The following is a 144179-nucleotide window of genomic DNA, read 5'->3' as shown; positions in this document are numbered from 1 at the left end:
AGCTTGAGCAAGCTTAGATCTCCTTGAGCTGCTTTTCTTTTGCAGCTCTTTCCTGCCAGAGTTCACATAAATCACAGAGACAGCAAAGGTCAAATTTGTACCTTTTCTTCTACAAAAATGGTTTGCTTTTCACATTTTTTACTCACAACTGCACGAGGCCAACCTAATCCTGCTTTTCATCTTGGTTCTCCAAATGCATACAAAAATAAAAATAATCTACTACGGCATTTTAGCACAGAGTATTTTTCTGCATGACACTCGATACCGCTTGCATTTGTACACTTTCCTTTCTGTTCCCCACACTGTACACCTGACCCTTGACCAGATGGTTTCCCCAACATTATGAAACCTTTTTATGATGTACCTAGTCCTTTCAAATCAATCTTTACTCACATCCCAAGGTCCACTAATGTTGTAATTTTAAGTGTTATTTCTTCTCTGCTATTTATTATTATCCACTTTAGGAAGCCAGTCCGTGAACTTAGATAACTTTGTTACTCCCCAAGATGATTAATGAGGTGATCTTAAATATCAATAGCTCAACACCAGCATTTTGAAAAACTGTTTATATTACACAGCAACAAAGCAATTTGTAACTTCCACAGAAAACAACTCCAAAATGGAGAGGTTTCCTCCAGTTAGATCTTTGTTTATCTTAACCATGACAAAAGCAGACCCCTTTACTCAAAGTTGCATGCTGTAGGTTTCCGACATGGAGTGGTTTATGTCCACTGGTTTCAGAAGATAAACACAGAATATTTTCCTATGAAGATGCAGCTCTGTGGTATTAATTTCTGTATTTCTGTGTTAAGCTTGTAAATGAAGCAATTTTCCTGGAAGAGATCAAGACACTGGAGTGTTCCTTTTCTAAGCATAGCAAGATACTGTACAAGTCAAAGCTGGTATATTAATGGGTTGTATATGAAGCCAAAGACAAGCTGATTACATTGAAGTCTGCTTTTGACAGCTACCATCCTAACACTGACAACACACTGTACACCACAGTAAGGTTTCCTTCTCCAGCAATTTACATTTCTACTAAACACAGAGGCAAACTTCTTTGTTTAAAGAGGGAATTAAGCCGGCGCTTCACTTGTCCAAAACCTTAAAAGAATAAAGTTGGCAGATCTAAAAATCTAGGGTAAGAGGGTTTTCTAACATCACCTGTTTGTTTGTTTTGCAGTTGTTCTGCAAGGCTATGGTCAGAAACAGAAAATGAAATATCACAAAGAATGGCTATTCTCAGAACTCCCAGCTATGCTGAAAGTAGCAAGTACCAAAACCACAGCAAGAGCCTCTCTTGTGAGGTGTCTCAGCTTAAACACCTTCAGCAGTTCAGATAAGGTTTACCAAACCCTCTGGATATGATTTCCCAAGCCTCCACGGCTGTCCATTGTCAAATACGTGCATTACACTAGCTTGTTCAGCAGACGTTTCCCATCCTTTCTGCTGGGAGCTGACGGTGACACAGACATGCAACTTTCAAAAAGCCAACTCTCAGCTTCCAAGGAGTAACCATGCCTCCCAAATCTGGCACTCCAGCCAGCCTCACCTTGCTTCTTGCCCAAGTTGGGGAGGGCAGTAGCAGGAGGCCTGAACAGCCACAGATCTGGGCAAAAGAAAGCAAGCAAGAGCACCAGGGAGCGTGCCGAACAGACGGACAGTAACGCGCAGGAGTCCTGCGAGCCCAGCTGCTGCTGAGCTGCTGGCAAAGCTGCCCTCATACTCCCACATGCTTGCAGTACTGCCAACCACCCAGGAGCAGGGCCACCCCAGACCTTCTTCTATCGTATCACAAAACAGAAACTTGATCGTAGAGACTATTTAGGATGCACCAGGATACAAATCTTGCAAACTGATGAGCTCTTCAGCAGTCATTGCTTCCCTTTCATGAACAGCTATGGTATTTGCACGCCTTATTTTACCCTCTCCAGTGTGGATACTGCAGGAAAATCCCAGCAATCAAAGAAAGGAAATACAATATATACACACTGGTCTTTAGTGTCCAGACCATGTTTTGGAAAAAAATTCCTTCCTAGAACATGCACATCTATTCCACTAATAGCAATAGCAATTTCCAAATTTGAAATGTCTATTTATGAAAGATTGTACAAGTTCACCAGAGGGGGAACAGATGAGAGGTGGAGTGAATGGGATTTTCGTGATGTTCATTGTCCTAATTACAGTGAATAATATTTTGGCAGTGTGACTAGAGTCCTGATTGTTCCAGGAACTTCTAACAATCAACAGACTATTACCTCACTTAGTCACACGAGAGACCTGATCTTCCAGTCCAACAAAGCACGTAGGGTCAGCTTAACTTTAAACACATGAACAGTCTAATTGACTTGTTTGGCATGACTGAGGTGCTGAGGAATGAACCAGAGACTCAAGTGCAGGTTCTCCTGCTAAAGGCTTTCCCGGTCTTTTACATACTGAAAACACTCCAGCCTCCATTTCTTTTCCCCCTAAACCTCTGTGATATACTCCCTGCTGTGGGTCTAGATGAACTATGGGACTGTGGGAATGATTAGTGTCATGGTTCATCTGAAAAAGAGGGAGGCAGCTCCCATTGGCAGCAGCTTGTAAGAGAATGTTATGGAAATCAGCCCCCACACTTTGGTTCCAGGGGACTGCCTGAGATTTGTTAATACATTTCACCACCTAGGATTTCTATTTATATCTTGGCTGTTTAGCACTTAGTCATCTTTTCAGGTCTATCATTTGGATGGAGGGATGTGACTCTGCAGCCAGGGGTATGTCTCATCACAAGCATCACCTCCAGATGGGAACAATGCAGCTCACTCAACACAAGTCCCTGGCTGAAAGTCACCAGGAAACCCCAGCCATTGCAGACAGGGCCATCTTTGAACGTTCCCCCTGAGCACTGCAGTCTGCCACAACAATCTCGTTGAACAGAGCTGGTGGGATACTCTGCCACCCACTGGACTGGCATGTTTTAATTTGAAAATTCACAGTTTACTGATGGGTTACTTGCACAAGAGTCCAGTGGAGCTTAAAGGCACAAGTGGGTACCCCAGTTACTGAGGAATGGTTGGAGAAGGTTGAGAGGTTTGGCTTTGTTTGCAGTAATTATAAAGCTGGTAGCTAGATGAAAGCAGATTCATGAAGTTCACCCCCCACTTTTGCTTGCACTGAGAACCTGTAGCCAAACACAAGCCTTACAAAAGGGTAGAAAAATAAAAAAATCCAGGTCTCCACTAAAAAAAAAAAAAAAACACAAAAACAAACAAGCTTCCTTTCCCCCTCTTGTGAACTCCTTAGATTCATGGGTCTTTTAGGGCAGAGAAAGCTAACAAGGAATAAACTGAGAATTGGAAATAAAATAATCCTATTTAATTTTATAGTTGTTGACACAACTTGTTACATGTGTTTCCTACCAGAATAAATGAAATCACAGTCATCTGATTTCCAAATTACCATATCTATTGTTTCAGAAATACAGGGTGTAAATAATTGCAGTGCAATCGCCTATGTCTGGACCTCTCTCAACCGGAACCGTTATCAGGATTAGCATAAATTACGGTGCCATCTAATAATGAAATCACTGAACACTGATTGTGCCAGCTATTTAAACCTGTAATTATTGCTCATTAGAAACGTGTTTCACGTTATTTGCCCCTTACAGACCCAAAGTTGTTGTCAAAAGGCTCCTGCAAAGAATTCTACAGAGAACAGCGTGGAGAAATTTCAAACGAAACGATGGGCATGAATTTCATCTGCAAAGACTGTCTGTGTGAAAGAAACATGCTGCGAGCACCATTCATCCACCCTGAAAGACATTTCTATCTGTTACCAGAAAGAGAAGTTGCAATGGGTGAGAACAGGAAACCTCCAATGTAATTCAAATAGGTATGAACAATATGTGGTTTTCTACCTAAGTGGACAGTGATTAGCTCACAGTGTTCATTATCATAGGACATAATTAGGCATCATGCAGTTGACAGACTCTAAATGGAAGAAGCTCCTGACCTAGCCAGAGGGAAGACTTTTGGCAGATCTTATCATGGCTGGGTAAGGCTCAGGTGGTATAGGCAGCTACCTTGGACACCATGCCAAAGACATAAAGGACAGATGCCAGAAGCAAAGTGAAAATCACTATAACCTTTGCATGCTCCTCTGTAAAGGGTTTGCAGAAGACAGTTGATTAAGATTTGACAGCTTCCCTGCAGATCAAGTTCTCTACAAGATGAACTGGCTAAGAAGGGGCTCAGATAAGTGCTCTTCAGTCCTAATAGATTTTTTTAATCAGTTTTCCTTAACAGAGGGAAACTGATTCATTTTTTACCATCTTCCTCCTACTGCACATACAAAAACTTCTGCTACAGAGGGAAAAATGATAGTTTCTACCACTTCCAGAAGCAAAAAGTTACAAAAGCAAGAGGGGAAAGACAATTATATATCATTTGGAAAGGCTCACCTTAGTTTGAAGATCTCAGCTGACAGCATGCCTATCTATCTTCCCCGATGACTCCTTCCAACACTTGATTCAAGTCACAGTTTAGAGTTTCATTCCTGTGGTGAGTGGGTTCAGTGGACACACAAACAACCCAGCTGCCAAGGTAGACATCCCCCATATAGACTGTAGATCCTCACTGCAACTGGAGGTATGCCTCTTAAGGCTAGAGCACTCTTGAAAGCTTAGCTTATATTCAGCCAGAACACAGAAGGCTCAGAGCCTGTCCTTTCTCTGGCTAGAAGGCACTTATGTTACTTACTCCAGGCCCTGGGGCAGGGAGACTCTCCAGCCTCCCGATAATTGAGTCATCCTGCCCAGCTTCCAGCCATTTGCACTGCTATAATGCCCTGATGCAAGGTCAACAAACCTAATCATTGAATGGGACACTTAATTAATTGGTTCTGTATCCTTTAATTTCTGACTATCAACTGGCAGGCATTATAAGCCTTACCAGCGGTTGTCATTTGATAGGAGTTGGCTCTAAAGCAATTGCTGACACAAGGTTCAGATGCAGAATGCAGGAGAAACTATGTCCCTAGGTGATGTGAGTGCAGCTCTTCTTTTTTGTATCCCAACAACTAGCAGCTTCTAAAATAAAAACAAAAAAACTTTTTCCTGAATGGGTGGGACACAACATGTTCAGAAAGCGAGCCACAACTGTCCTGTTGGCAGATGTTTGCAAATAAAATTAAATAATCCAGGCAAAGCCAATCTAAGCCGTTTTGTCCCAATATGATGCTACCTGCAGGCATCTACTCTCTGACAAAGCTTTGCACACCTGAACATTGCCTTGCTTGTGTCTGTAGTCTATGGTGTTACTACTACAAACATTTGAAATTCAATGTCTGATGGAAATAATGAGCTGACTTGGACTAAAGTATTAGGAAGTTCTGATGTACCACCATTAGCTCTAGTTGTCTGCATCAGTATTCACTATGGTGAATATCTTTACAGAACTGTTAGGTAATAAACTACCCACCCCAAAAAGCCATACTTGGCTGTTCCACTCTGTATCTTTGAATGATGTCGAGCCCAAGTGTATTTCCTTTTTTATTACCAAATAATTTTCTTCAATAATTGCTGGGCACTAAGCCAGATTCTGTTATTTGGTCTTTCTCTGCAACTGTTTGGCTTTGCCAGATCTTGCAGGTTTATTATTTATGTTTCTGGAGAGAAAAAACTCCACGAGATTGTTTATTAAAAAGAAAAAGTAAATCAGCACTTTGATCATTTGTCAGTGTCTGTAACCTTCAACCTAGACTACTCTGCTGTGTGGACAACCCTGGTTTCTATTGCATAGTTTGATGGATACGCCAAATGAAGAAAACAATTTCCATCTTACATGGAATCGTTAAACTTCATTAAAACTGTTGAAACCTTTAAATGACTCACAGTTTATGAAATAAATTGGTTTTCTTTAACACCTAATGAGATAAACTGCAATTCTATTCAAGTCATTGTTCTGCCTTTTCTCTGTGACAGTAGAAACCAGGAATTTTCTTTCCATTTGACTGCAATATTATATTTGGTGGTTTTATTCTGTTTTGTACAAATAGAAGTGGTGACGTGTTGTGACAAGAAGACAGACCTCATATTACCATATATTTATACTCTGCAGAAGAAATGATGGTACATGAATAGGTTTATTAAAGAAGGTTGCTGTCTTTTATGCACATGAGAGGATAAGGCATCAACCAGCTTCACATTTATCTACCCACTATTTATTTGTTTACCCAATTTACCATACAGAGAACTAATCAGAGAGGAGAGATTGGGGAAAGAGGAGAGTTAAAAATAGCAGCAGTTTGCAAATACATCATTGGAGAGCTGAGAGATTTGTACATCTTGGACAAGAAACCATGGCTCTGCCATTTTAATATGAATTAATTGCCTTGCTTATATTTAATTGCAAGGTTTTGTTAAACCTTTGATTAAGAATCATCTTGGTATACCTCTGACCAAGGGAGAAAAAGAGCACTGCTATTGCTGTTGGTATAAGGGCAAACCAACAGTCATTCAAAACAACTGCATTAATGATACAAAACACAGGACTTGTACTGTTTTGTGTGTGTTTTATATCTGCTTTCATCTCCTTAGCATCTCATAAAGGTTAATAGCTAAAGAAAATTCAAGAGAAAAATTAAGTAAAAATTCCCCTGTTCCCTAGTCACACGGTTACAGATAGAAAAAAAGCTACTAGCAAACACTGCTTTATTATACATATGAAGGGAAAACCAGTAAGTCTTAAACCAGCCTGAGACACCAGACCTTAAATACATCACTTCTCAATGGTCTGAAATAGCAGAAAAAGCCTCAGTAGAGGTAGCATAGGGAGCTAAATGGATCTGTGTAGTTAGTAGTATAAACTGAACACAGTTTAGCACAGGTAAGATAAAAATGCTATTATCACACCTAATATGTGTGAGTATATAATGGGTTTGTTTAGAGATGTATAAATATTTCTCTATTACAATATGTGTGTGTTCACATGCAGGTATATTTAAATATGATATAATGTACTGGTATAAAAAAATTGGGAGCTGAAATCTTAGAGCAGTTATGTCTCCATAAAAGCCTGCCTAAAAACTCCAGGCCAGCAAGCCCTCAGCAATAGATGGCCTAGTTCCAAGCTGTTAGCAAAGCAATATGGTTCTAGCCTAAAAAAAAATACAAAAAAATTACACCATGAAAATTGTTTTTATAAATAAAGGAGATGATAGCTCTGATGCTTAGCAGTCATTTCTCTCCACACAAGAGGGTAAGATCTTTTTGGTATTTCTACATGTAAATTCTGAGTCTTAACCTCTCTGGGAGAGATAAATGTGATATCAGATTCTAGAGCATTACATATTCTCTCTGTCTCTGTCCCTTTCTCTCTGTATATATTAATTTTATAGATCTTTTTATTGTCTCAACTATACTGGTTGCGTGAGAAGCAGAACAATAGGCCAAGCACTTCCATTTCACACATGCCACCTCTATAATTCAACAAAGAATAGTAAAAAAGATCTATAAACTTGTTATAAATCAGTGCCCTAAACTAAATTAACCATTGAAATAGATTATCATAAAAATAATGTCATAAAAATATTCTTCACCTTTGCAGTCCGTGTGCGTGCACGTGTGCGTGTGTGTGCGTGTGTGTGCGTGCGCATGCTTGTGTGCGCCCACACACGGGATGCTATGTGTGTGCCAAGGCCAGTGGCAGGGCTAACAGTGTGGCAGGCTGGGCTTCTGCAGCCCTGGGGGAGATGGCAGGCAGGCAGGGCTGTGAGGATGAGCTTTAATATCTCTGTGTCCAGGAAAGTAACTCATAAACAGATCCACTAAAATCTAATTACTCCATATAACTCACCTTTAGTAGTAGTGACTCATCTCCGCTTTCCTATTAGCAGTGAAGCACTAGTCTTTTTGGTTATATTTCTGAGGCACTGTTGGAAAAAAGATAAAACCCAATCAAGCTGCAGGCTAAAGGACAGGGCAATTTAAGCAATACACAGCCTTGGCCAAGGTTGGGTCGTACTCTGAAGTCCCTACACACCAACTCCCCCAGCATTTGATCCTTATACATTAAGCTCCATGAGAAAGGCATGTGTAAATACAAGGAGAGCATACAGAGATGACTGCATGAAGATCAGCACTGGACTGATGGGGCGGTGGTTCAAGAGCTGATAGGTTTTCTTCCATCCAGCTGATACTCACTTTAGAAGAAGACACAAGAACAGCAGAGCCCAAGGTGACGCTTTCCTTGCCCACCTCCAGCAGCATCTTCTCCCTGACCTCACATGTTGCCATCACTTAATTCATAGCCATCACATGGGAACACACCTGTATTACTCAGCTGTTGCCTAACTTTACCCATCGAAATGAAGCCTTTGTAAATGTGGAAGTGCCACACTTCCAGCCATAGCAACAGCCACCTCCGAGCACCAGCGGCACCAAGGTAAGAGTAACTCAGGTCCAACACCGGCCTCCGTCTGCAGCCTGCCATTGCCATTAGACCTTATATCTCACTTTCTGTATTTTGACAAGGACATTCTCTCAACAAAAGTGAACTGTGAAATCTTCCAGAAAGGCAATTCAGCTGCTGAAATGGTAGAGCTGGGCAGCAGCCACCTGGCACAAATAGGATCTCATCAGCGCTGGGAAGCATCGCCTTTGGTAAAAAATGGAAACAGAGTGCAGCAAGCAACCATGCCCAGGCAATAAAATGGGTTAAAACCCTAGAAAACTGCTTTCATTCCTGCTAGTGGAATAGAGAGGGGAATGTGAAGAGCGACAACCACCTCATGAATAAGAAAGCCTGGAGAAAACATGTAAGGGCTGAACTGAAGGAGAGGGAGTTGTCATACATAAGAACAGAAAACGGCCATTTAGGAGGCATGGGTGATTGTCTCTCCCCAGTTTAAAGGGCTGGTCACTACTCCAGGAAGAGCCTGTCACTTATTTCCTAACTAGGGATTTTAGAGCTGGCTGGGAAACACGGATCACACTGAGGACCCTGAATTATTTATCTCTGCTCACTGGGTTCACGTGTACATGAGCAGCCTGTTTTTTCCGCAACCAAATGCTGGTGTGCTGCATGTACAAGTCTTTATTTTGTTCTGATGTAGGACATAGTGTCGCTGTAAGAGTCACCACTGCCAACTGAAGTTCTCTTTGTTTGAAATTAGCTATATCTTTATCTCAAAATAGCAAAGCGTTATCTATCATTATTGGGGCTAGGAGTGAGAGAGTAGGTGCCGAACTAGGATGGAGGTAAATCAAAGCAGTTCTAGTGTTGTAACATGAATTTGCTAATGTAATTGGCACTGAAGTTAATCCAACCTGTGCAGCAGTTCCCTTTTCCATACATTGTGGGAAACAATGGGGATCAAAGCATCATTGCCCACGAAGAGGAAGGATGGTGCATTTCACTTTTAAATGTCTCAGTCCAGTAGATAAGATAAACTCATCCTTGAAGATAGGACAGTCATTGCATCATTCCAAACAATCATTGTTAGAAATGTACTGAACTGCTAGGCTAGTTAATAACACTACCACATTTTATTTATATGGCCCCCATCTGCTGAAGCCTTCTAGGCAGCTTACAATGGGTTTGATTTTCAGCCAGACCTTAGCGTAGCTTCTGTTTATATGGATGCAAATAACAGTGGTTGGATGGCTGTGTGCATAAACAGGTCTAACTACTAATCTTTGTGGCCACAATGCATGGTTTTATTCCTTCATGCAACAACAAAATCTCTGTCTGAAAAATTCCTCTGACAAAGTACACAAAGTGTGAAAAAGAACTAAGTTTTTCTGAGTTTTTAATGGTTTCAAACAATTCAGCATTGGGCTTGGCAGCGGAGGGGGACCATGAAAGGGGCATCACCACTGTGCCCACCACTTAGCGAGGACCCCTGACTCCACGCTACCCAGGATGGGGCACAGCCCTGCCAGGGTGAAAGAACTGAACGTTCTTTTCCTTATCCCGTCACATCCTCTCTCACTCACCACAATGCCCCCCTCCTTTGGTCAGCTCTAACCCCCTTTCTCACCTGACTCTGCAGACATCTCCCCACCAATCTCCTTTCTCTCTTCCTTGCCTTCTTTCTGAGCTTTGTTTCAGCTATTTGCATGTTCCTCACAACCTGTTTTCTGACGCAGGGCACTGACTTCTCCCATGGCCCCTTCCTACACCACCCACCACTGCTGCCGCCACGCTGCACCAATGTCCACGGCCGAGCAGCATCTCCATGCCCTTGCTTGATGCCGCCTTCCACCCACTTGCCCTTCACCAACGCGTTTCAGCAGCGGATGACTGGCCTCTCTCTTAGGTGTCTGCACAGGACAGATTTCATGTTTTTGTCTTTCATGCCGAAGAAAGACGGAATTACGAATACCCTGTTGAGCGCAGTGCTTATTGTTTGGAGTACTTCTATCAACTTGATGGCAGCGAGCGCGCTGCCTGGCAGTGCTCGCAGAGCTGGGCCTTCGGATAATGGGTATATTTATAGTATATGCATTGCTTATGTACCAATAGCTGCCAAAGTAGTAAACAAACAAATGCTCTCCATAAAACAATGAGAAAGTAGGATCATAATCTTTGATCGATGAATGAGGATGACAGGTTTAAAAAGGCTTCCTCGCTCTTTTATGCAGATTGCTTTTCTGACTGCCTGAATCTCAGCCAGCGTGAGGAGGCTGAGAGTCTGGAAAGGGAGCGGGAAGAGTAGTGCCCGGCCTGCAACCCGCCCACCCTCGGAGAGCGATGTGAACCTCGGTCTCTGCCTAGTGCCAACCCCACGGGGCAGGAGGTGCGAGAGGAGGGTCTCCCCGGGTGCCAAGAGAGGGACGGCTCAGAGCCACGGCCCAAGCCACGCGCCGGCCAAGCTTCACCCGCAGGAGCAGGATCATTGCTCAGGACGTGGCGTAAAGTCTGCTAGGCCCTTTGAGAGAGGTCTGCTGCCCAGCAGGGACTTCCCAGGTTGGTGGAGACCTCAGCGGGTGTGAGAATAGTCTTCCAACAGAAGCTGTTTTGAAGAGCGTGTTTCATTGAGGTTCCCAACCTGAACCTACCCCCTGAGGACAAGTCTAGGCGTGGTTCATCCAACGAGTCCCCCAGTGGGACGCATTGGAGAGACACGTTAAAACTAAGATCCATATATTGGTCTGTAATTTGGATCGAAGTCTTAAACCAGTATCAAATCTACCTGCAAACTCTAAATGTGCATTTGCGTTTCCCTCCATACAGCCGCATCAAAACAAAGATATGCTCAGTGCAACCTCTGGGGTTTTTTTTAAAATCAAACTAACCAATCTGTGAGTCTGATCTTGGCTCCATACACCTTCCTGGAAGTCCAGTGATTCAAAATCAGTAGTCTTGATCAAGACATTAAATAACTGATTAAGTTCCATTTAGATCTTTGTTTAAGTGCTACTTTCTCAGTAAATTGAAATATATGTGGTTTAAGAAGCAGCTTAACTAAAAATGTAGGACAGTTGTAACACGCTAATCCAAGACAGTTCATGATGTTTTTGAACTACTAGATCTGAATGGCCTATTTTCAGATTGCTGTGCAGTAATAGCTGCAAGTTTAATCAGTGGGTGTTCACATCTTTGAAACCCAGGCCATGAGAGACATTCTCATTGAAATTATATTAATAATATATTCATAATATATTAAAATATATTATTAGTGTGGATTCACTAGAATAACATTATTATGTAGGGTCTGTACTGCCTGAATAAGAACCGTTATTTGTTGATTGAAATACAGAATAAAATTAATGTTGATGACTCAACCAATAACTTCATATTTAAACAGCAAGTTTCAAGCAAAGGATCCTCAGGCATTACAGAGACAGGAAGCATAAACATGCCATTACAGTTTTAGGTAGGCAGAATGCAATTACCCAAATTGGATTCTGGCCAGAACAACAGGCACTACCCCCTCCTATTCTTGTTTTTAAAAAGTTCCCTGACAAAAGCGACAGCAGCTGTTACAAGAGAGGAATCCATCAGTTGCTCACACCAGCCACCTACTTGATTTAAACAGCCTTGGTTCCTACCACAGACAGATGGCCAAAAGGAAGGCACTGGCCAGTCACCTACATGTGGAAAGCTGCATGCCAATTTTCTCCTTCCTCTTGGATTTTCTGCTGGAAAAATTCAAATTTCCTCCTCAAACAAATGCTTTACTTTTTCCTGGAAGTGGGCTCAAAGCTGCTTTGAGTGGGGTGAACCTGCTGGGAGGATTCACTCTGTCACCCAAGACATACTGAAACTTGCAGGGGAAAAACCGTGTGTCTCCTCAGACATCCCTTACCCCCTGCCACCCTCCTGTTACATAGCATTTTTAAGAAGCATGCTGCTACATCTCCACTATTTCCCTTTGCACTCAAAGTCACCAGGATCTTTCCTGAGGAAGGGATTTTGCAGATACAGATGGTAACTAGCTCTGCACCCACTGAGGTTAGCACGAAGAGCGGAGCTCACGGGAATGCTCCCTGTGCTGAGAGGAGACTGCAGAGCAGTGTTCTCCTCCAGCATCAGCATCTTCCACCACTTTAGTATCCCAAAATAAATGTCCTCAAAAGACAAGTGTTCTCCCTACAGTTTCTCCTTAAATTACTAGGCATTACGTAGTCTCTCTGGGGCTCAAGTATCGTCTCAATCACAGAACAACCTCTAATGGCCATTTAGGATTCACAAAAGCCCTATTTCAGTGGAGCACTCAAGCCTGGCTCCAGACCACCAAAAACTGCAGGTCAGGAGAGTACTTATATCCTGAAAAATTGGGTAGAATTTAGGCACATGTGTAAATCCTCCCTGAACAGAGAGGAGATTATTCACGCTTAAAATGCATATTTACGTGCTTTACTGGTTTGGGGCCCAAGACTCACAGAAGAATTGCACTGGACCAGTACTGAACCCTGCCAAAAAAAACATTATCTCTGTCCCTTTCCCCCTTAAATGCCTCCAGAGCAGTTAGCAGACCAAGGCTATTCTAGAACTAAAAAGGGAAATTTATTCAACAAGCACTATAGCAGGTGGCAGCTGCTAAACAATCTGCCACCAATCAGCAGTTTATGAAAGAGAGTAAAGAATCCAATAATAACTCACAGTCGGGGAGGGAGACACCGAGCCTGTAGTTACTGAGGGAGGCTCGTAATTACACAGAGTCAACTCTTTGGCAAAATTATTTCTCCTAAAATCTGCTTAACTGGTAAAGTTGGCACTCCACAGCTCCTGCAGGCAGGACATCCACAGCTGAGCCCGCTGCGATGTAAGCTGTACGTTAGAGCTGGGAGGCTTCTTGGGAGGCCCAAGTCGGTGAAAATGAGGCTGGTGGGAAACCCAAATAATTTTATTTGCATTCTTTTACCCATTTGCCTGTGTTTGTTTGCCCATTTCCTTCTCCTGGAGAAAGTCTATCCTTATGCAAAAGCCCTGAATTTTTAGGGCATTCAGCCCTTTCTGAGACTAAAGTAAGTAGATGAGTCATGGCACAATTTTCTCTGAAATCATCATGGTGCCAAACTGGTGAGGTGAGGCTCAAGGTACGGGGAAGATGGTGAAGGTGGTGTGCCAGGGCACCTGAGTCTATCTGCAGGTTTCTATACCAATTCATCTCGAGCGAACTGAGTTTGCCATGGTTACTCGAAGCTCAAAATCCTGCAGGTATGAAATTAGTCAAAATAGATCTGAGTTCAACTTCTGAGAATGATTAAGAAAACTCCATCCAGTCTCACGTTAAATCTGTTTTTTCCAGTTAGACTACAGCACCATCTACAGGCCTTTCCTGATTTAAAACTTGAATCAGACAGGTTATTCCACTATCTGTATATAAATATTTTGTGGCTTCAGCAGCATGTCTAGTGCACTGACAGACTGCACAGTCCAGCTTAGTGTAAACAGGGCAAAATGCCTTTAGACTGGGCTGAGAAAATAGTTTGGTAAAATATGACAGACAAGTTTGCTTCTTCAGAAGAAACAGCAAATTTGTGAGTGCCCTTGGATTTTAGTAACTTGATTCTAAAACAGTGTTAGGGGATCCATCGGTTCAGTTTTATTTTAAATATTCAACTAAAATTGCATTTCTGTTACTCAGTTCTTTTTAGCACAGTGGAACTACAACTGCAAGAAAGAAAAGTAAAAATGTAGAAATTAGATTTCAGCTAAAAATTGAACAATAGATTTTTACTGCTGTAATATAGCCTTAAAATACTACTGTTCTTGTTGGACCACATATGCAGAAGCAGTAAGAACAGTTGATCCACCAGGTTTCATTATACTCACCCTTAGCTGGTTGACACAGATCTGAGAACTCTCTGCAACACAAAACCCAGGTCATCTCCGTATGGAGACTATTATTTAGGGGTTGGCCTAGATGACCTTTAAAGGTCCCTTCCAACTCAAACTATTCTATGATTCTATGATTTGCTAAATTACTTGCCAGACCAAAAGAAACTTAATTGCTCCTATGCATTTAGAAGATCCTGGGACAAGCACTGGTTCAGTGTGAAGTGGGCTGTGGTAAAGCAACCCACAGCATAGCAATTATATGTATTAAAATAACATCCCTCCACGCAAAATTTACGTGCTATAATAAAGCAATTCTACCTTCATCTGAAGCATCAAACCACAAACATAACTAGGTTGGCCATTCCTGACACCAAACCCAGCCTCTCAAAATACAGAATCAAGCTCCAAACAAATAAAAGTCAGATGGACTTCAAAAAATCCAGAGACGGGAAAAAAATACGTATTTGGGAAAACTACCTGCCTCCTGATGTTTTGGCTCTTAGGGTGTGAAATGTTATTTCAAGCTTTTCTCTACAGCTGAGAGACAGATGGGCCCCTTTTTTTTTTTTTTTTTTTTTTAAAACGAGAGGATGAGAGGACCTGGAGCTTTAAGACAGAGTATCAAGTATCACAAGACTTGTGATAATATCACAAGAGCTGGTAGCACTGTGTGAATCAGCACACAAGGTCTACTGGAAATTTTCTTTATTTGAATCTCTGTCGTGAAAATAATTTAGCGCTATACAATATTTATGTAATGCAGGGACTGCATACATAAATGCCTTTCAAATAAGACATTCTGCCCCTCGTTCCAAAATGGAGAAAGGGTAAGTGGACAGGGGGATATGTATGTGTCACAGTTACCACCTATCTGAGGATTTTGTCTTAAATGCTGTTGTCTTAAACGCTACACACCCTGTGGAATTAAAAGCCATAAAGTTACTGTTTTACTGATGTGTAACAGTATAGAGTGCACACCGACCGCTTCGGATTAATTGCACATATAAAAACACATTTCTTTTTAAAAAGTCTACGTGCAGAGAAGAATCATTAATTTCACTTGAAGTGATTCCCAAACAGGATATGGAGCCTCTAACAGCCCTTTGGGTTGTGCCAATTGTTTTGTGCAGGTGTTTAATCCAAGTGCTCAACCGCACGTAGGGAACAGTCATTCTGCAAGCACGGGGTGGAGTGGGAGCTGCATCGTGGTGTCACATAGCTGCAAGGGGTTGATTCCTCAAAATCAGCAGAAACCTTGGGAAGCTGCTAATTCTTGTAAACAAGAGCCTGGGTTTTATGGAGCAAAACGGAGCAGAAAACACTGAAGCACACGAGAACCAAATCCCTTCTGCGAAAGCCTCTTTTATTATACTAGTGAAGCACTAAAACCTGCCATAAACAAGCTGATTGCTCATTTCAGCCTCTCTCTGTGTCTGCAGCCAGGAAAAGCAGCAGCAGACGCAGACTGAGCTGAGCTGCTGGGATGGCAAACATCTCCTGAAGGTCAATCCTCCTTGTATTTTTAGGTTTCGTTAGAACTTCCTCATTGACGTGGACTTGAAAACAATATATACACATTTAGGATAAAAGCCGAGCTGCAATTATGTGTGTACAATACATCTCACCCTTTGCTCCGCTTTGTAATGCAGCAGTTCGATACGGGGCTGCAGAAAGATTGAATGGCTCTGAGGTGAAGGAAGGGGAGAGGTCCCAAGGCGTCACAAAGGGCTTTTGAACCTACCACATCTGATCACGAGGAGTTTGACAAAGAGAGGCTCCCTTAAAAGCCAATATGGCACCTGTGAAACAGATTGCGTGCCCACCTCTGACTTCCAGGGAAGTGGCTGTGCTGCAGGAACCAGGGTGAGTCAGTGGCAGTGTCTGGGGAGGAGGAAGAGGAGGAGGAGGAGGCGGCGGCAGGAAGGCTGCACCCCACAGCTTTGCACAATCAAAATATGTTTCCAAAGGGACAGTGGCTGCAGAACTCTGTGTGGGGCTCTCTGCGGAGGCTGAGTCACGGTCTCAGACCTCTCCTGACTTTTTGTCCCCATCCTTTTATACAAGGCCACCTGCCATGGCTTTTCCTGCTCTAGGTGACTCAAGCAAGTCCCCAAGGTGGCTCCCGTGGGACAGATCTGAAATTAACTCCAGGCTGTGCCAGTGTAGTAGCTTCTAGAGAAATGGAAACAGGACCTCGAGCAAAAAAAAAAAAAAAAAAAGGTGGGAAAACTGTTTAAATGGGTGTAAAGGCTGTAGATGATGCTGTTGATCCAAACCCAGGAGGTCAGCCCCAAAAAGTGGGATGTGGTCTCAGGAGAATCTGCACTCCAGCCTGCCTTGATCCAGAGTTAGCAGTAGCTTTCACTCGACCCTACTCAAAAATCTGTGTTGCATTAAATATTGACAAGCCAAATACGCAAACTTACTAAAGCAGCTGAAGCACAGAAACTAACACGCAGCGGCTATGTGACGCACAATGTCCGGCGTGCCTGGGATGCACAACCACAGAGAAACCCAATTAGCGCTTCCCAGCCTACCTTCGAAACGTCGCGCCGGCCGGCACCAGCTCGGCGCCCGCCGCCCAGGGTGGCAGCGGCCCTCCCTGCCCTGCACTAATACCACTGAGTCTTTTCCGCAACGCATGAACTGGAAAACAATTTCTTCCGCTGAATGGAACGGTTGGCACCACGGGCAGGGGCCATGGCTGGAAGGAGGTGCACAAGCTCAGCCTGGGTTTCACCAATGAAATGTAGCTGGCATAAAGCAAGTGCATTCACTAATGAATTATTCCAAGATAATTAACAGTCTGAGGGAGACGCTTGCAACAGCTTAATGCTTACTGTCAAGGGAAGCTAGTACCAAGCTCAGCACTGCCTCGCCAACTCACAAAAGGAAACAAGGCAAAAATAGAGGGGAGGGAAACATCAAGGAAGAAAACACAGCATCTGTGAGCTGTTAATTACGAAGGTGCGCATGTTGGAGTAACAAGGATGTTAATAGAGTTTTATTAGGAGACAAGAGAGCTGTTTTTGATAGCTTTGTAAAAGAGCCAGAGCCCTGTGGGCCCAACATGTGGCTGGTGCAAAGGGCATTTTGCTGAAGCCCACGCGGCTCTAACATCGGCACTCAGCACTTTCTACATTGCACAGCTGGTAAAACTGCCCGCGCCGTGCGCAGGGAGCTGCAGGGGTCCGTGGCTTTTCACATGCTCAGTGGTCGCACGCCTGGTCTTTGACATATATTTGCATGTTTCAAGCCATAAAGAGTGATTGTTTTCCAGTCTGAGTACTGGCTGCAAGTGTGAAACTCAGCCCGCTGAGGCGCTGGGGAGTCATAGCCTCATGCACAGAAGAGCGGCAGCTAGCATACACCACCTCTGCAGGGAAGACACCCACGTGAGATTAGTAGCTTATCCACGTATAACAGGAATAAATAAACAGTGAATAATGTGATATCAATCTTACTCTGCTTTTTTTCTTTTTTTTTTTTTACCATGCTCAAGGCAACATAATTCAAATGCTTCTGTGCAGTCATTATGCACAGAGCCAAGTTGAGCTCCCACTTATTAAGGAACATTTAGCACCCTTACTCTGAAGCTCTCAGATCAATGGAGTCCACATTCTTAATCTCACTTTGCTCTTGCTAACAATGTGGTTACTGTAATGCTGGTCCTGATCCTCAAAGGAAAGAGGATATTAGAGCAGAAACCTCTGGTAATGAAATCTCGTGTAATGAAAGAGTGTTTATAGTGAAATGTTCGCATGTTGCCATCAAATCAGAGCCTCGAAATGCGATTTCCGAAAGCCTCTGTAATTATACAAGCACCACAAAGTGGGGTTGGGTGGCGGGCAGGTTATTTAACATTTATTGCTACCACATAACACACTGTAACTCTGCAAGCAAAAAGGGTGTGAGGGATAGCGGTATTTCACAAAATACACACAGCACAATTAAGAGTCACAGGCTCAGAACACTTGTAAGTGCTTTCAGTATACGTTATTCCATATTAAAAATGAACTGCATGCAGCTCAAGAGGAAGTCTTATACTTGTAGGTACCAATAAATTGTAAGGGAGAAATCTTTCCAGTGGACGGTAAGAGAGTCAAACAGCCAGATGAATGAAGAAAGAGCATGTGAAAAAAAATGAAGCATGGTAAGGAGAAAGCCCATGTGCTATAGAAGTGCTGCCCTTGTGGAACAAGGCGGTTTAGCCTACCTCATACCTGGTGATAGGTGAATCAAAGCAATCTTGTCACCAGTGCCATCAAAAGTCTGGAGTCCTCACAGTGCTGTAAATGTGAACAGAGGCTCTGCACCTGCAAATCCCCCATCATGCATAGGATGATCCCACAGCAGAGAAAGTCATCTATGTTAGGAAGGGCTGCAGGATTAAGCCCTCAAGATAGGAGTTCAAGCAAAAGAGGGCAGAGCTACTTGCATGCACAGGTGCTTCCACTTGTGGTGAGAAATGCAGTTAAGATATTTGCTTTTGGCTTCTCCTCTGAGTTAAAGCTAAGTGTGACTAAAACCAGCTTCACCTCTTACAGATCTAATGCCCATCGTGACACCCAGAAGCTCACTCTGCTACAAAAATAGTAAAACTTTGTACTTGAAACATCCTTTCAGGATGTTCTCAGCAACATCAGTAGCTTTCAGATAGATGCACCCGTGTTACCATCAACCAGTTGATCATCCACCTTTAACAGTATCCCACATTAGTTACTCTCTCCTGAACAAGAAGATCCATAAAAATACTCCTGTGTTTGGCTCTTGGTCAGCAACTCATTTTCAGAGGTGGTGCAGGGAGTAGCAAGTCAGCTACTAAGCAAACTAGAAAGCCAGACATCTCCTCCGCATTAACCAGCATGCCAGAAACATGCCCCTCAGCTTGGCCAGCTTCTGCCAAGATCATCTTCCATCAAGATCACTCTTTCAGGATTGTGCAGGTGCAGCCTGTGAATCCAGTATATTCAACATTAGAGCCCAGAATCTACATTAAAAATTTGAGCTCATTTGATCTAAGCACTGTACAGATACAGCAGAGACAGGTCCTAACATGGGATAGTCAATGTCTGAACAAAGAACGCAGATAAAGGCTGGGAGGGAAAGAGGCAGCGCAACTCCCCCGTGATCACAAAATAAAGGAGGAACCAGGAACAGAAGTGCTGTAGCCTACCCTGCCTGCTGTGCTGTTCAAGGACCTTTTATTTTCTGTTCATTACTTGTTAATTATTTCTGAATGCTGGAGAAAGCAAAAAGCTAAAGACAAACAAGCCCCCATAGAGTTAGAAAACATCCCTGCTGTACGGCAGACTCAAATTGGTTGCGTTTGCAGCCAAAAGCGTTCCCAGGAGAGGGAGCAGAGCTTGCTGCTACAAGAAAAGGGTCAGTTGGTTTCTGAAGCAACCAGTTGGTTGGTTTCTGAAGCCCGTGGACATACAAACAGAGGAGGTAAAGCTTGAGACAGAAACTTGAAGAAAATTGCACCGTGGAAGCTGCGCGCGCATGAGCAGGCTGCGTCTTTCAGCGGATGGGAATGTGCACTAACAGGCTGCCGTGCCCAAGCATGAGACGACTGAGACTGCCCCTGGTCCTGCACGCTCTGTTGCAGCTTCACAGCTTTTTAAAATCAGGACAGCTGGGTTACTCTAACCGTGTGTCCCTGTAAACTAACCAGCAGACTTAAAACCATCTCAGGTGCCACTGAAATCCCACTTTTCTGTACTGAGGAGCAAGCGTCTGGTGGACTGGGTGTATACTGTGGCGGACAAAATTCAAAACGGTTTGAAGACTGTGTGAAGTGTGGGCACATACATATATATTATCAAAGCTACTCTGGCTCAACATAGATGCTGTAGATGCTTATCTAATTTTCACAATAAACTCACCTCAGACACCAAACTCCAGAAAGTATCTTCCATTTTGAGGTTTTATATCACATCAAGTCACAGGTCAATAAAAATTAAAAAAAAGGACAGCTGTATAGGATTTTATAGCAATGACACAAATATTGCAATTTCCAAAAAAGAATACTTTTTTTTTTCTTTTCTGTAGACTGAACTTGAGGCGTGTCCTGGTTTCAACTGGGATAGAGTGAATTTTCTTTCTAGTAGCTGGTATAGTGTTATGAGTTCAGTATGAGAAGAATGTTGATAACACACTGACGTTTTCAGTTGTTGCTAAGTAGTGTTTATACTGAGTCAAGGATTTTTCAGCTTCTGATGCCCAGCCAGCAAGAAAGCTGGAGGGGCACAAGGAGTTGGGAGGGGACACAGCCAGGGCAGCTGACCTGAACTGGCCAAAGGGATATTCCATACCATGTGATGTCATGTCTAGTATATAAACTGGGAGGAGTTGGCCTGGGGGGATCGCTGCTTGGGAACTAACTGGGCATCAGTCAGCAAGTGGTAAGCAATTGCATTGTGCATCACTCACTTGTTTTGTATATTTCAATCCTTCTATTATTATTGTCATTTTATTATTGTTATTACTATCATTATTAGTTTCTTCCTTTCTGTTCTATTAAACTGTTCTTATCTCAACCCACGAGTTTTACCTTTTTCCTTCTAATTCTCTCCCCCATCCCACTGTGGGGGGGGCGGTGAGTGAGCGGCTGTGTGGTGCTTAGTTGCTGGCTGGGGTTAAACCATGACAAGGTACAATCACTTGTCTAGAAAGAAATACCCTTCAGTTAAAGCCTTCATGAAGATTTTAAAACCCTGATAAAGGCCAAGGTTTAATGTTTCTGTATTTGTAGTACCTGTGCCTATGCACAGATATTCTCCCTGACTTTGCCCAGAATTTATCTTTCCTTTTTTTTCCCCTCAACAAAATTCTCAGGCAAATTTCCAACACATATCCACAGCTATTTAAATATAAAGTTGTTTTTAAAAAGTATTTGTAGGAACTAATTACCAGTTACAAGAGAACTGAGCAACAGTTTTCTTTGACAGAGTTAACAGTAACATTGGGTCAAGCAGCAGAACCCAACTTTATAGCCGTTTGCAGCATTTATTACAACAGTGCATAAGTAAGTAATCTAAAATTGCCTGCTTTTACTTCTTGACTGAGCTCTGCCCTTTACGCAGTGAATTTCATTATGAGTGATGGGGACAGATAGCCACTCCTTATCCGTGTGACCCATGACCTGTTCAGCACAGCAGCAGAGCAAGCGTGCGGGCAGACCCGAACACCACCAAGGGCAGGTCCCCAGGCAGGGAGCACTCCGACGGGGCAGGGGCAGGGGCAGGCAGCTGCTGGCTCCCCGACCACCGTCTCTGCTCCTGGGGACGGGTAGTTGGCAACTTCTTCACTCAGAAGCTGCATTAGTCTCACCGTGCTTGACAACCACCAATTGACCTACCCCTCCAAAAGAGTGTCTAATCCTTTTTTGAGCCCATTTAAACTCTTGGTCTCCACCCAGTCAAAAAAAAAAAAACAACCACAATTCAATTAGGAACTGTACAAAACAAGAAGTTTCTTGTATTTCCTGTCTGAAAAGTTCACAGGGTACTCAAACGAAGCTACAGCACTGCTGAGCACGTTCATCTCCCATCGGCTTCAAAAAGCTCCGTGAGCTCTTTGCAACTATTAAAAAGTAAGCCCAATATAAACACATAACCTGAATTACACAAACATTTCCTTTCTCATTCATGTTTCTCAACTCTACAGAAATGTTGACTTTCATAATGATATTTTAGACATATTGGGAAAGTGTGCAAGGCATTACATAGTCATAAATATAACTATGAAATTATACTGGTTTTCTGATCTTCTAAAGAATTAGCAGGGATATGAATGTCCCAGCTTGCAAAATCAATTCACATATTCAGCTTAAATGTTTATCAGTCAAAACGTCTTAATTTTCAGTTCAAACCATTATCATGAGTGCTGCAACAGATCTAACTCAAGTAACAAAAAAAAAGAGAGAATGCTAAAAAGGAAATCAGAAAATGAAGCCTCTGTGATGAGAAGGTCAAAATACTGTTTAAATTTGAAACAGGCAGTAGCATTTATGCCAATACAGAGTCTGTATTACTCATTGCTTTTCCCGAGCTGGGTAGCTATGCCAAGCATTATATTCTGCCAGGTTTCAGCTATGCTTATGTTGGACGTTGCTCCACAGATACAAGATATAGAGCCGGAACAGAGGGAGTCATATACATTGTGCTCCTATACCATTCATTTGGTCGCAGAGCCATAATAGTTGCTATGTCACCACTAATCCTCTCTTTTCTGGTCAGCTTTTTTATGTTATGGCTGAGACTGTACTTATTTCTTTTTAGTGACTTGGTAAGGTAGATAATACTTCACACAGGTCTGTTGTTCACACAGATGCAGGCAGAGTGCATCTTTGAAAAAGCTACCATGGTTTCACAGAGCGCAGATGACTGACGTGCAATTCATGGCCATTGTAAGGTGCAGGCAATCAAAGCCGTGATGGAGAGCTTCCACTGGTAAAACATGGCCCAAATAAAATTCAGAAAGGTTTAACATACTCACCACAGATGACGAGGGTCCTGAATAATTGCTCCAGGGAGTCTGTGTAGTATACAACCATTTCAGTGTGCTAAATCAGAGCAGTGATTTGGTTTGAATTAATGTCTCCCTACCACCACTCCTGCATTGATCATGCTGCCAGACCCAAGATAAAATGTCTATCAACAGCCTCAAGAAGCCAGGGAGAAATCAGTAGCTGCTGGCCACCAGTGGGATAGGAGGTTTCCCGCTCCACAGCAATGACCTGGTAGGAACGAGAATGTGAAGAGTGGCAAGTAGGTTGTCTGCGGGCAACACACAATTAACCTGTCTACCTCTAAACATGCACAGTCCAGAACTGCAATTAATTTACAGGTCAATCTCTCACGTCCAGCTCCCCTCTAGTTCCCTCTGCAATGCTTTCTAACAGGTTTTAGTGGTTCGGCTACATAGTAAGTCTCACTAGGATGAGAGACTGAATCCAGGAAATAACCTCACTGTTAGAATAATAAATTTCTTGTTCATCTCTATATTTCTTTTACATGGAAAAGCACAAAACTGAATAAAAGCACATAGTAGAATTACTTCTCCTGCCTGTTTTAATTTTAATTTGTTGAATAAAAAATATGAACATGATGTGTGGATGGAGATGCAAACAAAGGAGTGGCGTGGGTAGAAATGAGATCTGAAGTCCACCAGTAATTTGATTCAGCTTGTAATTGTGGTCATTAATGGCTTGTTTTAAACGGTTTCTAGTCTGTTTTGGAATACTGAAAAAACATCATCATTGGAATCAACACTGATGGACTTAATACTAGTACACGTTTTGGAGGGGGATTCATGTGAGTTCTGCTGCTTTCCATGGATCAGCTCTCATGTAGGGAACAAAAGACCCTGATCTATTTCCTAATATTCTCCAGTCATACCTTTTACAGTTTATTTGTAAATCTTGAGCAGAAAGCAAGAGTCTTGAATTTGTTCCATCAGGCATCCAATAAAAGTCTCATAAAGCCATAATTCCCACACGCACACCCCATTTTGTCCTATCTATTACCTTCTAGCCTGTAGTTCTGTTTGGCAGGTGGAGGAGGCAATGGATTATTTTTTTTAAGATACAGTTGCACCTGCTGCAAATTCTGTATGCCCGTAGAGGGAGGCTAATCTAAATCCTCTTCACCTGCCATTTTCCTAGGTTACAGTCATGTTTCTTGCAATGCGAGATGTATTTTCAGTTCAAAGGACCCAGATAACATTTACAGAATTTCCAAAGGTGCTCAGTGTTGATCTGGCAGCATCGCCTTTAAAAGTGAACTTTCACTTGCCATCAGTGTGGAGAGGGTTAACTAGCACCAAGCACTTTTGAACCCACCCTTAGCACACTAAATGGAAAATTTCTTCTTTAAGGATCATCCTTCTATTTTCTTTGATACCTTTTTACCCACTCTTATTCTTCTGCTTATCTGTGGTCGTCACATGGGTCTCTCATCTTTAGAAATGGGTCCCTTTTCTCAGTCCTAGCCACTGTTATTTGACATAATGCAAAATCCAAGTGGTTTATGTTTGTTTCCTTTTCCTTTCCTTCACCACATTTTTTTCATCTCCATGAGCTTCACAAAATAACTTTCCTATCCTTGCCATATAAAGCGTATTCCCTCTGAAGCCACATTGGTAACTTTTATCAGAGCACAATTCCCCATATATTTTGTGATCTCAGCTCTTAAAATCTCCAGGAACTTGCCTGAAACTGAAGTCAAATTTACTAGCCTATTATTTCCTATTACTGTAGTGCTTCTTTCATAGACTAAGATAATGTTAGTTTCCTTCATGTCCATTTACACCCTTCTGCTTCCCTACAGAACTATTAAATATTGTAATTCATTCAGTATTCTCCTACAGTGACAAACCCCGGCACGCTCCTATCCCACTCGCTTGCCAAAGACAAGCCAGCAACCAACTCATGTGAGACCACAGACACTAAAATTTACAGATGTGGACTTTTTTTGTGATGTCCCAAAATAACACAGGTCTCTTACAGGTTTTCTTGGGATTCCATTTGAACTAAATAATAGCTTTATAGAAATATACACTCTAGGTTTAAAAAATTTCCACTGATGGGAATTCCACTACAACCTACATGAATTTGATTTGAATTTGGCTTACTTCAGTTTTGTCTTGTAGACTGTGAGCAAGTCAACCCTAAACTTTCCTTTAGTGTAGCTAGCTAGATGTTTCCACATGTGGTTCACTTATAAACCTATTTAACCTGTTACAGCCTTTTTGGGTGGCAGACCCCGGCAGGGGACAGGCGCTCCATCGCAGCAGGGTCTGGCAGAGGGGCAGTGCCACCAGCCTGCTCCTACCCTGCCTTCGCGGTGCGAGCACTGGGCTGTGCCGCAGCGTCGCTTTAGGAGCTTGCCTCAGCTTCCTGAGGCTTTGCTGGCAATCTGAGCCAACAGAAAGGGAACAGAAAATCCATTAACTCAACAGCCAAACCTTCTTTCTGGGTTTTTCTTTTAACCTTGCACCCTAGGTTTGCACATTCCAGTAAAACCTTTATTCTTAGCAGGAAGAAGCTACCTTTTCGATAAAAGGAAGTTTCAGCCGCTGTCAGTGCTAATACCATGATGTTATTAGTAATTTCTGGTGACCATTACGCTCATCCCCTCTTGCTCTAGTCGATGTAAGCTTTTCCCATTTACAGAAATGGGTGCGGGATCAGAGTCCCCCTCACACAACACTAGCCCAGCATTGCCATACCCCGGCTTGTGTGGCGGTCCTGTTTAAATCAGTGGCATACAGTTCCAAAGCTCAGGCATAGATAAGTATATCTTGGCATTTTTACCCAAAGTTTATATGAACCTCCAAGGTCTGTATAATCAGGTGCAAAAAATCCTATCTTATATGGCAAGACTTCCTGGATTTCTAGGGTCCTATTACTGCCAGACCTAAAGTTCAGAAATGCACAAAAATGTTAAGGAGCACATATACCAACTCACACATATGATCATGTAAGGTACACCTTCTAGATAAAAGTGTTTATTTAGAAGGTGGCAGGGGGATATTGGGGGCAAGGGGGCCAGGTATTCTTCATGCAGCAGTAAGGATGGCATAACCATTGAGTAAGAAGAAACTTCTTCTACAACATCTATTTGCAAAGGGGAAACTGGAGCTTTTTTGCTCCCCATGGCAGAGGGAGAGTGCAGGGACCCTTCTCTGGCCAGCCAGATGTTCAGAGGTAAAGCCCAGTGAAAGGAGAAACTGGACAAGAGATAATTTACAAAGTTCTGGCTTTAAAACACACTTTTCAGGAGGGTAAGGGAAGCAGATGTCAGGACCTAATCTGTCCTCTGGCGCTCTATAAGGCATAAAGAAATGAATCACGCTTGCTGGAAAGCAACGCGGCTGATACAGCCCTTAACAAAATGCTTTCTCCAGGTGCCTTGCTGCCAGACAACTCCGTCCTCGGCCTCTCCTGAGCAAGGTCTGCAGCCCGCTGTGATGGTGTAGCTGCTGGCAGTGCTGCTGGTGTGGCAGACGCTCCTCGCCAGGACGAGGACCCCGCAGTCACTCCCGTTTCACAATTCTTGGCCACAAACTCTTTTCCTGGGTCAGGTCCTCAAACAAATTCGCTGTTACTGCCTTGCCTAGCAAACACAAAGTACCCCAGGGCTTGTTGTACCCCGATGCTCTCAGGGTCACCCTGAGGAATTTTTTGCTTTTCCTATAATCAGATTTTTTCATGGGTGGGCCAGCCTATGAAAGCCTTCTGGCAATCTCTCCCCCAAGCATTTCTTTGGAGTCAATCTTACGCTAAAGCAGCAAGCAGCTCATTAGCCATGAGGAGGAATTAGGTGGCCTTGCAAATGCCACTTGCCAGGAGATCTGAGGACAGAGACACTGGGGCTGCCAGCAGCTCCATGGTGCCTTTGCACAGGCCGGCAGTGCCAAGGGGGCTGGCCTGGCCTGGGGAGGAGACAGGTACGGGCTTCCCTGACTCACAGGACCTGGCAGAATGACAGTAATTTGGCAGAGCTTAGGCCATGAAACATTTCCAAACTCAAAAACTGGCCTGCCAATCCTGAGTCCATCTTGAAACTCTGGGGCTTTCCCAGACAAAAAAAACAAAAAAGTTGAAATAAAGCAAAGCCTTCATGGGCTACACTACAGACGATGTCTCAATTCCTCCCTGCTTATGTTAACCCTAGCAAATCTAGGCGATACTCTCCATATCCAAAAGAGCATGAAGCAATATTAAATTAACCATTAGCTTCAATTTATGACAAATCCTTTACTGAACTTTAATACTTTATGTAAAGAGAGAGATGTTTGCACGTGGGCTTTTTGTGCCCGCACCTTTTGGGTTTTTAATTAGAGGCTGGTTTTGCTAAGTCGCATGCCTCGCAGGAAGCCTGGCTTTTACCTATCTTTCTCCTAAAACACAACCAACGTAACAGGCCTCGTGCAATCAACCGCAATGGATCTGATCCTTAAAAACAAAATTTGAGAAAGCAGGTGTCTTCCAGCAAGCCTCGCGCTCCGCAGATGGGCGAAACGATTAAGTACGGCTGGAAGTGCCGTCTCGCACTGCAGAAACCATACCAACAGATTGGTAATGGTGCTATTCTCATGAGAAAAGCGGGGTCATTATTAAATGGATGGAAACTGTTGTTCATAAAAGACGTTTGTACAAATGTAAACCCTTCTTTACTGCCACGTTAAATTTATCACAACGCAAAGAACTGTCAGTGAGAGGGTGTTCGGTCTTCCCCCACCACCACAAGGCCATTTAAAGCAGATATGTTCATCACTGGTGTGTTAATCCAAAAGTATACATTCAAAAATTGATCAAAATACTTGTCTTTCTCAAGTCCTTTGCACTCCCGGTGGAATCCCTTTCATTCCTGTACAAGGTAAAGTCAGTTACTGACTGCAGGAGGCTCTGGGAGCAATGCCTATGTAGGGTACTTAATACCTTTCCTTATAAAAGAGAGAGAGAGAAATCTTTCCTCCTGAATAAATTTGCATGCAGCTATTACTCGCAGTAGCCCTATGACATTTGGTTTGAAGAAAAATGCCTTTACTTTCTCTCATAAAATTTCACTTGTGCTTTGCTTGGCTAGCAGCTGAAAAGAGAAACCTTCTCTCTTCTCCATTTTTCTGAAGAATAGCAGCTCTGTAAGAAAATGCATAAACAGACAAGCAAGCAGCCTAATTTTTGCTGGAAATCCAAAAAGCTGCTGTAGCACTATGAAAAGCAGTGTGGAGACAAAGAGGCTGACTCTGCTACCCAGCAACCAGGTCTGTGCTGCTTACACCCCAACACCCAGAGACAGCAGAAGCACTCCCAGAAATATGGGAAAACAGAAAAAAATACTGCCCTAATCTTCCCTCACTCCACTGAACATCACCAAGACCCAACATGTAACCTTTACAGTCCTATCCATCACTGGGATAACAGGATCTCCTGCTATCATTAATTTTTCAGTCCAAGTGGTAGTAGTCTCTGCTGAAATGCTTAAGGAGATGGATGAAAGTCCTATAGGTGACAGGGAAAAGGCAATTCACAGCATCATACAGTACTCAGTTTAACTTTTTTTTTTTTTAAAGAAACCCCGAAAGTTCTGTTTTTAAACCAATGCTTTTGTTTTTAAAGCAATGCTCTGTTTTTGAAGCAATGTTTGCAGATTCAAAAATTATGAAATAACAGTTCCTCTGGATATGCATCCCCACTCCCACATGGGCACACATAGGGGACATAGTCTTGGACTAGTATTTCTCCACAGGAACCTGCCTCAGCCAATGTACAGATTGAAGAATGAAAATCAGAGCAGCAACTAAATCCTTCTTTGACAAAGGCTGGCTGTCTTCTGAATGTAAAATTAGCAAATACATATATTTCCTCAATTAACAAAACAAAACAAAACAAAAGAAAAAAACCCCACCAAACAGAAGTTTACTGCAAAGGAAATGAATTTGAGTTAGTTATTTTAAAAAACATTTCCCCAAAAAAGAGATGAACAGGTAGAGACAGACTGACCTTGAAGTGTTACACCATTATCTTCTGTGATATCCAGCAGACAAAAAAACCCACAAATTATTTTATAGGCACCTGGCTCATTATGTCTTACAAATTAAATCCTCATTTATCTATATGCACCAAACAGTACCTATTCATCGCCTTCACTTAAAAACACATTGCCCTTCTTTCTAGCCTTGTTAATTTCCAGATGCTAATTAAATTTATACTCATAAATGTATCTGTTTAGCATGCATGACTAGACCATCCCTCAATATCCATTATCCATTGTACATTCCAACATGTTTACCTACTGCTTTTGTTTTGCTTTGTTTGTTTGGATCCATTTCCATCAGTTTAAAGGAGGGGGCCTATGAATTTAAGTTTCCCATTTTGATGCCGGGTGGCTGGATTCTCAGGCTTGGTGCTTTTGTAAACACCTTTGTCTCAACCTACTGTGAGGCAGAGGTGTTTTCAGATTATAGCATCAGACTATGGAAGAGCAGAATGGGAAAAAAACACTCAGAAAAGCAGCATTTGGGGCCCTTTACTGGGCCTTTTGGTGAAGGCAGAGAATCTTTTTCTCCCCAGGCCAGCCCTGCCCTGCCCACCACAAAGCCTGGATGTATACTGTTTTCTGGATGCCCCACTCTGAGCCTCATCGGGGACAGACTGGGACTGCCACGAGGGCAAACCACGTCTGAGTTCTGACCTGACTCCTCCTGCAGGTTTGCAGGATCTGGCCAGGAGGACGAGCTCGTGCCCCTGACAGGCGGGTAGAGGACTCTCCTTTGACTTCTGCATCCAACCCTCGACCCGACAGAGCCTCGGAGATGAGTCTCAAAGGGAGGAAACCTGAAAGGTCCCTAAAGCCTGCCCCTGCTCTTCTCCCACACACCGCCATAGTGTCCACCCTTCCCTGCCCACACTTACAGCACTGGGCGGCAGCAGCCCGGCCGTTGCTGTCTGTCTCTGCTACTCTCTCTTGGATTTCCCCAGCCATCATGGGGCTCTTAGGGGAGACATAATGAAAGGCAGGTATTTCCTCTTCTTTGTTTCTGAGCATGTACCAACTCCCCCGTCCCTGGTTCTCTCCACACTCTCCATTTTTTGGTGTTCTGCACTTTTTTGGTATCAACTAATGCCATTAACTTTGGTCTGCAACTTAGTGACTGGGATTTGTTCTCATGAAGGATATTTGTCCCATGAAAAATCCTGAGATTTCAACAATCATTTCTATTTCAAAATAGCGTTCAAAATCTGGGGTTTAGCAGTGGAGAGCGTTTTGAAAGAATCCAAGTTTTATTCCTCTTCTCTCCCCCTTACTAAAATCTCTAAATTTGTTACACTGAATTAAATCAGCCGGGGAGGGCTTCAACCCAGTTTGACATTTCACAGCGCAGGCTACGTATCAATATACTGCTATCTCATCTCAGCGAAATTAAAGCTTAGTTCTGTCTTAGACTCCTAAGCATCTCACTCCAGGCTTTCTCTTCTCCCCTCCCACCTCTGTCCCCCGGCACAACGGCAAAAACCCATGGCAATGACTTCCAGCATGGCCCTTGCGGTTGGAGAGCTCTGTGTAGCATGGGAAATGCGCCTGGCCATGGAGTCTAGGTTCAGAGCAGCAGTGGGGCACAGCACCCACAAATTTCCACTAGCAGAGGTCATTGCAGTTTCTTGTTGGAACACAGATGAATGCTGATTCGATCCGAAAGCTACCTGATTTGATTGGCATCGAGCATACTTTGTATTAGAACAGTTCAATGCAAAACAAAACCTACCCTCCATTTGCTCTATGAAAAATATGACTGTGCAAAGCCTGCATTTTTCTGCTGAGAAAATATAAGTGAAAAATTCCCAATGCGGAACTGGTAGACTTGAAAGTGTGATGCTTGCTTAGGCAAAACTCCAAGTTGGTTTTAACTTACCCCTAATGCACATCCCAAAAAATACCAAAATATATCACTGCTCACAAACCTAATGAGAAAGATTCCTTAAAAAAACCCATAAATATTCTAAGGAGGATCCCTTGACTGATGTATTTAGCTTTTAAGTGTTACAGAAATGGCCTAGTAGAAAGAAAAGAGCAAATACAGCTCTAGTCACTGGGGCTGATTTTACTGCTGGTAAAGAGAGGAGACACTCACCCACTGAAAGAAATACCTGAGACTCTCTATGCTGCACAGTGCAAAGGCAAACAATGCAGGCTACTGGTTAGCTTACATGCCACCGAATCAACGATTTGCTTCGGCACAGGATCTGCAGTGATATTTCATTCACTCTAACACAGACAATCATTATCTGCATGTGGGTGCTGAGAGGACAAGGCGCGAGCGTGGAAATCAAGGTCAAGGAAGCAAGAAAAACTCCCTCATTTATCCCATGGAACAGTTATTCTATTCTGCAATAACTCGGGTTAACAAATAACGTAATAAAGATTGGCGTGCTGCCAGGATGACTGAATTGATTCCTACACTGCACAGCACAAATCTTTTGATCTCCCCATAAAGAATGGGAAATTATAGCCACAGTGGGTACCTCGCAGGAAAAGCAAATAAAAATGAAATGAACATTTCTAGCAGTTTTGACCTTGCTTTGGGGAATACTGCTTTAAATTTGATTGCCCTGCCCACTTATTATTTCACGAGAAGACACAAGCAAGTCACAAAGACAGTTTTTAGTATTCCCTTTGATGAGGTAGAAAACTGGATAGTCTTCTCCCACCCACTTTTTCTTTTCTTTTTTTTTTTTTTTTTTTTGGTTCATATACTCAACAGAAAAGATTTTATCCAGGCTTTGATTTGATTTTCAGGATTTCTGGTGGGAAATTCTTACAGCCGATATTTTGCTTCCATTGGGGTTTATGGTGCTATTCTGTCTAATTATTTCTGGCATTTTGCCCATCAAATTGTGAGTTTCTTCAAAGGAACGAAATGACAGGAGGCCTCCTTTAGAGCAATCATGGACGGGGTTTGAATTTTGTTGTCTTGGAAACAAGCTAGTTCTTGTCATTGAATATATTCATAAAATAATGGTTGAAACATCAGTGATAATAATGGGCTCTTTCCTTGTCAAAATTCATGTTCTGGGGACTTTGCTGCAAGAGGCTCTGTCAAAGAGTTTTTGCAGATGTTGAACCTAATTTCAACACTTCTGTTTAAAAATCCCCAGCTCAGGCGTCCTACCCCACCACTCCTGCAGCCAGCTCTGCCCACGGGGGTCGGGAAAGCCCCAGCATCCCTCTGCACACCGAGGACCACCAGCTAACCGCATCCCCGCGGCACAGACACCAGGGCACGTACCCTCCTGTCCCCGTTTGTCAGCGCCAGATGGCTCCGAATCGTGAGACAGGCACCCAGGGTGGATAACTTTGTCTGCGTTGCACCGATTAAGTAGCAAATATATTTTTCCCCTTGCCTGCTGATATAAATCCCAAGGTTCAGGGTATTTACACTCTGTGCCAGGGGTCTTACCAGCTTCTCAGCAGGTGCTTCGCTTTTCAAACAGATGGATATTGATTGATGAGTAAAACCCAGAGACAGAGATGCGGTTTTTCAGGAAGGCTATTCAAATCGGGAACCTCCTATCACTCTTTGAGCTTCTGTATCAATCAAACCACCTTTGGTTTCCGTTTTTCATACATATTTAAAACCAAGAAAAAAGAGACCCTGCGTCAAGATGCTCTTGGTTTCTGAACGGTGTGAATTAAGCTGAGAGCTGTGCAGGACTTGACAAACTCCTGTGGCTCCCTGAGACTCCTGGTGTGTGTGTGGACGTGCACACGTATGTGCATGAGTGTGCACACACGTATTGGGGGGAGGCGGGGACAAAGCTATAAAGAGCCACCGGTGGGGACAGGTCATAAAAAGCTTCCATTCTGCCAACTTTTCCGTGAACCGTTTGGCTGGATATAGTAAACCTGTGGGACACTTGAGAAAATTAAAACTCTAAATTATTACTAGAGAGACTAGCCATAATAGATCTGCTGTGAGAATCTTACTAGCAGTTTTACGATTTTTTTCTGTCCCTCTCAAATCACTACATAATGACACTCAATACTCAAATGTCTAACAAGGCCATTTAACATAGCCTGCAGAAGAGGATTCTCCTGTGAAATTTTACTACAGCCTCTTTAGCACAAAGCTTTCTCAGATTATTAGTAATTTGCATTAGGTCTATTTAATTTTGAAGAGTGCCAGTTCAGTGACCACATGCATATTAGAGCTTAGCGAGTGCATGTGTCTAAAAAGTTACCAAAAGGTCATAGGAATTCTACAAGGCATTTGGGATTTTCAAATTTTCTCTTCATTGCAGCAAGGAAAACCAGCGCGAACCCTTTCACAAGGCCAGAGCCTCTCATCTGAGGCATGATGTGTTGCAAGCATTAGCCATGCGACACGCACATCCCTGCAGCAGAATCCTCTTCTGCTACATACAAGAGTCTTTTAGCAAAACTTTCCTGTTTAGCTGTGAAAGAATAGCGTGATGACGGAAGAATTCCTTCCGGGCAATCTGAAGGAAAAGCACAGCTTTTCTTGTAAGCATTGGTAAGAGCCACCTCTTTCCCAACAAGAAACACGTGGACCGCTGGTGTGACATATACGCTGCCACGGAGTTAGGAGTCACTAGAGAAACTCCATAGCACTGGAAGACAGTGCTGCCAGAACAATAAAAAAACAAAGGGTGGCAGCAAATAAAGACAATATAAAGAAAGGTCAGCTTTCTTCCAAGCAGACGTTCCTACCTTCTTCCAAAACATGCAACATCATGCTTTGAGTGCTCCCAAAGCCTACAAGTGCAACACCCAAAGGAACAGGCGTGATAAACCCCAGGCGTCACCTGGGCTTTTTTGAGACCCCAGTTGCTTGATAACTGTGTTTCAGCAGGAGGGCCGCATGCTGTACCCAACTTTAAGGTCATGCCTCAGTGGATGTAAAAACTGGTCTCAGACCCATGTAGTCTCCTGACACAAACGCTTCTTTGCATTGGTGAGACTGAAAAACGCCCTCGTGATGTCTGCTCTCCTGTGCACCAAGGGCAAGTAAACTATTCATAGCCTCGCCACTTTGCAAATATATTTTTATGCCTTGACTATTTTACACACGTGCAGTATTTCAGACTCCATCACAGCCACCCGAGCACCAGAAAAAATGATTGTCCTGGCTCAGGAAAGCAGGATCTTGCCAACAAAATTAGCTCATCCTTGTGAGTCAGACACTCCAATCAAGATGACAGGGCCTCCTGCAGTAGGTATGAGAGGGAAACGCAGCCTTACAAGGACGGAGCATTTCAGGCTGTCCCACATCAAGATTCAAAAGGGATCGGTGTTACCCGTCGTACCATTGCATTAGTCTGAATGCACACTGAAGCATGGGAAGGTAAGGAGCAGATGGGACGGGGAAAACTCTTTGCAATCTGTTCTTCATAAGTCAATGATTATGAATCAGATATCTAATGAAGCAGTAATAGGAATGATGACTAAGTAAAGTAGCTAATAAAGCTAATTTATGTGAAGTTGAAATTTTTAGTACTGTGCATTAAAGCAAGCATGATGTCTCAGCATAGTAGGGGCAATGTTAGTGCTATATATACCAAGCGCTTGCAATGCTTCAAGATGATAATACAACTAGATATGCTGAGCTTCTGCATTTCTGATTAAAAGCTTTGTTCTTCAGAACAGACCAATGTACTGGCCTTTCCACGCCACCTGCACGCTTGCTGGGAAACGCACCCTGCTCTGCAGTTCTGGGTGCCAGCATGTCTGCTCAGCCCCACCAGGAAAGAAAAGAAACTAATGAAGGGCCTAATAAGGCAGATGTTTTTCCTATTCCTAGTGTCTCCATTTTCCTTGCTTTTTTTCCCCCCTCCTTTTGTTTTTTCCAGTGTATCGTCCCCCCCTCCCTCTTTTTTTTAAACATAAAACCAAACACAAACATCTGACTAACCTTGACTGGAACGAACCTGATACTTTGCAATGTGTATAGTGGGCAATAAACTATGGCACATATAGCTTCTCAACACTGCATTTCCATTTTAACTGCTCAGCTATGAGAGTATTTCACTCATACTGTAACTCAAATGATTACAGATTACTTTAATGCAATTTGCTCTTTTTTTGCTTTCATGGATTTTAGAAAATTAATAGACATGAGCAAGCTTGCCAGGAAGTTTGAAGGCAGAGACAAATGAAGGTCTTGGGAGCCCAAAACACAAGCTACTTAGCTACTCAAACTATACCCTTCTGAGAAAGGAAATATGTAGTGTGATATATTTGTTTGCTGTCACCGGCAGGAAGGCCTGCCAGGATAGCCTCACTGCTCTGGCACGTGGTCAAGTTCTCTCCCCGTACACAAAGTCAAACCAAAGCCAGGGACACAAGGACATCCCGGGGCTTTCACTGCCTTTGGTCTGAGAACAGCTTTCGTCGTGAAAACATAGCTGAGGTGAATAAAAAATGAACATTTGGGAGAAGCCTTCGCAGTTCAGGTTCCCAAGCCAAGAATCCGAACGCCCCATCAAGCCATCGGTTCGTCCCACCATGGAGGCGAAGGGCTCTGCAGCGGGTGCACGGGGTGACTGACACCTGGGACCCCAAAGAGGCACACCGGCTGGCAGCTCCCAGCACCGAGACACGGAGGAGCACGTTCACGAGCCCTGAGCAGACAGAACAGCCCACCTCGTCCCTAAAGCGCACCTCGCCTCACCTGCCCCGGAGGGACTGGTGCTGCCGTCCGTACAGGATGCCCGCGATGCGGGGAATGCCAGGGTGCTAGCGCACAGCTGCCTGCAACCCAATACCCTCGCCATCCTCAAATGAGAGCACGGACTTGAATAGTTGATTTCTCATGCTGGTATCAAAAAACAGATGATACTTTATTAAGATGTAATTCAGGGCCAAGAACGATCAACCAAAAGCACTAGCCAAAGGGCTAATATTTCTGAACACGGGCATTTTATTGCTTATCATTTCTCCTAACCATTCTCTCCCCCTCTCTGAGCCTCCGCCCATGAAATTGAAAGATTTCTAGTAGAAATGCCTTTGTTGTATCAGCTTTGGAAATATGGATTACAGTATTCTGTGAAAAACATTTATTACTCTGAACTGTGACTCGGACATTGTTGCATTTCTAGGGTTATAGATTTTCTTTCAGCTAAACTAAGGCTGTAAGTCACAGTGACAGTTGTAATGTGTGTAATACCACAGTACCAGATTCTATTACATACATATTTTTGCTAGAGGTTTACGATGTTAAAAATATTTCTTCTTTTCCCAATACCTTGCCCTACCTGTTGTGTAAATATATTGGAACCTATAACACTGAAGTCAATTTCCAGATGAAATGTGCATGGGAACAAGTAGTTTGTCCTTTTTCAGGAAAAAAAAAAAGGGGGGGGGGGAATACTGCATACAAACTAATTATATTCAAGCACAATATTGAATTGTAATAAAAGATGAATGAGAGAAAGTGTGTGTCATTGTGAGGAATGGGGAAGGTTACAGAAAGCTGAGACTAGGGAAGGATTTATCATGTGGATGCTTCAGGCATTGTGTTGAAAGATCTGCAGACTTATTTGCAAGAGTGTTTTACGGGAAAAATAGAGCAGTCTACATAGGAAAGAATTACTATAGATTTTTATCTTTTATACAAGACAAAGATACAAAGATAAAACACTGTTTCTATTAAAAAAAAAAAAAGAAATCTATGGAAGAAATCCCAGTTGCAATACAGAGGGGGAAACCTTTCAAACTGAGCTCTGAGGCCATCAACTGCATAAATTCAGGGAACAGACATTTGTTAAAATACAGCTGATCCATAATTTTTAATGTAAGCACAAAAGTGTGCCGGGTTTAAAAAAAAAAAAAAAAAAACACAACAACTGCGACAACTAGAAAGCCTTCCAGTTTTGCTTGCAAAACCTCAGTGCACATATACATGCAAACAAACCTTTTGGCTGGTTGTTAGAATTCAGCTCTAGTACAGTCATAACACAGCTGTGGAAGCTGGAAAAATAATGGCATTTGGGGTGTATTAGTATGCAAACGGGCATGCCAACACTTCCACTTTGCTTCCAGAATTCCTCCAGCCTGCACATGTCGTGTTTCAAACCAAATAGGGCTGGAAATCAGGAGGGTCAAGTACAGCTGACATCTTCTCTTCCATTGTTCCTCCTTAGCGTAGCGCCTAGCTGGGGCAATGCGAGGCTGCTCCACTGTCTCTCCAAGCAGAGGTAGGATCAAGATGCTCTAGCACCATTCTCAGCAAGTACGAAGCTCCTGTTGGTGTTGCATTTAATGACTATGGGAAGGCTCTGGTTGGGCTGTGTTTTGCACCAGACCCATGGAGCTGGCCAGGAGATGAAGCTCCCTGCCGAGAAGCACGCTTTGCTCTTCCGTCATGCTTCCAACCACAGAGCTCAAAGCCCTTTAAAGCAGGCATATCTGAATCAAGCTTCAGGACATATCTACCCAGCTCACAAGGGTATTCTCTTCTCTATTTTGCAAATGGAAAAACTGGGGCACCGGGAGGTTAAGTAACTTGCCCAAGGTCATTGAGCTGAATCAATTTCAAAACTAGGATTAGACTGAAATTCACTCTGAGTGCCTGATCACAGAAACACAGACAGCGTCGACTTTTTTTTCCAGAAGAAGCTACTTATATGCTAAGCTATTTAGGGTTGAAAGGCAGAAGTAAAGAGCTTATTTGGGGAGCGCGGGGATTTGTTTTTAAGGAGTTTAAATTCAAGGAAGAAAGAAACAGGAAACCACTGTACAGCATCCCCTTCAGAGCCGGAGCCTCCCCTTAGGTACCCGGCCAGCTAACCCAGTCCTTAACCCCAAGGGCTGCACAGCCCATCCACATGCCAAGGTCCAAACCGTGGCACCCCAAACAGAGCCACTGGAGCAGGGAGGACCAGTTCCACCCTTGGGGCTCAGCTTCCCCACGCATCCCAGCGAGGGGAAGAAGACGACCACGACCTCCAGGCTGGGCCTCCGGCTCCTGCACAGCAGCTTCCCCAGTGGCACCGAGTGGGTCGGAGCAACGCCAGCAGCCTCCCAGCCCACACCAGCGAAGGGCCGGGACGGAGGATCTGCCCTCACCCTCTCTGCCCACCCCATCACAGCCCATTTGAATGGCACGAGGGCACGGACATGTCAGCCCCTTTCCCGGAACTCCATTGCATTCAGATTTCTCTGTGTGGCACTAAAAATAACGTTAGGAGAGAAGGCTTACCAACCACAGAAACTCAATTAATGGGGCTGTCAAAGCTCTGGCAGACTTCAATGCCACCAGGATTTCAGATGCAAACCCCATGACAACCTTAGCTTGACCCTTCTGTACATATGAGCTATGATAATGTCTACACAGCTTTAAAAATATTTCCTTTTTTAATGACAGGCAAGTGCATCTGGGCCCACCCCAACAATGGCTCACATGAAAGGGGACGTAGCACACCCTTCTGGGCTGCTGCACAGCCTTTTATCTCCTCTGCAGCCTTGGAGGATCCAAAGCTTCAGCTGGGACCATACGAGTTGCATGAGCTATTAGACGAAGAGAAGACAAGGGTCACTAGAACAGCAAATGCCCCCTATGTTCTGCTGCTAGTAAATTCATGTCTATTAATTGCAATAAATTATCAGGTTATACTGGCAAAGTGACACACAAGAAGTTCTCAGAAAAATAGATAATGACAGGAAAAACAATCAGGCTACAGGTTTTGTTTGCCATCCCCCCGGAGACTATGTAAATTAAAGCATTTTTTCTTATGCAAAGAGCAGCACCGTGTAAAGAACAGTATTTGCAAAACTGCTGATAGTCATATGGAGTATGAATACGCATTACAATTACAAGACCAACTTTTAACTGCCAGCAACAAGAATGACTCCAACAGCAACACCAGCAAACGCAGTGATGCCTCGAGGCCTGGCAGGGACAGGCATCCCATCGTACCAATTAGCGTATGACCACAGAATGACATTCTTAATCTGAAGAGCATCTCGTCCAAAGGTACATTCAGAGATCTACTTTCTTCTGCTGGAGGGGTTTGAAAAATACTAGTGTGTGAATGAACACCCACAGATGAGAGTTGGCATTCTTTTTGTATTCTGGAAAACATGCAGGAACTTTTTGAAAATTTCAGTCTCTAAAGTGAGAATTCCCATATATTTAATTTGTTCTGAGGCAAATTTTACTTCATGTTTTGCAAAACTCTTTTGGAGTTACAGAAGAGCAAAATACCATTTTTCTGTGTAAGTAATGTTTTAGATACTGGCCTATGTACAGTTCAAAAAGGGGTTGTGAGATTGCAGGCTGAGCTCCACAGGTTAACTAGCAGGTTTAAAAGCTCAGCTGTAATGTTACATTAACATTGATTTTTGTACTTAACAGCCACTGAAGTCTAGAGCACTGGCACAAATCCATTCAATTCTCCTTTCACCACAGAAAACCTCCCATTTTCATCTGCTTCTAATGGCTGCGCCTATGCGGCCATCACCACTACACCACTTGTCCCGCAACGGAATCCACGCACACGGAGCACGGACGTGCTGCAGCTGGGTTGCTATCAGAGTTTGCACTGGCCAGGTTAGGGCAACGGAGGTGTTTCCCTTGCAATGGCAGTGCAAATACAGTCTCAGAGCATAAGTGAGAGTTGCATTACATCCTTTGTGCAGCTCCTGACCACTGCACATGGGAACAGACCAAGTGACTTGCTCAAGGTCGCACCAGGAATCAGTGACGTAGCCAGGGCTGGTCCTAACTCAGAGCTTCAGCGGGTCCTTCCAAAGCCTAGACCACCCCCACGCTGCCCTTCGAGATGCCCATGCAGGCTGGGCTCCTCCTTCACCCATTCGTTTGGGGAACAAACTGCAGAGAGGATGCTTTTGCAAACCAGGCTCCTTGAAAAGAGATTTCTTCTGGATGCTAAGAGCCAGCCCTGGGAGTCAATCCAGATCAGTAAGTCTAACAAGCTTTTGAAGCCTTTCCTTCCAACAAAAAGCTTTCGGGGAGGGGGGAGACAAGACACACACGAAAAGAACACAGAAGTCATATGTGCTTAACAGCAAGGAGTAGAAAGAAATGGTGCAGAGTAGAAAGAAATTGCGCAGCACTAGACAAGAGAGAACAACTGTTCAGAGATCAGAGCATGCCACAGTGCTCACCAGCAGCCATGCGCGGCAGGACTGGTTTAATTCACTTTCCATGAGCAGGGGTGTTATTTGTGAGAGCTTTCAGCAGGGAGTGATCTGCAGACACCTTATTATAAACTTCTGCAGAGGTGAAGTCAGCACTGAAAAGCACTTCTCATTCTGTCTCCTTCCTGCCTGCCTTGTTCCTCACACATCATTTTCTTTTATCAAAATGGACGGCAGTATCAAAATTGAAAGGAAGTAGAAGCTGTGAAAATAACAGACCCAGGAAAAGAATTTTTAATTTTGCCTCAATTTCTTTGATGATGAAACCAGTGTTGAATATTAAGCAAGTCCTGAGAGTTGAACATCAAGAATAGCTGAAAGTTTTGCTTCTGTCAGAAATGTGAGCAGAATTCCTCTATGACCCATTTCAGCTTGTTATTCAGATAGAGATAAAACTCCTGAACTTCACTGGGCAGATCCTGCTGTGCTGTGTCCATGCCCCCATCCTTTGGCTTTCCTGTAGCACCACAGTTAAAGAGTTTGTCTGCATTTTTACTAGAAAGGATGGGGGGGGGGGGTCCCCATTTAATACCAGAGCAGATTTTTATTTCAATATGCAAAAATAATTTACAGAAACCTACCCAGTAAATAAAAAAAACTTTTTTTAAGTTCTATGATAATGATTATTCTATGATTCTGTTTGGTTTATGAAAAAGTTAAATTACACCTTAAGGCCTAAGGGCAAAGGAAAACAAATACCATTTTTCTTTTTGACAAAACCCAAAAACACTGTGGAAGAAATTTTCCAAACTAGATTACAGCAATGGTCTCTTCTAGCCCTAAAAACCTCTGAGCCTCCCTTGATGTGATTAATAATAAAATTGTATCTAGAGAAGCTATGCAAACAAAAAGTTTCACTTTGCCAGCCCTGTGCAGGGACAGTAGCAAGGTATAAAACCTGAAACAGAAACACCACCGGAGGCGAAGCAACTGCTTCCCAAGAGGAGGGTGGCAGAATTGTGCCAGAGGGGCGAGAGGCACCTCCCAGGATGGAGCAGCAGCGTGGGGCGGCCAGGGGAGGCAGAGGCATCGCCAGCCTCCATCCATGCCGGGGACTCAGTCCTGGGAAGGGAGAGGAGCCGCTCACTGTCGGTGGGTGACGAGAAGATTTAGTTGCGCGAAATGTTCCAAACGCTTCCCAACACAAGGACTTTGAACTTACAGAACCTTTCTAAAAGTCTTTTTTTTTCAAGTTGGAAGGTTTACAGTAACATCAATGTCTCGTTACTGAATCTAACTTCAGAAATTTAATCCTTTCTCCTTTATAGGTGCTTCCAAAGACTTGTGAAAAGTTTAGATGAGAACAGTGGGCTCGTCACAAATTTTGTCAGTGCAACCTGGCTTGCCTATGGATGTTAAAAACAACCTGATGAGAAACCCAAGGTTATTCTAGTTCTGTTCCTTTTTTTTTCTCCCCACACACAAGAAACAAATAAATCCATTTCTTCACACATAAAAATAAAATTGTTTCTTTGGTTTTCATTAGACGAGCTCTACATCGTAAAAAGCTCCACAAATCTTAACTTTTCTACATTGCTCGATTATTGCAAATAACCAAACACCTGCTGGCCTCCTACCTCCTTGAACATAAGATTTCATCTTTGCTAATATTTTGGGTTGTACTGCATGTTAAGGGTCTTAATAAGAGCATCAGTTATTAATTTTTAATCCAACTTTCTGAGGCAATGCGGTTGATACGACTGCGCTACCTGTATCTACCGGTTCTGCTTCCTGCCAGTCATATCGAACCTCTTGTCCAGTTTTAACCAAATCTGACATGAGCGTACTGCTTCTGCTAAAACAAGTTTCTCATGGGAACAAAACTGTATCATTAGATGCCAGAAAATCTACATTGGAGATACTTTATACATGCTGTAAGCACAGGACAAGCTTTGATCAATCTTTGCACTTTGTTTGACAAGAGATAACCTCACCACAAGATGCAAATCCATAGTAAATTAAGTGCAATAAACCCCACTGCTCACCCAACTCGCAGCATGGGACCGGCTAGGGAGAGTCCCGCTCCACTCCCCCCAAGGAGAGAGCAAGGGGAGAGCGCCCAGAAGGCACCGAGTCCTCCTCATCTCACCATCCAATCTGTCCAGGTTGAGAAGACCTTTCTTACCAACATTCTCTCTGCTGCCATTAGAAAGGCTCTTCAGTCTCATGCAGGGCTTTCCAAGCGTCACTGTTATGGAACATGAAGACCGGACAGGGACTTCTATGGACATTAAAATTTGACCACTTTTACTCAAGTCTCGCTCACCAGCAGGAGCGATGGCGAGCCGGGCGCCCAGCACTCACTCTCATGAGCACGCGTAAGAAACGCCCGCAGCACTCAGGAGCAAAGGCAAGCGAGAAGAATTTCCCGAGTACCGTGCCGCCGGGGGAAATCGCGCAGGCCAGCTGCAGGTGAGCGTGGCCGTCCCCGGTGGTCCCTCGGTGGGATGCAGCCCGTGGCTCAGGACCAGAGCCCAGCCAGGCTCTCCACAGCGTGGCCCAGGGCAGCTCGTGGCACGGAGGCAGAGCAGCCATAGCCCGCAGGCTTATGCGAGCCTCTCCGAGAGCCTTTACGGACATTAACCTGCAGCTAATCCATCAGCTCGCAGCCAGCGCTACGCTTCCCGTCCCCGTGTCTGAAGTCCCCCATTAGCTTCCCCTCCCTCCCTGAGCTGCTTCTGACTTCCCTGCGCGTCCCGCCAAGCGCCGAACGTGCTACCTGGCTACACCCTGCCTCAAGCGGGAGAGACGAAGCAGCAGCACGGCCGCCGCACTTCGCCGCCGGCAGCGCCCGCGCCGCGCTGCACGGCGCGTTAACCAGGCAGTGGTGGGTGAGCCAGGGCCTGCGACGAAAAACACGCTCTGACAGCGAGTCTGGGACCGTGGGGTATCAGAGGCCGGGCGGCCCAGAGCAGGAGGCAGCCGGTAGGCAGCGGATCAGGAGAGCGCTGCCTGCAGTCCTTCTGCAGATGCGGAAAACGAAACGCTTGAAGAGGCTCTTCACGAGCCTCCTGCTGCCATTCCCTTGTCCAGCTCTGGAGAGCGCTGGGATGGCCACCCTGCCTCCGACGGAGCCACTTTGTCCCTGAGCACCACTAAATCTCCACATCGCAAACCTGGAGCAGGTGAAGATACCTCTCCACTGTCTCACATCAAGCGTGTCAGGCGCTAAATGGAGAAAGCAAATGCTGCCAGAGTCCTGTCCCCTACCTTCTCCTCCTCACCAGCTCTCACACCACTGCCCCTACACCAGCGTCCCACCATAGCCACAGGCTTTGACCGCTTTTTGGGACCCAACGTGACTGTTTCCAGCAATCGTGCTTACTCTAAGTTTGTTTGCCAAATACCTTTCATTTCAGCTGTGACAGGACTTGCGTTTACAGGAGGAAACGACACACCAGATTCCCGAGTCGTCCTTTTTTGCTGGCACCTACTACTGATGGCACAGCATAGGAGCATCTGCAGCGAGCCCAGCAGGTCTCTAGAGAAAACGGGCAACTCCGTCGCATCCAGTGGACACACGGCCGCGGCTGAGGAAGGGTTTTTCGCACAATACGTAATCACAGCACAAAGGAGACTGATCCTTGTGCTAGAACACAGCCTTGCGGTCCCCAAACCGTGAGCGCAATTTTGGCCTTTGTTGTCAGAAATAGTTGGATTATTTCAAGGGCTGACAGTCCAGTTTGGGTTGTGCTGGATTGCCCCCTGCAGCCGAAAGGTCGCATCGTCCCCACCACCCGGCCGGCCTCTCGCATCACAGCACGGCGCATAAAATCGGAGCACTTGCAAGCACCGATCCCTAAGAAAAGCCTCTGCGATAATTTTAATAACATTCTCCTTCCTGGCCATAACCAGAGAAAGCTGGTTTGCTTGTTTGTTTCCAGATGTTTCTATCTGATTACAAGGGAAGCTTGGCAAAAGAAATTACCTTTTAAGAAACGCTGCAGCCTCCCGTATTCTTTTCTTCTGCTTGTGGATGGCAAACATCTTTTTCTAGGTATTTTCTCTCTTTTCACGATATGACAAGTTGGGGAGAGAGAGAGGGAGAGAGGAAGGGGATGGGGAATAGATGATGAAATATTTTCTAATCCTCCCAAGCAAAGGAAAGCAGCATAGCAAAGCAGATATCAAGAAAAGGCTTTTTTTTTCCCCCTCCACACACTTCAAAGAGACGCACCCTTGTATAAAACATACAGCGCAGAAGGCCAGACAGAGACAACTCTGAAGAGCGCGCAGAGCACGGACGCAGAGAGAACAAGGGTGGGCCACATTTTGTTTAGCAGCAAAGGCAGTACCAGATAATCAGTTATTTTACTCATGTACTTATGTCTCTGCCTCACCACACTGCTGTAAAACTTTTGAAGTATCTTGGTTTACGTGCTAGTAAATGCTGGACTTCAAAGGAATAGGAAATGGATGCTGAATGGCAAAGTGACCTTTTATTACTCCAGCTACAGTTTGTAACCTGGAACGTGACAGAACATTTTTCATTCTACTTAAAAAAGAAAAAAAGTCCCATTAAGGATCACACTTTCAAAGCAGCTTCAATCAGAGCGTTACAGAGGAGTTTTGACAAGATACCAAAGTATATTTCCTGGTTCCAGTCATGTAGCATGGACTGGGGTGACAGGAGGTTATAGCTGTGTCTCACTGCAAAAGTCTCTTTCTGGCTTCATTAGCTGTCATTATAGGCTCTTCACTGGCCTCAAATATTGCCCTCTTGCTCCATCCCCAGCTGCTTTCACTGGCAAAAGCAATCTTCAGTTGCTCTCTGCCCACAGAGACTGGCACTCCCCAAACCTCCCACTGGGTCCCTGCCCACAGAGACCGGCACTCTCCAAACCTCCCCCCAGGCTCAGGTGGGAACTTTGATCCACCTTCAACCCCCCCCCCCTTTTTTTTTTTATCTTTGAGATGAAGGCTGCAGGGCCTGACCAAATCCTCTTATGTCAAGGATGCAGAGGGGATGAAAATGTGGTATTTAGCAGCAAGCTAAATATGGAAGGACTTTGGAGAATGGGAATAGTGAACTGCAGCATCCATGTGATAACAAGCAAGGCCAAGCTGATGAAATACATTGGCAAAGAGTGGTCAGGACACAGGAAATAAAAGGAAGTGAAAGAGAGAAGCCTGAGGAGAAGACAAAAAAAAAATGTTAGAATTAAAAGGGAAAATATTGAGCTGTTTGAAAATTATGAGGAATCTAGCTGGAAAGAAACATATGCTAGGAACAGGTGGGGAGATAGGAAAAAATGGATAAAAGGTCACAATTAGGAATTCATACAAATTACGTAGCAAAGTAAGAGACTGAATGAAAATCTCAACAAGCAAAATATTAACAAGACTGGCACCATTTGCTATAACCATTTTAGGTGTGTATGACATGACTAGATGAGGGCCTCTTTCCTTTTGCTTTTCCAGAAATTGAGAACAATACGTGATGGCATGGACAGATACTCCTGCCCAGGCAGAAAAGAAAACCCAGTGGTTACAGGGATAAGCTGGGACTTGCAAGACTTATGATTTTCTTGTTCTGATCTGGAACAAATGCACTGAGCACAGCAAAGGAAAAAAGAAAGAAAATATAATGGGGTTAAAAGGGAAGGCAGGGGGATCTAGAAAAAGAAAGAAGAAAAATACAACTAAAAGAACAGGGCAAGAAGTACTGAGCATGCAACATTACAGATTTTTAATCCTACCAGCATTTCAATAATGCAGTTTGGAAAAAAATACTGACTTTAACAATCACACCCATGAATTTAATTTCCCTTAGCTTAAGAGGAATCAGAAGTTCTTTAGCCAAAGGTTGCTCTCATGACATCCTTGCTGGATCCCAGAATGGCTCACCTTCCTCCCAACTGGCTCTAAGGGCCTCCACCATCCTTGCAAGGAAGGTAGGTACATACCTAGCGGCAAAAAGTTGCATGGGCGGTTTTAAAAAAATCCAAATGAGCTATTCGAAGGGAAGAGCCAGAGAAACCCACCTCCCCAGTGGAAGAAATAAGAGAAGGCCACACTGCCTACACCACCCCAGCTGAAACCAACAGTTAGAAACTCCACTGCCCACTTAGTCTGTGGTTTTTCAGGGAAATCATTTCAAAAGTGTGTTTCTCTCTGCCTGGTGAGGAATAAAGCCAGCCTTTTGGCTGAATGTCAGAAGATTTGTGAACACGAGCATGGAACCTCCATAAACAGCTTAAATCAAGGTTTTCTTCCAAGCATGCTGATACCGAGAGCATGTGGGAGGCAAATTTAGACATCAAACAAGGGCCTGCACAGTAGAAATCCATCTGGCTACACTCAAAAATGGGCATTCACTGACTCAGACGTGCTTTTACATTATATACTAAGCCATTTGGATGACAGTAAAACTGAGCCAGTCAGGAACATCATCGTGTTTATATCTGCCAGTCCTGCCAGGATAAAGTTGGTACATCATTTATGAGCATTCAGCATTCCACAAGGCTCACAATATGGGAAATTTATCTACGGCCTCCTGTACATAAATAAATATTGCATTATCTCCTATGCTGGTACTACTGATATTGTGTGGGAACAGATTTTGTCTTCCATCAGCAGACTGGTGGAATTTAATAACATTTGTGGTCATCCTGTCCAGCTGGAAAGACACATCACACCCATCATACTGAACGGTTCATCATCAGCTGAATATATAAATCTGAAAGAGCTGCAGACAGCAATAGAGTGACAGAATCTTTTATTGAACATGGATGCATTTTTCTCTGACAAATGGGAGTCTCCAGGGAGTTATGATTTATCAGTTGTGCACCAGCAGTGTGGTCAGTATTGCACATGACCCAATGAGAAGATGGCCCTGAAGAGTCTGCGATCCAAGGTACTGGATATTGCAAATGCTGTGGTTGAGATATTAGCGTGCACAAAATTAACTTGGGGTGTCTGGTGGATTAGGTGGTGTCTAATGTCCACGGAGAAACAAAGCAAGTGGAACATAGCATGAAATACAGAAGAACTACCATCGCAGTTACACAGTCTGGAGGTATCTCTAATGGCAAAAGATACCAGCATCAGGTAGCTAGCTGCCATCAGATACACAACAGTAGTCAGTGGCTCTAAGGTTTCTTTCAGTGTATATGATGATTTTTTTTCTCTTGCTAACTCACAAGTCCTTCCTCACCAGAATAAATTATATTGGCCAAAAGAGTGCAAACCAGTTCGCAGCCTACTGAGCCGGCTATGCAGCCCTCTGCCTAGGGCTGTGTGGCCATTAGACGTTGCCTAAAAGTTGCAGCAAGTTCCTGCTTCCTCCACGTAGATTCAAACTGGTCTTAGCCCTGGAGCTCCCCTCTAAGTAGTCCCTCAGCTGTGGTATTTCTCAGTTACTTCCAGGTGGCATTATAAGATAGCTCAAATACTCCTGTGACTGCAGATTCTGGTTTAGATGGCACCTGCCTACTTTTGCCTTGGTTTACAGCGTTTCTCTTTGGATGACTTTCCCAGCTTCTGCCTCAGGCATCCTCAGAGGGGGCCAGTACAGGCTGTGATCCCAGCTTCCCTCTCATCAGGGACTGAATTTGGTCCGAACCCACGTCTGGGACTCGTGGGAAGCTAAGGGGACAGTTACTCTTCCGTGAGACCCCACTGAGGTACTCGCATGCGGCTTTGGCCGAAGTCTCCCCAGATTCCTCCCTTAATAATTCCTTGACCCTAGGTCCGCTTTCAGCCAGCCACGGACTTGTCTTTTACCTCCTGCTGCTTTGCTGTAGGGCGGCCACCTGCATCGAGGAGGCAAATTGGAGGCAGAAAACGAGGCAGAGATGCTGCCACAGAGCCTGCGAGGAGAAGGGGTTCCCAGCGCCGGGGAGCACGACCGCCGGGGAGCACAACCGACGGAGCAGCCACAGCACAGCCAGCAGCCGCCCGGGCACTGGGAGCAGAAACCAGAACGAGGAAAGGAGACGGAAAGCTGTAAGGGTCGCACAGCAGCGTTAGGAGACACCTAGTCCTATGAAAATCCACGACAAGGCATCCTTCGAGTTCACTGGAAGTATAATTTTGCTCCGATCGTCGCTCTGGCAGGTGTGTGCAAAAGATACTGTGTTCCCTTCCTCTCCAGTGAAATCTCATCTATTGTAACTACTCTGGAGTACTGCTCCGTTAACCCTGCTCTGGGTGCTGTGCCTTATTTTGATCTCTGTTCTTTGCATGAAGAACAGAACAGAAGTAAAGTCTGTGTAAAGTCTAAGGCATTACAATAAAACCAGAGCGCACCTTAGGTGTAAGAACCAGTTCCAAGCTGATACGAACTAGCAGGAGCCAGGCAGACTTTTACCAGTTTCCCCACAGTCCTTCGAGACTCTCTTTCAGTCAAGTGAAGACATCGGAAAGGCTGCTGAAATTTGGTAATACAATAAATCTTTCTTTAAAAGACGCTGAGTTCTGGGACCATCCCCATTTCCTTTTGAAATCCCATGTGTTATTTCTGAACCTGCAGACATCATTATGTTTTTTTAATTTAATTAACTTTCAATAAAGCTGCTTATACTGGAAACAATAAAACTCCTTCTACCATGTCACTCTTCCTTCTTTAACACACATACAAAACACACAGAAGCCTCAAGAAAGCTCCAGGCATTCTAAGAAAAGAAATAACCAAATACCACCAAATATTTAATTTTCTATGCCGGAAATGAGAAACAGGTGTAATTAAAATAACACTTTTTAAATTAAGTGACCTCTCTTGACCAACCATCTGTGAATAATTCAGATTTTTTTCCCATTATTACTGTAAAATTAAAACTAGGGCATATAAATGACGAGATCCTCTTTAACTATCTTTAAGCACCAGCAATATATATTTTCCACCAGTTAAAATCCTTAATGATACCAAAAATCTGTCAAGCATAACTCCCCCAATTCATTTGCCTGAAACCATCAATATTTTATCATGCATTTGCAGTTGGCTTTAATTTAACAGTCCAGGTTACTAATCAAACAAAACACCCAAGTCATTAAAAGTTAGCGTGCCATTTAGAAAGTGCATTTCACGTTTATTAAAATATCTTTCATGGAGCCATTAGAAGGCTAAAGTTTTAATTACAATCAGATATTTAGTTCTACTTCAGTTATGCTTTTGGCACTCTCTTGCAACTGCCTTGATTAATCTTCCAGACAGAGCTCATCCATTACCTCCTGAAATTATTTTCCTCTTAACTTCTTCATAATTCATCTTTTTTCTTCCCCCCTCCAAACATGTAAAATGCATTAAAAAGGTGTGCACAATACCTGCCTGAAAGATAAGTCATTAGAAAGATTCCATTTCAAATGCAATTTATTCTCAAAAGTACCAAATAGCCATAATTCAAACAGATGTATTGAAATTGAAATGTAGGTTTTCTTGTCTTTGTTGTCATTTTAACTATTTTCCTACAGATGAGAGACTAATATGTGCTGCTCTTTCTCCTGTCTCAGGTTTTGATATATACAGTTCAGCTGAATTTTGCCTGGGTAATTCTGAGGGCACCTCAAGCTCACATGCAGCCTCTGTCACAGAAAATTTCCCATCTTTTTCCTCCTTGATATAATGGTCATATTGCAATACATTTTACCAAACTTCTGTGCTGAGACCATTTCAATGGCTTTTTTCCATCCATTTAACTAACATTGTGTGAAACCTCAGTCAGCAGTAATGAGAAAATACTCTCATTTTGATTGATACTTTAGATCCTCGGTTTAACTTCAGCAACAGACACTTACACTATGTTTTGCAGATTGACCCTAAATAGAGGTAAGAATCTGAAGAAGGACCGAGGAAGCAAATTTGGAGGAATGAATCTGGCCCAGACACCCTTCACGCCTCCAGCTGAGCTTTCACGTTTCTCCTGGATCTGCAGTAGAGAGATTCAAGCCCTCCAAATTCTGCATTTGGGACCCATATCTCATTTTGCATGCTTGTTTCCTGGAGACGTAGCCAGGTTTGGACTGCTCACACGAAAACCTTGAGGAAACCCAAGTGGACAGCTGAAGATCAGGCTCGCTTATCCACAGGTTTAGATTCTTATGCACATTAGATTTTTCAGCCCCTTCTTCAAGGCTCAACCTCATCCTCAGACTGAAGGGCGTCACAGAATGGTTTTCCCTGTCCCCTTTCTGCAACACCATCCGTTACTTCTGTAACTGCAGGAAGTCTGTTGAGATGTAGACTGGAGAGATCCTGCCGGACCTCAGACAGCCCTTCCACCCAGCTGATAAGCTCTCCTCTGCACCTGCCTCTGTGCTCACCCCACCGGTTCCCACCGCCTGTTCCCGGGTGCCTCCTGGAGGAGGACGGGCTGTCCAGGCTGTCCAGGCTGCCCCACACTCCCAGCCCTGCAGCCAGAATGGGAGGCAGCATCAACGGGGAGAGGTTCGGCCACGCTCCCAGCAGAAGGCTCACGACAGCACCAGGTCAGCCCCTCATCTCCCTCTCCTCCTCCACCAGCTGGATGCAGAGCCACATCCACCTGCACGAGAAAAGCCTCTGCGCTTGCGTTGGTCCAAGCCAAACACGAATTGGCATCTCTCCTACAACAGCAGCTCACTACAACAATGAAGCCCGGTATTTCAAACCAGCAAAAACCAAGTTGGGGGGGGGGGGGGGGAGCGGAATAGATCGGGTCCAATTGAAGTCCTCTACCCTCATCAATGTGATCAGCAGAATTGGCTCCAGGCAAGCTCAGGAAGAGAAATGCAGAAGTGTTTCAAGACAAAACTCAATTACTTAGGCAGCAAAACGGGAGGTGCTTGAAAAGCCTGTCTGCATGGCCCTTGTACAGCACTGTATGACTTGTACTGAAAAGCCTGCCTGTACTGTATTTTGTGGTAGACATTATTGATTTTTTTCTTTTGCACCTATCCACTCCATTTTTTAATTTATATTTTTATTGTTGAAAAACACAGGAAATTGCTTTAAACAGATCTGCTGGGGTTTTTTCATCATATTCTTAAACAACATTTGAGGAAGTTAAGAAATGGGATCATGTAAGGAGGACGGAGAGAGATGGTGAATTACACAGGAACAGATTAAAAAGATAGATGGGATATTGTGATTAGCAGTAACCTCAGGTCTCCCATGAGTGTCACATACTCCACATGGACCGAAGAAATACAGGAACGGCAATTTGTAAAAGAAAAGGAAACAAGCAGACTGGGCTGGAACGATGTTCAGGTTTGGAATCAGCCCTGCACTGACAAAAGCTCAAGTTTAGGATTAGAAAAAGGTCTTTTTACTGCACCCATGTTTCCAATGTGGGTAGAGAAGCCCTACTCTCTCCCATGCGTTGGAGAGAAAAGGAGGCTAAAATTGATGATGTTTTCTGAAGCAAAGCTCAGTAACGTAGCACCATCTAGTGCCAGCTGTGAAAAGCAGAGAGGAGAAACAGGCATTTCCCAAATTACCCCGAGAAAGTTGTGTTCCCTAAAGCCAGACCCTGCTGAAGAATGAGCCTTTAGATCATTTTAAACATGCGACTTCACGACAGCCAGACGGGCCAAGAAAAATTATGGCTGAGGAACTGCAGAATGGGGCTGCACCGAGAGAAACAGAAGAAATAGTGTGGCTATTTACAGCTCTTTAAAAAAGTGAAGGGCAGAAGTCATGGTTCTGACGCTGATGAGGCTGTATGAAACTTGTCTCAGGAAAAGGACTTGTATCACTGAACCTCCTAGACACTCAGGTTTTGAAGGAAAACTTTTCTTTCCTTTAATTTTTCAAATTACAGTGCTCTGATCATCTTTGGAGTTTGGGACCTCATCATTATATAGATTGGTTGTTAGATTGACTCCCAAACAGACCACTGAGCAATAATAAAACAAAACTATGTTTAAGATCCTCTCTACATGGAACATAAGAGAAAATTTCTGTAGGTGGAACTGTTTAAGAGAAGCCAGGGACATGCCCTTACCAATACACGTGGCCTGAAATCCTGTCCTCACTAGAGTGCAGTGAGTGTTATCACTGATTTCAATGGGACTATGATTTCTTTTGCTCTTCCCACATCTCATTATGGCAAGTGCCAGATGCTGATACAACTTACCCGACGCCTCCTATCGTATGTACCGCACTTCACTAAATTCACAGGTGTACCAAATAATGAAATCTATTGGAGCTATAGGCAGCATTAGAGAGCAGAACATAGGAAGAAAATTGACTCCCTTTCATAAACAGCTTAAGTACTGCCAGCTGACTGCCGTACTTAAGTGAAACAAAATCTTCAGAGAAGCATATTGACTAGTCTATGCATAGAAATCATTACGTAGCTATAAAGTTGGAAAACGCAGACTTCTCCTGACAGCAAAATTCTGCCGTCCCTTAAGAGGGCTGGGGCTCAAGGAGATAATACTTACTTTAATCATGGAACTTTTTTTTCCCTAAAAAGTATCTTTGTTTTTCTTGTAAGTAGCAGAATAAGGGCTGTTGTACCAATTAGAAATGGATTTATTCCTCTGCTTATAAAGCATCTTTCCAATATGGCTCCTATCTCTGTCAGACCTTGGGACCATAACAGTAAATAAATACCATTATTGATGCTAATACTTCTAATAATAATAAATGTTAAGGAAAAAAATGAACTATAATAACCAGAGACCAACAAAATGCCAGTTGCTCTTTTGCCATAGGTGAGCTGTATTAACAGGAGTGGAAAGCATCAGTTGTTCTTTCTTTACCTCTTATCTTTGATGGTAAGAGTAAAGGAATATAACAAGAAAACAAGAGAAAAAAATCTAATGTGGAACTAATGCGACATTTACCACTTATCATCTGATTATTGTACTTGCATGATATTTCCATTTCTCTAATCTTTGATCTTCTTGTATGTAGATTGAAAGACCTGCAGGGCAAGACTCTTCCGACATGTCTGTGTAGCATCTAACACAGTGAGATCCTGATCCTCCCTCTGGCTTCTAGGAACTCACAAAATTAAAATAACCAAATGATAAGGGTCTCCAAGCTAGACTCACCAAAGAATTTAGGCAATACAGTGCTTAGTTTCTCAGCACCTCCAGGTGCTTTGCCAGCTTGCAGAATTGAGAGCCCTAAATTAGGTGCCCAGCTTCTGCTGACCTGGGCAGAAGCAATGGCAGCGTGGATGATGGGCCAGTGCAATCATACAGTGCAATCCACGTCAGTCAGGAGGCGTTAACGGGACCCTGCCGACCTCCTCACTTCCCTGGTAAACCTGCAGCTACTTCAGGTGTCTGACGACAAACTCGACACAGGTGTGAGCACGCGCGTTACCCCAGAGCACACGTACTTTGCAGGCAGGCACAGATTTGCCCCGTGTTTTATGTCGGCTCAAGTAGTACCGTCACTAAATGTCAGATTGGGTTTCAACAAGGGAGGCCTGAGCCCAGGTGCTGCTCAAGCAGAGCCGTGCTGTTCCACAGCCCCACGGCTTCTGCCTTGCTCAGGGCACAGACAGACCTGCAAGTAGGTGTCTTGAGGTGACTGATGGGAAATGCAAAAGAGAATTGCACGTGTTAAACCAGAGACCTGCTGTGAGGAGCACTCCTCTCTGGTCTGGACGCACAACCTTCAGTTCCCTCCTGAGTTAAGTAGCTAACCAAACCCCTTCTGATGGACCCCCGTGGCCACCATCCTCACCTCCAGCACAAGAGATTTTCATACAGCTTCCCCCACATCCTGCAAGAGTTCAAACTCAGGTGTCTCGCATCACAGGTGTGCAGCATTTAGGGTCGGAATGCTGTCAATACCACCAGATTGAAGCTCTTCTATTTTTCAAGGAATAGTTAAATATTCCTTGGGCCAGAAGAGGGAAAGAAGCTCCAGCTACACTCTTAAAGCCTCAACTCAAAAGAGAGGAACAAATTCCTCTTCTAATGAATACTTAGATGTTTGATTGTAAGAATTCATTATTATTAGTTGTTGTGTTTAAAGCCAACTACAAGATCATAAAAGCCTTTCTAAATATTACTTTTCCACATAAGTAATAGTCTACTGTTGTAAGAATTTTGGTAGCCATCAAAAGGATAGATGAGCTTAGGAAATACAGATAAAAGATCTCCAAAAAATAGTTCCTCTTTTAAAACAGTTTACGTCTAGGAAAGTTTGAGAAATTTTGATTAGAGAATGCTTGAACATTCTCATGCATTGTAGAGACAAGAGCTTAAGCTGTGTTCAAACCAGACACAGGACCACAGCTTGCTTTATAAGTTTCTAGAACATCTTGCCTTTCTCTGAGGGCAAGATAGCGCCACTTCTATGTTTTATGAGTACACCAGCATATTCAGCTGTCACACATACTACTTCCATACCGGAACCGAAATTTGCCTTTTGCACCCCTTAGTATGTGGTTACAAGATGACACCCAGTAGAGCAAATCAATGGAATTAAAAAGTCATAAAAAACAAACAAACAAACAAACAAAAAACCAATGGAGTGAGGTGACTTCTGCCACTCAGTGTGCCACAAAAACTCTGGGAGACAGAAAGAGGCGAGCCAGTGGACACTGCCCGTGGAGGACTCTTACCTGCTGGGCTTCCATCAGCACCACAGTGGAAAAGGAAACCCTGCAAGCCTGCAGCAAGCAAGATGGCAGAAGACAAAGCAGATTAAGAACGCATCAGCCAAAGAAATCAATACACGGCTCCAATGCTCCTGACTGCCTGACAGTCCTCCATGAGAATTACACAAACTCCTTCCAGGAGGGCAGAATGCCTAATTACTCAGGAGAGGCTTTTGCACCTACATACTAATTCAAACAGAGATAGTGCAATGCTCTTCCTAGATTTGCAATAATAAGTTTGGATGCATATTTTGACTGTTTACATTTTATAGCAAGAATCATTGCTTCTAACGCCCAGGTAACTCACAGAAAGGAGGGTGTTGCAGGACACTGAATACTCAATGGAACAGCAAGGCAGCACACTGCTGTGACCAACCCTTCTCCAGCTACAGGATGAGGAATGTAAACATACCTGGACTCCTTCAGGCCTTTCTCACGTCTGATTTCTTTGATCCCAGCAATGATCTCTCAGAGCCGATTCATGCCAATACTACTCAAATACCTCAGGAGCATCTGCAACATTCAGGCTACACATAGCAAAAATGTGTATTTGAAGAAGCAGAGCCACAGCTACCAGCAGGTGGTCCAGCAAATTGGGTAATTTAATCTCAGCAAGCATCTACTCCAGACTGACAGGTCTCCTTCCTTGGTGCTTCTGAGCAATGGGGAATACCAGCTGAAGGGCTCTGTTGAACTGAGATAGCACAAGATGTTGACTAAATGTCAAAGAAGATGTTGTTTTAGAGGTCACAGACCACTTCAGGAACTTCCAAGGAAGGTACATAAGCAACAAGGATAAATAAATTGCAAAAAAAAAATAGGTTTTTCTCTGAGGAGCAGTCAACAAGAGGTTGTACAGAAGAGCTGATGGCAGAAAGAAATTCACAGTGAAAGATGGTCAGGTATACTAAGGCTGGTAGGGAGTCAAAGCATAACGAAACAACATGGTAACATTTAATTAGTCTGGAAGTTATATGGGGTAAAAAAGCGAATAGAAACTCAGGTATATGGACATGACAGCAATGCCGTTTTAAATGGGTTATAAATCATTACTCGTGGTTTGCTAATGTCAAGAAAGGAAACTAGTAATAGTACTAGACTGGATAATCAAAGTGAACAGTCAGTTAAGGTGATATTAATTGTATTTGACTGATGAGAAGGGGCGGGAGAGTGAATAGCTGGCAGAGGGAAAATGTAAAATTTGATGCCTGCTAAATGAGGCATGATGAATAATGGTTTTTCTTGTCAAAACCACTGCTAGATTCCCCTCAAGCTGCAAGCAGGTATTCAGGAACATGTATCTGGTTTTAACCAGGGGTCTGATCCTTCTCCTAATAAAGGCAACAGAAATGGTAATAACTGGTGCAAGCAGGAGCTGAAAAAGACCAAGATAATGTCCTACAGCCATGAGATGAAATTCCATCTTATTTCACAAAATGTACATCCAAAGCAAGTTAAAAACAATCCAGGGAGGGCATCTATTATCTTGCATGAACAGCTAGCAGTTGTTGACAGGAGTTAATAGCATTTCCCATGAAATTGGGCTTAATCTGTTTTTTGTTGAAACTTATTTCTTTTCATGTGTTTATTAATAGTAAGTAGAATTTCTGACAAGATACTCTCTAACCAAAGCATTAAAAGTGGGTCTTGGCTAAATAAAATAACACAGCAGCAACATAAATCATTCAGATCTTAGGATGAGGTTATTCAGAGAGTTAGTATCAGTGGTTTGTGTTTATCTTACTTGCTGTATATTTCCAGAAATTGTTCAGCTGTTAGCCTACTCTATGTAAGAAGTTGTCCCATTTCAGTGTGCATGCGGCTGAATTGCACTTTCTTGGGGGGGAAAGCAGTAACAATTACATCTGTTGGCTGCAGTCTGATGTATTGTAAAACTGCTCTCAGTTTTCGTTTCATTTTAGAGAATCAGGACATTTCCTATCATCGTTATAATAAAATGAATTTGTGGTAGGGCAACTAATAAATCATTACTCTCTTCAGTTTTCTTGTTATGCAGAAGACAATTCTGTCCAATTATTTGGACATGAGCCCCAAGGGTTATGCACATAAGAGACTTACTCCACATAACAAACCAATAAAGATGCTGAAAATCAGGAGCAGAACAGAGATGTGCTATAAAAGCAACAATGCCTGAGATTCATTCTCTCTTAACTCCCTTTCAGACATTTCTTCTGTATCATTGCTGAAGCAAACCAACACTAGATGTTTAACAGCAGGCTGCAGAAATAATTTAGGCACAGAACAAGCAAAGCATGTCCTGGGGATGGAGCTCAGAGCCACAGTCAGTTCAAGGTCCCACTGAATCCAGTGAAGAAAACCCTGAGTAGCAAGGGCTATGTAGTAAAAATCATGCAGGGATACTATGCGATCTTCACACCCCAAATCTTAAAACAAAGATCAAAAAGAGCCTCACCCAGTCATTCCATTGCAGAGCTTCTTGCATCTTGCCCAAAGCATCTATTACTGGCCACCTTGAATGACTGTGAAACAAATGGATCCAGTGATAATCTGACTGCCGTGCGCCAGGCACACAAAAGGAAATAAATCTTTTGAGAGATAGAGAATTAGGATTCTCAGCCCACTAAATCATGGGATTGGAAATGAGACCACATCACCAGGGCTCAAGTCCAAATTCAAACTTCCCTCAAATCTGGAGGGACTGAGAGCCCAAGTTCTAATATAGGCCCATCTTTGGCTGGAATTAACCTTAACTCATGAGCTCAAGGGTCAGCAAAGTCTGTTTATGAATCTTTCTAACAGCCTCTAGGACTACAAGCACACACCGCCACTGAGACCAGCGAGCAGGCCTGAAGACCTTGCGCAGCCCTTCCAACCCTTGCAGCCAACACGAGGCACAAGTAGAGGTCGGGCTAGAAAGGAAAAGGGACTTAAGTGCACAGCAGGACTTAAATCCAGCATCTGCCTGCAAAGTAAATTCGAAGGTGCCACCACTCCTGCATGAGTGCTAATGAACTGATCCCAGGGAACCTTACGTTTGAAGCTTACCTTTCACTATCTTTGCAGCCCTGTAACTACCCAAGTCTTTCTACTCCGAGAGCCCTGCTACACGGCTGGAGTACTGGGGACCTTACCTCTGCCAGGTTCTTCTCGCTGCAGAGGTGGCTCCAGGCTCTCCCTGCAAAGGTCTTGTAACCACAACTCCTTCCTCGGGGACACACACACGTCTTCGTGACTCATCCATACCTACAGCCGCAAGCACCACCTAAACACTTCATCTTCACCCTCCCTCGGACACAGCCCGCACGGCGCCTGCCGAGATGCTCCAGCCTTAACCCTACCATCAGGAAAAGCGGCAACAGCAGGTTTGCAGATGACCTGGAAGCACCTACCTCCTGCCCACCTATACTGGGAGAGACGTCAGATCAAGCTCTAACCCGGGTGTGTGCCAGAGGAGGAGTCTGGCTTTCTGGGCAGCAACAGAATAGGCAGAAGCATGTGTGGACCCCATGCGGTCTGTAGACTGCTGCTCAGACCACACTGTCATGCATAATTCAGAGAGAAGATACTGCATGCTATTAAAGCCTTTCATGTAACATAGCCCATGATGTGGAAGGTACAAGTAAATAGTTACTTATACTTACTACCCAGGTAGTAAATAATTTGAGGTTTTGATATCTCCTATTTTGAGGAGGTTTTTGTGTTGTGTCAGTTCTGTTTTGTTTTTTTAAAAAAATACTCTATTTTTTTTTAAATTGCAATGCTTGTGAAATGAAAAATACTAGCACTGGAGTGACACAAACAAACTCCATGTAAACTTGTAAGCAGATTCCTACAAACACTTCTTCAGCCCAGCCTGCAATACCCCTGCTGATCCTATGCAAAAACTGCCAGTTTCATACAACTGCCTGCTGTTGATGTGACCTTTCAAAGCTGTTAGGGTTGAAGTGAATTACAGAAGAGTTCAGTATGCCTCAAACAGGCACTAGGAAGACAGCACAGCTGTATGGGCTGTTCAGGAGTGAGGAAAGCGCTATTATATATGTGCCTTGCTGGAAACCAGCCCTTCATTTCTAACAACAGCATCTCCCATCCTGTGCTCATTTCCGCAAGGAGTATACATTGGTTCGTTTGATAGCATCAGTGTAAGCAACAAACAAACAAACAAAAAAAAACAAACAAAAAAAGAACTTGCACTCCTTTTTGGTTTTGCCCTTCCCCCCCCCCCAGCCTTGTGTGTATATGTGAGATTTTTTTCCCCTCTATTGCCTTAAATCGATTTTAGCATGATGCCTCTTAATCAAAGAGATGCTGAGGTTGACAGGGATCCTTTGCAGGTCATCTAGTCCAACCCCTGCTTTTCTGCAGATTTCTAATCTCCATGTTACAAGCACACAAAAGCAGAACACAGGCAGGAGGCACTCATCCATGCACTTTTCAAAGGACTCAAAAGCCTTTCTATCCTATGAATTTTTCCATACATTGTCTTTTTTTATTTTTTCCACCAGACAAAAATAGGTGTCCTCGTACCGCACTATGAGAAACAGGGAATAGCCCATTGCAGAAAATGCATAGAAACACAAGGTGGGGAACCTCCCTCGACAGCAAACATGCAGAGACAGACACAAATGAAGCCTTTGTAAATTCAGGTATCTATTAGCACAGTCTATTGTCAATGGTAAAACTGTCGAGAAGGTCGTACTTCCACTAGGTGTCATCTCCCAGAAACTGCCACGTTTGAAGTAACTTTAGCTGTAAATGGAAATACACCGTCTGCAGCTCCAACTCCTTCCCCTGAGGTACTTTGATACAGCCTGTAAAAACAGCCCCCACGTAAGAGATGTCCTCTACATCTGCTTACACGAGTGTGGGCTGAGGCTCTCCGTTGTGGAAGCGCTTGGTGGGGTGAAGGAGGGAGAGTGCTCATCTGTGAAATTTTTGAGAGAACTGATGGATTTTTTTTTATCTTCAAGCCAAGCAAAACATTTTGTAGCTTTAAACTGATACGCAAACACTATACCAGCCTGAAGTGAAAAAGGAGAGTAGGTAGGCAACATCAGCATAAGCTGTGGCTGGAAAAGGGGCTCGGATGCAGACGGGCTGAGGCCAGGCTCCAAGACTTCCCACTCGCGCACAGCAGAGGGCTGTGTTGGGCTTAGCAGAGCCAGGACTGACAGCCAGGAGACTTACTCAGCTGCAGAAAAAACACAGGCCCTAAGCAGAAACAAATCCCCGGGTCACTGTAGGATAAGGCAGAGTCAGGAAGGACCAGTATGACCTCCTCATCTTCCCTCCTCAGAGCACCAGAGGTCCTGCCATCACTTCTGCTCCATCCCAGGAACTCACAGTACAACGGGAACTTTCGGCCGTGCAACCCATCTTCCCCCAAAACAAGCTTAACTCTCCCCTGCGGTCTTGCCCAGTTTTAATTCCAAACATTAATTTATATTGCTACACACATTTATTCCAGGAGAGAGCAGCTCCTTTGCTGCCGCTTTATAAATCAATTGTTCACTCTTTGCCGGAGAAGTACACGCAGTTCTGCTCGCTCCATTACAAAAGGGATGTATCAGCACTGGGAGCGTTCCCGGGACAAGTGTTACGGATGATTAGAAACCCAGGAAGTATAGAGCAAGCACTAAGAAACAGAGCTGTTATCTAAGAAAGGAGATGGGTGCTTCAATATGTCCTTTAAGGCAACACAGATACTGTGTACCTGACAGGACACAAAATGTTTTATTTCAGTGATATAATTTGGGATATTCTGAGATATACAGCATGCACTGTTGCTATAACAACATGCCAAGAGCGCTACTGCCATAGCATTAAAACTGCAGATATTTCTGATGGAGTTTGACTCATAAGCAAAGAGACAGAAGCCTGGAAGGCTGTAATGAGCAGAAGCTTGAGGTCAGATCAAATACTTTTACTTTTCAGGGAGGAGGGGGAAAATAAAGAACTGCAGGATTTGAACAAAGGAAAAACAGCATTAGACTGTTGTAGTGACAACTCAGCCTGAACAACTGCCTAGCACCAACACTGCTTCTCCATAATGAATTCAGTTTTGCTGTAACAACAAAACACGGCCCATGTCAATACAAGGAAGAGCTCTCTTTCACCTCTTGTATGACTAAGCACATGAGGCTGACCTACCGTCTAAGCGGTGCTCATTTAAGGACAAGCTCTTCCGTTCCTTGCATATCTTGGGAAAGAAGAGTTTGTTCTCATTTTGCTCACTGTGACGTGTCAGTACTCTGGAGAAATAACAAGTACTGTGGTCTAGACAAATCTATTGATAAGCAGCTGCCTCTCATGTATTTTTGAGAACTAATAGTTTTGGTGTCTCCTGGAGTATTATCAAGGGAGCTCTTTCCTAGCAATAACATGAGGCAGAACATCAACAGAGAGGAGTTCAGTCTTTATGGCACTTACCGTTGAGCGGGTTTGGTACCCCATTGATATTTTCATTGTTTGAGTCACCCAAGCGCTGAGTGACTTCGCACAGGAACAATTTGTATAGGAACCTATTTTGAGGAGGAAAAGGCTCACTCTCAGAGGTACAGCAATTGCACATTGGGCAACTCAGACTGTTCTCAAATGAGTCACAAAAATCTCTTCATCAGGGTAAATGCCAAGATATGCTGGCCATGAGTCACAGCTGTCAACCCCCATTTTAAAAGGTTTGAATCCTTATGAACTGTTAGTGGGATGGAGACAGAAGCATGATAATGCTAACCTTGAAACACTGGAATTAAGCATTTCCACCACCATTTAGACAGATCTGTTCTGTAGCACTATTTCAGGTGACTGAATTAGCACCTGGACCACAAAGGAGACAATTTTTATTTATGTATAGGAAAGAGCAAGAACTGTCAGAAACTCAACATCTCACCTAAGCAGTATATTTTAAATCTCAAGAGTTATACGAGATAAATCTCATTCAAAGGTTGTGGGTTATTGTCTCCCTTTTTGTTTTCCCGTACATTCAATACAACCTAGGGATGGGGATTACATCAAAGTAAAAATTAGGCAGCAAGCACTGTGTGAGAAATTGCCCCAAAGATTGTACATATTTTTCCACCATCTGAAAAAATGGTGGGTCTCATTCAAGAGGTACAAATCAACAACTGAAGCCAAATTTAGGAAAGTGCTGCCTGTTTTTTCAGACAAAACCGGTCCATTCATGCCAGCCTGATAAATACAGTGATGTACTAATACAAACAAACTAATCTCACTGTCACATAGTTTGCAGCATTGTAATCATTTGCAGCTAAGTTCGTTGCCACTTTACAATGAAGCTTAATTGGCTGTGGATTATTGCATTGTATTTTATATATCTGGCTTTGTTGTCATTTCAATTAACATCGCTGACACTGTAACCTCATTATTGTTATTATGCTGACAAGGAACAAATTTGCACGTGTTGTCTATCTGCCTCCAGAACATCAGCTTTATGATAGGCTGTGAGGTTCACCATCACTGAGCTAACAGTCCCTCAAAACTAAGTTCAGAAAGCAGTAAACGTCTAAAACCAAGGGATCTGGCCAGCGCAGATTCAACCCACTCTTGGCAGTGCTGAGAGCTAACTCCGTACAGCATACGACGTGAGCACCGCAGCCAGGCCACCCGCGCGCAGCATCAGCACCCGTCCCTAGGGATCACAGGACGGACCGATGAGAGGTCGGCACTGCCCAGGCACGGTATTACCCACGCCTGCTTCCCTGCTCCACGGACATCACAAAATCCAAGAGGAGGTGGCAGTGGAGTCACTAAGGTGCATTTATCCACTCATTAATTTAAGTGTATGCACGTTCCCCTAAGCAGGATAATAGACTGCACAGGGATGTTACAAAATCACCATCACTGGTGATTTCTCAGGTTAGACAGACATCGGTCTAGCTCAACATAGCGGACGCTGCTGATCTGCGTAGCTCATCCTGCACTTGGGTGGGAGATAAGTAAGGCAATGTCCAGCCTCATTTTTTCTACGGATCTCAGATTTTGCTATACTAGCATTGCCTTGACTCTTTCTTTTTTTTTTTGCCTATTCATCAAAACAAACATCTTGTTGACTTAAAAACCCACAAACGTACAGAGAAGTGACAGCTGCCTCCCCCTTACAGCAGTCTAACTGGTTCTGACCATTAGTATGCTGATCATTACACTGTCTCAGAAAACGTAAGTAAACTGTCACCCTTCTGAGTGGAGGGAAACAGAAAAGGGGCACTGCACCGGCCAGTCTGCTCAAGATCACCTCACCACTGAAAGCGCTTGCCACAAGGTGGAACAGTATCACATACGGGTCCCCTCTGTCCAAATATGTGGATGTATTGCCCAAGAGTAGCCAGAACACTTAAGATCAAGCAGTCAGGTAAAATACCTCCTAGATTAGACATAAAACCACAGTGCAATTAGAGGTGTGGTAGGAGCATACCCGAGCCAGACCCGCACTGGAGGAGCTAGCTCAGGTAGAGCAGCCAGACGATGGCACAGACTCGGCGTGGGCCAGGTACACACATAAACCACCCGCACGTCCCCAGCGATGCTAAAACTACCTGTTTGTCAATGTCGGGGTAAGTAACCTAACACAAAGCTGAGGGATCCCCCCTCGGAAGCTCTTTTCCCCAGCACTGTTTAGCTTCCCTGCTAAAGACTGATCATAACCATACCTTCTTCTGGGCTTGCAACTGGTGGCTCTTGAAAAGCCGAATCGCCGGGTCCTCTGACAGAGCACTCAACGGAGGGTCATCACCTCCTGGGACAGGAGCAGAGCTGCTGGGGGCCGCTGGTCCTGGACAGCCCATCCACAGCCTGGTCCCTCCATGCACACTGCCGGGAAGGCAGAGCTGCCACCGGACCCCGGCTGGAAGCTCTGTACAACACCAGGGGTTTTGCAGCACCAGTCTGGCCAGCACTTCACAGTAATCCCAAAGGATCGGGAAGGTACAGCTGATAAAAATCAGCTTCAAGGATGGGCCCAAAGAAGCCAAGATCGCTGCACAGCTGGGCTTTGAAGACCAAAGAAAACAGATACTCACACAGTGTTACTTGGGCACTGCCGTCGTCATACTCTGTGTAAGAGCTACAACAGCAAAAGCTGAACCCACAAGAGACTTCCCACATGGAATAGGATGCGTCTCAGCTGTACAAGTCATTTGCTCTTTGTATTTTAAAGACAAGAGCACTGTTGGTGGCAAACTTGTTTGATGTGTGAAAACACATACTTCTGCCAGGTTTCACCACAGAGCTAAGATTTCTATGGGCTTTTGAAAGCTACAAAAGCAGGTATTTGTTCCTTCCCCATACCAAATGCTTCCGATAACAAGAGTCAGCAATCTGGTTGTACAAGCCTTCCCTGACAATAAGGGGAAACCTCCATTAGCATCCAAAAGCTGCGGGCTGGAGTAGGCAGTAAGTAATAATCAGGAGTAATTTTATGGCAGACCAAGTCAGAAAAATGTACTAGATTCCGGCTCACGAGCAGAGCTCCTAGGCAATCTGTAACTAGCACTCCACATTTCTTTCCAAACCAAAATATCTCCAGCTGCTGTATGAAAACAACCTCAGCAAATAAGTACAATACAAGCATAAATCTAGATGTTGAGAAAGCTCAGAGAGATCTGGGTAAGCAAACAGGAAAAGTTGTTATTCTATAGGGTATGTTAAAAATCAGACCAAATAAAACCAGAACAGTAGGATAATAAATATGGAAAGAATATTACCCATAACCTAAAATATGGATGTCCTTGCCTCAAGAGCCTTAAAACAAGGAAAAGGATAAACAGCCAAAGGCTTAGAAAAACGGGATGAACCAGTAAACAGACTTTCAGTACAACCAGAAAGGGCATGAATTTAAAACAGTATAGGAACTGAAAGGGAAAAGGGTGAGCAAAGAGAGGCAAGAGGGACAACAGCAGAACAAAAGCAGGAGGACAACATTAAAGAGCAGCCTTGTCAACTTTCAGCTGCCTAAAAATAAAGATTCTGGCTCCAAAATGTCATTGAATTAAAAAGAAATAAAAAACTGCAGGATTTCAAGACTGAAAGGACTTACCACCACCACCACCCTTTTTTTTTTAAATAAAGAATACTCTTAACCTCATTTTGTTTATTAAAGATTTTGACTATGTGCAGAGCCTGCACTTGGGTGTGCCTTGTTTGGCACTGAGTTGCAATATAAACAAACTCCAGCTGTGATGCATGAAAAGCCTAGGAGCAGTAGAGAGCTTAATGTCTCTAATTAATGTCTGTTTGGACCTAAAATGAGACATTGGAGATTCCAGATAAACTTTGGCATGTCACACATTTCTAAGGGGAATTAGGAACTGGATAAATAAGAGTTTGTCACTGCTGTGCTCTGGATATATTTGCAAAATGGAGGTGGTGATGAGATCAGAGTATTTTCTTCTGTGCTGTGCTGAGGCACAGTCATCCTTGTGTCTCCTTTTTCACTGCAAGAGCTATGGCAGGTCAAGAAGAGGGCAGAGATGTGAAGGAATACTGTGTTTAACTTAACCGGCAGGTCTGCTGCTTAAGCACTGCAGTTATGTCCAGATTTGACTTGAAATATAAAACACCTGAAGTATGGGTTTGTGCCACTGTAACGTAGGTTTTTTTCAACGCAGATGAGCTTTTCAAACCAAAAAGTGTCTGAAAGTCAGGTTTAAGTGGGGATAAACAAGACCAGGTTTCCAAAGCTTTCATTAAACCCACAGGCTGGAAAATAATCATAACCTTTCTGCTCTCTGTGCATTATAAGAAGAAAACACACACGAAGCGTGCTCGTGATGCTGCTGGAAAGCTGAGTGCATGCGTGGGCACAAGCCGTCCCCACTCAGCTCCACCGTCCTCAGAGCACAGAGCTTTACTTGACTCCATATTCTCCTGCCAAGATTTCACAGGCTGAGATTAAAGCACAATTAAAGACAACGTATAAGTTTTGTACACCTGAACTTGCAGTCGAGAAGCCAGGATATTTCCTCTTCACCTCAGCACTACTCCTTTCCAGGTAATGCTATGTACTTCTAGCCTGTTGGTTCATTACCTAGACTCTCATTAGTGCCTCCTTGCCCAGTCTTAACCACAAATACTTAGATCCATAATAAAAAGACATCTAACTCACCACACCGTTGTGCAGCATACCTCCCACCCTCCACAAATGTCAGGAAAACAGGCTTAGGCCACCAGTTGGGCACTGCAGAGGCTGGCACAGACACTGAACCCACATTTCCCAGTCCCCAAAGACCAGTTGGAACCAATTTTGGAAAGCAAAACAGGAGTTGAGGCTGACCAGAGACAGCGAGGTCTTGGTGGCAACAAGGTCAGCTACCTAAGAAGTAAGGTCCTACAGAAAAATAATTATTTCAGCTTCTCATGCTTAAGAAAACACCTAAGACACCCAGATGCAGCAAAGTTGCTTTCTTCCACAGGTGTATGGTAGGATATATCATAGAAACAGTACGCTTACAAGTGCAAAAATTAATTATGGCAACAAACAACAACAAAAATACACACATACTCTCTGGGATATGTCAATATAAAACAGAAAGTCAGTTCTCCCTGTTCCCAAAGCAAAGCATAATGCTGTGGACATCTACAAACCCTCTAGCCCAAACTGCCCAGAACAGGCCTGGCTCTAACCCAGCACGTCCAGGTAACTGGCTTCCTCAGCTGCCTGTTTTCCAGCCAGGTCACAGCCTTCCAAAGCGGATTCTGGCAAACAGGAATCAGTAACGCCTTGTGCAAGGCTCCAACTCCCCTCAGAAACACTTTGTGAACAGGAACTTGGTTTGTTGTCTTCAGATGCAGGTGATCGTTGCAATTATTCATCTAGTAGCTCACAGTGAAAACAGTAATTAATAATCGAAATTTTGAATCGCAGGTATCCAGTGATACTGGCATAATTAGGAGTTTCCATTGAGTAAGACGTGAACATTCAGTACCAGGCAATCCCATCTTTCAAGTTATTACCTGTTTTTCAATACCATATCATGTAAAATGGCCCTTACTTCAAGTCAGGATTGAATCATCTTATCAAAAGCAGGGAAAATTAAGATGTATGGATGTGTACCACTGCCACTCACTCACCAAGTATGATAAAAGGTTAATTCTGAAAATTTAGTTTCTATCTCCAAAAGATAAGGCATTAGGAAAATGCTGTCCTTTTTTTTTTTTTTTTTTTTTTAAGAAATACATGGATTTCCACAGGCCAGTAAAAGCCAAGCAGTCTGTATGAGAGAGATGTTCACGCAAAGTATCAAAAATTTATTCCATCCTTTAGAAATGCCTTTGTTCCTTGGAGGAAAGTTTTGAATACTCCCTAGCTTGATGTCCCGCTTTAACCCAACCTGGAACACAGTTAGCATCAGCAGAAGGAAAGAAGGCATGGGACTAATTTGACTGGACTACCCAATTTTTCATTATGCCAAAAGAGATTGTGTTTAGCACCAGTACAGCTCTGTCGGAATTAAAAATCTCTGGTTTTCCTTCTCAGTTATTCCCGGTTTCCTTCCACTTCCTCAGCTGTTGCCAAGCTCCCCATTAAAATTAGTGAGAATCGATCTGCAGAAGATGGTAAGCAGTGGAAAGCTTTCTCCCTAATTTTCTAGGGCACACCCCAGTCTCACCCATCGCACTCCGGCTGCACTGCACGGTGTCAATGGAGCAGCACCATCACCACTGGCGTAGCATGGCACTGGTGGTGCAATAGATGCCCAAGCTGAATAAGGACGAGGTGGAGTTTCACATGGCTTTGAGAGGTCTGAAGCAATATCATAAAGCTAATGGAAGTAAGTCCTACGTGAACATCCCTTGAGGGAAGGCAAAGAGCCTTTTCCACCCAAGTCCCTAAGCACAGCCTAAAGTGCAGTCTGAACTGTGAGAAGCTTTTTAGGCAGTTCGCCAGTGATATACTCATTACGAAGTACAGCAAACAGACTTTCATCAGAAAATGTATTTTAATTTTATTCTTCACTGAAGTTCAATGTAACTAACTGCCCTAAATAAGAAGTAAGGTAAAAAAATCTCACATGGAGCTGCTCTGTACTGCCACAGGCTGAACTATATCCCGTACTGTAGCCAGCTCAGGCTACCTGCAGTTCTCAGTCCTGTGCAGAGCTGAACTGTTCAGCCAAGGATTTTGCATCAGCAGTTCCCTGTTGATTTGCCTTGAGGATAGAAATTTCCAGCTTCAGAGCCTTCAAATAGGCACACTTCATCAGTGCTAAGTTCACTTTACAGAAGCATTTACACTGAGTGCAAGGACAACACAAGTGTTTATGCTTTGAGAAGAGACTTTTACTTGTTCTTTGCAAATATTCTGCTACACTTCAGTGGATTTAGTTGGCTTAAGGTTTGAATTTTAAGTACCCACTTACAGAGGAGAATAAATAAGTGGCAAGTACACTGCACTCGGCACACAAGGCAGCAAGGTAGCACGATCTCTCCAAACAGTTCAGACACACCCAGGCAAAATCCCGACACTTGGCACATCAGTGACGCCAATCCCACTGGCTTGAACGGGGCTGGGATTTTGGCCAGGCTTATTACTACTCTAACACCAGAGTCACCTAATCCCTGCACTATCTGAAGACAACTAGGAAACTGAAGAGAAAAGGAAAGATGAGCACTGGCTCAAGACAAGCAGAGGCCTGTCCTCTACTCGCAGGTTGTTGCTGTGCCATCACCATTAAGGCATGGGGCTGACGAGGTCCAAACCACGAGGCCCCTCGCCGCAGCGCAGCTGAGCCTGCAGCCGAGGCGCTGCACCTCTTGCAAGTGCGCACTGAGTGGAAAGAGAAAAGAGCCGGGGGGACGCAATGGGCTCCACCGCTTCTTAGAAGCACCCGAAGTGATAGGCTGCACCCCCACCAGCTTCAGCAGAGTTTCAAAACGAGCTACAACACGTTTTCCCCAGCGAGACTCTGAGCAAAATCTTCTGAAGAAAGAGAAGCGTCACAAAATTATTATCTGCTGCTACAATCCATACCTCCTACATCACTGTTTCTCTCTCCCTACTCAACTTCCCTTTAGTCACCAAAAAGGGGGCTTTCACCAGTAAGCATCAGAAAACCACCCAGGGTTTCCGTGGAATTTGTCGTCTTTGCAAATTTTGATGACAATCTGACAATTTTCCCAGCCTCAGTGCGCAAAGCTCTGCTCTCCACTTCAGAGACCAGCCCTATCGATACTCTGTGCCCCTCATCTCCCTTCAGCATCATTACCTGTTATCAGGTAGCCTTGGATAGATACCTTTGCATTACTTTAACACTGAATGGCCTCGTTTATTCAGGTTGAGATGAGCCCTACAGAGAACATGTTTAGCTCCCTGCTGCCCTCCGTGCAGTCAGCCCTCCTCATCTTCCCCCACCAGTTTCCATCTCCAGTTTTTCTCTGCTCCACAAAGAACACGTCCAACCTCTGGAGATCTCAGCCTTGGCTCTGCCCTCTCCCAGCTTCACCAGCTCAAAGTAAATATTGCACACTTCTTATGGCTGCCGGGAAGGACGACATTTTGGGGAAGAAGAGGGGAGTATTTTCCTGGGGGGGGATATCTTATTATCTCTTCCCAAACATACTTCATAGTCATTCAGACTTCCATTTTGAAAAGTGCTGGTTTAATTCAGGGCTCCTGTCCTCCTCTCTTTCGTGACTGCCATACTGCATCTCCCCTTTAAAAGGAGAGTAAAGTGGGAAGCATCATACATCTGATCAGATCTCCTCCCTTTCTGTAACAACACAGGCACTTTACTAGCTCTGGATGTGATTCGCAAAAATTTTAAGTTGCTTTATTTTTCTTCAGACGTTGCATACAAGGTGTTTGCTAAGATGCCCAAGTAGCATCCTGCGGTGGCAAGAAGGGTGCCAATCAGTATTTCATACCTCAGTGGCTGCAGTGCTGAGAGTCAGAAATGATCAAGCTTTATAATTGATTAGGCCACACGATCTATTTGCTATATACTCAGTGGCCTTATGACACATCTCCTCCCCTCCTTAATAACCGATATGCAACCCTTCCCTTCCTCATCTTCTCCTCCCATCACCTGGTACGGGTCAACATTGCATACAAGAGCTGTACATGGCTCCACAGGAGCACGGAACAGACGGTAGTGCACCTAGGGAGAGGTCCTGATCCATGGGTCGTATGGTTTGCTCTGCCACATACACCCGAATGGGCACAGTTTCTTCTGGAAAGGACACGTAAGCTAAAAAGAAGAAAAGTTGCTGTCCTTTATTTTGAGAATGCCATGAGGTCTGGACCGCATCAGGAGTTAAGCCTGCCTTGTGGTAACAGTGATGACTGAAGAGGAAAAGAAACGTGAAGATGTCATACCGAGGACTGATTAAAGTTACATGGGTGAGGCTTCCCATGAACACACACCCCCCTCCCTTGGCAACATCAGGCAGAAAGCAGTGACGGCAGGGAACTGCCTACCCGGGCTGCTTTTGGGAGGGGAGCACAGCAGGACATAGCCCCGTGGATGGCAATAATAAAAATGCTTTCCGATGCGGAGGGAGGGGACAGGATCATGAGAAGGCCTGCTAGATTTGGTGCTAAGATGTAGGGAGGGATCAAGCGGGAAAGTAAAGGCGCCAGCAACCAAGAAATGATAGACTGAGTGATCCTTTGGAAGGCTGAGTAAAAGATATTAAGAAAATTACCTTCAAGACAAGGTAAACTCAAAGAAACTTGCCTATTATGAGCTCTTACTCTGTATTAAGGAAAAAAAATAAAGTAATTAGGGTGCCAGTTCCTCAAAGAAGTTACACAAAAGCTCTGTATTGACCTCAGATAAAAACGGGGAAGCGTACAGAAAACAATCTAGGTCATACTATTAAGATGAGTATGAAAGAATAGCAGGAATGCCTAGGGACAAAATCAGGAATGGCAAGACAAAGTGAGATGTAACTAGGAAGGGACATTAACACAAATACTTCAGCAGCTAGAAGAATAGGAAATTTAGAATAGGAATTCATAAAAGAAGAAAAATATCAAAAAATTACACAAGTGCAAAACATTTAATGTCATCATAAAGGAGTCTTCACTAGAAACATCAGCAGCATGCAGATGGTTAATACAATTAATACCAACAACAAAAAGGGTAAGATTACCTATGGCACAGTTACTTAAATAATTCTAAGAAAAATATTTTCAAAGTAAAGAAACATAATGAAATGAAAACAGATTCATGGATTACTTGAATTTTTAACCCAAAAGCCCCAGTAAGAAGAATAGGTTGTGATAACTAGGCAATCCCTTTCATATTGGTTGAGCATGATACTGTTTGTTCTAGGATAATTCAAAAAAACCCAGAGGAATTAATCCCAGAAGTGTTGATGGTCATCCTGGAGAACTCATAGGCAGTTTCTGGCAGACAGAAAAATCTACTCCGCCTCTAACAAGGGGAGGAAAAAGAGGAGCTGGAAATTAAAAACCTTTCACATTCAATTACCAGAAAAACTACTAGAATAAATCATACCATCTGTAAACCCACCAAAACGTACTAAAGCAGATGAATGGTAGGGAACAAATCATACCAAACCAATCTAATTTCCTTCCATGGCAGACCAACAGGCCTTGTGGACAGGGAAGAAGCAATCGATGTCAAAATTCAATTTCAGTAAAGGCCTTTGATGTTACCTAACATGACAATCTTGTAAGCAAGCTGCAGAAGCAAAGATTAGCTCAAACCACCATAGGATGGCTGCGAAAGTCATCAAACACTATTCCTAAAGGGTAATTATCCACAGTTCCCTGTCAAAAAGGAAAGATGCGTTGAGGTGGATATTTCATGGATAACCACACCACTTCCAACTTCATTCAGTGCTTTCACTAATGATTTGGACAATGGAATAAACAACCGTATTAAATCTGCACATGAGAAGGTAGGGGAAACTGCAAGTATACTGGATGGCAAACAGAATTCAAAATAAACAAACTGGAAAAGCAGTCGGGAAAAGGAGACAAACTGAGCAGGAGCTTATGTCAAGCATTACATTTTCATAGTGACACCCAACTGAATGACTTTGGGACAGGAAGGTAACAGCTCTTAAGAGGATGGGAAGGCAATAGATATCAAGCAGAGCAGAAGGCAAGTCAATATAATGCCACTGTGAAAAGGCAAACCTCAGACAGGGATGTATGAACAGCATTATTTCACATGTCTTTCAGGATACCATTTTTCTACTTTAGTTGGCACTGATAAGGCCTCAGATGAGATAACATCCAGTTTCAGAAAAGAGATTTGAGCCAATTCAGCTTATAGATTATTGTTAATTCCCCACCTCATCCCTCCAGCCTTCAAGTATACAAAAACCTGTTGCGAAGAGAAAAGGAACAGTCAGTCATCTTTGCACAGGGTGGACAGGACAGGTAGCAATAGGCTTAGATGGAAGCAGGATTATGATTAGAAATTAGGAAAATCTTTATAACTGGAAGGGTAACAGCCCCACCCCACAACAGGTTACCTGGTTTGTTCCTTTAATTGTACAAGCATATGACACATACAAAAAGCATCTTGAAAAGACATGTAAGGACAAGAAGTCAGAAGACCTTTTGGCTCCCAAAACTGTAGATGACCCTGTTGATCATGAAAATAGACTCCCTTCTCTTAAAAACCATGCACTGCTTTCACTGTGCTGGCAGTCCCCCAAATGAATTTCTAGTTGGAACAGAGCCCTGCAAAAGCACACAGCTGGGAACAGCTGGGGTATCAGCCACTCCCAGATAGACAGATGCCATTTCCTTTTCACTAGTGCAAACTCCCCCTCTCACTGACAGCATCCTTGTTAAAGGGTAATTCTCGGGGGGTTGCCATTGGTTGATGGATTTGTGAGAAGGTTGATTTGACTAGAAACCTTAAACTTACAGCTCATTGAAAAGCATAGCAGTTGTTTGATGTTTGTAATCCACTCGGCATTCTGGCTTGCTATACCAGTACATCAAGCTGGTATGACAAACAGGCTAATTAAACAGAGAGCGGGGACTATTTTCATAAGCTTCACCCACACTGTAGAGGTGAGCTCCAGTTCCTTGAGTGTTGTCACTCAAAACAAGTCACTGCATTTAGAGTTGTTGCCATGGGGGTTGCAGGGATCAGGTGTAGTTACGTTGATGTATCAATTGAATTGTCAGTGGGAAATCTGAAAATTTCACTCTGGAAATGAGACAACCGGGTGTAAAGAAAAGCTGGAAGCTAATGCACTTGGGGCCAAACACATAGTGTGGATCAAGGGATACCTAGTCTGGCAATCTGCTAATAAGGATGCTACAGTCTCCCTGATACTCTCCTAAATTCATTTGGATGTGAAAACAAGGTCTGGAGGCTGTGTTCCCCCAGGTGAGTGACCGTACTACTGCATTTTAGCTACGTAACTAAAGCTGGCACTAGCTAGGTTAACCATATCCCTTACCCGTTAAACTGGACATAGTGAGAAGAGACATTCAAGGTACACAGATACTCATTTTTGCCAAGATCTCAGAGCCCTTATATCCAAAGAAGCTAAAAGTCACCCCTAGCAAGAGCAGAAGCTCCCTCCCACCTTTTTCCACTACTGCAAAAGGACAAAAAAAAAAGCTCTAGTCTCTGACTGAAGGCACGTAAGTGGCACTTTTGAAGTGTTCTGACACCTACAAAAAAAAAGTTCTTTACAAAGTGTTTTTTTTCTTGTCGATGAAGATCCAGGAGTGGGAGATAACAAAGCGTTCCTTTTTAACAATTCTTCTTAACCACACATCGTTTGGGAATTCACAAAAGAACATCAACAGCAATCCTGTAATAACAAAAAGGAAAGAAAAAATTACTCCATAAACACTGACTACAAAACCAGGCTTGTTTTCTCTGGTTTACAGTTTCAGGCCTTTCATGAGAATAATCAGCTCCCATAAATAAGCTATTTTCAAGTTCCACAGGGAACAGCCTCAAACTGAATTAGTGGAAATTAGATTCTTCTTTCCATTCTCTTCCAGAAACAATACTTTACAAAAAATGAAGATGAGACATTTTAATTTCTTAACAGAAGAGTCATTCATGACTATGGCATGTCAAGTCTCAAGTACAAAAGTCCCCATATGTAGATAAAGATGAATCAACCTTTAAGCCTAGAAGACAACTCAGGAGATGCATTCCAAGGCAAAAAAAAAAAAAAAAGTCTGTTTAATGTTGTAACAACAACAAAGTATGCGTCAAGTCCATGAGACACCTATTCTGAAAACAGAGCTCATGAGAAGGTAAATAATTCTGCTCAGCTCACAATTTGTTCAGTTGTATAGGAAACGGACTTCCAAAATATTGCAGCACATGCCTCTCCTGATTCTTTTTTTCATTTCAAGCTCAGAAAATAAAGCTTTCCATTCTGTTGTTTTCAGTCTTATTAACTATAGCTTTTTATTGACTAATAATAGCATTGAGGGAAATAAAACCTTGCTGTAGAGACCATCTTGGGACCGCATCACCACTGTCGTCTCAGCACCTTCCCTGTACTTTCATTCTGTCATCCCATGAGCTTCTAATACTTTGGGTTCTGTATAATTCTCCTAATGCCTACTGCTTCAGTTCCTATTATGATCCATGTGAATTTTTTGGTATTGCTCCTTCACGTGACTTTTTCCTTACTCTTTAAACAACAAAAGAAAAGCTGGTTCAACCTCCCACTGAAAGCAGGACTACTGTCAGCACTAGTTCCAATCAGGTTAGTCATGACTATGTGCAGCCAAGTCTTGAAAACCTTCAAGGACAGAGGTTTCACAAGTGTTCTAGGAAACTTGTTCCTAACTCCTAACCATCTTTGTAGCCTCTTCTGGATAGTTTCTTGCCATCCTTCTGGAACCAAAGAGCCCAAAACCAGACACAGTATTGCAGCTCCAGCCTCAACAGCATGAAGAGGATAATCATTTCCCTCAATCTGGTGGCCATATTCTCCTACCGTAGCCTAGCATACAGGCCAACATACTTATGTTGTGAACTCACTGTTGGCTCAGGTTCAGCACATGCCACTGTAACTCCCAGGATCTCACCCGGCAAAGCTGAGAATTCTGCACTTCTTGTCAAACTGCATGAGGTTTCTGTCAGCCAAATCATGAACCCAGGCTCTATCTTTCAGCATATTAACTCCCTCCCTCAGAGAGGAACATTGTCTAATAATCGAGGTCCTCTGTGAAGATACTGAACATCAGCCCCAGTATCACTTTACAGAGTACTCCACTTTTAGCCTCCTAACAAATGCACATTGAGAAACTGATCTGAGTCCAGTGATCCAGCCAGTTCAAACCACCAACAGTCCAGTCACTTTACTCATCCTTCCTCTGGTCCAGAAGAAACACTGTGGGAGACTGTGTCAAAAGCCATTCTAAAGTCAAGGTACAAGAACATCCACCACTGCCCTCATCCAAATAACAAGTCATTTAATCATCTAAGACCATCTGGTTGTCTAAGCAATGCTTCTACACATGTCCGTTGTAGCCTGTCCTTGCATCTCTCCGCTTCTTGTGTGCTCTTTTTTGGCCTTCTTGTTCACTAACAAGCACCTTGCTTACGTAAGTAAGCCTTTTGCAAAAAAAAATTCACCCTCCTCACCCTCACAGGCAGGAGGTCACAGCAGACCCTGACCACGGCATCATCAGCATTACTTTCTATGTCTTATTTTCTTTTGGTTTTGTAACCCAGTGCTTTACCATTAGTAACTCTAGCCTCCAACTGTCAAAACAGGTGGTAACTCAGCAAGTGAAACAAAATGGACACAGATCAATTTCTGTTTGTCCTATCCACGTTCCCTCTTACATCCACCATCCTTCTAATCTAGGCCCGAAACACTGGTATATCATGGGATGCATATACGTTGGCTTCAAAAGGAATAAATATTACTATCATCAATCAACTTAGAGACCACCAATCAGCGTAGCATCTGCTCCCCAGATTGCCGTCACAGCCAAAGAAGGAACAAAAGGCTTGAACTATGCCTGCCACTCATCTGAACAAGCCTTATGATTTTCAGAAGGCACAAGACAGAACATTTGTGCTCACACGTGCACATGACATTTAGCAGAAGCAGTACTGAAAACCAAGATGTCATGCAGATGTCTAAAGGCTGTCCACTTCGCGCCACGCAGCACAGCACAGAGACCAGAGCTAGCACCTCTGTGTGCTTCAGCTTGTTCAGGATTCCTCACGCTTTCATTCTTTTCAGCACAGGCTTTTTCCAAGGAAACACAGAGAAGTTGCACAAGCCCTTCTGCAGAGTACTGTCGGATCTCAGCATCAGGCACTGTCACATTGCGCAGGCATACCCTGCAGCTGTGTCCTGATCCAGAAAGCCTGACTGCCACAGAAGTTGTCTCCTGTTCCCTGGGTATAGATAGCTCCTTGCTCGTTTTCCAGTGGAGCCCACCTTTCCATTTGATTAGATACCAGGAGTTCAGCAGACCGTCTAAATATGGTCCCTGTTTCTGTGGTCTAAGACAGACAGATGGCACATTTTATCCTTGGTCGCTTCAATCTGAGCACTACCTTTCTGTGCAGCCCACTGGAATACTCCACAACCACACAGGGGGATTTGAAGATGGTTTTTTAAAACATGGTTAATGACCAAGAATGAACTTCATATATTCACCCACTAATTCAATCCTGAGTTTGGAAACTATCTGATAATTCTGACCGAAATTCAGCAAGTATTACCCAAGCATATAAACTTCTAGGGTCCTGAGATGCAATACAGGGCCTTTCTCTCCAAAATGTTAGTTTTGAGCTGGTAATGTAACATAAGCAAAAGAACAAGCTGTCACAAGTCTGGCACCTGTAACTAGACACTCAAATTCAGACCAAGTGTGCCTTTGGATAACTCCTCAGATGATCTGATAGCACAATCCTATTATGCCAGCAAGAAAATTATGCAAAGACGTCTTCCAGATTTTCATAACATTAGAGTCATAGAATCATTTAGGTTGGAAAAGACCTTCAAGATCATCAAGTCCAACCATCAACCATGCCCACTAAGCCATGTCCTGAAGTACCCTGTCTACTCGCTTTTTGAACACCTCCAGGGATGGTGACTCAACCACTTCCCCAGGCAGCCTATTCCAATGTCTGACAATCCTCTCAGTAAAAAAAAATTTTCCAATATCTAACCTAAATCTCCCTTGCCTCAACTTGAGGCCATTTCCTCTCGTCCTATCTCCAGCCACCTAACAGAAGAGACCAGCACCCACCTCACTACAACCCCCCTTCAGATAGTTGTAGAGAGCATTACCGGTGTGTATTAAATAGCAACACTGAAAAACATACTCTGAAGCATCCATCTCTTGCTTTTTGAAGTATATCAAGCAGGAACAACTTGACAGAAAAACAATCCAAATGAGAGGACAACAATAATTACAGAAGCAGGAGAGGAACACAAACCCTGGCCAGAGGATTTTTGGTTTAAATCCTTACATGATCATAAATACTTGGGTTTTTTCCCTAGGCAGGCCCAAAACAAGCAAACAAACTTCACATAAAAGACAAATAAGACCAGTCATTGCCAAGACAATTTTCTTTCCCAAAAAATTCTTTTGGGGGCTGCATGGCATGTCTTCTTGTCATCATGAAATATGGGTTTGAGATACACCGTCCATCTCAAATTGCAGGAAACACAAAATGCAAGATATGCCAAGACAATTCCACCTGCAGATATAAGCATGAATAGAAACCAAACACATCAGACATGATGTTGTAACTGTATGAATAAGTGAAGCGTTGACCATCTGTTAGTTCCAACTATCAGATCTTAAGCAGGGAGCTTGTACAGGAACACTCAGGCTTATGAAGATTCACATCCAAGAACTGTCAGTCTTAATGAGAAATCAACCAGCTGCAACTATAAATTGAATCTTGGGCTTCTTCCTCAAATATTATCTGGACAACCTTTTTAACAGGATTAAATAAAAGAAATACTATGATTCATTTTTTGTGGGAAGATAGTAGTAGGCTGTTTATTAATCATATGCTTCATTTCCAAAACTCAAGCAATAAAGACTAGAAAAGCCACCTACAAAATTAGTCAACTTTTCACTGTTAAAACACCCTCAATCTAATCTAGCCTAATGAAACTTATTGCTGTGACAAGACTGATATCGTATACAGCACGCACCCTTCAAGGTTAAGAAAGAGCAAAAAAAGACAAAAAAAGAAAAAGTCTCCTGTTAACCTATAAAAGCACATTTCAGCCAGTAACAGGCTGTGACAGATCCCCGCCATGACCCTGCCAACATGGAGGATGGCTGTTCCCTGCAGACACACCATCTTTTCCGAGATTCTTATGTTTGGTTTGTAGCTGCAACTGGCACATCCTATATCCAATTTAGCTATTACTGCTCCATGATTATCTGTCTGTAGCTGGCACGTCCTACATCCAATTTAGCGATTACTGCTCCACGATTATCTGTCTAGCTCAAGACAGGTGTCAAGGCCACAGGGTTTTCCATCAGTTTATTTCATCAAAACATCCGTTTACGTAACATAAGATATAACAGTAAAGCCTTTAGGATTATTCAGTCTCTAATCCCAAACACCATCACTCCAAACCTTTAAATAAATAAATAAATCTCTGTGACATCCTACCAGTGCTAGCAGGTGCCTTTACGGCATGAAGGATCTCCAACCCAGGTGAAACCATAGGTCCACGCAGTTCAACCAGAGTCCAAATACACAGTGGTATAACCAGGGCAGTATTATCACCCCCTAAACCAACTCTTCTGTAATGTAAGGCTCCTACCTTGGTACTGTTACGTTTACATGAAATATTGACTTCCTTTTAAGTTTGGGGGTTTAGCACAAGTATCAGCTTCAGTTTGAAAACAAGAATTACACTTTCTGTTTAGGGAAACAACTCCTACATTTTTCAAAACATTAGGAAAACCCATTTTGCTAAAGTTTCACAGAAACCAGAGACTTTGTGAAAGAATTTTTATCCCTCAGTTCATCCTGTCACTTGTCCAAAGACAAACACAACTTTCATTTCCAGCCTCTCTTCTTTGATATCAATTCCACTCCACACACCTTCCCTGTGATTTCTCATAATGAGCCAATTTTAGATAAGAATCACTGTAACTCATTTAAAAATTCCTCCAGAATGAATACCCTTAACAGAGGGTCTTCTCCACCCAGGAAAGTGGAATCTCTTTAACAGACTCCAAAATGCCAAGGAATTATATGCTTCTGGCACCACCTATCTTAGCAACAGCAAAACATAGGGAACTGTGGTAAAACAAGAGTTTCTGATATTTGACAGGGCTCCTTATAAAATAAAGCATACTTCTGTACATCCGTATTATAAGGTCTAAATACCTGATCCATAAACAGATGCAGCTTATAAAATTGTACATGTATATGATGATCTTATTTACTATTAAAATAAGCAGTACTACCTACAAAATAAAGTGCTAGCCAGTGCCTTAAAGTTAGTTTGGTTTGGGGGTTGGGGTTTTTTTTAATGTGAGAACTCCATCCACAAATAAGCCGAATTCTGTTACATGTACATGCTGGATGGCTCACTGAATCCACAGAGCACTGTGAAGACGTGCACCAGCAATACAACCTCAGCACAGTCTGATCTTTCAGCCAAGGCTACCTCCCAGCTTTTGTACATTGTGATAAACATTTAGCGATAAGGTACTGCATAACGTAATTCCCCATTTAACTCTAAGCACCTGTAACATTTGAGATAGACACTTACTGTCATTGCAAAACTATTGTAAAAAAGGCTGAACTCTAATGATACTTTAGAAATTGGATCAGCATTTGAATCCGGTTTACATTAAGGCCTATTCACCTCTTATCCGGCCAAACTCTCAGTGAGTGGATCGTCATAATTTCTTAGTCTTTGATCATGCTATGACAGTTTAGATGGATTGAGGATCTTTGTGATGAACATGAAGGTTAAGAAAAGCAGAGGAATTCCTGCTGAAATCCCACGCTGGGATATTTCGGATCTAGAATTCCATCTCTCCCCCATTACAGGGAAAGGAAGTTTGATCCAGCTCTGGACTATGATGCCAGATTTTCTCCTTAAACCACCATTACAAAAACAAAAGGCAGAAACGACAGCAGCTGTTGTGCTCAGTGATGACGACTGTTTAAGACTGACCTAGCAGATCAAACACAGAAACAATGCAAACCACACGGAGAGCTGCATGCTTTTGTCCTTAAAAAAAAAAAAACAAAAAAAACAAAAAAAAACCCCACACAACAAACACGCCCCACTGGTGTCAGGATAATGTGTCAGCAAGAGGGGAAGAAACTGTTTTCCTACAATAGCGGTTGTAGACAACATGGGCAAATTAGCAGGTGAAAGGAACTTCTGGCACTGAAAACTTTTATTGAGGTCCCACCTCCAGAGTATGCTGCTCTGGTATTTCAGAGGATGGCAGCTGCCTCCACAGCTTTGTGCACAGCCCACTGATCCCATGGCATCCGAGCTTTTCAAGTTGTATCTCTCCACCTCAGTATAGCCTTTACTTGTTGTTAGCTAACAGCAGGTACCCCTTCTTCAGAATTTATAATGCACACTTCATTACTGCCCCTGAATGAAACAGGGCGACTCTTCGCAACATGGTACCAGTTGCACCAGTTGGCAGTAATACAATGCACATCTATCACACAAGATTCACCTTTACAGCGCGATGCTCCTGTCACACCTATTTCATATATTGAATATTACCACAAATCCACAAACAAATGGTTTTCTTGCTAAATTTTGCCAAGAAAGTCTCGATTTACAATTCTGTGGTGTTTTCCTCACAGGGTAGTTAAGAAACCAGAAAAAAACCCCAACAAACAAACAACCCACCCACAGCCTCTGTCTCCAAACTAGATGCTACATAATAATTTCTGACAATAAATAAATGGGGTTTTTTATATATATATATAAAAGAAATAAACAGAGTGTGTGTGTGTATATATATAAAAGAAATAAACGGAGTGTGTATATATATATAAAAGAAATAAATGGAGTGTATATATATATAAAAGAAATAAATGGAGTGTGTGTGTGTGTATATATATATATATATATAAAAAAAAATATAACTGATCCAGGACATACATACACACACGTCCTGGATCCATTTCTGGCTCCAGACTGACTTTCTGCAACACTGTGCCTCCGTTTCCTCTTTTGGTTATGGCAGCTCCTCCCGCAAAGGTTTTTAAACGTGCATTTCTACAGCAGCCAGCCCTCCTGTGAGCCGCGGTGCCTCTGCAGAGCCGGCTCTGGAAGCCAGCAGGGCCGCAGGCTACGCGGGCTCCGGCCAAGGCCACCAGCACAGCAAGTCATCCCACCCCGGCCGCAGCTCCCGCCAGCCTCAGGCGGGGGCTGGCCGATGGAGCTGGTATTATCGGTTGTGCTGTAACACAGTTAATGCATTTTTAAACGCTTATTTCTGATGACTCAATCTAAACCCCAAGAGCTATTATTATTAAAAGACTAACATAAAGCCACTTGCGGGGCTCTCACATGGTTTTTTTTCCCCTCATTTCGCACAATTATTTTTTCCAACTTTATCTAAATTACCGATGGCTCAGTTATTATCACCCTGTTTAAACAGAAACATAATTGATCAGCTGCCTTCGAATAGCATTTAAACTGCCTTCGACCTCCAGCTTGCACAGAAAAAGCTTATGGTTCTATCACCAGGAGGATAGGATCCCCCACTAACACGACAATAAAGCAGACTGCAGTGAGAAAACAACTTGGTAGCCTTATGATTCATTTATTATTCAAATTTAATGATTAATTAAATCCCTACCAATACCCTTACTTTAAAAAAGAAAACTTAGTCTGCTTCATAATTATCACCCTTTGAACCATCTCTTCACTAGATCAACTTTAGGAAAAGGACACGTTGCGGAAACTTTCTTCTAGAAATTCAAACTCTAGTAACATATAGTATTTTATTAATGAAATTATTCCATCTTTAACAAAGTATCCGGAATCTAAAAGAACAGTCCAAGACTATGAGATTCTTGATTTATAATTAAAAAAAGAAATGCTGAAAAACACTGCACTCAAATTAGCAAATTGAATTCAAGTATGGTATCGATCAAATCTACTCCAACATAACACAAGTGATTGGAGATTACGTTTACTCTTTTTTTCTCAACAAAAAGCAGACAGCTAATAAAAGTCGGTATATCAAAGCCCTTTTATAAAACCTCTCACAATTAAAAATTATGCTTAACATTCCTAATGCCACCACACTGAAGGGCTTTCTTCCCCCTCATACAACTAAAACCCTTTCTCAGCAGTAGATGTGTATCAATCGCGGTAGTAGTTCACAAAGAAACATCACAATACCAATTTAATCCATGGACAGCAGGAATTTATGCTACATTAATTCAAAAAGTATGTTAACTTATCATTATCTCCATATATACTTAAAATATTCACATACAACTCTAGATACATTAAAAAAAGACAAAAAACCACCACCCCAAAAACCTACCTATGTTTAGATAGCCAGTTATTAATAAGCAAAGGCACTAATTTAGTGGGAGACTCCTACCAACTTCAGTAAAGCTGGGGTTCACCTAAGAAGTTTAAGGCCCACTGTTTATAGCTGCAAGACAACAACAGAGTTTTTAAACCAAATACACATGAAGTTTTTAAATACAGGGGGGAAAAAAACCACTCTTTTCTTGTGAGTGTGCATTTGAGAAAATTAAATAAACCTAAAAGACAATATCTTTATAGAATAATTTAGTTATACAACTTAGGAACAATTCCTGATTTCAATAGAAGTTGCATAAAAGATTTAACAGTACCTGTTATTACCGGGCCATTAAAAAAATCACAATTCTTTGGTCAAGTATCATCTGTCCCCTTTTGGAAAGTTCTGAGAAAAGCAAGCAGTATTCAGAAACACATTAACTTCTCAAAGAAAGTTTTGCATCAAAGCTCTGCTTCTCAAATTTTATTTTTTAAACAACAACAACAAAAAAATCTTCCACTTAGGAAAGTTAAGTTGTCACCATCTTACATTTCAGAATACAAAACTGAAAAAAATCCCTATAAAAAAAAAAAAGACAGGACTTCAGCCAAGTATTCAGCTACTTATTGCTGTAGTTGTAACTCAAGTCCATTTAAACCCCCTATGTTTTGGTCATTTGTAGCAAGAACATGTTTGGAACGCTAGCAGCAATAGAAAACCCCTTTAAAACCTAGGCATAGTTACACTGTTGAGTGAAAATTAGCAGAAACCATAATCACTGGAACATAATAAAGCATCCTGTAAAAGTACAATTGAATTGGTAGCTAGAAAAACAGGGTTGATTTAAAGTGCTAACCCAAAGCCTTATGTGGGCCTATGTCAGTAAAGAAAAGTCTTTTTTTCCCCCCACTAGATAAAGCCCAGAACCACAGCACTACTCCAAACATAACGAATGTAGTCTTCACTCTGCCTCAACTCCCCCAACAGGTGGAATACAGAAACTTGAAGTAATTGCTAATTCCAAATCTAGGTGATACACACAAATATACTGTTGAACAAAGTTTGGACAGCAAACAGTACACCTGAGTTCAGTCATACAAACTAACTTTTGTAAATAGCGTTAGACGAATATATCCATGTCTCTAATATGAATCTAGATGTATTTTCTTACAAAACGCATTAATAGAAATATCCAGGCAAATACATACCATACAATAGCAAAAGCTTTAAGCCCCATTTAATAAGATGAATTTCCGATTAAAAATAGAAGGCAATTAAGATTTACTCAAAATTACAATTAAGAAAAGCTTTCACAGTGCAATATTGAAACTGTCACAAAGTTAAGAAAATACTGATATCAAAGTACAATCACAATGTTAAAGTAGACAAAACTACTATACAAGGGCATATCTTGTAAAATTAAAAGGAATGAACACAACATAGGGGACATCTCATGTCCCTGCTCTACATATCTTGTTTCCTAGTCTTCAGAGTCATAATTGTGTCTTTCTGACATCAGTAGAAGTCTTGTTAAAACTAAGAGGTTCATTCTTCTTTGTAGACCAGATTTCAGAGCCCGATTACTTCTTGAAAATACGTTCTTCTTCACTGCACAATTTCAAAGTAGTGCAATATTGCCATGATGTGCTGAGGCATGAACACATAGCCTGTGTACAGTGCCATTCCAACAATGGAAACTAGCATGGAATCTGAATTACAGTTGAGGAAAAAAGCATTTGAAATAGAAAGTGCATTAGACATCACATAACTACAGCATTAAAACTTTCCTGGTAACTGTCTTACAACGTTACAATTTTAAATCCGACGGGTCAACTGTATTCAGCAATTCACAGCCGCAGGAAGAACCAACTGAACACTGAAAACCAGAAGACTGGTAGGAGCAATTAGCTGAATTACAGAAGGATGCCTTGCAAGTTATCCACTGCCTCATCATGGACACAAGAGGACAGGCCAAAGTGTGGGAAGGGTGAAGGAGGAACAGAAAATGGGCACTGAGAATATACAAGTTTTTACATGCATCTTCCTAGGTGTTAAGCAAGTCTTGCAGAAGCCAGCCCCATTCAGCCAAGCAGGAAAAAGTCAACCATCACAAAACCAAAACAAAACAAAACAAACCCACAATGAGTAGCTGTACTGAATAAGAGTTCGTATTTGTGGATGACTTACTCATTCATAAGCAGACAGCATTAGATGCTGACCTCAACTTCTTGGAATAGCATGACCCAATAGATTTAATTTATGATGTGCAAAACACAACTGGTGTGAAAGTTTTACTGTTACCGTAATAAAGTCAGGAAATCTCAGATGCATTTCCAGCTGCCAGTATCTGTCTTCTATGCTTTAAGTCACTACAATACTTGGTTCATTTCTCCATCAGCATGTCACGCTCAGATCCTTCTTCATGGGCAAGCAGCTCAATTTATGTGTTGTTTGGCAGTACTTAGGAAAAAGAAACCGCTGGGGGAGTGAAAAGCATGAGTAACATCATGACATGCACCTTTCTAACTCTCTCACTCACAAAGCCTCAGAGGATCAGCACAGCTCTGAGTCAAGTTGTGTACTTAAATAAACAGACACTCATTAATACTTTACTAGAGCAGATCACACTGCAAAACAAACTTCACGTGAAGCTATCTGCTAAACACTCTTAAGATGACCAACTTTATTAGCTGAACTCCTAACAGGGACCTTTTGTAAAACTTACATAGAGAAGCAAGACAATAGGTTATAATATAGGTACAACTGGACCTTTGTCGATTCTAGGGTTCTTGAAGCTTTAGCTACAGAAATTATGGCATCAGATTACTGAAAGATTACACCATTCAAAGCTTAAGGTAAATTCAAAAGTAGTCAAAATCAATAATAACTTGTTGATTTCATCCAACTACCTGCAGAGATTGAGTAAACTTAGACAGCAACACTATAAAAAGCACTGGAGATTAACAAGCATGATAACACTGGACAGCAGTACTTGGTTTCCACAGGCGAAGCCAGAGGAGCTGCACATGCTCTGTGTCTTCAAGAAATCAAGTCACCCCAGCATGCGTGTATCAAGTGCTCCATGACCGACTTCCCTGTGGCAGAGCAGAGGTATTAGTTGTGCTTATTAGAGCATACTAGCTGCTTGGTGTATTTTTAGTCCCAGAAGATTATACAGCAGGAGATAATAAAATGAAGGTCAACTCATAAATCCACATTTCCGTATCAGTGCTCACTTTTGATTCTGGAGCACAAGCTGCAGCGAGACACGCAGCAAAGCCACACACCGTTAGCTCCCAAGGCCACTGCATCTGCACCGCATCTGTACAGCGCCCGGCAGAACTGGCCCACCTACGACAAAAGCATCCAGGCTGAGGACAAAAAACAGTTTTGCTGACCTGAGATCGCAAGCCATACTTGTGCTACTCATTACATTTGTAAGTTAAGTGGCAATTACTTCACTGCAATATGAGCATTTTATGAAAATAAACACGCACACACACACACACTTTCATTTACTTAAATATTTTGCACAAGTTAAAAAGCTGCATGGTTAACACAAAATAAAAAAAATATTCGTGACTCATATAATTGCAGGGAAAGCAAAGATGAAGTTTCCTTAGTGATACAGACATGGCATAAAAAGAGGAAGGTATGTTAGCAAGGAACACAATGTTGTGAAGGCAAGAACCCCTGCCTAAACAATTGCGCACAGTAAGTCTCTAAATACTAAAAAAGAGAAATAGTAAGTTATCTCCACTTCTACTGACTTTACACAGGAAAAAAAGGTCTGATGGCACAGCTGCAACTTGGGCAACCACTTTTATATAACAAATGTGAGTTCCTTTATAAAATTGAGCAGTATCTCAGTAAAAGCAGCTTCCCACTACTACTTACACCCTTCTCTTTGTGTTAACGTTTTGGTTAATTTCCCTCTTTGCCTCTCAACGTTAATTGGACATGGCTCAGAGTCGTTCATATGAGACATCGTTTTAAGTGAAAATCAAAACAGGCACACTTAAAGAGAAAAATACTTGTGATGCCATAACAACAGCTGAGAGAATATACCGCCTGTATGAAAGGGTTGGGTAAAGAAACAAACCTAGTCTTTATGCAGATGCCTTCGCATAAGCATCTATCAAGTTCTTCCACTCCAAAAGAGCCAAGCAAACTTACCAGCTCGAGGATTAAATACTCATCTAATAAAAATCATCTGACAAAGCACCACACAAACGTAAGCTTGCAAGGTTTTGCAGCATGCACATTTACTTTCCACTAGGAAAAAAAACCAGAAGAATTAATCAAAGACGCCTGTGCTTAACAGAAGGCTTGAGATTTCAGGGCAAAAGACAGGAGAAAGAACTACCATAACTCCACAGAAAAAAAATGAAGGGAGAAATAACTTCAAGATACAAACTCGTGCCCGAGGAGAAACGGGCTAGGCTGCTAGACGCCCAGTGACAGGACTGGAACACCAGCACGAGGATTCTTCCCCAACTTGGGCAGCACGTTATCTGGCGAAGGTGAGGAGCTTTAAGCCCCTGCCTGCGAGGAGGGGACAAGCCCCGGTCCCGGGCGGAGGCTGCCGCTCCCCTGCCCGCCGCCGGCACCGGCCGCGCTCGGCACCCTAGGCCACCTTTCCCCCGGCCCGGCCCGGCCCGGCCCGGCCCGGCTGTCCTCCCGCCGCCCCCCCTCCCCCGAAAACCTCGCCGGCGGCCGCCTGCCCGCCCTCAGCACGGCCACGAACGCTTCCCCGGGGGGCGCTTCCCCGGCACCGCATCCGCCGGGCAGGCGGCGGCGGCGGCACGGCCGGCGGGGCCGCCACACCCGCCCGGCGGCCTCGGGGCGGCCCCGGAGCCGCCGCCGAGCACGACGCGGCAGGGGGAGGGCAGCCCCCCGGCCCCCCCAGCGCCGCGCACACCCGCCCCGCCAGGCCCCGCGGGCTGAAGGATACTGAAGACGGTGCGCTCCCAGGGCTCCAGCATGTAGAGCGCGGTGACCAGCAGGTACTGGTAGTACAGCCACGACATCCGCTTCCAGGCCGAGCCCAGCGCCATGGCGCGCCCCGCGCTCTCCCCGCCCGCCAGCGGCCCTGCGCCGGGCCCAGGCCGAGCGGAGACGGCGGGGCGGCGGCAGACCGGGGACCGCCCTCCCGACGGCGCCGACGGGCCGGGCCCGGGCCGGCCCCGCCCCGCGGCCGGGCGGGCGCTGCCCCCCGAAATGGCGGCGCCGAGGCCCGCGGGCGCGGCCGGTGGGGGCGGCCTGCCCGCGGCGAGCCTCCCTCCGGCGCCGGACGAGCAGGGCACGGCGGAGGCGCGGGCCAGCGGCCCGATCCCGACGTACCCTGCGGAACGTCAAAACCCAGCGGGGCGCGCCGGCCTGCGGCCCAGCGGCGTCGGCGGCTGGCTGCCCGTGAGCCTGGAGTGGACTGCCGGCCCCAGCGGCACCTGGGAGGCCGTGCTGCAGCCCGTTCTCTCTCAGCCTATTTAATCTGAATTGGTGCTCTGGTAGTTGCGGAAGGCCCGAAGACTCTGCTTGGCGGGGCCCACGGGAAGCGTGTTAAAAACGCTCTGCAGGAGTCCCCAGCGTCGTCGGTTGTCGGAGGGTAAAGCCCACCCGGAAACATGGCTCGGATAAATGAGACCGTAACGTGGGCCAGCGCTGACTAGATTAATCCCGTATGAGTGGGAAAAATAAAGAGGCGATAGATCAGCTGTTCGCTGTAACTGTTGCTAACCTCCTACTTCCCTGAGGCGCTTGGGGCCAGAAACCAGGGGGTGTGGGACACCTCTGCCCTGGCAGCTATTTGGCCCGAGATAAGGAGAAATTCCCAGGGATTGGCCTGGGACTGCGCGATTAGAAAGGCTGTTGGCAGCTTATACTGGCAACCTAGTTTAGAAGGCGCTAGCTGAAAGCCCGCTGGAAGGCGACAGACGCAATAATCGGGCACCGTGACTAAGCAGAGCGTGAGGTGCAACCACGAGGCACCAGGCCACCAGCCAGGACCTCGCACGCCAAGTGTGCACACCACAGATTAGAAACTGGCGTGAACCCCCTATGCTCACCCTGCTTAGTAAATCAATTTGCAATTATGTCACTGGGCGGTGTGACTCTGTTCTTGAAGGCACCTTGCCCCTACCTTCACCTGTGCTATTACTACAATGAAAAATGAGGAAACACAGTCACAGGAGGATGCACGTATGAATTATTTACACATGCAAAATGCAGCTACAGTTCCAGGAGATAACTGAAAAAGAAAGCCAGCTGGCAGAGACAACTGAAGACTGTACTGGTTTGTGTGGCAGAATCTGAAAAGGGATTTAATTCAACCAGAAGACATTTAGACACACTTTATCTATGCAGATTTACTTCAGCACAAGAGGAAATGAGAGCATTCACACAATTAATAACCCCACACAACTGGCTACAGGAGCTGGTGTCCCTATCGGAGACTGCTATTGCATGTTGCAATTGCTGCTGGAGGAGTCTTGGTGTTGCTGCTTGAAAAAGCGGTGGTAATCATGAAAGCCTCCTTTCTATATGAACACGTACAAAGTTCAAGGACAAGTAGGGTATTCAGCACAACTAAAGGCATTACTCCCATTCAAAGCTGCAAGAACATTATCAATATGGGGCAAACGTGTCCCAGTCCCACCTGCTCCTATGCTTCCTAACAAGAAGCTCTGCAATTCAAGTGACAAGCAAGAAGCAGCAGCAAGAAACTACTCAATATGAGAGGAAGGGTAGTCAAGAGGCATGCCAGCTTCAAAATCTCCTGCTACATCTGCCCTAACCCACCAGGTGGTGCCCAGGCCCCTTACAACTTTTCAGTATGGTGCACACTCGTAAGACAGCTTTTTTGCTAGAAAGCCCCTTGAGAAAAATTGTCAATATTCCTCTGTATAGAGTTTCCCCTCCTTCACCAGCTCCATTCTACTCCTGCTTAGGGACTGCCATCACCTATTGTTCCTCCTGCTACCATCTGCATCGACACTTGAGCCCTTGAACTACATTCCCACATGCTCATGTTCGCAGTAGCTCAGTGCAAAGACCCTTAACCTGGCACTACACAGAGCCTTTCTGCTTCACCTGGAATGTGAAGACAGCTACATCGAGGCCCGTATGCCCTGCAGCACAGACTATATATAGTCTATCACATCTGCTCTTCCACACTTCTAAGAAACAGTTCTTCGTACGTTCAGAATTTTTCATATACACCTCCTGGCTTACAGCACGCAGTAACAATTTATCCTACTTTAGATGATCCCATAGCTGTCAATACGCAAGTCAGACACTCCACTAACCAGTCTGACCGTAGGTTGCAAAGACGAGATCAAGATCTTATCTCAGGCAGATCCCAAGCCTCAAAACACGTATGGCTCAATTTTGTTCGTAGGTTGCACATGCAGAGGAAGGTATACCACACTAGCCAACCAAGTGTTCATCAGCTGCCTCAAAGGTTCTCTACTCCATCAAGCAGAGGTTAAGTTTCTGCTGACTTGAAAATAGTAAGTCAATGTTTTCCTCATGTAATCCTGACAGAAGAACCAACGTATTTTTTTCTTCCTAATCTCGTGTAACACTGTAGAATGAGTGTGTGTAGATTAGTAAAATACAGCACCAGGGACTACAAAAGGCAATGAAAGAATCACAAGGTTTTATTTTAATCTACGGCACAAAAGAAGTATGTTCTTCAGGTTCCTACCTCCTGAGTTCAAATTTTTCTGACAATTCCTCAAAGCACATACAAATTATTCCTAGCACTATTAACAGAAAAAGCAAAAAGGTGAGATTTTTTCAGACAGACCCTTATTCAAAGTGAAGTATTAAAAAAAATATCAGGCTATAAAGAGGAGACGTTACTTACTAACAAAAAACAAGAGTTCACCTCTTGGGAGCATGCCTGGAGGAAGAGAGGGAAGGATCCATTGTTAACATTGCAGTGGCTTCATAGACTAATCAAGAAGTCTAAATATCAAGTAGTGGAAGCTCTTTAAGCTTCCATAAAGAAGCTGTAAACGTACTAAAGAAACAGAAAAAACATACAAACCAGCTTTATGGTCATAGATCTGACCATAGATTTCTTCTTGAAATATGTCATCCTAACGAAAAAGGACAACAGAAAAAAAAGTCCAGTATCTTCTTCATATACATATTTACATTTAAAACTCTTAACTGTTATTACTAAGCATTAATATGTTGATTTAAGTGATCCAGGCCAGAATGATCCATGCCAGCAAACTCAATATAAGCTAATCTTCCACTCTGTATAATAAAAGTTTCCATTTTTGAGATCTTAACGGGCCAAAAATCCAAATATCAATTTGGATAAACAATTCCTTGTTTATCAAACCTACCTGTGTGCAAATCTACCAACGATACCAGCCCAAAGAAGCCCAACATCCTGACTGAGAATTGTTTACCACAAGCCATAGAAATGACCAATGCAGCTACAGAGAACTAGCTACTATACAGTATTTATTCTAAGCAGCAGTTCTAATACATATTGAGATAATGGATAGTATATATACAGGGAAGGATCATAATACACAGATCTTACATTATATTTACAAAATTTTAAATCCTCAATGATGCAAACACCTGACAGTGTGAAAGAATATTGCCCTCATATACACGCAGTTAAATGTATTCCTTTCATAAACTTTGCAAAAATCCAACCATTATAAAGTTCTCTGACGAAAATGTACATTTAAAAGACAGTATTTTAAAAAGGCTAACATGCCTGCATTTCTGATACTTCACACAGTCTTAAACAGTACAGGATTTTTTCTTCCCCTGCTTTTGCACGCTAGCAGTGACTGGCTAGAACGTTGAAGAAGTGAAAAACTTCATCTTTATCCATTACTGCCACTTCAGTTGAGCATTCAGTACATAATACTGGATGATACACTTCCTCCTCTTCTTGATTTGATTGTACAGATGTAGTTTCTTTGCTGTGCTTCATTTTCTTACTTCTTTTCTTCAGCTTCTTTCTGTATTTCAGAATTTCCTCTTTGTTAACAATGCAGTTCATCACAAACATTGCTCTATATTGTGTTTTGTAAGATTCGTGTCTATGGAGAAGGGGAGAAAATGCAAGTCATACCATTAGTAAAACTCTGCTTCCAAGAAATCGGTTATCATCACTGGAAACGGGATTAAAGATAGGAAGTACCATGCCAAAGGGCTGAAAGCCAAATAAATATGAAGTTTTATAAACAGAACAAAAGTCACAACTACAAAAATCATTAAAAAATAGAATTGTAGCCATCCATCCTGTTTTTAAGGCATTTTTAAAAACATGCTGGTTCTTACTGAAATAAACACCCTGGAGTACAATAGTATTGGTACTACAGAATTATGCACTGCTACGTATAGCTAATGAGAGGCAAAAGATCATGAAATTGCAAGTGCAAATGACTCAACTACTGACATTTATATCCTAAAATGTCTTGCAAGCCTGAAATTCCTTATTTATATACAACAAACATTGACGCATCACGCTTGAAAAAGCATGTCTATAATAAAATATAAAATGTATTTTCAGCTGTCATCAGTATAACAACTGTATAGCTGGAGTACATAGCAAAATTCAGGGCTACAGTTCAATTCAATTCAACACAATGTCCCTCAGGCTGCAGCTTTACAGCAGCCTAAATCAACATAACAGGTGGCTGTTGAAGTCCTGTCTCAACTTCTGCTGGCTTTACTGCTTGTATAACACTTTGCTGAGCTATTTCAGTTTATTAAATCCACAAAAGACCAGTCTGACAATAAAAATCAACCGTTTTCCATCAGCTTAGCAAACTGAAATACTTAACCATAGAACAGGGTTCAAGGAGTACCAGAGCCAGCAAAGGGAAGAGAGTGAGAAACAGCACCCAGTACTTTGATGATTTTAGGCTGCTGTGGAATTTCATCCTCAGTCACCAGAAGTAAATAAATGAGAGGTAGTTTATTCCTCGTTTCACAAGATTTCCTTCTGCTTTATTCCCAGTTCCAGAGTCCTCTCCTTAGCACAGGTTAGCAGTACTATCTAGATTTGCAGGATCTTGGAGAGCTGCAAAACACACTATGGATTCTCACCTAAATGCTTTCCAGGCACTTTTAAATGCAACTATACTCAAAATCACAACTGCTAAGACTCAAACCAAGTAAGAATACACTATCTTGATTTTGCTTAATCCTCCCCTAAACAACGCACTTTTACACAAAAACAACCTGGAATAATTTTATGCCTCTAAACATCAAGCCAACATATTTGGAAAAAAAAAAAATTCAGCCCAAACTGCCTGTTTAGTCTCCATGAATTATTTTTTTTTTAATATTATACCTTCTCCACTATTCTAAAGTTCAACCTTGTTCTTCCTTATCTCCATGTGGCAGGTAAAACTGATCATCATTCTTTCAAACTAGCATTCACCCCTAAATCTGATTCACATACACCTGCCTTCTCTTTATCAGCGCCACCTCGCAAGACAGGCTTGATCAAATCAATTGATCAAACTGAATAAACTAAAAATACTACTGACCTAAAAAAAGACATTACACTAATTACCTCTGGCAGTCCAGGCATAAAGTTGTCATGCAAGCAGGGCAATTCAAAACAGCATCACTGTTTGGAACAGCTGAAGGTTTTGTCTGGTGCTGCTGCTGTGGCACTCTTCGTTGATTACGGTACCTACCAATTCAAGAAAGGAGGAAGGAGACACAAAAAATGAAATTATGTGCCCTTGCTATCAGGCGTATCAATTCAACTGTCAAGCCTTTTTTATATTAAAATACACCAATTAGTATTTGGCTCCTTCTGGACACCTTTTTCAGTAACTCATAAATAAACAAACATAAATAAATAAACTAGGGGGGAAAACACGTAGCAGTATCTTTTCATTTACTTTGTACAGAGAATTTTCATTTGGTGAGGCAGATACATCTGGCATGAGAATTTGTGCCTAATAACCCTCTGCTCTGACGAGGCAGGTACCTCAAGTCCAATCTCTGCAGGAAACTTACATTAATATTACCCTTTGCAACAGATTTACATGGAGAATTCTACTTCTGCTGCAACAATCATTCTTCTACTTCACCCTTCAAAAAACCCTCAGTAAAGCAGCTTTGTGCTGTTCCTATTTTATCTGAACATTTTGTGGCTTGCTAAATTCAAAGTTTTCCAAAACTAGAAATACTAATATTTAGCAGGAACATATATTAATTTAGCAATCAAAGTATCTCACAACCTTTTCATCCACAGCATGGTTATTTAGATGAGATCTACAGACAAAACTGGTTTACAGAACTAGGAAGTCTTGATTTGAAAAAAATGCAAGTTTTAGAATTGTGCAATTTTGAAAGCTCAACTTCCATTACATATGCATAAAAATTTTACAGGCTTTTAAGTTTCATATGCTGTAAATTCTAAATAAAAAATATTTTCACTGCATGGACTTGACAGCATAGGCTTTTTCTCTATATTCACCATTTTCATTTAAATTTTTCAGTTTATGTTAAGCATCCTACAATTCAAATATTTATGGTCTCTTACCCCCTCCTCTGTGAGTCTACCCACTCTTGGTCTCTACTGTCTTCTTCTGGGTCATATAGCAGTTCATCATTGGAAAGAATCCGACGTTGCTGATGTTTTCTGTTTTTCCGGACATCCTGTGTAACTGGAAAGATTCATGCAAGCACGTTACATCCATCAGACATACGATGACTCTCTACTTAAACAATCAGAATACCATTTTTTTTAGTTTTCCTTTTCCATACTCACAATAAATCTACACTAAAACGTAAAGGTTTAGCTCATCTCCCCTCCACATGCACCACCCCAAAACATTAATGAACCTTACATACATTGGAATACATCATAAAGTTGCGGAAACTACATTGAGATGATGCAGGCTGGTAATTCCCTGCAAAAGGCTGCCTTCAGGAACAGCCCCTTGACCCCACAAGAGGACTGCATAGGATCTGAGAGAGTGTGCTACTGTAAATACGTTCTCCTTTCTCCTCAGTCATTTACCTGTTTTATCTTCATCCTCTGAATCAGAATCAAAGTAAATGTCATCATAGTATTTCGAAGTGGTGGCAAGTCCAGTCTGCCCAGTACTTGAGGAAGCACCTGTGTATGAAATTAGAGAGAGAAGTGGTAAGAACACCCCACCAAAAGGACAGCAAGTATACAGCCCAGAACAAACCGTCATGACCAAGTTGCTTTATCCAGAAGTTCTCTCCTTTATCCACGTATGTGAAGTAACAGGTCTCCCAATTTATTCTCACATCCTGATCATCCACATTACTCGTTATTTCATTTACAGATGCTCTCTCAGAGCAAACCTGCTCACTCCCTCTGAGATGAGCGTCAGGCACAGTTCAAAGCAAAGCTTCACCCAAGGCACACTCCCTTTAGGCATAGAGGACACCACATCAAATATGCCTGCCTCTGCCCTATATAATCCACACAATCTCAGACATTCCACAAATCTTCAGTCATGCAAAAGAAATAGAGGTATGGCACATTGTTTCACAAACTTTGATTACAATGAAGTTCACTTAAGAAATCCCCCAAAATTTCAGGGCCACAGAAGTTCAAAAAAGACCTAGATGAATGGCTAAGCACATCTGTCACAGCCAGTCTGCACCAAAAATCCTATTCTGTGCTGGATGGATGTGGTATCACTACATCTTCTTAATTGCACAACCAAAACCTAAAGATCAGATTTGCCCACTAACACAGATAAAACTAATAAACCCGCTGAATGCAGAGTGAAGTCCCTGCATTAAAGGGACTAAACTGATTCTCCAGGAAATTAAGAACACTTCACCAAGTATTTTGTAATAGGTAAAAAGAACATATGCTCTTCAAATGCCAAAGCAATCCATCTCTTGCACCCGTAATACACAAACTCCAGAACACATATATCTTTAATACGGTTTTACTATTTGAGGTAACAGTTATAAGCAGGTAAGGGAGGAAGAGATGAATAATTTTCCTGACTTTTCCCCCCCAACTGATGTGGGATTTCTAACTACCATATGCTATTTCTTTCTTCAAGAAAGGGCTCCAAATCTTGATAGCTACCCGGAGCCACTGGACGAAGTACAAGAGACCACAAGATGTCGAGAGGCTTCTAAATACATGTGAAAGAACAACTTAAAGAGATACTGGAAAAAAGGGGACTGATCCAACAGAGAGACATCATATTAAAGCAGGAAATCAGAAGTTCAGAAACACCAAAATTGAAGTCTTGGAGAAGCTGAAACAGAGGCATTCACTGAAGTGGCATCTGGTGACCATTTCTGCAGAAGCAATCAGCCATTTTAATATTTTCTGTAAGGTTCAAATGGCACTCAACTGTCACCGCACACACCTCCAGCCACAAGAATAACACACTAACTTCACACCTTAACTGGACACCACTTAACTCACGATTTCACACGTGAGCAGCTGTTAAATGGAATGTACCTGTTTCTGGTGATTTCCATTTGCCTTCCATAGTCCTCATGGTCGTGTTCAGTTCCGCTTCCATCTCCTTTTGGAACTCATCCTCACTGGAAGACTCGCTCTCCCCAGTCAGGCACTCCCGTATCAGCTTCCGCTTCTGGTCCGGAGTGCCATGTAAGAGCACATCCACCTCATCTTCTGAGCTACAAATATTTAAGCGTTGCACACCTAGTTATGATGACCAGCTTAAAACACTGAGTCATTTGGAGAACGAACATCTGAATAGTGTGGAAGCACTTAGCCGTTTATTTACGTGAAATGCATTTATTAAAATCTTTTATTAGCTTGTTGGTGTTAGAACTCTGGTTCTAATGCAAAGGAGCTTCAGCTGACTGGCTGCGGCCTGCGGCCCCGCCTCTGCAGCTCTGGCCAGCGAGGCTCCGCACAGCAACGGGGCTCTGTTCACACGCTGGCATTTGTAGGGTTACAAACGCGAACACCCCGCCTTCAGGGAAGAAAACCGCCGCGGCTGTGGCGAAGCGATCCCCCTGCAGCCCCCCCGGGCGGCACCCTGCGGCCCGGCCCAGCGCCCGGGGCCGTGAGGGAGCCTGGCCGCCCGCGGAGCCCAGCACCCGGGCCTGCCGCCCCGCCGGGCCCCGCGGAGCCCAGCACCCGGGCCTGCCGCCCCGCCGGGCCCCGCGGAGCCCAGCACCCGGGCCTGCCGCCCCGCCGGGCCCCGCGGAGCCCAGCACCCGGGCCTGCCGCCCCGCCGGGCCCCGCGGAGCCTCCCCGGAGATGCCGGGCGACAGTGGGGCGCGGAGGGAAGCGGCGGCCCGCTGCTGCTGCTGCTGCTGCCGCCGGGACGGAGCCCGCCCCCGCCCGCCAGCCGGCCCGCCCGCCTCAGGCAGGGCAGCGACAAGCCGCCCTGGGCCCGCCCGCGGCGGGGGCTCTCCGGCACCTGCTGAGCGCTCGCTCCTCGTCGCTGGGCTCCTCCACCACGTACGGGTCGTCCTCCTCCCGCAGGCGGCTCATGGCGGCGCCCGGCTGCCCGCCTGCTGCCGCCGCCAGCCCCAGCCCGGCCCCTTCCGGCCGCCCCAACGGCTTCCGGCGGCCCGGCCCGGCCCCTCCCGCCCCGCCGCCGTCTCCGCCTGCTCCCGGCTCGGCGGCCGCGGCTCTCGGTCAGCCCCGCGGCCAGCCCGCCTGCCGGGGCAGGAGGCGAGGCCCGGCCCGGCCCGGCCCACCCACCGCCGCCGAGGCGGGCACCGGCCGCCCCGCCCGGCGGGGCTCTTCCCTTTTCCCTTGGGAGTCGCAAGTCCTCGGGTCACGTTTTAAGTGTTTTTTCTTCAGAGGCACAGAGCCAGGGGTTAGAGCTTCAAGAGACACGCCCAATACCAAGAGGCTTGAAAAAAATTTAATGAGCTGGTAACACTGAACAGCGAGGACTAATCTAAAAACCGTTCCCACATCCTACTTAAAATATTTACAATTTTGTTAACTGTATATACATTGTAATCTTTGTCCCTTATAGTCTATTTATAGATGAGTTCCTTAGGAATTATACCTGTTATATTTGGAAGATGAAGAGCACAGTATTACTGTAATAGCCGTTGCTGGAAAATACTATATACAGTAGGCGAGTTGCTAATAGCCGTTGGGCACTGGTAATCAAAGCCTGAGGCCACGCATGTGCAACTCAACAAACGCAAACAGCACGTTCAGCTAATAAGAAACTTCTCCGCCTCTGAAATGTTCTGATGTGCAAGGCAGCAGGGTAAGTATACTACACTGTGCAATTCACCCTATTTGAGGGAAAAACTCAAACCGCACACCCCTGTGCGGCAGTACAGGCAGTTTGTAATCAGAGAGACATTGACTTAACATCAATCTGCATCTCCAAACATCCCATTCACCCAAAATTCTGCTGCTCCATTGAAGGTCTACAAACCCGTATAAAGCAGCAATCCCACTGCGAAGAGCAATTCATCAAGTAAAGCCTCATTTTATCACATCCTGAAATTACACAACAGAACAGCACCTCTTGGGAAAGTTTCATGGTTCAAGTAAGAGAGACAAAGCAATACAACAAATAAAACTGGATTCATAGCTCTAAGTCCAGTTAGAATGAGATCCTTTTCAGGCATTCCTTTATTGGGGATACCTTTACTTTTTATTTTCTGAAGCAAAGTCCTTCTTTGTGTCAAAGTGGGGCAGTATTACCATCCATTGGTATTTTATGCCCTTTCTGAACTCCCTTCTGCTACTTTATTTCCCCTTTCTGGAAAGAAACCCAAAAAGTTCTCTGAAAAGCATTTCTGCCAAAGAAACTGCAGAGTCAGCCACCAAGCTCAAAACAATTTAAAGTACACTGCATAGGAAAGTCACAGACAAACAGATAGGCAAACGGATAAACCTGAGAATGCAAGTGAAAAATTACTGGGCAAGTATTTAGTGTCAGACCAATCCAATACTTACTCGATGGTTTTACAGGATGAATAAAGAAAAAGCTAATTAAATTAATCTGATTTACTAGAAAATATTAAGCTTACAGATGATACAGTGTCTGCATAATTTTAGAAAAATCATCGATTTCATGGTTTATTTTACAATAATTGAATTAGTCTACAAGTTAAGGCAAACATACTAATGCATTTGCTTTTCTTTTTAAATCATAGTTATAAAGGTTACACAAAGTTCTCCAAAATTTCTAAGAAATGTTCACAATTGAAAAAAAGATTAAGTTTCTTGATATCAGTACATGGAAAAAAACTAAGACAGTGTATACAATGCCATTATAGTAACAATATTCAAATATCTAATGGTAATATTTAGGCCATTTGAAAAATGTGCTTCAAATGGTGAACTTCAGAAATTACTTACAAAGGTAAATAAGATTGGCAGCCTTATCATAGTATTCATAACATGAACATATTTATATTGGCTATTTTCACAAAAACAGAGCATTTGGTTTCTGAACAATGAAAGCATATAATGATTAAATAAACGTGAATATGTATGTATAACAAGTATGCTGTTGCTTCATATAGTCTGGAGCTACTTTCAGGTGTTTGTTTTAATTCTTTTGAAAGAAGGAGCTTGCTTATGTGCACTCTGTCAAATGTTTTCTCCAGGGAACTGTAAATGCCTATTTAAAGTCATGAAAACAAAATCCAGAGGAGGGCAGCCCTTGTTAGTGGGAGGACGGAACGTAGCTTATGTGTCACCGTTTAACACTGCCAGGCAGCTCTGCAGCAGCTGTAAGTTACCCTGTAAAAATAAAGAAAAATATGACCACGTTTCCCTACTTTGTTTTACGCTTGTGGCAAAAAGATGTTTTTTAAATAGCAATGACACCACTGAAGGAGAACAGACAGGTATTAAGCTTATGTAGAGATATTTATGTAGGTAACTTTTATCTTAAAGAGCTTTTTGAATGTAGGAGCGTTGTGTGATGGAACTAAATGGAACCAACTTGAGATTCGAAAATAAGCTTTTAGTACCCTTTCCATGTTTCTTCACAAGTTTCTTGCTAAAGATCTAGTCTGGCCACAAAAATTATTCACTGCAGAACACCATCTTAGCAATGAAGTTCAAAGGTATGAAGGTTTTTTTTTTTATATTGTATTGCCATTACTCTGCCACTGGCATATTATTCCCAAAGCAGAAGTATTCATATATTATACTAAATTTATCAAAAAGTGTTAACTAATTCACAGCACTATCTCCTCACTATAGCAAGCATCTAAGCTTGTGGCTTAGTTCGTAGCTCCGATTTAGCCATCAAAGTTGAGTTTAGCCATTAGAGCCAGAGCTACAAAAGTGATTATCAGAACATTAACTAAGCTTTATCTCTAAGGCCAAGTTCTGCCCTTTTTTTCAAACACCTGTAGGTCAGTTTTTAATCTTATTTAAGCATTCTGACTGTACTGTAAAAACATACAGGTTGGCTTTCAGATTTCTGAATGAATTTACAGAACTGACACTTAAAGACACCCTTGTGAATTAAGCAAATGTGATTGACAAGTAAGCCAGGATTTACTTTCCAGGAAAAAAAACACCCAGCCTGGTATTCACAGTATTCATATTGTTTTGTGCATTCATTTATGCTTAGATCACTTTAAAATACTGGCTGTTCACTATTAAATAGCTGTACTAGATTTGTTCCCCAATCTGAAATCTCTGTCTAAGAAACAGTATTAGGTTGTTGACAGTGTTAGGAGTAATTCCTATCAGGTTCAGATGAAATGCAAGAACAAAACAGTCTGAATGCCCGGTTATAAACACAGGAGAAACTGCTTCCTTCTAAAAATTTTTTAGATCCAAAAAGAAACCTGTAAAGAAAACTTCAAACAAAGAAAAGCATGTAATTAAACAGTATCAGTAGCTGTGATTTGCATGTCCTTGAAAGTACTAAAGAATTTGTAATTCTTACTTTTTTCAGTTGAAAGCATTCCAAGTGACCTGTGGTAGACAGGCAGAAGCACACTCATCCCTCAGCCCAAAAAGGTAAGAAATCATTATTCTATCCCCCATTAAGGTTCTTATAATCCAGATTACGCAATTAACTAAACTAAAGGCTTCAAAGCAGAAGATTCCCAGTTGTGTCTACTGAATCCTTTTCAGTCTTCTCCAGAAGACAGTGATTTCAGTTACAGCTTCAACAGCTTTTTGTCCTTTTACAGCTATACTGGCAGAGGACAGTCACAAGCTGTGTAAAAGGCTTGTAATTTTGTGATATGAACAAATGCAACATACATAGGATGTATGGGGACTTGGTAGCCCATCTTTGTAGTGTCAAGATTTATAAATCTAAGGTCTCTGTTACTGAACAGCTGATCATTAGCTGCAATGAAGTAATGAATGAAAAGGAATACTTCAGTCTGAAGTATAATTATGGACTGCACGCATGTTACCTATAACAAAAGTGTGACAGTGATCTTTCAGCCACCTCTTTACAGCCCATCAGCAGCATGAAGTATATTTGCAATTCACAGGTCACTATGTAGCAGTCTAAAGAAAGGACAGTACCAAGATACCCTTTACACATCAGTCATTTCCAGACTCAGCCACCCAGTCTACTGAAATTTTCCAAATATGCAAATCATTCATTTTCATTAGATCAAATTTATGAAGTTCACAAGAACAACCTTATTTAAATTATAATAAATCAAGGACAATAGAGCCTGTGAGCCATTACTCTTTCTGGCTGAAATATTTGACATACTTGACTTATATCAGCATAGCTCGAGAAAGTCCTATAAATTCAGATTCAGAAAAGTGTTTCTTGCCAACTCAGACTCCTAAGCTCTAGATGATATTACAGTTATTGGCAGAACTGTGGTGACAGAAACATCCTTTTCAGGAAGGAAAGAATTACTGACAAAGCATTTAACCAAATCCCTTAGCATTGGATTTTGCTTACTCCCTTCTTCTGCCAGTTCCAAACAGACATCTGTTGCTAGTAATGCAACAAATTTTTTCCACAAAAACCCAGAGAGGCAAGAGCACATGTATTAGTATTTGTGGAAAGAGATGTTTAGATTTTTTTATTTTTGATTTGAAGGAAGCAGCTATCTTACTTAAAATTCGTATGTCAAAAGACTCTAAAACTATAGCTAAGGCTCTAAATGCTTTAAGTATATGATTATAACCTTAGCAGTTTCACCAGCTATTAAACCTCCCTTCTTGAACATGAAGTCCAACACAGGAACACCTCAAAATCCAACTGTTTAAAATACTGAACAGGTTTAAATGCAGCTTTTGCACTAAATGCCCGAACACTTAACCAGGTGTTACATTAGCTACAGCTGCATGAAGTCATGAAGAAACACAGAGCTAGCAAAACAGAAGCTAAACACTACGTAGAGGGACAGTCAGATAGAATGGCCATACAAAAAGAAACATCAATCTGTTTAGTATAGGTCAGAGACCAAGCAGAATCTAAAGCTGCAGCCTGGCAGCTATTTTAAGTAAATCTAGGGTACACGCTGCTGATAAGAAGGCAGCTCTCTCTTATTCCCAGCCCCTCCCAGCCAAAACTGTGTGTTTTGACACAAGGGATGCTGTGAAAACAACACTGGAAGTAAATTTTAGAAAAACCCACAGCAAATTTTAGCTCCATCTTACTACGCAGCTGCACACCCAATAGTGCCAACATAAGGGAAGGGAACAGAGTCATGCATCACCATCCTTTCTGGCAGTAGTCTGCACTTGCATCAACTTAAAGCAGTCTCAACCCAAAGTCTGATTTTTAGCTCTTTCAGAAGTCTTGAGCTGCAACCAGGAAAGGATAAGTGCAGAGAGTGTACACTTCCTATTTGTATATAGTGTCCTTGATTTACTAAAAGCTTGATTTCCCTATCACCCTCCAGTCTTCCAGACCCACACAGACAGATATAGCTCAGGATATGTGAGCTGTGTCTCAGAACCTTCTCTCGATACTTTGGTCATTCTGACTTTTTCAGTGCAGCGATCTCTGTGTTTTGGGATTTGTGTTTTTCTTTCCATACACAGCAAATAACTTTTAACAGTAAGTCATGCAGCAGCCTGCACTGTGGCTGAATTCCTCCCAAAGACAGCCTCTCAGGTGAGTTCCAGCACCCACTGCTGCATCAGATTTCACCTCCATGCTTTCCATGCCAGGCAACTCCAAATCCAGAAGACACATGGCTAGACCAATTCAGAGACAGATGCATCTGCATGACATCTAGTCTGGAGGTACTCGTTCCAGAAAAGAAAACAAAAAAAACAAACCACCACAATAGAAGACTTATAGCAAAAGCCTGCAGCAGTAGTATCTGTTGCCCCCAACCCTCACTCCCCACTTAGCTTTTTTGCTGGGAAGAGCACTTAGACCTGAATAACAGGTTATGTTGCAAAGTTTGGGAGTGCTGTGCTCCACATGCCATTGACAAGCCAAGCAATTTCCCGCTTGGGGCTGCTAAAACTTCACTTGCCTCCAGTAGCTGCAAAAGCATGAAGACAGGGACTGCCACAGGATCAGGCAAAGTATTTTGTCCAAAACCTTTAAAGCAGGGAGCTTTTGATCTGACTTCATTAATTTACTGCCTATGTGAAAAAGTAGCTTCCTTTTTGCTTCTACCAGCCCTCTTTTGGCTCTACTGCAAGAGGAATTAGGTGTCTACAAACATCCCAGCTTAGCCCAGCCACAACCAGGGCTACTCAGCCTCCTGAAATGGGAGCACTGTTCATGATTTGCATTGTAACAAGTATAAAAACGTCCTCTCCAGCACAAGGAGAAACCTTGATATTACCTTAACATTGCTCTTCATGCATCAAGGCACAATGCTATCTCAAAAAAAGCCCAAGTCTTTTCGTATCTTCTTCCTTTAATGAAACTATCTCAGAAAGTCTCCACCAAACCATTTCATTCTTCAATACTCTGTACAGACTAATAGAAACCTATCCATAAGACTATCCTCAAGTACACTGGTTATAGCATTAATAAGAAAATTTTCAATTATATAAAATGGAAAAATATGATCTATTGCACTTGTAATTTCCATAATAATCCAACTCAGAATCTGTAGAAATAAAAGCACAGCAACCAAACTGATCCATCTGTAGTAGCATGTTTTGAATAAATATGAAACACAGGCTTTGAAAAAACAGGACTTTCAAACCTAGTGAGAAGTAAAATACCCTTTCAGGCAACAAGGCATAACATTTGTTAACATTTAGTCAAAATGACCTTTTATATTGTAAAGCTTTAAAGATTCACTGTAAGTGAATCTCACAGTGCTCCATGATGAAGTGGAAAGGGTCAGCAAAAAAAAAAATTCACCTTCAAGAACAGGACTACAGTTCAAAGCTTCTATTACAGACCTATATACTCCTTGTTAGTAAATTTACTAAGACAAGGTAAGTCACAAACTGAGACAGACCATCTGAAGAACTACATCTTAAACACATGCTGTGGTGACAAATGAAGAACTGCTAAAAAAATTCAAGCTCTTCCAGGTAAACTGAAGACACCAAGAAGCAGCACATACCAAGTAAGTTGAAAGCTACAGAAATTACGCATTTTTCCACTGCCTTCCGCAGTTCTTAGCTGTCAAAATTCAAGAGAATATTACTAAAAGATTTTGACTTGCACAGAGAGTTAGTACACAGAGCTAGAGCACAGAGAGTGACTCTTTAAGGATACTTTAGAAGACAGAATTTTTAAGCATTCCACTCCATGGCATGTGGGGACTTCAGCAAGGGTCAGTTACAAGAGATGATTAAGAGTCAATGACTGAAGCAGGGCAGAAGCACTGTGGATTCATTCCCTTATTAAAGCATGACATGGCAAATCAATAAAAACTGTTGCAAGTATGACTGTTAGGACTATTAATTTCATTAAAACCCGTAACCAGTACATTCATGACCAAACATGGGGATTTCTGGGAGACTCAGGGCTGGATAGAGACAGCTGTTACAGAGAAGCAAGAAAGTCAAATAGTACCAAGTATTATGAAACGTTTTAAGACTTTAGGGGAGATATAGCTGAATTTCTGATATAGCACATTAAAGTAAGCACTGTTCATCTGAAAAAGGAGTCCAATGTTCCAGACCTTACTGATTACTTTACCAGCTAAATATCTCATCAAGCTGAACTTATACCTACAAAGAATTTTTTTTTTTTTTTTAAAGTCCCCAAAACAACCATTTTTACAATGCATTAGTTTTACAAACAATGGGTTTGGGAGAACAAAGAATGACACAATCAACACTACTGAAAAGAGTGTAAAGCAGCAACAAGTTAACTTGGCAACACTATACACCTCTTAACCAGTCCTTTTAACAGATATATTCCAAGTTAATTCAAAGCTTGGTCATCAACACACTTTCAGATTTGTGATGAGAATTAGAAATGTTGAAGAGTTGACTTTTAAAAGAAAGCCGCCTCCTGCTACAGGACTGTTAGAGACTGTTGTACTTGTCTATGAAATCAGAGCAGCTAACCTGATTTAACCAAAAACATTAATTGCATAGGGATTAAAAGAATTAAATACATTGTGAAATTTAAGGACAGTACAGGCCCTTTAAAGTTTTTTTCCTGCAAAAATTTATTTTACTGAGAAGGCTATATGCAACATTTCGGTTTTGTTAGCACTTTAAAGGCAAAAAGGTTCAAAAAGCATACTCAGAGTAACACTGATCTGACTTCAGACAGGCCCATGTGATCTCATGTTTAATAGTTTGCCTATCCTATACATCAAGTCCCCAACATCTGGGTAACAGAAACCGCTTCCTATCTCACAGTGAAATGATGAGATGAGGTTTTAAAAATAGGCAGGTATTCAAATTCTGCAGCTATAAATATCAAACAGCTAAAGAAACATAAAACTGAAGCCAAAATTGTCTTCAAGGAGGCAAGTTTTCCAAACACACCTCAAGCCCACCAGCCCCTCAGAGATATTTCACCTATACTTCTTTTTTTTTTTTTTTCCTATTATTCAAGGAAGTTCACCTTTCTGGATGATGCTTACGTTCAAATTCCCTTTCCTGAATGTGAAGTGTGTATCACACAACAAATGTAGCCATTTCAGTTATTCAAGCATATAATATTTAAAATCAGTTGAAATACAGGCCAAAACCAATCACAATTACCTTAGCATGCTTTAATTCCAGTTCTGCTAGTTCCACCAGATTTTTTCTGAACGCTGCAACTCTTCTTGTCTTAAAGTCTATCAGTTCTATAGAAAGAAAAATGGACTCATTAACAGTATTATTGCTCGTGCCCTCAACTGTTCACAGACTTTCCTTCAGGATGGAAGAGGTAAAGGGTGAGAAAAGGCAACAGGAAAAAACTCAAATTTAATCTCAGCGCATTCCAGGCTCAAAGGTACTGCTACACTATTGGATGAAAGCAAGCCATCATAGCAGGTCCTCATCTCTAGCTAACCTTTTGTGGACACAAAGCTCTTTTGAAAAAAGACTGCAATGTGGATGCTTTTAAACATTTCATTCTCTTATTCCATGTGCACTGCTCTTTCAAGGCTGATATGTGAAAGTCTTTAGGGAAGATACTAAGCTAAAACTAGCATTAAGAGCAGAGGAAGCAAGTACGCTTTATGCATATACCTTTGTGGCTAAATAGGATCACTCATTCTCCACTGTCTCATTTATAGGAATCATTAGCAAGATTTACAGGCTCAAACAACTCTTAAATTATAAACACAGAAGAGCATGGTGTTTAAACTTTGAACAAATCTGCCCCAAATAACGAGTCAGATGACTACTAACTCACAACAATCTTAGCCTAAAAAAAAGAGAGTAAGTTTCCAGGAAAAAGGCAACATGTAAATAAGGTTCCTTTTCTCTAGGAGCTACTGTAACTCTGCAACTTCAGTGAAATCTCATTTCATGATCTCTCCCTTTTCTAATGTAGTATCACCTCTGCAACAGACTGCTGCCTTCACAGAAGAATGCGTAAAACCAAAAGAATTTCAACAACACTTTAAAAGATTAGGTTTCCCTGTACTGCTAGCAATTATCATTTTGTATCCTATCCTATGCATATAAAAAAAAAGTGGTTAACAAATAATTTGCACCTAGACTTTGCTCTGCCTAATGAAGCTACGAGCCACCAAAGGAAAATATCATTTGAACTTTCCAAAATAAGTAAATACTGATTAAAAGATAATAGTTCTCCTTAGGAAACAGAACAAAAATCTATTCTCATTAATGACATCCTAAAATCTGTTGATTTTCGAGTAGTAACATAGGATCAAAGACCACCCAAATACCTTGTTTTGCTGATTCAGAAATTTTCTCAAATTTCTGACAGCATATTTGCTGAGTAGTTTCAGCTTGCAGCACATCTTTATTTTTTGCTCTTGCTTTATCCAATGCCTTATTAGCATTTTCATAATCCACTAGTGACCTAGATCTTCTATATAGGAGATCCTATAAAAAAAAGCATAAAGGATGTATAGACTTTACACAAATCTACCCAAAGATTTCAGTATATACAAAGTAATAAAAAAAAAAATCAGATTAATTTTAGTCTTTCTTGCTGTATTCCAGTTCTTACGAAAATATTTGCATTCACTTTACTTCATTCTGCAAGTCACAGGAATGTCCATACTGGATCAGACATGCAATTTAATATTGTTTGGTCTGCATCTTGTCTGACAGAGGCCAGCAACAGATGGCTTAGATGATACTCCAAAAAGCCTAAGAAGGTACAATCACGGGAAATGTCACAGCTTCTTAGATTAGAAACAAACTATATTTAGATTATGTATTTGAAATACACACAGGGCCCACGAAACAGCAGTAGCATTTTTTGTGCAACAGTTATTGCTGTGATCTTCTAACTACAGATATTTTCTGTCAAATGCTTCCTCATTCTGTCACGTTACTTAATCATCTTACATCAAACAACACTAAGAATGAAATCTTCTGTAGGTATAGAATATCAAATTTGCCCCATGTGTTTTTGTATCAGCACTTGCATATCATCTGGAATATTCAATTTTAATAATATTAAAGAACAATTAGAATTGCTTGCAGTCTACAAGCAGCAAACACATTGCAAACGCATGAACAATTCACCAACAGCTCTTCCACTGTTTTTAATTATACTGCACGATTTGGCCTCAATAAGCAGATCACACAGGTCCAGTCTCACAGTCAGCAACTGCATTGTTACCTCTTTGTATATACAACAGAGATCCAGGTTTTACAGTTGAGGGAGAAACTGAAGGCTAGAAGTGGCAGCATTTTAACCTATCTACTGTGTATTTCTCAAGATGATCCCTTATCTTTTTTTTTTAAAGAAACACTATTTCACTGAACAAAAACTCATAAATTCACCTTAGCAGCTTGAGATTCCCTTAGGTAGTATTTCAGAAGATCAGAAAGTTTAAGATCTTCATCAGCAGATACCCGGGCCTCTATTTTCTGGAAAAACAGTAAGTAAAAGCATCAATTTAAAAACACCCAGACTTTGGGTATTCACTTGTATGATGTAAATACAACATAAAATATACAACAGTACATGACAGATTGTCTTTTTCAAAAACGAAGATCATGCATTTGTGACAGAATACTTAAAGATGCATGAGAAGCAGTATTATGATTTTTATTAAAATGTAAGCAATAACCTACTGTGTGAGCCGTAATTGACAACTAGCTTTCTATTTTAAACAATGCTTTCTTCCCAATTTCAATTATATGTATCATATACCAGAAAAACAGCAGAGAAACAAAAACTTATCTAGCATAAAAGAGGTGCACAAGAAGTTTTATACAGGTTTTCAGATCAAAGGGAAACAAATTTTTAAGGCACCTTTGCAGACTAGTTGTGTAAATGCATGCATTAAATGGTCCAAAAGACCGATAAACTTATTTGCTTGTATTTGAAACAGACATTTCTGTGAATTTAGAAACAGAGTCTGCAAGTGCATTTTTTAAATCTTAATTTTTAAAAAAAATTCTAGAAGGCAAAATGTTAGGTCAAAGCAATTAATACCATTAATTTTCTTTAAAGTACATATTTATGCAGATACAACTGTCTGTGTTTAGGAAGTGCACACATTTTTCATTTGAAAGTTTTCCTGATACATGGCATACATCTTCTGCTCTACCAAGCCAAAAAAATAAGGCAAAAGAGACAATATATTTGAAAATCTGGTTAGAAACATCAGCAATAGTATTTCTGAGTCAAATAATTGCAGAAACACATCTTGGCTCCAGAAAAAAGCAGCATAACCACCATTTTTTGGATTAAGGATTACATTTCTTCATTTCTTTTTTCCATAACAAGTTCTGTGATGCCCAGTAACAAGTACAGAAGGCCTCTAAGCATTTTAGAAGAATAGCAGCTTTACTAGTTTATTACGTAGAAGACAGGAAGACTGCCTAGAATGTTTAGTAGACTGAAGACTCCTAAGGATCAAGCATTTTACAAAACAGACGACTGAAATCTTACGCTTTTTGATTCCCTACCACACATTACTTAAATGCTTCATATGGAAGCATCCATAAGACATCCGCATATTAATGTCTAGTTGACTCAAGATGTTCTGCCACTTCCAGGATGTACACAAAGAATAATCTAAAAAGGTTTCATAGTACATACCCTTGTTTTGTCAAATAACTCTGATACCTTCAGAAAAAACCTGCACAAAGGAAACAGCTTATATTACAACATTAAACAGTTTAATTTCTAGAACTCCAAATACAATCTGTGTCTGGCAACAAAGACTGTAAAGGCACTGCTTAGAATTGTAATTCACAGAACACAGAGAACATAATAGTTCTAAATTGTAGCAGTTGAAACATCTGGGAATTGTACAACTTAAGAAAAGGTAAGGGACAAACAAACCATAACGGATGGATGTTTATTCACTAAAGACTAATTGCACAGCTCCTCAGGGATTCTTTATGCTTCTGTGAATTAAATCCTAAGCATCACCACCCTGGTTAACGGTCCTACACTATTATCAAGTGTCCTTCACTCAAATTTGAATGTACTTTTCTTCAGACAATAAACATGATGCATGCCCTACTTGGAATTCAGGGAGGCTAAGCAACAACGTGGCACATCTTCGTCACAGGAGACAATACAAGGGTTCAGTGTAACAGCAGACTGAATTACAGTCAAATCATACTATTTTGACAGAAGACAGATGCGATTCCTGACAGACCCCAACAGGCTACATCAAATCTCAATACTATAATCAAAGTAATGGATATGTAAGCTATCACCACATTTGGAAGTATATCACTATAATTCAGGTAAATTAATAAAAATAAGTTAACTTTCATACTCATCTCCTACCTGTTGTCACACTAACATGTGCATGTTCACAAGCATCAACATCTTTAAGCTAGTTAACTTTTACTTTCAGATACACCAAACTTCAGATTCAAGCAAATCACTTAAAGATTAAAGGACAAACATCTGTATGTAGAGACCCTCTTCTATTTTCAAAGTTTTAGGGATCTCTGTAGATTCCTTTCTCTTCCTAAAGGCAATAAAATTGCCAGAACAACAGAACATTTTCAAGATGTTGGTACAGGGAGCACCCACAAAAATCACTATACTCAGACTGAGACGTGTTCTCGCTGCACGTCAAAGCACTTAAAACACTTTAAAAAAAAAAACAACCTGGTGAAAGAGTTAGGGTTTTTTCTTTTTCTATGAGGACTTTTCCATTTCATTTGCGTAATTTTCTACAAACTGCAGAAAACAGCTTTTTTTTTTCTCCAGACAAATATTAAAGCAAAAATATTAAAGCAGCCTGTTACAGAAATGAAATACTAGAGAACAAAATCCCTTGAAGTGACATAACTATAATAAATTCTGTTTCTCATAACAAGACATCTACCTATCTCAGCAGGTCACCATTAAGACTGCTACTTAGCAAATTCCCCCACAGGTTATTAACAATATCTTACTTGCATATATCTGTGGAGTCCTGCGTTCCTAATGCATATAATGAAGAACCAATTCTATTATAGTCATCCGCCACATCTAGAAAAACAAACAAGCACTTGTTTTACTATTTCATTCCTCTTCTTTCTGAGAATTTTGAAATTTCTCTCTTTCTTCAAGAGTAGGTGGGTTTCTAAAAGGAACATGCTTTAACACAAAAGCAGAAATAAAATTTCAATCATGTCACTTATGAAGGATAACTTCACACAATAAACACTGTGCTATCACCAAATCGTGAAGTCTGTAATTTATCTAGGAATACTTAATACAATTAGTACCTGATGGGTAAATTTATTGTGCAACTTTGTTAGGCTTTATTTGGTGGAAGATGTACAAACTCAATGGCTAAAGTCTGAATTTAAATCTGAATCTAATGCCTAAAGCTATTTGAAAAAAAACACAGGCTAACAATAACAAAGAATAAGTCTGTGTGCTTGAGAGCAGTAAATTCAATAAAAACTGCAAACTACCAAAATACGGCGCTATACGCACAACACTTTTTCTAGCACATGCCTAATTTTCAGGAAACCCTTATCTCATCAAGTGGTCACTGGTTGAAGTAGCATTAGTGTTAAAGCATTGTAAAGAATGAAATTAGAGCAGGGTTTGTAAAGAAGGCTGTGTAATTTGACTAGTGAGGTATTGCTATGCAGTAATCAAAAATAAAATCTTTGCACAGACGGCTTTTTTAAAGAGCTTTTAGTATAAACTCAATGGATGATGAAAACACTAACAGATCCAAGCAATGAACAGGAAAATATATTTGCTTGTTATTTTTGAAGTTTATATGTCTTTAAACAGATTTTTTTTTTTAAATAACACAACCTTGTTTTAGCAAATTGAGTGGGTCACCTTCCACCCAATTTATTACTCCATACATCCCAAGGGAATCAGTGCAGCTGGTTACAGCGAAGAGTGTTATTAGGAAGCCATTAACCTCCCTTTCTATCCCTCCCATTTAAACGTAAAAATAGATTTTCTGCTGGAAATAGGAAGTCAGTATCTCTGCAAGCCCTGCAGCTCTTCGTTGATAAGTTATCAATAAACTACAGATTGCCCATTTCCAAAACAGGCTTCCCAGGTCATTGCTCTGCTTCTCTAGCCAGAATTTCGAAAGATGCCATTTGTCCCAATTCTCAGGTTGATAAAAGTTGTCAATAAACATCCTAGGTGATTTGAGTCTGAAAACCAGTGAAGCTTTGTCACAAGTTTAATCAATCCTTCCCATCAGATCGTCTACAACCTCATTTCTAAAAATTTTCCTAGTTCTACAACCAATGTGAAAGGCTCTCTCACTACCTAAAGTTTGGCACCTAACTACCATGAATGAAGTTCAGTTTTCATTTTAAGAAAGCAAACAAAACACCAGAAACCACTTCCAGTGGGAACTGAATGAAGACACAGGGTCCCTTAGTACTTCATTAAGCCATAACTGACTCTCCCCATCTCCTAGCATAGATACTAAAGCTGCAAAAGACTTGGTCTTCATACAATAGCAAGAGAAGCATCTAAAGAGCTCAGTAAATTCTTGGTTTAATGTCTCATTCAATATCCACTTTAGAGTCCTTACCAATAGAGATTCAGAAAAGGTTTGTGGCCTGGTTTTTTTGTGAACTATATTACTGTAGATAGTGAAGACAGAATCTGCAAATCAGACACAAACTTCAAGAAAGCAGAGAGAATCTAGTAGTTCAATTTTGATTTATCCAGACACAAAAACTTAAAATCAAGGGCAATAAAGGTCAACCTTTTTCTGAGCTTCTCAAAACACAGTAATCCTAAACCAAACACAGTAGTTCTAAACCAAAGATCTTCCATTTTCCCAAATAAATGCACTGCACTTGAGATGACTATCTAGAACTTCCAGAAATCACATTAGCTAGCACTCAGCTCAGAAAGAGAAATTAATAACTAAGTGGAAAAATCTCACTTCAGTAAGAAAAGGGGTCGTGCAAACCAAGCTACTGAATGTACACATTCCAACCTCCATTCTAAAAGGCTGAAAAATGGAAACCTGACTTCCCAGTCTAGAACTAATGGCACGAATAGGAGTTTGCTGCTCAGCAAGGTAATGCAATGCCTAGTGTGCCAAGAAATTGCACTCGGATGAACGCAAGCTCATCCAATCAAGAGCAACTTCATTAGGAGTAAAATCACATATAATGCTATATCACCCACCTTTACACTTTCAAGATTAAGAATCAGACTTCAAAAAAATATTATTACATAGAGTGTGTTTCTCTTCAAAGGGATAGCATGAAGAATCAAGATATCTTCAGTGTCGCATCAGGCTGTTCTTACTCCATCCAGTCTACTACAGCAAAGGCTACACTTTGAAAGTCAAATTAAACTCCTTTAGACTATCCGAAGACTACACTGGGAGAAATTAACTCACTTTTCACGTGCAAAGAGAGAACTAAAAATTACTGTTCCTCATGAACCACTTCTGTACACTTTAATTAGTACTATTTTTACCCCGGAAAAAGAACTCACTTTTATGCGATCTTGTCATTTTATCAGATTTGGCAGAGGCATCTTTGACTCGGTTGTGATATTCTACAAGGAATGTTCTTTCATGTTCAAAGAAGTCATCCACATCCTACAAAACATAAGAACAATTTAAAAAACAGGATTTCACTCACTCTGTACAGAGCAATTGCAGAGTAAATTTGCATATATTGCTGTTGCAGTGACATGAAATGCAATCTATTTTTATTGTCTAAAACACCACTTATGTAAATCGATTTCTTCTTCACTTATTTTATCATGATTATTAAGAATTCATAACAAGCATCTTAAAGTTCTGGATAACAAACTTGAAGTGAAGGAAATAATTTCACTACTAACTACCACTTTGGTGACACAAAAATAGAATAAATGTCAAGTACTTAATAAAAGGACATCTACCTAGAAAAAGGGGAAAGGGGAAAAAAGCCACCCAGTTGCACAAGATGCTATGGTCACAGCAGAGACGATATGAACTCCTAGCTCAGGAACGCTGATATTGATGACAGATTTCTTTCAAGTTGGTAAATGCAGGTAAACTAATATTTTCCTGTATTACAATTTGAGATAGTTGGTTTATATTTATTTAAAAAAAAACTCTAAAATACCACAGATCCTCAGTACCATAGAATAGCCTACAACATGGGCTTTGAACAATGTGCTTATGAAAACTGCTGGTTATTTGGACTTTATATTTTTCTCCAAGTCATAATTAATCCATGGTTATATCCACTTTCCAGCAGTTCCAAAACTCAAGATATTATAACTAGGAACTTTAGCTCCTCTAATTTGTTTGCAAATGGAAAGTTACTATTAGAAAGAAAGGAGATCAAAATCATCTTCTGCAGAATTCATGCTTGTTATAAAACCAACCTTTCAACTTTTAGAAAAGTTGAAATGAAATTGAATTTTCATTAAAATTCTTTTTTTTTTGTCTCAGTTACATTCTTGCATATACTGGGAAAAATAGTATCACCTCTACTGCTGGTCTTAGCTTTGAAACAGTAGAAGGATGTTACAAGGGTGATAAAATTCACACTGTGTTAGTAACTTCTAAGCTGCAGCAGTTGCCAACGCTAGTGCACCTTCCCACTATATAAAATGGCAAGCCAGAACAAAAAACAGATTATCAATAATCTATGGATTAAAAAAAAAAAAAAAAAAGCTTAATTTCATAAAACACGGGAAAGAGTAGTGAAAGCCCTCTTTCACAGAAGCAATCAGATAGCTCTCAGTTATCACGCATCCAGGGCGGCAGGTTCCTTTCCATGCTCTGCCTCTAATTCTTAAGTTACATATCGCTACAAAAATCCCCGCTTCATTAAAAAAAGGGGAAAACAATGCTAATACATTTTAATTCTTGATATATTAAGCAGTAATCACCTTTACTCCTGAAACAATGACACCATCTGCTGATTTAACCATATTTTTAAAGAAGTCTTCGAGTTTCTCTTTCTTATTTTTCCCACGAACACTCAACTGAAAAAACAAATTCATTTATGAAGTTAGTTCATCTTCTGGAGGCAATAAAAGCTTTAAAAAAAAAAAATAGAACTACATACCACAACTTGCTACTCCTAAATCAGTTTTCCTGCTCTCTGCTTAGTCTTATACTCTGCATTAATGGGAACAGGGCACCATGCACCCATAATGACAGAATTTACTAGACTGTACTTTATCACCTAAGATACTATTCCGGGGGGGGAGGGGGGGGGGATCAGCAACATTTTAACACCTACAGATAATACCAAATGTATAAGGTGTTATACATTTAGTTATCAGTAATACAGTATTTATCACACACAGTATGGCTGTTGAGTTAACCTAGCATAATCAGGTTTTGCTCTTTTAAGTGTAGAATGGCAGATCTTTGACTTTCAGAAACTACAGAAGCATTTACCCCTCACTGCACAGAGGATAATGTTGGTTTCAGGCTCCTCATGCTCTTCCTGTCCATTTAAATTTGCCCAGTTTAGGTAAACTGAGTTCCTGAACCAGTAAGCACTTCTGCAGGAAGCAACAAGAGGATCCTCTGTAACATATTTTGAAGTTAAGCATGTACTCAGTTGAGCCAATCTTTGTAATGATTTCTTCAACATTCAATGCTGATTTCTGCAATTTTAAAAAGCAACTAAAAACTGTTTGCAGAATATGAGCAACCACTAACTGCAACACTAAAGAGTTGTTATGAATCCAGAAAGTCCTCTCCTTTAACTCAAAATTAGATAGCAACTCAGTATGTAACATGTAGCCATACTAGTCCAATATCTAGAAAAAAAATTAACCAAATTTTCACCTACATTGTTAACAAAAAGGCTTTACTTATCAGAACATTTCATTAGAAATCCTCTCTAGTTTTGTTAGCAACAGAATTTAATCCACAGTTCCAAATGCTAAAAATTAGCATTGTCTTTGTTGCATCATCCTTCCCCATAAAAAAAAAAAAAAAAAAAAAATTCAGTCAAAGAGTGGACAAGTATAACATCATGTGAAATCAGCACCAAAAGCTAACCTTTTTAATCCAAAACATACTGGATTCCCATTAATATTTTTGATGCTGAGGCTAGAGCATATAGGGCATTTGGTTCCCCAGGTGGCAGGAAAAATGAACTCCTACAGACTAAATGAATTTCTAACTTTTACAATACAAATATGTCTGGTATGAAGGAATTGATGCAATTTGCTCCAGGAGGTAAAGCCCCCTTAATCAGTTTTCCATCCTACCATAAAAGTACATCTTGATTTCTACTGCCAGCAATTCAGTTTTCAATACTCACATCCTGATTATATTCCAAGAATACATGGAAATTTAAATCCTTTCTCAAAATAGGATGTGCTGCCACGCGACACAAAAACACTTCATGCATTGCAACTGTCTTCTTGAATATTGCCAAATATTCACTGAAAACAAGAAACAAGACAGACATAAGAAATTCACATGAAGCAATTAAGCTTGAGATAAGCCTAGGAGCAGCTTTAAGACATCCTCAGTCAGGATACAAAATTATAAGCTGATATAGTAGAGGTTATCACTCCAATATTTGATATATACATAAGTAAATAGTACGACGGTAATACTAGGGGGAAATTCAAAGCCCTAACACATTAAAGAGAGACTTTTAACAAAGATTCAACAAATACATTCTAATTTTTAATGCTAGCTAACACAGACTGGTTTGCTGAAAGTGTAACCTCATTTAATTGTCCTTTGCCCGACTCCCCAAAAATCAAGATATTGAGGTACAGACTACAATCACTAGGCACTATGTAGCTGATGTGCAAATTCCTTCCTCCCCATCTCCATCCCCTTGCCTATTTGCACCCTCCTTACTTATTTAAATATTCATGTAGTTTTGTTAGCTGTTCAGATAGTAGTCTTTTATTCCATGTTAAATCACCTAGGCTTTTTGGGCTGAAGCTTACGTGGATATCTTGCTTCATAGTGGTTCTAGAAGTGGAATTAAGTGCTGCATTTGGTAGGTACAACCAAAAAAAAAAATCACGTTTAACCATGACAATCACATAGTTGCCCAGTTCAGCCAACTCAACTTTAAAGCAATTACTCATTTGTGATTTAATTAAGAGGAAAGCATTCTTATCAATACAAGTTTGCTAGAATTCATTTTGCTTTGAAAATCCAATGAGTAAGATGTAACTTGTCCAGAAATGAGGAAGGCGCTCTTTTCCCCATTCCGAGGTCAAATGGTGAAATGATAATCAACACTTTTGCTTCCACTATGTGCAAGGAGGTTAAGATTTACATACCAGCAAACCAGCAGGGCCAGTGTTGGGAGATGTTTGATCTCAGTGAGAGTAGTAGTCATTCAGTGAAGACAAAAAAGGAGGATGCAGAGGATGGAGGTGGCAGTAGAAGAAACCCAAAGTTTTCTGTGTTATCCAACCCCTAACCAGACCACAAGAGAATCATGATCAGGGCCGCTGGAAAACCACAGATTCTTTAAAATTTATAGTGTTTTGCTAATTTTCAGTTTTCTGCATATGAAGTGTATATCTACTCTGCTATAAATTATATTGTACGTAACACCAATACAGAGCTTTTTAAGATGTTTGCTCACAGCAGCTGGAGTTCGGAGAGAAAGCAGCAGTTCTAAGAGTTCAGTGTACTTTTCTTGCCAATTCAGAGCTCTTCATAGAAGCAGTCTAGAAGCAGTGTAAATATACACTTGAAAACTGAAACCAATGACAGGAAAAAGATCAAAGAAGTGAATGCATGATAAGGAAAGGGGATGAAGCAAGGAGAAACTTCACTGTGTAACTCAATATGGAACAAAAAGCCTTAGAGCAGATATTTCAATACACATTAAATTCACAGTAAGGGAAAATACTATTTTCAGGAAGTATATTCTCCTTGTGCAAAAAAAAAAAAAAAAGGGAGGGGGAGTGTCAATGAAAAAAGTATCTTCTAGTAATCTCCATATTTCCTGAGGAACAGAAGGTTGGCATCTATGTTTACAGTACCAACCACATGCAAAAAACCCTAGTTCAATCACTACATGTATAAACCCTGAAGTCTCATTATGCTTATAAAATGTGGAACACCAAAACTAAAAAAGATGGAGATTACCTCCTCCCTTTGTAGGTGTTCTGTGAAGAAAAGGATGTAACTCGTTTTTTTCCTTATAAAAGAATGCTCAGGAACAAGCTGGGAGGATGGGGTTCCTGTTTCAGAAAATCTTCCATGAAATTATTTCTACAATTTTCCTAATGGCTCTGATCATGATCACTAAGATAACCCTGGTTATGTAGCAACTGGATTCTCAAGCCTGTATCTCACAGAGAACCATTACAGCTAAATCAGAAACATGGGACAGCAAACAGCATTAAAAGTTGAGGGATATAAAAACAAAAATAGTAATCAAGTCTACATACGCCTCCAGTTCTTGTTTCATTTTGGTGAATTCTTCTTTAGTCATTGATCCTTCCCCTTCTCCAAGTTTCTGCAATTTCTCCCTTGAGGCATCAAAGTCAGGCCTGGGTGGTGCCGGTGGAATCTGGAATTGAATCAAATTTTTTTTAATTGCTCATCTTCTCAAACAACATCCGTTCAGTACAGGAACTGTAGATTGCCTGCAGCTTTTTAATATATGGCTCTCTTTCATCATTCATTACAGCATTTATGGATAAAGTCTCTCATTCATGAGTTAGACATGCTGCATTACTGTACCAATTTTGGCCAAGTGTCCTTGAAGATTACCAAAATATTAACTAATGGCTTCAGTAGTTTAATTACAACAGAAACCAAATAATACCTAGCTTTCCCATGACAATGAATCAAAACGTGAAATCATTATTTTATAATTAGTTTTGTTTTAACTTATTCGATAAGGATTATTTCTTGTTTAAAGAAAAAAAAGAATTCCACAATGGTTTTCTCACCATCCATTTATAAATCCCCAAAACTTTAAACTAAAAAAACCATTCCATATTGTTTGCAGGCACTAGTTTTTTCTTACAGCACTGTTGACATTAAAGATACATCTGTTGAAATAACAAAGCACACAGTAAACAAGTCTCTAGGTTAATCTTGTAATATAGTGTATTAACGTTGGAAGACAAAACAGCACAGTCAAACTAATCCTGAATTGCTATCAGTAAATGGACACAGAACAAAGCTAAACTATGCTTAAATTTTAGTTCACCGATATTTGCCCATTGATGCGCTACAAAAAAGAAAAATCCAGCATCTACGCAGTCAACTGTCTGAAACTAGTTATTACCACACGGAAGGTCTAGTCACTTCAAATAGTTTTTCTCACTAAAAAAGACTAGCTCAAGAATGGTATGATACATCACAGATTATATTCATCATTATAATAGTCAATTAGAAATATACGTTTACCTTCTAAACCAGTACACACACACCCAAAACACAAAATGAATACCTAACTTTCACACCAAGATGACAAATATTCCTATTTGTAATTAAAGTATGAACAGCAGCACCCATTTTTAATAGGCAGTATTGCAAGGTGACTATTTTGGGACCTCTGTTCCCCGGAGGCCTGAAATGAACTTCAAAACACAAGTTGTTGTGTATTAAGGTTCTCTGTAGTTCTAGGTGGTATTTGGGGGGGTGGGGGGTGGTGTCCCCTCCAACTGATTTACGGTAAAATTATTCTGATCTTCACAATGAAAACTGGAAAAGTCTAACTACTAGAGCTCAGTTACTGCACTCTGCCATTCCAGCTAAAACAAAGGCAACGTGAAACTTGTAACTAAGTTAAACATAAGCTTGTAAAAACAATACCACCAAGTTATACAGTTCACCTATCTCCCACACTTTTAACACAGTGGACTAAAAATACACTTGGATACAGTTTAAACTACTCACTCCTTAGGAGTGAAAGGCAAGAAAGTACAGCAACTACAGTTACTTTCCTGCAAGCTTGCTTCAACCATTAATTTGGTGTAATTGCATAAAATTAAGTATTAGAGCATCTGATTTGATTTTAGAAGGAATGAACATCTGCTATTTCCATTGCATTTAAAAGCAGTCACAAGTACTTTTGATACAGCCCACAGAAAACAGTGCACATAAACAAAAAAAACTGTTAATACTTACAATATAGCCAGCATAGTCCTCATTCTCAACAAAAGAATCATGAAGCCAAATAAACTCTTCATGTTGCCGGACAACAGAAAATTCATTTTGTTTGAAATTCGGTAAGGAACTCTAGAAGGGGAAAAGGAGGAAGAATTATGGGAAAAAACAAACAAACAAAACAGAACAAAGAAACCCACAACGTTTTCTTTACTATATGAAAAACACCTTGAAGTAACAACAAAAACATCCCTGTAAAAATAATCCAATCATCCAAGTGAGGATTTGACCAAAAAGAAGTTTGCACAGCAATAGTTACCCCTGTCTTAATTAGTGCATCAATCAATTGGAATGGGTTGCCCAAAGAGGCTGTGAAGTCTCCGCCCTTGGAGATATTCAAAACCCAAAGGGACAAGTCCTGAGCAATGTGCTCTGGTTCACCCTGATTTAATGGTGGGAGTGAGGGAGGAGATGGGGCTAAATTATCTCCAGAAATTTTATTCAACCTCAACTATTCTACGATTCGGAGATCTATAAACACTCAAATCTAAAAAAAACAAGAAAAGCCATAAACAACCAGTACCTAAAAATTATTCTTGCATGTAACTCCATTATGAAATACATTTTTAGAATCTAAAACCATGACTAATATAATACAAAATATACTGAAGAATACTGAGGTATATTAAAGATTCTACCTGCAAATAGGCCAATTAATAAGCATGGGAATGGCATGACAACACAACAGTACAAAAAAACTGAACGTCAGTTTTTTCTAAACAGTTTTTTAACCTCTTAACTTTTTAGCCATCTTCTAAGCACTGCAGCTACACAGTCTCTTAAACATGAGATACCACTACTTTCTTATTTCCTTTGGATTGTGTTACACTCGTTTCAATAAACAGTTTAAGCAAACTTTCTTTTCTATATAGTTAAGAATATGTTCAGTGTACAAACCCAGGCTTTTACCTTTGTATGGACAGTGAATTTCACTTTGTCCCTCTCACTGAGTGCATCTGAGATATCCACTTGCAGAGCAGCATCAGTCTGGAGATCTACATTTATTGCTCTAAGCTAAACAAAGAAAAATCTATTTAGCTTAAATTTAAAAAAAAAAAAAAAGTTAATATATTTCCTTATTCTTCCCTTGAGAAGAACCCTGATCCTGCAATTCTCAATATCCTTAAAAGACTGAAGATAGATTATTAAAAACCCCAACATTAAAAGATTATTTCCAGTGGCAAAAGAAATTCCAGTCGTACTCCTTATGGCACACATGACCATACAAATAATTTCCTTTACCATACTGCTTGTTAGTGCACTATTTTCATTTCTGTGTATTGTTAACTTGCTAGTAATTGAGATGGGCAAGACAAAGTACATTTACAGACAGCAGCAAGTTCGGTAGGTCTTTCTCTTCATTTCACCCGCTCCCCCAAACTGACAACCTGCTGTAAGTAAATGTACTTGTAAAGGTAATTATAGAGGTACTAAGAGTTGAAAAGGTACTTTTAAGGAGAAAAGCAGACTTATACTTCAAAGAAGCAAGAACTATTAAAAACCTGGTTTTCTCACATTGTCTTACACTATTCTTTTGTTTAACATTTCCCATGATATACTGAAAAAGCCAAAAAAACCAAAAAAATCTCCTGAACTTCACAGAGCTGTCTCCTTGGAAATATTTTTTTCTGGAAAAAAAAAACCCCAAACCAGACCAAAACAAAAACCCCAACCCAAGATTTCAACCTCTTCAAAATCAGCACAAGAAATGGCAAAATTGCAAGGAATATGCATTTTTTTTTCCACAAGACATGAAACCTGAACTCTCTCACAAAATAATTCCAAAGTCACATTGAAAAGAAAAATGAGACAACAATCAAATATAGAAAAATTGGAAGATTATCTGAGTACCACAATGTTTGGCAGTAACTGGACCAAAGGCTTCAACAGTACTTGATGAAACTAACCTCATCTAGACCCCAACTGGAAATTCAAGTCCCCTCGCCCTTGCACCCTTGTTGTTCTAGAGCAATTTGTCCCATGACAATTTCATCATCATGATCAACAGACATTCAGAATATTTTTACAAGTACTAAGGCTAACTCTGAAATCTTCTCCAATCACACTGTCAAAAAATATTTCAATGTCATACTCATGAGGCTTACTTTTTACTGAGAGGCTGTTTTCTTTGATGGTGCATTTTTTCTAGAAATACCACATTCTACAGTATAAAACTGCTTTGCCATACAAAGATACAGACTTTTTCCTGCCAAATTTTTCAGGACTGCATTTTGAAGTCCATACTCAAGTACAAAAATACTTTTAAGTATCAGCAACACACAGTACAAAGGTTATACATGAGCAGACTTTGAAGGTAACACTGCAAGGCACTGGAACAGCACTAGGAGAGAAGCGTCAACGGCCACATCTTGTTTTCTTGCCAGTTATCTTAATCCTTATCTTAAACCACAGTGGTCAGCTCCCACTCTAGTTTTAACCTCAATGCATGGACAATTCTGCTGCTTATGTAGCAGCAACCACATTAATACATCTTAGAAATAATGTATTAAAGTAAACCAAAATCATACACTAACATATTCTACTAGGCTAGCAAAATGTAACAGTTCAATAGCTATTACACAAATAGCAATAGCTTTTCCTTACAGCAAAGTTGGAAATCATTAAAACCACTGCACAGTAACATATTCACACATGTGATTCAGGCATCGCTTTTTGTTTTGTTTTCCTAAGGTTTTGGGGATCACTGCCTCACACAAAGGCATATTATCATGCAACAATCCATTGCAGATCACTTCTCAGAGGCAGAATCTCATAGCTCCTACTGAGTTTCCAATGTGCTTAACATCTAATTTAGGAAAGAAAAATATAATCTGACATACCAATGTCTGCCTTATGTCATGACACCACATTTTTCAGCTTGTAAAAAAGTTTTTAGTGGTTACACTGTCTGGGGTACTGTTTGTTTTTCTCCAGTCCCCCACAATACATTAACAAACAGAGTAATCTCAGCAAATAATCTGGATTATCCAAATGGTATTTTTGCAGTCTTTCACAGGTCACAAAAATTGCTACTAAAATATTTCTTTTCCGTCCTTTTTTAAAAAGTGGTACAATACAAAATTCTAAGATTCAGTACAACAGCTGTTCCAAGTTTGTCACTAGTGCATATGCAGTCTCTAGTGCAGCACACCCTGGCTGTATGCACTATTCACAACTTTAGAAACGAAATGCTTATCTGTGCTGAGAAAATTAAGAATTACCTAAACGTGACAACATCACTCATGACACAACTGTAAAAGACTATTTGTTTGATTTATACTGAGTTAAGTTTGTAACAGTTTTGAAGAGTTTAATCATATGTTAAATTATGCTGTGTAGCTTGACTACCAACAGGGAACATTTTCATCTGCAATGGTAATGAAGCATTTATGAAAGGTGTCAAAGACAATCAGAAAGTTGAAGGACTTTAAATGTATTCATGTGACACAATGGTTCACGTTGCTTTACTGGGAATTAATTCACAAACAACATCACACAACAAACTTAAGCAATCTCTTCATCACTGCTTCCAAAAGAAAACCACCACCAATTGATGGTTTTCTAGTCATGAAGGGAGTAGAAAATGAAAAAAAAAAAAAAAAAAGCTACAAAACCTGATTTGGATGAAAAGTCTGATCTGGAAGAAAACTGAAACGTAAGTGCCTTAAATTCTGAAAAAAATGGAGGTCGGATACAGTCCCTTTGTACCTTGCTCCCCCTCCCCCCAATCTAACACATACCACATAGCGCAATAATTTTATGCTTAGATACATGCTCTACACCCATACCAAACAACTTGCAAAACAAAACCTAATTTAATTTAGCTGTTTTACAGTTTCCTGTGCTATACCAAGAAAGTCCCTGTTTTATTCAAACGATCTAGAAAATACCAGAAACCAAAATCAGGGCTAAGTGATGTTACAGTACTAAAAGAGAACACAATGCAAGTAGAGGATTTAGCACCTAAGCTCTTGCTCAAGGATCAATTATACTTCAAATGATAATGGAAGGAAGCTGGTAGAGACAAGGGAAACAACCAAACCTTACATTGCCGGGTAATGTCATCAGTTAACAACAGTAACTTCTATACTCTAAGCTCTTTCAAAAATGTTAGAGAAAAGGACCCTTTCTTCGGCGTGTTCTACAGGCAGATAAATACACAGAGCAAGGGAAACAAACAATACTTTTACAACAAAAGATTACAAAGTGTCTTCACAGCATTGAGTTTCTAGCAGACCTGTTCTAAGGGATAGCTCATTTCCCCTAAATGAGGAGACAAGAGCATTAGCCAAGTCGGCTAAACTTTATAAAGATATAAAATACACAAGACAATACTAGTAGAGCAATACTATACCACCTTTCAAAGCGTGTATTGTTTACATTAGTGAGAGCACAAAAAACCCCAACAGGAACCAAGTCACTCCAAGCAAACTCAATAGTACCTTCCTAAGTGAGATTTAGAAAAGCAATTCCCCTAAGTTCATTTTATGCACACCATTTATAATAAGTTCCTTCTACAGACCACCCACTGCTACTTCCTCAAAGATGATTCTCAGTGCTTTGTTTTACAATTCTCCGGAAAAGGCTCCATATGGTATAACACAATTGTTTGAGAATTACTGTTCTATGTGGCATCGACATAATTTCCAGCCCACTTTTCCATCCCATCACCCCCCTGTTAAGCTTAACACAGCTGCAGCTGACCAACATGACTCTGAAGAGTTAGAAGTACAGTTGTCATAGCTATATCTGAATTCTACAGAGGAAAGAGTACTGATTTGCAAAACTAAAAGCTCAATTACTCTAACCAGAAGTTGCCATCCATGCTTTCAAATAAAGGCTGGACCTACTACTCGTTTTTTAATCGCAAACAGAGGAAGGTGACAAATCAGAACCAGGAAAACACTTTATGAAAAGCTGTTTATTTTTCCTACTGCTACTAAGAAAAAAGTTATGGTTTTGAGGATTAAAGCATAGCAAATCTGTCCATGAGCAGACTGCCAGTGTTGCTTTTGATTAGATTTTCTGTATCACAATCAAAATCAGGCAGATAACCTGTGTTTTAACCCCAGGAATTCACACAGCAGTGAAAGAAATAAAACTCCAGTGTGACTGAAAATAAGAAACCTAAAAAAATTAGGGAAAGGAGGAGGACACTGTTCTGGTTTAATTCCTCAGTGCTGGATGAAGATGGGGGAGGGGAAGGGAAAAAAAAAAAAAGACTACACTTGGCCAACTGAGATGATGTAAGTTGTCCAACAGCACAAACAAGACTGCTAAGAGATTTCTTAAGGCTTTCAAATTACCCTGTGAACTCTGACTACCTGTAGCCTTAGAGGGAAAACTAATAACCAAACAAACAAGTTTCACACGGGATCAGATTTGCATTGTTATATTCTACCCACACCTTCAGATAAAGACAAGTTATCTGTGCACTTCATACCAGGGACGACCTGTGTAAAATACGACTCCATAATTAACAAGCTCTTCAGTCCTTGTTCTGAAGACACTCAAAGGACAACAGTTTCCACCTTCTCTCTTTTTCATCCAGTATTCTTACTAAAGTAGCTGTATAATTAAAGGGAAAAGCTCTACAGTGGCCAGAATTGGCCTAATACAATACTAGAATTCTTTCTTTAATTTCAGGTCATAAACCGGAATATAAAACGCACTGAATTCCTACCACCTGCATACAGGCAAAAATCGCTTGGTACTTAATGTTATATTTGACACTTGAGTATGGCATGCATGATAAAAGGGTATACCAACCCAGTGTTTTTCAGATTTTGTATTTTTAATAATATACTGGATGTAGCCACTTTAATAACCAGCATCAGCCAAGGCAACCTAAGCAACCCAGAAGCTGCTCTCCTACCTTGCTCGGAGTCAGTCTTTCTCAAGGTACTAACCAATAAGGGTAATCGGTCTGAATAAGTTATACATACTAGATTAGCTGATTTGCTGCTCAAGTGAGGCAGGCAAGTTAAAGAAAGATGGATGCAGCAGCTAGAAGAGAAAGGAAGGCCAGAAACTGCAGGGCAGAGAAAAAGGTTTTCTCAGTAAGGAAACATAATCATAGCATCCTGTCCCACCAACAGAACTTCTTTTCAATAAAGAGTTTATTACACAGCGTGCGCCTGCAACCTAAACGTCCCATTGTTATCTATGGGAGAGCCTCTAGGGCCTAAAGAGAGAAGAGAGGGCAGGACTATTTCACCTAGGCCCTGGCTCACGATTAAAGATGGAACCTGGCGCTCTCCACCAGGCTGGTCAACCTGGTCAGGACCGCAGCACAACGGGGGCGTGCGCAGGGGAGGGGGGCGCGTATCGGAGCAGAGGAGCCTATCAACCTCTAGCAGCACACACAGCCCCCTCGCAAGCCATTCCAACAACAGCACGAAAGAGCGGCCCTTCCGAAACTTGGGTGACAGAACAATGAAAAATTCAAGGCAAAACACGCGCACGCAGAGACCCGTTACAGAGGGGGGCTCTGCTCCTTCCTCATTAGCAGACGCCGGCAGCCGAACACCCCGGACCCCCGGCCGCCTGCCGCCCCCCGGCGTCCCGCGTCCCCCCCCCTCCCCCGGTACCCACCGCCCAGCGGGCTCCGGCCAGGCAGCGGCCGGAGGGCCCCCCGGGGCAGGGGGCCGACCCTGCCCTCCCGCACCCAGCCCCCAGGCGCCGGGGTCCCTAACGCCTCCCCTCACGCGGCACTTACACCTCGGTCCTCCTCCGAGAGGAAATCTGGGCCGTCGTCCGAGCCTTCCTGCTGGGGGCGAAGGGGAGGAGGCGGAGCGGGCCGGGGGCACGCGCAGGGGCACGGCCGGCAGCAGAGAGGGTGGGGGGAGACAAAGCGCACAGGTTAGCGACCCGGCCGCACACGCCCGCCCCGCCCCGGCACCGCGGCCGCCCCGACACCCACCATCATGGCTGCTCGCAGCGCTCCAGCGCCCGCCGGCCCTCCCCCCGCCAGCCCGCCCGGAGCCCAGCGGCGAGGCGGGGCTGCGGCGCGCGGGGGCGGGGCGAGGCGGGGCTGCGGAGCGCGGGGGCGGGGCGCGGCGCGGGGAGCGGCGGCAGCGGCGGCGGCGAGCAGCACCTCTCGCGAGGGAGCGGCGGGCGCGGGCCGCGCGCGCCTAACCCGCCCCGCCCCGCCCCCTCCCCCGCCAGCGGGCGCGAGGCCGCCGTTGAGGGAAGGGCGCGAGGCTTGTGAGGGGCGGGCGGGAGCTTCGGCCGCGGCGAGGCCCGGTGGCCGCGGGCTGGGGCTTGTCCGCGGCGGGGGGAGACGAGGGGAGCCGCCCCCGGGCGGGGAGGCCGCGGCCGTGGCCGCGCGTGTCGCAGGCGCGTCGGTTTTCCCCTTTGCTGCGTGGGTGTGCGCTGGCCCGCGCGGCGGCGGCGCGCCTAGGGCTTACGGGTGGGTCTGGCGAGCGCCGGGACCCTGGTGGTCAAAGAGCCGCCACGCTCCGAGGGTGAACGGTTCCCGTGCGCGGTGTGCAGAAGCGAGGGTGGCTTTGTTGGCGCGTGCGAAACTCGAATGCTTGGCGCGCTGAGGGCAAGTGTGCAAAAACCTCTGGAAATGTTCGTAACGGGCAGAGCTCTGCTGCCGTCCCTGACCTTACTTCATAACCGATGGCTCTCGTGCTGCCCTGCTTGCTCTTCTTTCCGTCATTTCTGTGAGAGATGGGCTCCACAGCACCAGCCTGTCACCACATGCCTTTTTACAAGCCTATGTGTGAAACGGACTACGCAGTTACACAGTGCTAGAAATTAAGTGGTTTATAATACACCTTTGATTTATGGGCAGTTATGTGACTAAAACTGATGACCGCCTTTCATTCAGACTAAGAAATGGAGCCGTTAAATGCCCCTTTGTCTAATGACAGTGGAAAACATCAGCGACCGCAGACTAAACCAAATGTAAGCGTGGAGGGTAGGGAGTCCGTGCCTGAGACTGCATTTTTCTGTGAATCAGAGCTAGAACAGCCAAGAAACAGCCTCAGGGTGGGGTTTCATGATCAGCATAAACCGACGTAAGCATGTGCCATTCCTAAGAGATGGTGGCAGGTGTGGACATTAGCACTCTCATGGGTGTACAGTCAGACAGATGAGGGCATTGATCCAGCTGCAAATTAATGCTGCAGCAAATGATTAGTTTCCGTCTGAGTCAGCTCCATAATCCAGCCAAGCCCATAGTTACACATGCACTAGTGGGACCGGACCACCGCTTGCCACAGTAGCACCATGGATTTAGACTGGACTAAGCCGATCAGGAAACTACACCTTGAGAAATGCTACTGATGCAGCCTCAAGATAGGTGAAGAGAAAGCTTTCTGAGCTCTGTACTGCTTAGAAGTGTGCTTTGGAATTCAGAAATGGAAATTGTCTCTTGGAAGTTGTTCTTAGCGGGGCTGCAGAAAGAGGCCTTTGACTATGCATTTTGTAAATAATTAAAAAAAAAAATCTGTTCTCTAAACAATTTTCGAGTATGTGGTCTGTTTCTGTCTTGATACAGACATGCGCAACATCATCCAAAGTACTGACTTACTACTCAGGTCAAGAGAGGTAAAAATATTTTACAAGATACAGAGAAAGAGTATGCAACCTCTGTTTAAACACTGACCTGGTCATGCTGAAGGGGTGAAGACAAAGCCACACAAGTAAACCGGTTTCTGGGGGTTCACCTGCATTCGTTAGCATCCTGTTCTGTGCACAGTCTGGGCTCAATACCATACCACCACTCCACCTAGCAAACATCTATTTTTCTGGAAAAAACTAAAATCAGTGACAGAATGAGCTTTCTTTGTTTTTAATGTTTATTGTTAATACAGTTTTGTAGGACCAAAGAACCTAACTCAAAGAGTTGAGGAAAGGCTTCACAAGCGATGGAGACACAATTCCCTCTCCCAGGGGACAGCTAAGTAGTCCAGCTGACTGGCATGAATCCAGCAGGATGACCAACTCAGGAGCATCTACAAAAAGTAAAGTTATATGGCTTTCCAGTGTGCCTCTGGGAGCAGTTCAGTCATGTTTTGGATGGTGCAGAGGCTCATGAGGGACATATATTCCAAAACAATAACAGTACTGTGGCTCTAAAGGTGGTCTGTACCAAATGACACCACAAGTGCTTAAGCAGCAATGCTATCCATGATCCTAATCTTTCATACTGCCCTGATCGACTTATTCCAGCTCCATGTCTTTTGTCCCCATGCTCCTCCCAGCTGGCAGAGCAATGCTTGCTGCATGCTCTTTCTGCTTCAGCAGCTGAGACAGATCATATAAGCCACGGAGACATCCTAGCTAGTAGGTGGGAGAAGAGCACTACCTCTTCTCAGTGCTCTTCTGTCAAGACTCAGGTTAATGAGCCTGCTCTGAGGCTGCAGGATCACATTCAGTTTCCTTCGACAGCTGAGGAGTTTCCTTTGACAGCTGAGTCTTCCACCTAAGGAGTTTCCATCTTGGCCGTTTGCACAGTCTCCTCTATGTCTACACAACAATAATAAACCAGGTCAATGAACTAAATATAACCCAGCAAGAATTAAATTACACATTGTAACTGAGGCAATCTGACAGCCCTTGGTACCATCCCATTCCTCCCCTCCTCCACACACCTCGCTGTCTACTTTATACCAACGCTGGTCTTCAGCAGGCCCTGACTCCAGTCAACCTGTCTCACCAGCAGAAAAATTACACGGGAAGGGAAAACCGTTTTGACGGGTGAGTTGCATTGACTCTGATAAGCTGTATGGCTGGCCCAGAGGAGGATGCAGGAAGCCAGAAGAAAGGAACGTCTGGGGGGTCTCAGATGACATCTTGAGAAATTACTCCCTTTACCAACAACATCTCACTTTTGCTCCAGGACACGGTCTGACTCACTCAGCTACTTATTTTTTGTCTCATTTTTCCTCTGTTTTTCCCTCATTTTTTCTTTTCTGTTACTGTGTTTTATTTTGTCTCATTTTTAGCTGCTGAACATTTGAGGCAAGGTTCATCATTATTCGGAGTTTACAGAGCCATAAGTAGAAAGAGGGACCGATCCTGCGCCAGTTAGGGGAAAACTGCTGCACTCCCGCAAGCGATAGGTCTTCAGAAGTTTTAAAACATTCCCCTGCAAAGACTCATAATGTCAGTAGATGGTGCTATATACATATTTTTAGGAATGCTTTTCGGCCGAGGTTTACCCAACCAGTAACATTTCCTTTGTGTTTGAGTGTAATATCCCTGGAAACCTAGAAGCCACACAATTTAAGAAATATTTGGCTTTTATCAGGGAATCACTGCAGAGACCTAAAAGCTTTCCACTCCATGGCGTCATGTCATATAGTACTACCTGTACTGTATGACTAATCATGGAGTAATTCAGTGAAAGCAACTGTTTGATGTATGCAAGTGCTGTAGTTCTAATATTTCATTAACTGATATATATTTTTTAAAAGTGTGAGGAGCTATTCTTCATGCACTTTTCTCTTTTGAGAAGTCTCTCAACTTCCCTTTCTAAACCTAATTACTCTCAGTTTCCTTCAAACAACCTCATGTATTGTTTATGTGGAGCTCAAATACAACATCTTGCAGACAAACTGTGGTCATCAGGACCAGCTTTCCTGTATCTCAGTGCCACATTGATTCCTCCTTTCGTTTCATCTTTGAGATGAAAATATTTTACTCCCGTACATACTTCATTTAAATTTTTCTCTACAGCTGCTAACTGAAACTGCATTAAGGAACCATATCATTAAAGCTATATTGCAAGGCTTTTTTTGTGGCAGAGCAGATAATTACATTTTAAAAAGATGAATCAATATTTACCTTTTATTTCTGTGGAAAACTAGAGCTTTTAAGTGTAATGTTTTCAGAAGATTAAGGCTGAAGGAGAAAAAGGCTTCAAAATCCTATTACAAAACCAGTCTAAAAAGCTCAGTTAGCAACAGAGGCTTTTTACCTGTTATGGAGATAGATCACGTTACAGCAAAAAACGACTATCAAACTGATCATATTCCTTTAGGAACACAAAGAGGATGTGAGCAAGATTAAAAGAACAGAGAGGGAAAAAAAATGTGTAATATTCTAGTGAAGAAAGCGAAATATAGCTTAGTACAGTGTGTGCCTAGTAACTTCTAGCCACTCTGAAGAACAATAATTTCCATCAGAAAAAAAGAATCTGTTTCTCAGTATGGAATAGACTTCTGTGAATTCCAAAGCGTAATGGGGCCATATGCAAATAATAAGGATGTGTGGGTTTCTATTCAGACTGCAGGGACCCTGAAAAGGCTCACTCTGCAGTTTTAAAAATCCTGGCCTCCTTGTGCCAGATGCTGACTATATGTATGCATATACATTGTAATGCAATTCAGCACACTTCTTCCCTAGGAAAGAATCTGATTTTTTCTTTTTTGTGTTTTAAAAATTCATTTACATGGCATTATAGACACATTCTGTCTTTGTCTGCCATGAATGACTTAATGCCCATATACAGCTACACTGATGTAGAAAGTTGAATAATCTAAAGCCTCATTTTTCACCGGTGCCATGAACTAATGCCAAGAAGCTGTAAGGGGAAGAATACATTATCCAGTAAACAAAGGTAAAAATCACTTATTCTGAGCTCTGAACCTTTTGAAGGTTTTTTTCTTCTTTGGATTGCATACTGTTATTAACCTAATCGTTGTATTTCTATAATAGACTGCAGGCAATCATTGCTCTGCAGAAATACTTCATTGGAAATGGGTGCACAAGGAGACTGCATGTCCCATAGCTCCTATAGGCTTGTCTAGGAAAGAGCCTATAAAGAAGCTCTGTCCTCACCTGGCACACAGGGATGCATAGAAATGTTTATAAATAAAATCACAGACTGATCAGCATTTCGACTGCCTACTCTGGATTTAAAGCCATTGAACTCATCTCTTTTCCTAAACTCCAGTCCCTTTTGCTTTATAAACCAGCTGAAACATGGAGCGCTTCAGAGAATATTCTGAGAGAATCCTTTTTTATCACTCTTCCCAATTCTTAGTATGTCTTTCTTTAAGAGAAAGCCAGAATTTCTGGCCTCACCTTTGTCCAGACTAAGGGTTTTACTTGCACCAAGTACTGGCACAAAATTCTTTAAATTATTGTAACAGAAGTTACTATTATAACAGAAACAGAAAAACCTTTTTGTTGACATCACAGCTGAAACCAGGGAGTTTCTTTTCCCACATTACTTCTCAGGTTTTTAATTTCAGAGCTGCCTAGTTTAATGCCTGGGTTGTGGAGGGCAATAGGAATGCCTTGAGATATCAGCCTCACAGTAGAGTCTTAACTCTATCAGTCAGTAACTGCAATGGTAGGAGCATTATGGGAGACTTCTCTGAAGCAGTTTTATTACACTTTTCACGTCAGATGTTGACGAGTCTGAGGTAAAAATACCAGAAGGCCATTTACAGTAGTGCTTTCATCAGGGCTAGCACTGATGATTCTTGTCAGGGCTAGGGAATAGTAGAATAGATTCAGAAAAAAACCCTCAGTATAAATAAGGCCTTGTTGATGAAATTGTGACCAAGAAGGATAAAAAGCAGATTTGCTAACACTGACCTCGTACACGTCATTCCTCAAAGGCCAGCTCTGCCCCAGCAGGGCAGCACCAGGCAGGGCAGACAAAGCAGCTCTTGTCATCTCTTGTCACTGGTACAATAATGGGTATCGGGAAGGACTGCACAATGCTGCTTATTTTGCCAGAACAGACTGAATGACACTTTCTGCCTAATTCAGTACATACCTATTGTTGGGGACTATTAGTCATTATTCTTTGTCTTTTGCTCCCTGCTATCTTATTTCCTTTTCTCCTAATACTTTTTTGTTTGCTTTTCAATTGTTTTCCCCTCTTTTTTAGTATTTAGCATTTTTCCTTCCTAATCTCTCACTCCCCTTCTAATCTGTCTCTTCCTTTCTCTTTGTTAGACCACCCCATTCCATGCCCCGATTTCTTTTGGTCTTGCCTGAGGGTAACTGTTCTCTCCAGCTAATCGCAAAATGACACCTCTCCCCTCAATCCCAAACCTTTCAGTCCTCTCTGTAATCAGTCCCAGCTCATTCCATTTTTGTCTCTTCTTACTCTCAGTCTTACATTCAGTCTTCTATTCTCCTAATGTGCTCCTCGCTGGTTTCTTGCTCACTTGAATTTCATTGTTGCCCTCCTTCATGTCTGGCAGGTAGCCATACTCTTCCGAGTTCTTCCCTGAAAACCTTGGATGTCTCCTAGCACATCCTATGAATGCCAGTGGTATTAGAGCACCACTTGCAGCATGAAAGAATGTGATGACCACTAACCTGGTCTGCTTGAGGCAACATTCACAAGCTTGCCAACAATAACCAGGTGTCCTTTGTCTTCCTACATGTATCAGGTGAGCCTTACCCGACCAGCATGCTAAAGACTTTCTGACCAAAGGGGTCTCATTCAAAATGATCAAAGATAAGCCATGAAAAAAACCAACCACACCACATTATTTCTGATGTATGTTTACCAGAGAAAAAGCTGAGTTTGATAGATGCCATCAACCAGCATTAAAACAACAATCAGCTGAGGCATTATTTAATGGCCAGGGGCAGCTCTTCAAATGTGATGATGTCTGACTCAAAACCAAAGCTGCTTCCCTTTCCAGGTGAATCCGTTGTGACACTCATTACAGCACAGCTGCTTGGGAGCAGCCACCCTAAGGCACATCCTATGTTTCATTCACAGTCTTAAACGCCTGCTTGCCCAGTCGTCCAGCAAGAAAAAAATATTATATGCTACATTCAGATGTGTTCCTTTCTATATAGTATCTTCAGAGCCAGAGGCCCTAGGACTGACTGACTTGAGGGGTAGTCAGAAAAAAAATAAATCCGGTCACGTAGACATTGGCTGGCCAAGCCTATCACCCTCTTGGTTCTCTTTGCCTGACTTAATAGCTATGGAGATGCAGATGCTTGTTAATTTTAAATTGTGTTGGATAGCCAGTTGCAATAAGAGGCATGGGTTAAGATACAGCCAAACAGAGCACTCACTGTTAGGCTTCCCTGCAGTTTTACTTCCAGCTGTCTGCTTTTGAGTTAACATCTCCTGAGACAGCTTAACTTGACTGATGGTGCTCACTGCAAAACAGCCAGGATGTGTGCAGGGTGATCGTAATAGCTACACGGAATAACTGATTCCCATAGCGTGGCCGCCAGCACTTGAGCTGCAGCCCATGCTTCCAGACAGGCCAGTTCTGGCTGGTTTATCACATCGTCTCTCTGGATCTGGAGATGCTGAACATGAAACAACCATAGAGCACAGTTTGGATTAAGCCCATCAAAGGTCATGCTGCTGCTGGAGGGGAAGTCATGCCTCCCCCTGTGCCCCTACTCCCTCTGCTGTCCCAGCGCTCCCTCAGTGCAGCTCCAGGGGCAATTTACCTGCTCTTCTTGCAGGATCAGCTTCCAGCTGGCTCACTTGAGCCAGCACGATAGGAATACAGGGAGAGTATGAAGGGTAGCACCCCACCTTTCAGCAGCAGTGCAGCTTTAGGTTGGCTTAAACCTTTCAGGAAACCTCTTGTGGCATTAATAATGGATTATTTCAACCTGCACTTCAACAAAGATGAGCCCACAGGTACATTACAATAAAGCACCCTGCTGTGAAAACCCAGTGGGCACACCAGGAAAAATTCACGTGGCCCCTGCTGTGGTGTTTTAAAGTAGTGGGGTGGTTTTCACTGATGGACAGGACGTGTCATCGGGGAAACACACTGAGCCTGTCTCAGGGCAAATTCAGCTGGGATAGCTTGCATCACAAGAGATCTGCATAAAGCATGCATGGCTGCAGATAACAAAAGCACCTGTCCATCAGCCTCTAGTCACCACAACTTTATGATGTTGATCAGGCCACGCTATAATCTGGAATGAAGGCTAATGGAATAGCATTTGGATCTCCATTAGCACTTTATTGAGTTGCAATAGTCCCACAGTCAAGGCAAAGATAATATGATACTATGAGAGGTTATATCTTTGCAGGCAGAAATTAGAACTGTAAGTCTGCATTTGAGAGCAAACAAGCCTTGTGCTGCAATGTGGGGAACTGAAGCATTCAGTATTTGAGACACTGACATGTACTCCATGTGGTCAGAAAGAGAGATACTGTAATGTTCATGAGCGGGTCCAGGATCAGCTCTTCAGAGAAGACCTGAGCCCTGTTACAGGATCAGGTCTTCGGAGAAGAACCAAGCAGTGTTATGGATGCTTTTTGTCCCAGCTGGTCAATGTATGGTGGAGGGAAGAAAGGAAAACACTGGTGCTTTTACTTTGTTTTTTCTTTTTCCACACTTGTGCCTTTTGAATCCACGGATTTTTGCATCTGAGTGGGTGGATCTGATGGTGAACAGGTGAACCAGTCTCACTGATAATTTTACATGTGGCCAAAGGGAATGCTGGGCCACGTGTGTGGCTCTGCAGATGCGAACTGAGCAATGGGAACCAGCCTAGGAAATGCTTCCAGTCCTCCCATTGGAATCAAGCTCTCTCCTTCCCAAGGTACAAAAACAAATCCGGAACATTAGTTTGGGTTTGGGAAGGTCACCTGTGTTATCCTAACTGCTGTGTTCAGATCCGTCCACAATTATCACAGCAACTGTGATATGTAGGGCCAAATCCTGCTGATACATGGAATAGCATGGGCACCAAAAATTCTTCTATTGATCAGGGCAGTGTTTGACTGCATGCAAAAGGCAGGGGGTTGAGTATCCTGTTCATTGCTGCTGAGTTCCCAGGCCTTCCTGTAAGCTCTCTGCCCCTGTGGCAGACACTGTGCAAGTTCACAAAGCAATACATACCAGGACTGAAGCAGGGAGCTGTGCCTCAGGACTGGTGAGGCATCCTCATCCAGGCCAGGGAAAAAACAGGAATAAATTCAGACCCTCCTCTGGAGTGGGTTCCTTGCATTTTGTGCACTAGGGCTGTTAAAGGCAGCTTTGGCACTGAAAGTATAAGGACCTGCAGGTACAAAAGAAACACAGATCCTTAATAATCTTTATTTTTGAGAATTATTTCAGGGAGATTACCCACCTGAGCAAGACAGTCAGGAATGCACCTCCTTCCACTCAGCTCTTCTGCTAGTGCAAATCAATGTTTTTCCATTAAAGTCAATGGAGCTTTGCTGATTATATGAAGTCAAGATCATTATCTACAATTTATTGGCTCTAGTCATTTTATAATACTCTACAATGGGAAATCTTTTACCTCCGCTTCTTTTATAAAGCACAAAGGACCCATACAGTTTCAGATCATTGTATTTTGCTCTAGTCCCACCTTCTCAAAAAAATTCCTTTTGTTATTTCTCACTTGAGGGGGCAGCTATGACTAAGTGGCTGAACAAAACCTTCAGATTTACCAAACCTGCAATGCAGCTCATTTTCCACCCTTCACAGCAATGCTATTCTTGGAATCACACTTTGAAATCTCCCCACCCAGAGAATCAGTGCTTTACAACAAAGGTAGGCACCAGTGTAAAGCCCAATTGCAAATGCATGAAATGAAAGTTTTAGGTTAAGTTTTGCCTTTCACATCTCATAGAAAAAGCGTTTCTTTGCTGTATTTCTTATTTTACAGCTCCATATAATCACCCAACCGTAGCACTGAAGACTGAGGGGTTCCAGCAATACATCCTGGCAATGGATTCCCCCTCCAGTTGGGTCTGACCTTTCTTAGCTCTGGACTTCATGTAATCCCAGTCATACAGTCACAAAACCAGCTCTGAGCTACCAACAGCTAAGACTTTTGCTTAATAATGACTAATTTATCTTAGAATATACGTTAATTTGTGCTCCATAAAACACCCCAGTGTGGTGTGCTGGTACAAAACTGTACCAAGCAAGCACAACAGAACTGAGTTTCATCAAATTGGTACCTGTGGGACAAGTTTATGGGAAAGGACAGCAAAAAGTGTCGTACTGGTGATTCATTAGGTGATGCTCTTCCCTCTGCAACGATTCTGAACCAATGCCCTAAGGTACATGTGGCTCTGACTTCCACGTGAATCATAAAATGCTTTGGCTTCTTGAGATGTGATTGTGTGTGACATGCATAATCTTTGTGACAAGCTAAAGCAAATAACAAGAGCAAGTAAGGTTCAATCAGGTTCAGTAAGGCTCTTTGTTAAATGTACACACTTTCAGCTCAAGTCCCCTCCTAGCATTCTAGCAATTCTTCTAACCCCCTCCTCTTTGAGCCACCTGCAGTTCACATCTGGTTCTGAATCTAAAACACATCAGTGCTGAAATTTATTTTAAGGATGTGCAACGTCACAGCTTAGTCTGAAGTGCTGCCAGCTATTGATTCGTATCAGGCAACAAGGCTATGATGTAGGGCTCCACAGTAAGATAACAGCACACCCCATAGTTGAAAGTTGGCTAAATGACGCTTATAGAATTTGTGAATGCCACCCACAATAAAGTTTATAGCTTTTGTTTTCATATTTCCCTTCTTTTGTACATTTCTGAGACACTTTTATAATTTTTAATAGAATATTAGAAGATCACTTCATTTGTTCTAGTACTTAGCATTTTTATTTTTAATGAAGTACCAAATACTTGGGGCTTAACTCATTAACAATAAAAGTCAGATACCAATCTCTTAATATTAACTTTTAGATATATTCAAGCAAGGCAATAAGTGAACTAGGCAGCTGCCAAAGCATGTACATCTGAGCTGAATAATGATCAGGATTTTATGACACATTTGGAAGGGAAATGTAATAAAAGATAAAGAGGGATATGGAAGTGGGATAAAAATACCCACTGATCATTGATAAATTATTCTAGACTTGTTTGATATATTTATTTGATAAAATGATTGCCTGTTCTTTACAGAGATAGACACTAGACCTAATCTTGCTGGACTCCTGAATGTATCTTGTACAACATTAATTAAGATGAAAATCAAGACTAACATATGAACTGTAAAGCATATAAGAAACTGACTGAAGGGGAGTCTTCTGTCAGGAGAAAGGGGAATTATTAATGGAGTTTCCTAGATTCACTCTGGGAACAATCTTATTTAATCTTCTCATTAATGACCTTGGCACAAAAAAATAGGAAGTCAATGAGCTAATGAAATTTGCTGCCAACACAAAACTGGAAGGTGCTACTGATACAGAAGAGGACTGGAGTATCATGCAGGAAGACCTTCATGGCCTTCAGAACTGCAGTAACAGAAATAGGGTGGAATTTTGTAGCGAATCATGCAAAGTGATTATCTTAGGGGGCAAAAGAAATTTCTATAAGCATGAGGAAAGAGCAGAGGAGGAGAAAGAAGTAGATGTATCAGTCACATGGAATATATCAGACTCTAATGGAAGAAGGCATAGGATCCTGCGATGCAGAGAAAGCAATGCATTAATATCTTCATAACATGTAGTGGTAAGGCCTGGTCAAACATGTTCAGGAAAGATAGATTCAAACTGGACCAGGTACAAAGAGGTGCTGCTAGGGCCTTTAAGGGGATGAAGAAGGCTATCTTACTGAAAATATCTTGGTGTGAACAACTAGAAGAAGAGAATGTAACATCAGGGGATTAAAAAAGGGAAAGGCAAGGCTATTCAAAATAAAGAACAGTACAGGTACAAAATAAAAAGCTCAAGAATATATTTAGGCTGGAATTAAAATAAGGCTTCAAAACATCAAAGCAGGATTCTGGAACATCATCTCCATTGTAGTAGTAGAAAGAAAAAAATTAATTTTAAGGTGAACTTGCTAAATTTGGGGGAAAAAAAGGCAGGGGCAGGGGCTATATGGCTTGATGGCTGGCAATAGGAAGTGGTTGGAATGAAAGCCCCATTGGCTGGCATCAGATTCTCCATTCCCTGTCAGCTGGATTTGATAGAAAAATGATGTGCAAACTTTCACGTGCACAGCATGGAGTCCTGACCTGTAAGCATAATGCTAGTAAAATACTTGTCTTCATCTACTGTACACCCAGAGCATTCCCCTGCTGCCATTAACATCACACCATACTGTTCTAATGATTCTAGACACTAATGAATTTGTAATAAGCATTTCTAACTTCCACTGATTTTAATGGAGCTACCCCTGATTATGCCTGGATTACGTCAATCCTGACAAAAAAACACCCAATTTCATATATACTTAGCACATGCATGCACCAGTTGAATTCCAAATACACATCAGGTGAGCTATTCTGCCGGTTACTCTTGTTTTCTAACTAGTCTGTAGTAAACTCGTAATTTACTTTTCCACTCAGAACACCGCTAGAAAAAATTCACCTGGAATGCTAACAGAAAGCTGAAGTTGAGCAAACAAAGTTTGTCTCACTAACTAAACGAACAAAGCAAAACCTAAACTCTCCAGAAGTGCTGGCCCTTGGATATTCAAAGCTCTGTGACACGCTGCACATGGAGCATGCTTGCCTACACCCTTAGGAATACTATGGCATGGCAGGACTCCCAGTCTCTGAAAAGCTTGTAGTAAGGACTTCAGAATCTGAGGAATTCAGTTAATTCATATCACAGATCTTCATGGGGGAAGGGTGGCCAGAACACTTAAAAGGAGCAAAGAGAGGAAGCAAGAGCTGGAGTCAGGCATGCACATGATGTAGTGTAACTCCAAGTTTCACCTGAAGTTAAACATTTAAATGCCGTTACATGTCTTGTGTGGCATTATCAGCAGCTGAGATTTGATGGACTAAATTTCACTGCTGCTGGATATATATACAGGAGTCAGAGTACTGAAGAATATGCAGTTTAAAGTATGTACATGACAAGAAGATGAGATGCAAGTGATCATCCGGCTTTCCAGATTTTTGCCTGAGATTTGCCAACAGAGACACATATGACTATGGCAGAATCATTCACTACCTACCAGAGACCCAAACATCTGATGCTTCTGATCTATGTTAAATACGTTGTGAGTGTACATATCTGCTGTGTAATATACGGACAGAGAATGTCCAGTTCTTCCTGGAAGAGCTGGACTTACTGTACAAGATGTATGTAATACAATAGCCCGTCATCACCTGGAAATGCACAGAGCAACACACAGGAGCACGGCGGCTGTCATGAACACAAAGTAAGTTTAGCTCCTCCACAGACACCCTGCATACCATATACTGATCTACCAAGACCGAGGCAACTCTCAGAAACATCTGAAACATTTCAGGCATCGTGCCTTCCTAAACAAGCAAAAAAATAGCCTTTCCCAAAATAAGTGAGAAGTGTAGATTCCGAAATTCACTGCCTGGTGAAGCAGGGTTAAGCACCAGCAGAAAAGAGGGGGAGCATTCAGCCCAGCTTCTGCAGGAATCCCCTTCTCATCCCACACGTGTCATTAAATTGTCTTCACTATGTTGTCGAACAGCACCCTCAGATGGCCCTACTTCATATATTTCTTCATCACAGACTTTTTTTCTTTTCTTTATAAGATTAGGAAAAGGAAGTAAATCCTCACTGCAATGCTGTCAGTTTCTAGTGCTTGAGACTACAGAGAAAAGCTTGAGGAGGTGAATTAAGCATAACACAAGGTTTCAGAAAAGGAAGCAGATTAAAACTCTTAAAAGATATGATATTAATATAACTTTGGATTATACAAAAGGCTACTTCTTGCCTTTTTTTTTATTTTCTGAACATGTAAAGTTGGTAATAAGGCCTGTAATCCTTGTGGCAGTTTTTTATACATTTTATAATACAGAGATTTTCTTGATTTGACTATGAAGACTTAACCAATGAGCCATGCAATTACATTTCAGCTTTCTGTGTTTATACACAGTGTATTTCACATTATTTCTACAGCTTCAGTTTTCAATATACCATAAATTCATGCATCCATAGCATCTCCCCACACTGTAAGTACTTACCACTTTTGTGGAAGTTAACAGCTGAAACCAGATGCTTTAATGATTGCAAAAAAGGACAGTTAGGCTTCTGGCACTGAGGAAAGTGTAAAATAACCCAATATGGCAATTCCCCATCTAAATGGTGGAGTCCAGATTTCACAGTAAAACTCCATGAGCAGAATGGAACTGTTCAAACATCTCAAGAGATTATTTCAAACTCTTTGCCACTTTAGTAAACTGTAGCCAAGTTTACTCTTCGAACAATTTCTTCGTAAGTGTAAGGCCACATATTTTTGACAAGAGAAACCAGTAAATGGATCAAAAAGGGGTTGGGTTTTTTTCTTGTTTGTTCTATGTTTATGATAAAGAATAAAGCACACTGTTAATATGAGGGAACAGGACCAGAGGAGAATCGGAGCTAGCAGGCAGCAAAAAGGATGGTGATGAGAGGAGGTGAAACTGAGGTAACTGAGATAAATGGGAAGATTGGAGGAAGCGGGTGAGCAATTTCTGCCTATAGGCCAAAAGAGGGGAAAACGCTTTAGAGGAGAAGGGACAGAGAAAGCAAATCAAAGGGAGGGGAAATGCTCAATTGTGTCATTTTCCTCTTTAGGGAAACAAAGACACAGCAGGACTCTTATACCTGTTCAAAAGGAACAAAATGTTACTGTCTATGAAAATGACAAATTCTCTGCTGAGAATATTTTTTATTCCTTTTGCATACAGCATGACTTGTAAGTTCACTACCATTAAATGCATTTAACGTCAGTGATAACAGATACTATGACACCACAATAACCCTTCTATGCACTCTTTCACACTGTGCCCAACAGATGGAAAAGCAAGCCTGATAACATTATAGCAATTCCCCAAAACAGATTAAGTGAACTGGTTGCTTCTATAACCTTCACTTTAATTTTTGGCCCCTTAAAAGACACTGAAGAACTACATTTCCACTAGTTATGAATCATCTTTTTAAAAACATAACACACATGAAAACATCCAAACATTCATCACAGGTATAAATATTCTATATTTATCTGGAGAGCTCCAAGTTTATAACAATGGAAAATGATCTCAGACTAATATCATGAAGTAGCTAGAATATTAATCTCTCTCAAATGCTGGTGCAAGGTTGATGAGATGGTCTATGATTGTTTCAGGATTAAGCATTGCAATAATAATCTCATTCCCACTGAGTGTTCCTAAATACTCTCAGCAAACCCATTCATCCCTTTTCCTTAACTGTGATCCCATCCCCGTACAAAGAAATATCTCCATAAAACTGGGTCAAGCAAAGAGTTTACGTTATCCTACAGTAACTGTATATTTTATATACATAATACCTCCTTCCTTTGATAACAATTGAATCCAGTCCATATTAGACTGAAACACAATGCAGTATGGGGGAAGTGAGAACACCAAAACCAAGTAACTAACAAAAGAGAAAGAACAGAACTTCATGGGCAAATTACAGCATAAAAAACTTGTTAGCAGAGAAAAATACAAGTTTTAAAAAGTTTGGGGTTTTTTTTTCCCCCAAATAAGCCCTTTGGTCATTACAAGTTTTCATCTCATAGCTCAAAAACACATGCATGTTCATATTAACACTGTAAAATGGGACTTTAAAAATCCTATGTTCTTGTCCTTTAACCACTGATGTGATCCAAACACTATTTTAAGAAGGAACTGAGAGGATCTGTATTTGCAAACAATGTTAAAATGCTGGTGCAAAGAGAAATCACTCTTCCCATCTTCACACAGTTTGGTATTACAGCAGAAAGACTGGTTATTAACACCATTTCTAAAAAAAAAAAAAAGAAGAGGTAAAAGCAGGAAACTCCAGGTTCCTTAAATATCTAGACAATATTTAAAGCACAAACATGAAAATATGTTATTCCATTTCTTGGATATTTGTTAGTAAACTTTTGGAAAAATCTTATCCTCGCTATTCTCCAAAGAATACAGCTGTTACATTAAAGTAAGATTCTGATCTACTCTCAGTGTTAAACGTATTTTTATGTATCATTATTACTTTGTGCACAGGATAAGTGCAGATATACACAGAGTCACGTGCTTCTTCAATCCAGCGTGCACAAAGCTATTACAGGAAATATCTCGACTTTGTATTTCGCTATTAGAGCAACAGCAGTCCTACCTAGATGAAGATGCCTTGAGCTAACAGTCACTCTGACTTCCAAAGTAAGGTAGCACAGCAATGTACGATTCCGGAAAGAGAAATTCGAGAGTAGGCATAGCCTCGTGATGTTACAGAGATGTTGCAGGGACAGAGCTAGAGTGCCAGATCCTCAGACTCTCACCACAGCTCTTTCCTGGAGTCTACCAAGACATGTGCACAACTGAAGTTTGACAAGCTCGCGTTTTGTACCTGCTACCACAGCCACAATAGCTAGAAACAATTATGATGCCCACAGGTAATGCCGGTGCTGTATTTTGGCCTTATGCTGCACAGTGCTATGAGAAGCATTCTTTTCTCCCTTCTGGTAATCAGGAAAAAATAAAATTCATAGCTGAGATGGTTGACTGTATTACCGTAAGAAAATGCTATAATTGCAGTCTGTCCATTCTATTAAGAATTAAAAAGGAGGTGAAATGCTTTAGACATTGATACCACAGTAACCTCAACATATCCCAGGTTAGGAAATTTATCCAGCTATGCAAGAAAGCAAAGCAAACTGCTCTGATGTGAATGCTCCAACACTTCTTCAACCCTGTCACAAAGATCAGGTGTTCAGTCAGGAGCACACTGGAAGACCACTTGACTTTTAAGAGAGTTGTCATCCTCCTTGCAAAACTGAGACCAGACTATAGAAATAAAACTGATTGAAATTATTACTGATTTTGACGATGATGACTTTTAAATGTTGTTTATGATGTGCTGTGAGCATTATATTGGCAATGCTGAACTCCAGGCAGTTAAAATTGTAGTTGAAGTGACTGAATTAAAATAATAATGAGACCAAAGCAACTACCAGAATTATCGAAAGGTTATATATATAGCTTGTCCTGAAAATACTTCCAACCATTGCACCTGTCAAAGTAAATCTATAAAACTGGCTAGAACCAAAGCCAGGTGTTTTTGTCAGAAGAGGTAAAAAAATATTAAAAAAGAAAGTGATTATCACTGTTACCCTGATCGCTGTTTCACTCAGCCTTACCAGTGAACAAGGCGTTCAGCCGGCTTGTAAAGTCTTTATCTGAGAAAAATTAAGACATTCTTTTCTGTTTCCACAAATTTTCTGAGTTGGGCTGTTGCACACAAACCTGAACGGGCTGACGTTCTCATCAGAATAACCCAACAGTCAGAGAGGGCACGCACGGCCAAACATGTTCAGTGGCCACGTAGGCTAATGCCATGCATTTGTTTCCTATGGGTGTTCTACAAGATGCCTTTCTACTTTAGTCACGCAGAATAAATATTGTTTAGGAATTCTGGTTACTTGGAAGGAGAGTTCTGGGAACTGATTTTGAAGTGTGGATGCAGAGAAATAATGCAGCACTACAAAGGGAAGTCACCAACGCAGAAGAATAAAAACCTTCAGGTGACAGGTTCTGCATCAGTTTAGTCAACGAAGAGCTAAAATTATGCTACTGCTTCTTAAAAGAATTTATGCAGGCAATGAATTCTATGGACCAGGAAGTATTTCATTTCTAAGTCACGCTTAAATAACAGGGCTAAGACTCTAAAATATGAACATAAATTATATTTGTCACTTGCAGTCACCTAATTAAGAACTACACCCGTTCATCCTCACTCCCAGTGTAATGGCTTAATTACTGTATTTGGTGTAATCAAAAAAATACACATTTTTAAAGGGTTGTTCAAATGGAGCTTAGGTGCATCACCTGTATGATATTGCTAACCAAGAGCCCCATTATAGCATAGCTTCACATTTGTAGGAGTAAAACAAATTTCACCGATACAGAGCTGTACGTTCACATTTCATTGCTTAAAAGCATTGAGACTGTGGAATCGGTATGCTCAGGCAGAGCAAAAAATAACATAAGCTCAGCCTTCACAGCTGCAAGCTCATGATGAAATTAAAAGGAAACAAATCCTCTGCTGTAACCCTTTCCCCCCCCCCAGATGTACAGGTCTCTATGAAAAACTGCTTCTTCTAAACCTGCCTCTGCTTCCCTGCACCTTGTTTGCTACATACACATTCAATTTTCTGTTGAAACAGCCAAAATGGAAGAAAAGCTTAGCTCTTACATTAGCCTTAATAGAAGGTCACAGATGAAAGCAGTGCTGCCCCTAAGAGGAAGCAGACACAAATAAGGCTCTCTAAACTGGTTCTCAAAATCACATCTCTTTTTTCAACCCAATGTATACCCTGCAGCTGTGCTCACCAGAGAGTAACTGATGCTTTTA

At 42.1% G+C, this 144179-nt stretch overlaps 3 protein-coding genes across 4 annotated transcripts; all 3 read right to left on the bottom strand.

Annotated features, from left to right (window-relative positions):
• Positions 1-82408: 82408 nt before the first annotated feature.
• On the bottom strand, positions 82409-87079 carry SPTSSA (serine palmitoyltransferase small subunit A). The gene is made up of 2 exons (XM_075030303.1): positions 86895-87079; positions 82409-83649 (listed from the first exon to the last, which is right to left on the bottom strand). Exons 1-2 carry the CDS (start codon positions 86995-86997, stop codon positions 83546-83548), a joined length of 207 nt encoding a protein of 68 aa, XP_074886404.1. The 5' UTR covers positions 86998-87079; the 3' UTR covers positions 82409-83545.
• Positions 87080-89575: 2496 nt separating this feature from the next.
• Positions 89576-96459, bottom strand: EAPP (E2F associated phosphoprotein). Its single transcript, XM_075030301.1, has 6 exons — positions 96343-96459; positions 95406-95587; positions 93963-94061; positions 93483-93606; positions 92499-92621; positions 89576-91014 (listed from the first exon to the last, which is right to left on the bottom strand). Exons 1-6 carry the CDS (start codon positions 96414-96416, stop codon positions 90750-90752), a joined length of 867 nt encoding a protein of 288 aa, XP_074886402.1. The 5' UTR covers positions 96417-96459; the 3' UTR covers positions 89576-90749.
• A 321-nt stretch (positions 96460-96780) lies between these two features.
• On the bottom strand, positions 96781-125990 carry SNX6 (sorting nexin 6). Of its 2 annotated transcripts, none has more exons than XM_075030300.1 (14): positions 125883-125990; positions 125679-125726; positions 119870-119974; positions 118922-119032; positions 117229-117350; positions 115116-115239; positions 113722-113817; positions 112327-112432; positions 109797-109872; positions 108475-108514; positions 107208-107294; positions 106136-106295; positions 104997-105082; positions 96781-98648 (listed from the first exon to the last, which is right to left on the bottom strand). In XM_075030300.1, exons 1-14 carry the CDS (start codon positions 125886-125888, stop codon positions 98595-98597), a joined length of 1221 nt encoding a protein of 406 aa, XP_074886401.1. In that variant the 5' UTR covers positions 125889-125990; the 3' UTR covers positions 96781-98594. The 2 variants fall into 2 exon arrangements, with proteins under 2 accessions (XP_074886401.1, XP_074886400.1); XM_075030299.1 differs by having other exon boundaries at positions 125679-125729; positions 125883-125930.
• Positions 125991-144179: the final 18189 nt, after the last annotated feature.

This window comes from Buteo buteo, chromosome 6 (genome assembly GCF_964188355.1).
Source record: "Buteo buteo chromosome 6, bButBut1.hap1.1, whole genome shotgun sequence".
Lineage (NCBI taxonomy): Eukaryota > Metazoa > Chordata > Aves > Accipitriformes > Accipitridae > Buteo > Buteo buteo.
Note: the sequence above shows the minus strand (reverse complement) of the source record. Positions and strands in the feature narration are given on the sequence as shown.

Bases quoted from the DNA above. Each gene is read 5' to 3' on its own strand.
- SPTSSA (XM_075030303.1), bottom strand. From the start codon at position 86,997: ATGGCGCTGGGCTCGGCCTGGAAGCGGATGTCGTGGCTGTACTACCAG. The intron at 83,650-86,894 runs GTATCCTTCAGC...ACTGTAATTCAG, and splicing joins CTGGGAGCGCACCGTCTTCA to ATTCCATGCTAGTTTCCATT.
- EAPP (XM_075030301.1), bottom strand. From the start codon at position 96,416: ATGAGCCGCCTGCGGGAGGAGGACGACCCGTACGTGGTGGAGGAGCCC. The intron at 95,588-96,342 runs GTGCCGGAGAGC...AAATATTTGTAG, and splicing joins GAGGAGCGAGCGCTCAGCAG to CTCAGAAGATGAGGTGGATG. The intron at 91,015-92,498 runs GTAATTAGTGTA...CCTTCTCCATAG, and splicing joins TTATGCCTGGACTGCCAGAG to ACACGAATCTTACAAAACAC.
- SNX6 (XM_075030299.1), bottom strand. The intron at 109,873-112,326 runs GTGAGTTCTTTT...TTGTTTTTCTAG, and splicing joins AATGACAAGATCGCATAAAA to ATGTGGCGGATGACTATAAT. The intron at 98,649-104,996 runs GTAATTGTGATT...TTATTTTTACAG, and splicing joins TGGAATTAAAGCATGCTAAG to GGTAACTTACAGCTGCTGCA.